The sequence below is a fragment of the Homarus americanus genome, unplaced genomic scaffold (genome assembly GCF_018991925.1).
Source record: "Homarus americanus isolate GMGI-L3 unplaced genomic scaffold, GMGI_Hamer_2.0 scaffold4854, whole genome shotgun sequence".
Classification (NCBI taxonomy): Eukaryota; Metazoa; Arthropoda; class Malacostraca; order Decapoda; family Nephropidae; genus Homarus; species Homarus americanus.
Window position 1 is genome coordinate 179,070 of NW_024728299.1, and position 140,931 is coordinate 320,000.

Genomic DNA, 140,931 nt, shown 5'->3' on the forward strand with positions numbered 1-140,931 from the left:
GGATAGTAATGGGAAGTGAAGTGGTGTGTCAAGGAAAGAAGGGGGAGGGAGGTGCTGTATTAAGGAAAGAAGGGGGAAGGGAGGTGTTGTGTATCAAGGAAGGAAGGGGGAAGGGAGGTTCTATATCAAGGAAGGAAGGGGGAAGGGAGGTGCTGTATCAAGGAAGAAAGGGGGGAGGGGAGGTGCTGAGTATCAAGGTAAGAAGTACAATAAAATAATTGTATCACAAGATTATTTTACCTATTTTTATTATAAATACTTCAACTGTTTACACAAGCTTTATAATTTTAGATTTTTATGTTCTGAATTTTCGTATTCATGTAAGATGTACCTTCATAGATCTTCATGTCAGATGTACCATAATAGTTCTGCCTGACAAGTCACTTAGAATTAGCAACATAATGATGGTCTTTAGCATAAGTAGCAGATAATGAGTGGAAACCTTTTAAGGGTGTTCCTGTCCCGTGCTATATCTTTCTCTTATATGTAGAAAAACTGCAGAAAAGTCTTCATATATGCCAAGAACTTCAGTATAGCATTATTGTTTATGAAATTGACATTCAATTACACTAGTCCAATTATAGAAGTGATATACAGTTACCCCAATCATAAAGGACATACCTGTAGTACTGTTATAGGTATACTACAAGAGACAAAGTTACCCAGTTATTAATGACATACAGTTAGAGCCCATTTCTAGAAGTGTGGTATAGTAGTTAGCCCAGTTATTATTGACATACAGTTAGTCCAGTTGTAGAAGTGATCCACAGTTACCCCAGTTATGACATTGTTAACCTAATTATAGAAATGATAAAACGGTTAGTCGAGCACCGAGTTCCCATGTCTGTAAACATCTACTTCATATTCAGTATTAATAGAAGTACTTATGGTCACACTACAAGCACAGGAGTGTCACACGTTACACATAATTGAAAGGAATGTTAGATGAACTATGAAAATATACAAGAAATTTAACAAATGATGTAAGTTCTATAATATCATAAGTTTCTGTTACGTGCAGGTACTACATTAAATCAGTACAGTGGGGTATGCTATAACGAACGGATCCTACTACGAATATTCCTATAACGAACGGTTTTACCTATAAAATTGAGAATGCTATAACGAACATTATTTAAATTTTTTTTATTTTTTTCTAATTTATTGTTTTTTTATTACAAATATTAATATTCTTTATTTCAGGGGTTTAGATGCATATTTATGCACTTTTTTACAATTTTTACAATTTTATATTATATTTTTCAGTGTTAAGTGGTTGTATTTGGGGGCCTGGAACGGATTAATCCTATAACAAACGAATGCTATAACGAACAAGGTTCTAGAACCAATTAGATTCGTTATAGCATACCCCCACTGTACTGTTGTCATGTACATTCCACTGATGAGACTGCTGTCCTGTACATTGGTTTGGTGCTCAAGAAATAACCTTCTCGATCAGTAATAAGCAGGAATATTACAAAATTAAAAAGTATGTAACCCAGATCAAAGAAAGAAGTCACAAATATAGACTACTGATAGCTGAATTTGACCCAAGGCAGAAATAAAAAGTGATAATTTGTATGGTCACAGAAAGGCTAGATTTGGGTCTTTTCATTGGATTTTTTTTTCAGCTCACTCCTTACATTTGTGTCCCATTCTTAGATCAGGTCACAGGTATACCCAGTAAAGAAAGTCTCGCACGGGGGGGGGGGTCTGCTGACTTCCGTAATGACCCATACATCACCTGATGTGTTCATGTTCAGTTATACCATCAATTATATATACACGGCAGGATATGTCGTTGGAGATGGGTGGGTTATGGACGTCGCATTCGAACTATATCACAAAAACTGGTTTTTAGAAAAAACCGGCTTTTTGTTCAATGCTCTGAATGCGACGATCAGCAAGAATACCCGAGTAGGAGGTGGAGAGGGAGGTGACTTTGCATACAAGGCTCCGCTGATTTAAGTCCTGATTATATTATAAATTATTTTGAAAATTTCCAAAATTAAGAAAATTTACCGGAAGGTAAAATATTAATTTACTCAGAAAGGATACTCACTTTATTCTAATGAGGAAGAAGGTCCTGGTAGTGGAGATTGAATAGATGGGGGGAGGGGAACCCAGCACCACCACATTTGAAGCATCTCTCAGAGATAGATGAAGATAGCTGTCTTTGAAAGTTTTTGAAGATCTCCAAAAGCCCATTTCCTTGATCTGACTGAGACTCATGTGCTGCAGAAAGGCCACACACCCTGCATATTTCCTATTGTCATGTGCCAAAAATTTCTTGCCAGGGTCTGATTGATTCACTAATTGATATAAGGATTTTGTCCAAAAACCGTTTTTTTTTTTTTAGAAAAAAAAAACGGCTTTTTTTTTTTTTTTTGCATGACTTACGGTAATTTGTTATTGGTCCAAAGTGAAGTTTGCTCAATAAGTTAAAATTGAAGATTATACTTGACATCTTGTAGTACCAATATGATAGACAAAATTCTTCTTTGCTTTGAGTACCATATCTTGTAATACAGTGAATAATAGCATTAGCTTAGAAAATACAAGATCTTTAATGTAAAAAAAATTTTAGAGTATAGTACAGTATAGTATTTTGAATTAAGAACATAGTGATAATTTCTCACATCAACAAATTGTGATTGCGCAGGTCCCAAGTAGTTTTCCCAATACAGTACACAAATGATGTGCTTATGTGGTAATATAATCAGGGTTTTTATTATCTAGGACACCAAGCATTTATTTTCAATTGCGTACCTATTAGTATTTTCTATAAACACCGAAACCGGATGATTGATCTCATTCTCTCTATCTGGTAAAAGCAATTCAGAGTTACAATCAGTTGACAGAGAAGTTTAATCATTCATTATCATCAGCAAGTGTAGAGCCTGTAGTGGTTCCCAAGCTGGGGGGATAGGGGGCACGTGAATAACATATACCGTGTACTGTATATTGAAATTCTTTTTATTAGGATTTTTTTTAATTGTGTAACATTGATATTTTCTCTTTGTATATTAAAAAAAGTATGATATGAAATGTGAGGTACTGTAAAGAAGTGTTTCCTTAAACAGTAATTTCCCAAAGTTCTGGAGTTACAAACTTGACCAAAAAATATAAATCTTCCCAACTTTGAATATTTCGCTAAACACAAAATAATTTTTTTTTATTGGGCTATACAGTAGCCTATGAAGACCTTTAAAAGTTGAACATGAAATGGTGGTATATGAGAGTACTGTATCCTATAGTACTGTAATAATGTTTTATGCTAATGAGAGTTCTTACAGTATATCTAACATTCCCATACCATTCATTAATTTGGCTTTTTGGTTAAATGATATTCAAAATTGTGGCATTCTACTATAATTGCAAGTTTATTGTACAGTATGCATATTTTCCAAAATTCAATCAATCCATCAAAAGAAAAATTCCTTTAATATTGAATTATTGTTCTGTACCTATCTTCTTCATATCTTTGAACTATGAAATATTCAGCAGAAGTGCTCAAAAATCATTGGATATTTTGCTTGCTGGTGTAGCCATCATGCTAAGTGTGACAGTTTCACATTATGTTTCCCCTCAAAAATGAGATCTGTATGACAAAACAAAGGGCTTCCTTAGCCAGTACAGAATGTCATGAAAATACGATAGTAAAATTAAGGAGGCAGACAGGGAAGAGAGTTAGAAAAGAAAGAGATGTAAATGTACTGTACATGGAAACAACAATTGTTAAAGTATTATGAACCACAAATCAGTATGCAGTATGCATGGCCAAGGGAAAGTTCCATCAAAGAAAAAAAGGAGAAACCTTTACTTTTCCTCAGCAGTGTTTATCGCAGTAGAACCCAATTGATTTATGGTACATAATTTGAGCAGTCTAATTAGATACTTTCAATAATAAGTTTTGTTACTTTAATATCAACAGAATGATACATACTAGTGTACTCTGTATTGAAAATTCCTTCCATTTCCTTTGCTATAGTGTTGATATAACCTGCTTCTGAAAGATTAAGTGCATTATTTTCTCCCATCCAAAGCAGAGGTTGAAAATCATGATGAATGTGAACAGGTGTTATTTACATAGCTGTAACTTTAAAATGTGGTACATTGAACACACTGAAAACTAAGTTTAAACTAAAAGAAAATGTACTGTATTTGCATACTTTTCTTTGGTCTGAGCCTCATGTTTCATAAAGCCACACGTGTACAGTACTACAAGACTCATCATGAACTATTTGAGTAAGGGGAGTCGCTTTTCATATGCATCAAATAACTAAAACCTGTTTCTTCAGTGCTAACCAAAACCCCCACACGAGCATGATGCCCAGTTAGTGTTGTATTAACCTTTTGGTACAAGAGAGTGTTTAACTAGTGTATAGCATTGGTTCTTAAAAACATAAAATAAAAAAGGTTGTCAGATGCTTCAAGATTTATATGGTACCTGTACAGTGTATACCGGTAAGTGACTATAGTACTTATTAGCTCAACATACCTATAGTACACCCTATTAAATGTCATGAGGAAATAAGAGTTTGCCATGAATAAATGACCCTGAGCTCAGAGTGCATTAGATGACATTTCTGTTCATATTGTGCATTTCCTTTTTCATGTAGTACAGTACAGGATGGTAATTATATACTGTACTTTTTCTCACTGTTACAACATTGTATAAAAACTGCATTATTATACATTTTTTTACTGTATGTGTCTTTGCATTATCATAATGAATAACTGAATGGTAATTACCACTGATACAGCCTCCACCAAATTTATCATAAGTAAATCTAAGCAGCTGTAAAATATCTTAATCCATTCCATGTGATTCTGTGATCTTATTGTTAGTATTTTATGGTTACTGTAAGGTTTAACAATAAGCTGTAATATTAAGCTCATGCACGGGTTTAAAGTAAAGAATCTGTGTTGTTCTTAGTTGAAGGTTTTTCATATTGTATGTAAGGCATTTTTTCATACATTTTAGAGTTTTGTAAATACAAGTAGAACATTCCTTGGTGATCAATATATGTTTCAGTACTGTATATATTAACCATATACTAATTACAGATACTCTCATCAAAAAATAATTATTTCTATTTATTTCAAGCATATTCAATCTCTAGAATTCCATTATTTTTTTTTTAATCATTGTGCTTTCTCATTCCATAATTTGTAAGGTAACCACCACATAATTTTAAACTTCTAAGTTTATATTCAGGTGACTGTGGTGGTCTACATGAAAGCTTGATCTCTTGCTTGATAATCTTTAGGGCATATAAAAAATGGTATGCAGAACAATATACAGTACTGTAATGTACCAGTACTTAAATATCCTAAGTAAAGCCTTTATAAACATTTATTTATGAAATCAGTTTAGTTTCTCAAAATTAATTTATTTGTGAACAGTATTGTTTTCAAGAGTTTAATTGTATTGTTTGTAATGTAGCTAAGAGGGTATGATTGATCATAATGTCATGTACCAGCACTACAAAATCATTTGTCACTTTATGTTGAACTAAAAAATTTTGCAGAAATGCTTTAGCATTAAAGGTACAGTACTATCAAAGACCATAGAGTAAAGATAGGAAAACTCCTCTGAAACCATTGTGCACCAAAAGGATGCCAGATATTTCTTAAGTGAGCAGAAAATTAAATATAATGAAGGGATACTGATTAATTTTAATCCTATACTGTATTATTTACGAGTCCTCATCAACTGTATCATTTATGGGTAGCTCTACTATGCTGTACAGTATAATCTTTGCAAAAATGTTTTTTTTTTAGGCTTCAGAATATACATTAATCATTTTATATACATAACCAGTTCTGGCTGAATCCATATGCCAAGTCAACATACAAAATCGATGTTGACAGCTTGACATGGCCATTAAGGTTTATGGAATGGCAGACAAAACATTTTGGCTAATATTGGCTTTAGGACCACTTGGGAACCTATGAAAGACTGGATGAGGATGTGTCATACAATTAACGCATGAATGTAATTTGCTGGTCACTCCTGCCATGTTGTAAACAAATAGACACCTAGCGCCATCTTTACGTTGAGTGTGTGTTCGTTAGTAATATATCAGCCATAATTTGAGTTTTCCTATCTTTACTCTGTGGTCTTTGGGTACTGTACTGTATGTATTAAGTTGACATGAACCATTCTTGTGCATACCACATCTTCTTGAGCTATAACAGAACCTGAACATTGAGCTTTAGGAAAATGTAGTTGAACTTGATACATAACACAGGATTTCCCATGTACTGTATAACATCTAGAGATAGAGTGTACTACTGTACTTAATAAGCCTTCTTTGGGTGGTAGACTTACCAGTGAAGTAGGTAGCTTCATTACCAAGATACTTTGTTACTTTTGTTCTATATTTAACCTTTAATGTAAATTCTGTATATACGTACTGTATATACTTGTGGTGAATACTAATTTATTTACATTTTGTATACTGTATTTCCATGTACTATACTGTATACTTATTGAGGTACAGTACTTTATATGTTTGTCTCAAGGTTAAATTATTTTAGGTTTGTTTTTTAAATAAGATTCAAACGAGTGTCTATCATATACAGTATATAATGTTACACATAGTACTCTTAACCTTAATGGTACCTAAATAATGTCTGGAAAAATTAAGTTGCATGGTGCCTGATATAATGTGGACAATATTGGTTTCGTGATCAATTTATGTATTTAAGTACTGTAATAAGTAATTCCAAGGTTATTTGATAACTTGTTTAGAATATGCACTGGTTTGGATTACGGTACAGGTATTTTTTTTTTTAAATTTTGTTCTAAATCTCAGTACAGTACTGTATGTAAAGATATGGGGTACGCCTTCATATGCTGGTTTAGGATCAGAAGATACTTTTCCATGGCCACATTATGAGTAATATCACTTGCAGGCCTTTTTCCAAACCATATTGGTCAAAGGTACAGCACAGTATGTTAAACAAGAGAATTAAAACAGTACAGTACGACATTGAAGTAAAAGAACATCTGCAGGAAATGTTAAAAACTGGCAGACTCTGATTGAATGAGTAGTAATCAGTGTACTGTACTGTATTGTACTGCACTGTACTCACTCTCCTTGGTTGAGTGTGCAGCTCAGAGTAAAGAAGATAACTTTTTTCTTTTTAGAAAAAAAATCCCTCCAAAACAATTAGCTTTAAAATGAAATAGAATATTAAGAAGTGTGCCTGTAATATACTGTACTGTACTGTACTTTATGGTATTTACTCAATTTTGATACTTTTGGCATAAGGCTGACATAACATTTAATTCAGTATACAAACTTTAGAAAATATGGTTAAAGAAAAATAGATACTTGATGGAAGACTTTTAATGAAGTGTGTAGGATAGTGCATTCTCAATCATTTTACTTAATATAAACTGTAACTTGATCATCACTGCCAAACCTGACTTAGCTATCCTTACAATCAAACCTTACTACTTTATCAATGCATCCTAGATATCCTATTTATGTAACCCCTTCACAACGGGGACACCACATTTTTTTCCCCAGAGAGGGGATCCCGTACACTGTCTGGTGTTACATAGTTAAATTATTCATATGCAAACAGGAAATGAAATTGCAGAAGTAGTTAAACCTTTGAAGAAATATTAGGCCGAACACAGTCTACTTTTTGGTCAGCTTCAAAACATTTCTGATTTACAGTGATCAAACGAAGCTTTCTTCTGTCTTTATGCCATGGTACTGCATAAGTGTGTAGTTTTTCCAGCCTTTTACACTTTTCCACTTTTAGTTCAATTCTCATAGTAGTCCTCAATGATGCACTGGAGTGACAAGTCTGCTTTTCATTGTTTCTTTAAAAGATTTCTGCATTTTCAATCTGGAGTGATAGTCCTATTTTTCTGTACTGTATTGCATACAGAAATAAGGACCTTTGCATTTTCATTCATACAGTACTTATGAAATTCCAGATGACATAATAATCTCTAGATCTAGTTAAGCTCTTCAAAGCATTATGCTATTGATTCCAATAAGGTCAAACTGTGGCAAGTCAAATCAGAAACAGTTTTAAAGCAATAATGATTAAAATTCTGTCTGATGCCCAGTGAGACATGTTTGTAAATAGGAAGATAATAAACAATGAAGTTGGATGGGTTATGAATAGTCTAATACACCATTTGTATTATTAACTCATGGAAACCAAACCAAAAATATTACAGTACAAGTACAAGTTAACAAGTACTGTATCACAAATGTGAAAAACATTATTTTTGTTCAATCCAGAATGCGATTTCTAGCTTTATGCCTTCGAGCGGAAGATTTAGCAGCTTCTCTATTCTGCATCATTTTATATGGAACAGAAATATGCAGGAAAAATAGTTCTGAAATCAAAGTAATACTGTTGGGAGAATATCATTATTAGGTAAATGATGAAGGCCCCATAGATTTCTAGTTTTGAATGAATCAGCCAATGTGCATTCAAAATTTGCATATTGGTTATAGATTCTCAAAACCTGCCGGGCATTTCCAGACCAGTGCAGATTCTGAATGGGAGATGATATAATTACTGTATAACCAAAGGGGTACACCTTTTGGCACTCACATTACCTGGCCAAAATCAAGATCAGCAAACCTCCTTTTATATTGAAAATGGAACTTGAATAACCAGTGACATGCTGTATACGTCCTAAATGTAAAGGCATTTTATTGTTCAGATTTTCAGTAATCAAATGCCAGATGCCTTTTTCATCGACTACTTCAATAAAGGGTACTGTACTGTACAGTACTTTTATAAGGTGACAAACTTCAGTGGTTATCTAGAATCTCTATTTATAAGTGCTAATGTTGATTTTCTCTCATATCCATGAAATGGTTGAATATTTTTTAGATAAATACAGTAAGTAGTTAGTACTGTAGTGCTTCTTTTAATGAATTCTTTACATAAATGTACACTTCTGATGTTTACAAGTTATTTTTATATATATTTATATATTATGATAAAGGTTTTTTATGTACAATATCTGCATCAAAAACTTTGTACCATAAAGGTACAATTAATCTTAAAAACCATCAACTAGAAGGAATTGAACCACAGTATGTATTCAACATTCCACCAAATTTACCTTCATGTAATTTTTCCATCTCAAATCTATTTCTTTTCTTCATCTGCTTAAATGTGCACTATTTAGGAAGCTACAAGTGATGGGAAATACAACCACATCTTTTAGTTCTCAAAGATCCATTGTATGATTCTGATTTCTGTTTTGGAATTGAAATTTGCCATTGTAACATTAAGCCTTAAGCCTTTTAGATGCTGGCTTGGAGATAACATGTTTTATAATATAGATTCCTTATATAAATCACTTTTTCAGACCATGTATGAAGCTATTTAAAAAAAATTTAAAAGGGCTGGGACCAATTTTTAATGTGGCACTTCACTGGACTATCCGATGTTGTCATAAATATGCCCACTTTTAATTTTCATTAAATCAGTCATTACACAGCATGGCATGTATTGTACCAATGGGAAATATAGTATTTAAAACAATGTACTGTATACTTTACTGTTCTATACAAACCAAAGAATTATGGTTGTGTCTTATGTCTTAAGTATGGACATTTCATATTAATTGTGCTTTTTCATGTACAGTTCCTCTTGAAAAACAAATTTGATTGATAAGGAAGACAATACTGTACCAAAAAATACAGATACATTCCCCAATGTAACAAGAACTCTTGCACTGGAAAAAGTTACAAACAAGAAATAGATAAATTTTTGTAAGAGTCAACTAATGCTTCTTAGTGTATGGGTACTGTATGTCTCTGTAACAACTTTCACCACGTAAAGATAACTTTTTCTCTCAAAAATTATTTATATTTTGTAATTATTTTATGGATTATTGTCTACTGTATATATTTTGCACAAGAATATTTTACATGCCAATACTTCACTGGTTTATTGAGTATGGTATTTATATTGCTTAATAACCAGCAAGTTTTGTAAAGTGAATTAGTGGTAAAACCAGTGTTCATAGTACTGTATTGTTAAAAGAAAACTATAAAAGATGATAATTCCAAAAGTAATTACACACATGACAAGTAACTTGTTCATTAATGTTACTGAAACTACTGTTTTCTTTTAACCATTTCATGCATGCTAATCCTTAGTACAGTACAGTACTGTACCTAGCACTTTGTAGATAAAGAACACCAATTTGCTTTTCTGCAAGACAGATTTTAAATGTACTGTATTGACTTGAAATTCATCAAGTGCATGATATTTTTACTGTTGTCATATTTTTAATCAAAAATAATTTATTACAGTATAATACAATTGCATTGTAAAGAATGACATTTAGAGGAAAGATTAACTTCGATAAAGGGATATTTCACCATACTGTATTACCTACCATCCAAGCACAGCAGTCATCATAAAAATTATTCATAGTGCACATTCCCACCTTCAAACGTATGTACTGTGCTATATTCACTCCCATACAAACTTTCACTTGCACTAGCATAACCTGTACTTAAATTAATTGGGTTAATAATACTAAAGATATTTTTTGTAACAATGTAGTAAAGGTGACTTTTGTGTGGTTCAAGCTGTCACTTTATGAAACAATTTTTGTGAAGCTGGTGCGAATGTTATTCATGCATAAATTTTCGAATCTTGTTTGTTGTTGACCTGTTGATGCTTGTGCTGTTTGTACTCACCTTGCCAAAGATAGATCAAGACAACTGATGGATAAATCCTGGCAAGAAGGAAGACATGTCTCAGTTTTACAGACTTGATTTATTGTAAATTCTCAGTAAAGTTTCAACGACATGGATTTGCATTTTTTTTTAATCCCACTGAAAGAATTTGTAAAAATATAAACATTTATTTCAGAAAACAAAGTTGAAAAGAAGTACAAGTAGTTGTAATGTACAGTATGTAACAGGCTGACTCAAATTCTCTGTACAGGAGTTGTTGAGAGTCAATCCCGAGATGTTTTAGTAATACGAAACCATTCATTATAACAATGTGGAGTTGTCATTTCCAACCTAAGCTATGTACTGTATGTTAGGTTACGTAGTTTTATGTTACCCCTGAGTAATGATACAGGGTGATGTTTTTATTCGAGAACACTGAAATAATTCCCATACATTAAAAACTATATCGGCCTAATATTTTGCGTAAATGTAGCCTAATGTTACCGATAGACATAACATGATCCTGAGAGTTATCAGGTGTCACATGACCCGTTAGTGGCATTTAACAGTTTTTATTCAGTCACGCCAAGGCGCCCACAACACTGCTGCTTTCTAAAACTCAACATTCTTTTCTTGTGCACTGCGCTTTCACTATGCCTCATTATTTCTCTATGGCCAGCAGTGAATTTGACATCACAAGCTCTGCAACTCGCTTGAAAGGGATCATTTGTAACAGCTGCCAGCCATGGTTTGAATTCGGCATACATAAGCCTACGTTACATTTCCTTCTATGATAATATATCCACTTTCTTACCTTCAAAACAGTTATTGATACCAGAAGACTGGTGAAGCATAATGGACTGTAAGAAAAATATAGTATTGAACAAGCAAAATATTTCACTTAAATATGTTTAAAATAGTTTGCGATTCTTACCTGTAGCAATCCATCTCTAAACTTTTGTTTCCTTGGAGTTTCCTTTTCTTCTTTATCTAGTTCCCCACGGTAACGTCTTTTCTTTTGGGTGTAGAAGGGGAATCAGTCATGCTGTCACTATGTTGTCCGATTAACACAGTCCTAAATAACGAGGTTACACAGGCATAATACAGTAGTACTGTTAATACAGTCCAATTACCAAAGAAGATGGCAGCGTGCTCACACCTAGTCCTGTTTGACTCCTGTTTAAGTTAATATGTTTGCACAGGCAGCGCCAGTATCTTATGCGCTGTCAGCTGCCAGATTCACGAGGAGCATTTTCTGTAATGACGGGTGACTATAATTACTTATCGTTGAGGCAAAGTTCTTCTTTTGACAGAGTAGAGGGTAATAGAGAATAAAAATAAATAAAATGGATTACCCTTTTTGGGCATGTCCCTTTCCGTATACTATATCATTTATCTTTTGCTGCACAGTAAATATTACTCATGAAGAATTCGTAATTACCCTACATTTTGCTCTGATTTTGCAAAAATACCCTACCGCCATACAGACCAGGAAATGAGGCTGAATTACCCTACAGTGAGCTCCAAGAATGGTCGAAGAAATGGCTGCTGAGATTCAATGTCACGAAATGTAAGAGGATGCACCTGGGGCGTACCAACGGTAAGGAGGCGTATCATATGTCCCAACGGCATGAAGAAACTGCACTATTTGAGACTGAATGTGAGAAGGACCTAGGTGTGTACAGTATGTTGACAATGAGCTGAAGTTCTCGGGCCATTGCGAGAAGAAGGTAAATCAGGCAAATAAATTATTGGGTCTTATAAGAAGGTTGTTCAGATATCTAGACGTAACGTCCCTCGTAACGATCTTCAAGAGTGAAGTGCTTCCTCAAATGGAGTACTGTCACCCTGTCTGGTCCCTGAGATATGCTAGGGACTGTCAGTTGGTTGAAAATGTACAAAGGAGGGCCACCAAATTGGTGCCTGCACTTCGGCACCTCAGCTGCCCTCAGAGATTGGAGCGCCTGAACTTGCCTAGCTTATACTACAGACGGGCAAGGGGGGACCTAGTTAAGGTGTATAAGCACCTCAGGGGGCACTACTCAGTTGAGTGTCCTTACTTGGAGCTGGCGGACGCTCGCCCCACAAGGGGTCACAGTTCATGATTGAAGAAGCGCAAGTCCAGAAAACTGTGAGGGCAAACTTTTTCGGAGTGAGGGTTGTAAACTCTTGGAACAATCTACCAGAGAGTGTTGTGACGGCACCGAGTGTGAGCTCTTTCAAGACCAGACTTGACCAACACTGGAGCGGGTTCAGGTGCATTCAGGAGCCGGTGCATGCCCAGTACTTGCTAACAGTGCGTGACAGAGACGTGACCGATCGCCCTTCAGTGGCGAACTTTGTTTTCTTCTTCCTTGTGGTTATCAGCATATACTGTACCTGGATCACGCGCACCTACAGTGATTTACTCATATATACCATGAAGCCTTTTTCTGCATAGGTTAAAATAAAACTTTCTTTTTTCAATCGAGTTATTTATTAGGGTACAGTTAAAGTCCAGCTGTGAACTGAGATGAGTAAACTACTTATCAAGGTATTGTATTAGGAACTAGCAGTTTTAATCTTGCTTATTGAGTAAATATAATTAAGATTGATATTATAATGAGTGACGGAGCTATCCACAGTTTAGCTCAAAGGTACAAAAAGCATTTATTGGTCGGTTTTAATGCTTAATAAAGGCTCAACGGTTACTATTAGTCTTTCATACATAATTTTGTTAATATTATATTGCTATATGGTGGTTTGATTCATTTTGGCTGTGTTATATATAAAGAAGCCATGAATTCTAAGTTGGGAAATCCTGTAGGTTATCACCGCGCGTCCCGACTTGGGTCACAACAGCAGCAGTTGTCAGTGGTCTTGTGGTAGCTTAAAAATGGTCATTGATTGTAGTAAGTTGTTTTATGACATCTTGTGAGTTGAGTTAGACATTAATATGGGCATCATCTGTTGTTGAATTAAAAGTGTAACAACTCGACAGACTTAGCATATATAGTCACTTGAGGTTTGAGATATGAACCTTTGAGCTGGTTTCACACTGAGCACACTGGCTGGCGTTTGGTGCCACATTGAACAGACAAATAAGGCAAGACAGGACTTATGCAGTCAGTTGTCGACAATATATCCAGCGACGAAGGTGCAGTAGCAATATGGTGTTATTTGGAGTGGAAGATGAGATACTGTATTGGATTCATCCTCACGAGCAAAAGAACATCACAAGATTTAATATTAGGTATTATTTTAGAGCTCTGCCAAGATGAGAAATTAAAAAATTATATTAGGATGAAATCTAAATCTTTTGATTGTTTGTTGCTACTTGTTGTGGATAGAATAATAAAATGTGACAAACTAGAAGAAGCATTACACACGAAGAAAGTCTTCTAGTGACTTTGAGGTGAGTAAACCGCTTTCTCATTGTGATTTAAAGGCAGTGGATATTTTGCTGTGACCAGTAAGTTCCTCCTAAGGCTATTTTACCAGGAATGTGCTTTGATTGGCTAATTGTCCCCTACCGGCAAACGACACAAGAACTATGACTGTCACTCTGGCGACATTTAGCTTTTATTTCGCTGTGAGTTGGTCGTTGTGTAGCTGTAAACATACCTAAGCATATTTCTGTTGTGCATGGAAATTTGTCATTATAAAAGGTGACATTTATTAGAACCTAATAAAACCTGACGTAACCAACCAAAAAAACCTATCAAACTTCCTAGTCGGGGGAGGAGCGACCCCCCGTCATATTAAACAGAAAGTACTTTGCCAATCAGAGCGCACTCACCGTAAAATAGCGCTAGTAGGAACTTAGTCGGTCACGGCAAAATATCCACTACGTAATTTAAATGTGATTGTGAGTGATTACCAGAGTCCATAATTTTTTTTTTTTTAATTAGGGTAAAATAAAAAGTAACTCAAGCATTTGAAGGCGTGTTTGTATCTGCAATTTAAAAGGAAAGTAAATTTCAGTGAATGTGAATTTCTTATTTGAAAAAATATGTCCTTAATCCAGTGAACAATGTTGAAGATAACAGAATTTCATGACATCTTACAGGGTCAAAAGTTTAAATTTACTGTACTGTATATAATTGGTGGAAAGTGTACAACACATCATTCAAGACATTAGGTACACGTCCCACATCGCCAGCCATGCAGGTAGTTATAGTTTATAGCGGCAGATAACTTGAGATAAGGTTCCTGCGGGGGAATCATTGCAAGGCAAACCACTTGGTCTTGGGTCAATGCTGGGTGTATAATCACAAATCACCCTACTCTTTTCCACGGGAGATATCAATCATTTAGCATCACATTTGCCATTGTTGATCGTCCGGGTTATGAGTTGTTACTGTACCAGACAAAAGGCAAACAGACAGTACCAGTCATAAATGCTCCTGTTTTTTACCTGACTTGTTCGGTCAATGTGGAGCTCTTATATAACCCATTGTATTTTTGTGCATCAGATGTGACAGGTAGTATTGCAAACAGTTTTGTCATGTCTCCTCTGTTCAGTGTGAAACCAGCCCTACAGAGTTAGAACAAGGGTAATATACCTTTTTCTAACATGCCTCAAGTTTAAGTTTAGTTACACATACTTCTTTATTAACTTATGACATTGAATTTAATGGGTAATGCTGTAGATGGTAATTTTGTATTTAACTGGTGTAATATCCGTTCCTACTAGCAAGCTTCAGAACCATAATTCATGCATTCACTAGCGCTACACTATATCCACCCATTTCTCGGTGATCAAGGTCCCTACACCACTTGTTCCAGACTCACACACCTTCCAGAATATCTTGTATCTATCATTCTTACTGAGCCACCTTTCTGCCTCCAGTATTCTCTGGTTCAATGTCTGCACAATTTCACCTACTCCTCCATGTATTGTACCTATGTTCAGACTACCAGCTCTGAACCCAGCTACTGTATAGTGTATTGGGTTCCTTCCTATTGATTACACTCGGTTTCTTATGACATTCATTCATGTAGTAAGTGGGTGTTTTTTATGCAGCAGACTTACATTTATTCATTGTAATGTTTGTCATAATGGATATTAAGAGTTTGGTAGCAACCAGAAGAGGATATCCTCAACCCCTACTCACCACTGCAAACACACAGACAGTACTGGCAAGCTTACAATCCAGATGCTGTAACAAGAGCAGTCCAGTGGCCTCTGGGTGACCACCAACCAGCATCAGGGAGACCCTTCCTTGTTCAACATGACACTTAAGCTGACCACAGTGATGATAAATTATTCCCCCCTGTGATGAGAAAAATATTAATACAGTATCCAAAAAAGGACAACTATGTACTCTATTAAGAATAATATTTGCAATTTTCGTAATACAGTACTGTAATAGCTATTACTGTATTAGCTTGGCAATACACACAAGTGCAGTGACAACATCATTTTTCCATGCACATACAGTAGACAGTTGCAGCAGTTATTATTATTACTATTATCATTATTGCTATTATCATTATTACTATTATCATTATTACAGTATTATCATTACATTGCACTGTAGTGTATTACATATGCTTTATCATAAATCAGATGAACTAACAAACCCTACCTAAATTACCGGTACTTATCCTAGGATGGAAATACAGTACAATACGCTTGGCCCTACGAAGAATAGCCTTACAACGATTCCTAGAAGTAATGAAAGAGGAGTGGGAAGTAGGAGATAGTTTCATAACTTGATAAGCCCTATCTCTATCTCTCTCCCTACATGCAAAAGAACAGGAGCAATCAAACCATGATTGTAAAGTGAAAGTTTGGGCAGAAGTTGGGATAAATGCACTCATACCACCCTGTATAACCCCAGCAATGCTGTCAAGACATACCGAAGCGTCCCGAGTGGAAAGGCAACATTAATCGCAAGGAAAGTCGGAGAAGAATTTTCACAAGGATTGCCAGTTTGCCCTCCAATAGTGCCATAGTTGGCATTTAGAGGGGGGTGGGGGAGGTGGTCGTGCCCAGTTTGATTTAATAGAAATAAGATTGTGATCGGAAGACCCTAAGGGGGCAGAAATTGAGTATGAATAGTGTGAGGGGTTAGAGGTAAAACAAAGATCAAGAATGTTAGTAAGTTGATCGTGTCGATCAGGAACACGTGTAGGGTGTTTAATTATTTGTTCCAGATCATTAAGTAAGGAAAAAGAGAGTGCCTCAGCTCTACCTGGGTCATCCCTTGCAGAGCCAAGCCACTCTCTGTGATGTACATTGAAATCCCATAAGTAGAGGATCTCAGTATTGGGGTGTGTGTGGATAGCAACGACTCATGGCAAGAAGTGAGATAGTCAAAGAGTTCCAAATAGTTGGTAGAGTTGGGAGAACAGTATAGGAAACAAAGAAAAGTAGTCATGGTTGGTAGAGATATTTTGAGCCAGATGACATCATAAAGTTAAGATTCAATATCCGTGAGTCGAGCTGTAGGTGTACGTGTGTTGCAATAGGCACATACACCTCCCTTAGAACGGAAAGAGGTATAAAGGTTGTAATTGGAGACTTGAAAATGTTTGGGTGAAGCTGTTTTGATCAGTTAAAGTTCAGATAGTAGTAAGAGGTCGGGGGAAGAGGTTAATAGATGGTGCTCCACAGAAGGAAAATTGGATCTCAGGCCGTGAATGTTGGAAAAATGAAGTGTGAAAAAAACTGATCCTCCGGCAACAGCGGTGACGTCAGTTGAGGCCCCAGTAGTTTGATGATGATCAGGTCGGCCCTGGGGTCCACAACCTTCCCAATCAGTGGGACCCATCCGACAAGGCCCCGTTTTAATATTATTGTCAATTGATAACATGGGAGTAGAAAGACTAGAACAGATCAAGAGTGAGTATGGTTATATATGTTGTGTTGTCAATAGTAAGAGACAATCGAGACCCTGCAATTGTGTGTAAATGAGGCAGAAAGACAGATTAGCAACCTGGGACATGGTCATAATCTTTGTGATGCCATAAGGCAGCCGGGTCTACCATTAGACAACACATTATGCTTCCAATATCTTCCCAGGCAGTAGTACCTCCCTGTTTGGGCACTGCCTTCTACCACATATACTGTATATGCACAGCATATATATGTCAACAGTCACATGCAGACATGATGTCATTGTGAAGTAGGTGGGTGGTAGCAGCGTCTTTATTTATGGTGAAATATTAAGGAAAACCTGAGTACAAAAAGTGCTATTCCACCCCCCACATTGATTCTTAATTCTTGAATTATGTATAAACATTCACTGCCAAATGTTCAGCAGAAGCACATTAGAATTTGATCTGTAAATGAAGTTTCATGCAAGTATCTCTCGCATTATGAATGTTTGTGATATGAAAATTCTCATATATGTACTGTACGAATTTTCTACTTTTACACCTCTTTCTTACAATACTAAAGCTATTCTCGCTTATACAAATATGGTCCTTAAAGGTAATGAACACTGTACTGCATATCAAATTTATATATATATATTTTTTAATGTGTTAGGCTCTAAATTACTACAATAATTTACATTAGTAAGGTAGGTTTTTGAGAAACTTTTTTTATGACATTGGAATTTTCTTTTCATTGGGGGAACCTAATCCTATTGTTCCCATATGTTATTCGATATACAGGTAGTCCATGACTTGAAATTTATAGTATTTTATTTACCTGATGACTTCTTTTCTCTTAAATTAAGTGATGTTAGATGTACAGTATATAAGGACTGAGGCTATGATATAGTGGGATTTTAAACATAGTTCTGTAAGTACGGTATGCACATAGCATGTGTTTGATTTACGTACAAATCTGACTTAAGAACAGGAACGGAACCCGTTCATAACCCGGGCACCCTCTGTATAACAATTCACCTAACAAATTGTTTTCAAGGAACCTTACCCATTCTTAAAGCGACAGATACCTGTACTGGAAGGAAAATTTTCTTGTACGTACCTGTATATTTTTTTATGTATTTATTCTAATTTACACAGAAAATCACAAGTTTGAGGTACCACGGCGTGCTGTGCTTAGTCCTCCAGATGTGAAGAAATGGGAGCAATCAAATGCTTATCAGGTAACTGTATTTTGTAGTCAGAGAAGTTGCTTCAAAAATTACTATTTGATTAAAAAAAAATTCAGAATAAATCTTTTTATAAATTTATATTATTCATTGGTTGAAATAATAAGCGGTTCTTTCACTGGCTACGTCAAATAAATTTCTAAGTTTATATATACCTACTGTAATTTGTTTGCATGTGTATAGACCTAAGTTATGAAGGTCAATTTTAATACTCAATAACTAAGTTACAATAAAACAACTTTTGTTTTTGGGCCAGGTAGTTCTTGTAACTCAACTTTACCACTTGTGTCACTAATGGTGACAGTATTTTGGACAATTTATTTTATTAAATTTTTTACTCTACCTGGTCTAATGCTTATACAGTATTTATTCTTCACATCAGGACATACTAGGATTCCTGACAGCAATGAATACAGCTGTGAAAGGCAAAAAGTTAAGTGCCGAGTGTCCTGTAAGTCCGGTCACAGCAGCGTTGCTCAAGATGCTAGACACAATCAGCCAATGGATAGATGAGATACCACCCATCGACCAGCCGCAGCGATATGGCAATAAATCATTTCGGGAATTCTATTCTAAACTCAAAGAGGTATTTGGTTGTGCATCATTAGTCAACCTATCACTTTTCCTTGACATGTTTTATGTTTATATATATATATATATATATATATATATATATATATATATATATATATATATATATATATATATATATATATATATATATATATATATATATATATATATATATATATATATATATATATATATATATATATATATATATATATATATATATATACATACACACACACACACACATACACACACACACACACACATTGGTCCCTCGGTTAACGAACACAATTCGTTCCACAGAGTCGTTCGTTAACCGAAAATTTCGTTAACCGAATCCATTGTTTCAATGGGATATTGGGTAATTGGTTCCAGCTCACAGAAAAGTACATACAATGTAAAAAAAATGCAATAGCATACACTTACCTGTACTTTGAGGTTTGTATGTAGAAGGTTCCTGGTTGATGATGATGATGATGGGAATTAGAAGTGGGGGTGGAGGAGAAATCACCTTTCAGGGGACCCATGCTTGATGCAGTAATTTCACCAATAAAATTTTAAGTTCACTAGATGTAATTCAAAATTATTGTATTTAAATCAACACTGCACTGCGCTATATATTATCAATACCGGTATGTTAACTAAATTTCAGAATGACCAATAATTTAAAGTAAAAATGCAAAAATATTCAAGACCCCAACAAAATCTATGTTCACTCCACTGTAAACAAAGCCAAACTGACGCCTGGTGGGTGAGTCAAGCGGCTGATGGGCACTCAAAAAACTAGTTCCCTGAACTGCATATATTATCAATATGTTAAGTAAATTTTAAAATGACTAATAATTTTAATATGAAAAATGCAAAAATATTAAAGAGCACAACTTTCTTGATATTTACTCCACTGGAAACGAATGTAAACATAGAACAGATTACAGTGGTCCCTCAGTTAACGAACGCCTCGGTTAACGAAATTTCGGTTAACAAACTGCCTCCCATAAGATTCTTAAATTTGGTTAACGAACAAAAATTCGGTTAACGAATTTCTTACAAACCGACCTCAACGTGTTTTCGCTTGCACTGGCCGGTCAACCAGGTTTAGTATTATTCCGCCAATACATTAATCGGTTCTAGGGCTTAAATTCCTTACTATTTTAGTAAATATCAAGAAGTTTATACTATTCAATAATTTTAAAAGTTTAATATTCAATTTTTTTGTCATTTTAACAATTATTGAACATAATTGAAGGTAAAGTGACTAGTTTAATGCGCGGCATCCAGCCTCTTAACACAGCAAACAGGCGTTAGTCTCTCTCTGTTTTCACTGGAGGTAACATCTTGCTTGAGACTCTCTTCAACTAAACGCTTTTTTTTCTGTGTTTCCAAGCAAATTATTGGTCATTTTGAAATATATTTTACAAATTGACAATATATAATGCAGTGCAGTGTTGATTTAAAGAAAATAATCTTGAAATACACCAAGAGAACTAAAATTTTATGGGTGAAATGGTGCCATGGGGTGACTCTTCCACCCCAATGCCTTCTCTTCTTCCTTCTCCTCCACCCCCATTCTAATTCCCATCATCATCATCCAGGAGCCTTCTACTTACACACCTCAAAGTAAGTGTACTTTTCTACCTTTTTTGTTGAATTTAGGCAATTTTCGGTGAGCTGGAACCAATTACCCAAAAACCCATTGAAACAATGGTTTCGGTTAACGAACAACCTGCTGGAACGGATTGTGTTCGTTAACCGAGGGACCACTGTACTGAATTGGCAGACTACTGAGGGACCACTGTATGGGGTACAGCTGTGTTGTCTTATCCTTTCTTGGTTTTGGGTGAGTCAAGAGCTACACAAACCTCAAATAGAGGGGCAAAATACTGTACATGTTGAAGGAAATAGGAAAGGCCAAGACAATAAGCTAAAACACCTCCACACATCGACTTAGGTCTACAACTTTTAAGAATGCCGAAAGAGCTCCTAGCCAAAAGAGTACTGCACAGAATTGGGAATTGTATACTGTACTGAGCTGATGTTCTGTTTACAAATAACAAAATCTCACCTTACTCTTTCCCAGCAACACCTCATTCTCTAAACAGTTTACTCAATGCCAGTTGTACATCTGGACATCTTTTTGTACTGAATAACAGTTAACTTATTTTCTTCCAGAACTTTTACACATGTTCCCCTTAATATCCATTCATTGGATAGTTAAACTGCCTTCAATCTGACTTGAGAGTTTGTCCATTCTCTTTCGTACATAATAATGTAAAATTAATATAGAGTATTTGTGTCTTCCCAGAAGAAAAGAATCATTGTTTTTCCTGGTCTTCTTTCTTTTTGCAAACTTTAAATCCTGGGACAATTTGGAAGTAGGCAGGCTTGTACCTTTGTCTGATATGTCCAGCCTCTTTTATCGTTTTGATTTTAGCTAACTTATTTAAGGATTTTATGTGGTCAATGGCCAAATACTGTAAACCAAAAAGAAATTATTGAGCTGCTATTTGACTATACGTACAGTATTTAGATCAATTTAGAGGGAAGTTGTCATAAATAATGCATAGTACATATACAGGTTGACAATCCCTTATCCGAAATCCTTGGGACCAGATGCATTTCGGTTTTTGTAATTTTTCGGATTTCAGAATGGTTATTTTTTTTTTTTTTTTTATATATATATATATATACAGGGATCAGCCCACCTGGGCACATTAGGTCACTGACTCACATTGGGGTCTGGGGCTAAAATATAATAATAATAATAATAATATTCATAATAATAATAATTCATAGGTCTAGGTCATGTTTCTCACTTGATCTTTTTTTCAATCTTGTATTTCTTTATTATTATTATTATTATTTCATAATTACAGTATTATTGTTATTATTGTTATCATTCTTATTTTATTTTTGTGTATTTTTTATTAAAATTTTTACTTACTATAAATAATTATTAATATTACTGTATTCTCATTATTATTATTACATGTACCTGTATTATTATATTTATTATTACTATTATATTTTCACCCCCCAGGCCCCGATGTGGGTCAGTGACATGTGCCCGGGTGGGCTAATACTCCCAAAATTGCTCCACAATTTTTTTTTCGGTTTTCAGAGCTTTTCGGTTTTCGGATAAAGGGTTGTCAACCTGTATGACCATATGCTAACAATATTTGTACTGTATAATATGTGACCAAGTAGATAACATGGAAAGTAGGGAAGCATGAGAGAAATGTTTTAAAATATAGAGTGATGCTTAGAAACGGTGTCTGATAAATACCAGTATATTCATTTAGGCTTGGCTCATTTACTTCATTATTATCCAGAAGTGACTTGACAACAGAATGGGTGTGCACTTACTGAGTTATTATGTCTCTGTAGCTCATAGAACTAACACTCTAAATTTGAGGGGTAGATAGAATACTAAACCTACAGGTATGTTAACATTGTTTTGCAGATTTTTTAAGATCACATATCAAGAATTGACAGTAATGATTAAGGTCTGTGGTTAGCTAATCTTCCCTTTTTCTCCTCATCTTCTAGAATGGTGAAGATTTATTGCGGGAGACTCTACCAGAGGAGTTTCACGTGGCTGTCCCTGAGGTTGTGGTTTATCTCATAGAAAGTGTTGGCAATTCAACTCGTATTGACTATGGAACTGGGCATGAATTATCATTTATACTTTTTCTAACTTGCCTTTTTAAAATTGAAGCATTGAAACAAGAAGATTCTGTTGCAGTTGTCACACAAATATTTCATAGGTATACAGCATTATTTTAACAATTTAAGGGTTTTTGTTTTGTTATAATGAATGATAATGATGAAATGTTTTGTTACATACAAAAAATATTACTGTCCTGTTTTTTCTTTTTTTACATACAGTTCATATGCAATGTATATTTATTTGTTTAAAAAATTTCTTTTAGGTATATTGCCTTATCACATAAGCTTCAAATGACCTACAAGATGGAACCAGCAGGCAGTCAAGGAGTGTGGAGCCTTGATGATTATCAATTCATTCCTTTTATTTGGGGATCATCACAGCTTCAGATGCACCCAAAAATTTCTCCAGAGATGTTTTGTAATGAGAAGATTGTTAATGATAATGCAGATGAATTTATGTTTTTGGCTTGCATTAAATTTATATTATCGGTAAGTTTTGTAGCATGTAGATGGTGCATGTACTGTATATGAGTTTGTATCTTAATTGCCAATTCTGTTTCATCCTAAACTGCATGGTTGTTCATATAAAAAAATTCTGTTTTGTCACTGTCTTTTGTATTTATCATGTTATGTCTTAAGAAGCCAGCACACAAGTAAGGCAAGCAGTGGAAGAGTTACATACTGTATGTGCCAAAATGGCTAGCTGAGACAATTGAAGTTGAAGTTTGCTTGCATTAACTTTATCACATCACTGTAACCCACCACACAATTTTAACAATGTATTCATCAAAGCTAAGAAGTATGATGTAGTTTTAGAGTGTGTAAAGAAGCTGAAGTCACTAAGGTCACAATAGTCATAAAGTTGAGTGTACTGTAATTTAGGAAATCACTTTAGAACTTGCAATGAATAGTCATTAAACTTCAATAAATGTTTGTGAAAATTTTCATTCTTAGGAACTGTCAGGCATTAGAAACTTCTAGTTGACAGTTTAAAGTTTACTCAAAACTTCCAAGTGATACTTAGTGTAATATGTATGTGAGATGTTAACGAGAAATTCCTCTCGTGAACAAAGTGTGTTCCCAATGAATTTGGGTATCATATCAGATATGGGGAGGGTAGTTAAACATGCATCAACCTTAATACTAATATATATATACTTCCTCTCTCCACCCTGTGTATGTTGTGAATGTAATACTCCCAACAAATAGAAATGGGTGTGGTTGAAACCTGGTGTGCATGTTTATCCCTACAAGATCACAGGTTGTTTCTGCTGTCTGTATACAGTATTCCTTATTCAGTGTGTGGGATTTATGGCTTTTTTTTCTTGTCTTTTTTATTATATATGTGAAAGACCTTGTATCCTTGCAGTTAACTTTAAAATATCATTGAGTGCCAGAGGGATTCAAAATTGGTGTCATTTGGATTATTCTTGGGTTGCAGTATTTATTTTCATCTCATTCCTTTTGACTCAATTTTCTGCTGTTTGAGATACATTATCTAACTTAGAATGGTATCAAGAAAGATGGCATCTTTTTAATTGTGAACTTCATCTTGTTCTTCCTTTAGCTTCTAAAGAGATAATCCTGCCTGCTGCCAAACATCTCGAACTGTCCCATAAAAAGTGTTCACATTTTATTTTATACAATAAAATCATATTTCACTCTTATGCACATGAGGTCTCATTTCACACTTGATGCAAATTCTTTAAAAATTTTAAGTCCTGTATTTGAGATGTTACGGGGTACTCCATCATTAAACATTCAACAAACTTGATCTCATAAATTACTTTCTCTCCTTCAACTTGGGAGATTCTACTATGTATTGAGGGTAAAGATAGGCCGTAATGGATGGTCTTAGCGGTGTCTGGAATGTGAATCAATTTTTCCTTTTGTGTATTGAAAATTTTGCATCCTTTAACCCTTTAGAGTTGCTACTTTGCTTTCGAATGGAGGACCACTGTTCTATTAAATTCATATCTGACACCGATAACATGAACTTTTGGAATAATCACAATTTCACTTCTTGTTAATACATACCACTTCTATGGATATTTACATTATTTCTGTATGTGTTTAAAGTATTATGAACTTACATAACAATAAGATTAGGGGTTATTTATTTGCTTACCATAAAATTCATATTACAGGTGAAAACAGGGCCATTTGCTGAACACTCCAACCAACTGTGGAATATCAGTGGTGTTCAGTCCTGGACCAAGATTAATCAAGGCTTGATCAAGATGTACAAAGCTGAGGTACTGTACTGTATATGTTGTACTTTAAATGAAGAGAGAACTGATATCAAACTTGGTGTAAGCTTAGGGTTGACTTGTGTTACTTATGCAAGATGGGGATATGAGTTTAACTGGAGAGAATCTTGTACAAAATGTGCTACTTGCTTCTTTTTGTTGATGTTTCTGTTTCTTTTCATCTACCCCACACAAAAGTGAGAGAGTATAATAAATATAATGAATAGATACATTTTTGGACAGAATACTAGTGTTACATATTTTTTATACTTAGTTTTATTTTTATTTCTTCACAATCTATGTAACCGCAAAATGTTTTATTTGGGGTATATACTGTACTGTAGGCTACATAATACCTTTTAATCCTTTCGTGATTTAGGAAATATTAAAACTCAAGGGTACTGTATATGAATGATAGAAGTTGAACTGTCACTTTTTGTGATCTTTTATTGCAGTGCGTACAGTGTTTCTTTTTATTTTCAAGTCTCCGACTTTGTAGGGTTTCGAGCACTAGTGAATTCTTTAGAAGAACTGGTGTCTTTGAGAAACAAAAAGACCAGCTTTTTGTAGGGCAACTGAGTAACTGTGAAATACCTGAGGGTTAATTTTTATTCCTGGTGATATATGGCATCATTATATGGCTCATGGTTGCCCCAGGATATTTAAAACGGGTTGGCAAAAATCAAGACATATTTCATTCATCCATAAGACTCGGGCCTAAAAGTAGTGTATGAAGAACATTCCTATGATTGAAAGGGTTGAATATATATGATAAGTGTTAAAGTGTTGGTTGTTTAGTGTACAGTACTTGCTTTGTATGAGTAGCAATTTGTAAGTTGTTACAGTATTGTTATTAATTTATGAAGAGCATGATTTATATACTAACCTGTAACTAATTTACAATACTGAGGGGAATTAAGTAGAAAGATGTTGGAGTTGATACTGTAATAGTAAAGTGAGAAAATAAAGGAATCTGCATAAATTAAGACTTGGTTTGAAGTAAGTAAGGTGGCTATTTGAAGAGAAACAGAAATAATGGAGTGTGTGTGTGAGTGTGTGTATCTTTTTCTGCACATGTTCCTTCTTAGTTAATTAGGAATAATTTGTTTTTGGAAAGGTAGTTAGATAGTTTGTACAGTACAGTGACCCCTCGGTTAACGAACTCAATCCGTTCCAGAAGGTCGTTCGTTAACCGAAACCATTGTTTCAATGGGTTTTTGGGTAATTGGTTCCAGCTCACCGAAAATTTCCTAAATTCAACAAAAATGGTGGAAAAGTTCACTTACTTTGAGGTGTGTATGTAGAAGGCTCCTGGATGATGATGATGATGATGATGGGAATTAGAATGGGGGTGGAGGAGAAGGAAGAAGAGAAGGCATTGGGGTGGAAGAGAAGTCACCCCATGGCGCCATTTCACCCATAAAATTTTAGCTCTCTTGGTGTAATTCAAGATTATTTTCTTTAAATCAACACTGCACTGCATTATATATTGTCAATATGTAAAATATATTTCAAAATGACCAATAATTTGCTTGGAAACACAGAAAAAAAAGCGTTTAGTTGAAGAGTCTCAAGCAAGATGTTACCTCCAGTGAAAACAGAGAGAGACTAACGCCTGTTTGCTGTGTTAAGAGGCTGGATGCCGCGCATTAAACTAGTCACTTTACCTTCAATTATGTTCAATAATTGTTAAAATGACTAAAAAATTGAATATTATACTTTTAAAATTATTGAATAGTATACTTTTAAAATTATTGAATAGTATAAACTTCTTGATATTTACTAAAATAGTAAGGAATTTAAGCCCTAGAACCGATTAATGTATTGGCGGACTGATACTAAAGCTGGTTGCCCGGTCAGTGCAAGCGAAAACATGTTGAAGTCAGTTCGTAAGAAATTCGTTAACCAAATTTTTGTTCGTTAACCGAATTGAAGATCCTTATGGAAGGCAGTTCGTTAACCGAAATTTCGTTAACCGAGGCGTTCGTTAAACGAGGGGTCACTGTATATTAATATGGATGGCAAGCATCAGAAAATTAGCTGTGGTAAGGAACTAAGAAAGAATAAAGGAGGAAGAGTTTGTAGTGTTCTTGATTTCAGCCACCCTGTGTCATAGCTTGCATGGATGAAAAAAGGGAAATGGAAATTATATAAAATCACAGCATTTTTCATAAATATTCATGAACTCAAATATCTTACAGGTTCTCCATAAGTTCCCAGTTGTTCAACACATACTGTTTGGGACCATCTTGTCAATTTCTCCAACAACACAGATCACCTTTCATCCACCCGGGACCGAGATGTCAAGTACGTGAAACACCACAATGGCTCGGGCAATAGGTGGGCAGGAATATATGCCGCCTCTTGTAAATGCCATGGTTGCACCTGGAAGCATGCCAATGATTGATGGGATGCCCAAGAATATGCCGCATACAAGTAGAATGCCTCAAGATTTACCATTTACTGATATGTCATCAGCAATGCCCTGCATACCGGTAAGCAAAATATCCCAAGGACTCTCTTCAACCACAGGTATACCGTGTGCTGAAGGAAGACATCCAGCAATGTCTCCATTAAATTCTTTACCTCTTGACACATTTCTGAAGCAAACAAAACATTCAGAATAATGTAAAATGTAAATGGGAAGATAAATGGAAATAATGCTCAAGGAGTATGGGTAATTTTCTGAAGTACTGTACAGTATCATTCTTCACTACTGTTAAGCAAAATTATAGAAAAAGCTATGATACTATTTGCATTATATATTATTGGGAACATTATCATGTAACAAGTCCCATAATATGACATTTAGTTTCGTCTGATAAAGGAATATTGTGTATTAGATAGCGTTATATGTACTGTACGTGCATTATTTACTCAAAGCCAGACTTATGGAGTTTATTTTGTTTCATCTCACAGAAATTATGATAATCCCAATAAAGTTTTAGCATTGTCTGTATTTTACATTCATTGGAGCCATTTATGAATTTATGTTGATGGTACAGCAGTAACAACAATATCTTTCACTCTTGTGTCCTGGATTCAATCCCCGGCCCAGGACAGATGTGAGAAAAGCATTGTCCAGTGTGATGCTACCAAACATGGCAGGTTTTCTCCAAGTACTGTACTCTAATTTCCTTCTGTACTAATACTGGACTTAAAGGTCACAACAAAGAACAGACCCACTGCCTGAACAGCTAGTAAGTAGTAGGTATGGATAAGAAGAAATAAAAATGCTGGCTGTGATTGTCTATGACAGTTTTAACATTTGAAAGTAAAAGAATTGACACTAGTGTCATCCTCATGAACCAATATAGCCATTCCTCTGAGAAGGCTGTTTCATACAATGCTATTTGTTCTGGAGGAAATTTTACTAGAATTATTTTGATTACATTCTATTAAATAATTCAAAAAGTTCTGTGTGAGACCACATGACACAAAACTCCTCTTTTCAGAGAATAAGAATGGCATATGCTGATTGCTGTATAACCAATCAGCACCTGCCTCTGCCAGCTTTGAATGTTATCTGCAAATGAGCTTTAATTCACATTATACTAACTTGTTTCACATTATTTTTTACTCATAATTTCTGGATGAAAGACTTGCAAGTGATAATGCTGGTAATGTGGCTCAACAGTAAAGGAAAAGCATCAAAATGGATATTAAAATAAAGGTCATAAGATGTGTAGAGGCAAGTGAGCACCAAGTTGATAACGGTGGTAGCTTGGGTATAGCTACATGAACCATTTTAACTATTCTCGAGAAGGCAGGTAAGAAGAGGGTTTCTGTCCAGTCCACTACTTCATTTACAAAAATCAAGATGACTTGTTCAAGGAGTGCTTTACATGGAGCCAGTTGGGCTTCATGCAAGAATAGGAAAAATGGCCAACTGGTGAGTACATGACACTGTATTTTTTTATGTTCACCATTAAAAATTCTTTTGATTATAAAATGAATTACAGTATCGGGGTTAATAAGGTAATATAACCAATACTCAATGAAGCCGTAATATTTCACTCATAAGTAAGAAATGGCACAAATGTGAACACATCTCCATTGGAACCATGTTATACTCATCTCTTACAGTGCTCTATTTTTTCCAAGTACAGTATACAACTAGAGTTCTGTAAGAGGTTTGCCAGTATTATATTAACCTGGCATGAAACCCAAACAAAAATAAAAGTGTTTTATAGCAATTTCACAGTAAGATGTTAATATAAATTTAAATGTTCAAAGTTACTGTACAGTACCAAATATGTACGATAGACAATCTAAAACCCATTAGTTTATGGGCCCCGAGATGGACCTCAGACTTTATCTTAGAGGGTGTGTGCACCTTAGCTTTGATTTGGCTTCAAATTGTTTTCTTAAAATTTATTTTTAGGGCAGATTGATACTTAGTGGTACAGAAACTCCCTGGGTTATGGATTTCTGACTATGGACACTCCCCTAAGTCCATTTTCGGGTTGTGGACGAGTATCCGTTGTTACGGACATTAATTAGTGTACAAGAAACCTGCAGAGTAGGCAAAAGGCGACTGGTGAAGTGTCCCATAAGGTGCCATTTTGCATTCAATCAAATTGTTAAGATTGCTACAGTGTGTACCCTACGCATCATCTCCGAATTTCTTTCATAAATCACCCATAATTGTGTTGCACAATGACTGGAAAGCAGCCATATGATAATGAGAGTGCAGAACCTGCTCATAAATGTAAAGTAATAGATCTAGAGCAGTATATGAAAGGGATTAAGCAGTATGAAGGAGGAAAAACTATTGCCACGCTCTTACATGAATTTAGTCTCGTTACCTCAACTGTACACATGATTGTGAAGGACAGGTTCATACAGTGGAACACGTGAAAGGTTCAGTGCCTTTAAAAATCTACTGTGATAACAAAATAGTGACCACATGTTATTTGTGAGATGGAAAACTTAGTGTCGATGAGCAAGTCAGCACCGGGATTTAAGGTAAATGGAATTACTTAATGTACACTAGTTTTTCAGTTACTTAATTGTAGTTTTGTACTGTAGCTATTTTTCTTTCCTACGCCTCTGTTGCTACTTTTTACTTAATAACATAGTATTGTATCGTGTTGGTATAGTACATTAATAGTATAGTATGCTGCACAGACATGTGTATTACTTGTGTTCAATGATTGCCTATGGAAGAGTCACTTCTGGTTTATGAAAAATTCGGCTTACGGATAGCCTCCACGAACGGAACCCATCCATAACCCGGGGAGTGTCTGTATAGAGAGGGGTGGCAGGTTATTGGAAAAGACATTGTCAAATTATTCCTTAATTCAGTATTAGTCTCATCTTTTGTAAATATTGGTTGTGTTTAACTTTCATTTAGCTTTTCTTTAATGGTTTTAGGTGAATAGTTAAGTAGTTTTTTTGTTTCTCATGAACTGAATTATGTTATTGAGGTACAGTACTGCCATGTTGGGGTTTTCTTGTTATTGTGGAACTAAATTCTATTTTTCACATTTTTTTTTTATTCAAGATACAAAAATTCACTTAACGAATGACTTATCCATGAAGGCGTCTAACCCATTCATTAAGCGAGGGATACTTGAACTATACTATAAGTTGTGCTTGTCCAATAAAATGTTTTTGCCACAGTGGGTGTTAAAAAATCCAGAGCATGCACCAGAAACATTATGTAGCAACACTGCTGCCAGATGAGCATTTGAACCAGCAATGCCACACCACTAGCCACTGAATCCCTCTTCAGCTGCACCTGTGGCAAGTCCGAGAGGTGAGAGCCTTGAGTGACATTCCTTTGCAAATATTTTTGTTACAACTCGGTTTTACTTTGGTGCAAACCAGTGTATAGTACAGATAAGGTGTCTGAATGTTTGCCCCAGCAGTGTATATCCCCAATTGTACCAGGAACACTTAGTCTGATTGAAAAATTTCATAATTATGTTTGTCCTATTTATATTTAGTTTTCTAGGTACACATCCTTACCTAAGTTGGCAATTTGTACTATCTTATCCTTATCATAAGCAGACAATTGATATTTTTTTCTAAGGTTTGCTAAAGTGACATACTAAATGTGTGGCGGCGACCAAGTGGATACAATGCTTGCCTCCCGTCTTAATGGTTAGTGGTTCAATACTGGGCACTCCTAATCCACCCAGCTGCAAATGGGCACGTAAACTTTACAGTTGAAGGAATAAAGGTAGTTAACTGCAGTGCTGGTCTATGTTACCTCCTTGTGCAGTATATTCACACTGTCCCTAATGGGTAGTTATGCCAATGGGTCATACTTTTGCATATGAAATGCTGAGAAATGACAATTATCTAATAATGTAAAGAAAAACTTCATTTGATGAAAACAATAGGAAAAGCTTTGACAGTAAAAATAAATTGTTGGAATAAAAGGAAAAACTACATTGAGAATTTTTTTATTTAAAAGTTACAAAATATATATTTTTATTAAAGAAGTGCCTGACAATAACATTTCGCTTGAATTGTAATGAAACCAGCTAAATTTAGTTTGCACTTAAATACTGTAGAGTACAGTAGTAGCAAAAATGGGCAATGTATAAAAAAATGACCTTTGAAAATGTGTTCGATGATCATGTTTACTTACTTTGTTTGATAATGTTCTGATGCATGAAAGGAAAGTTTGTGCAAGAAAAAAGTTAACAGCACATCATTTTAAGGGGGCATTTCATGGGTTCACAATTGCCACTGTTTTTGGAGCCTGAGTGTGTAATGGAGAGATTTATTGCGAGTACAACCTCAAAATTCAGTGTCCTATTAACTTTGAAACTCTGAGCTAGGGTCAGGTCAGAGGTTCAAAATTAACACGACTCTAATTTGAGGCCCCACACACTATGACACATCATACATGCACACAATGCTTCAAATATGAATTGGCCCCTTAAAGCTTATATTATAAATGTTACAATACATCCTAGTAAAATGACAATCCATTTAGCTAGCAATATGTTTAATCCCTTTTACCAAAAACTTAAAACTGTGGTATGTCTGTATGTACTGTACTATACTATGATTAAGGATAATAATAACGAAGGTGTTAATTGGTGTTAGTAATTTTTTTTTTTAAGAAGGGAATGGAAATAAAGAAAATGATTGTAAATGTGCCAGATAAGAGCTTGTGAAGTTTAAGAGGAACACAAAGTGAGATATATAGGGTTCAGGAGTGGATATATTTGCTTAGGAGATTCTAATGATTAAGATTAGGTGAAAAATGTTTTGAAAATTTGAGTTTTAATGATACCTGTATTACCAAACAATAAACCCCCCTTAAAAATAATTGAGGCAAATGAATATGACCACCTATAATGCCAGATACAGTTCACGGAATCATATAGCCAAAATAGATTTTTCATGAACATTTACATTATGATGGTCAAATATTAAGACATTCATATGATAGTGTTTCAAAATAAAGAACTCTGATTTTCTCAGCCATCATGGGTAACAATATTATGCACTTTGTACAGAATATAATCTGAAATTAATTTTCTTTAATGGAGGGCATATTTTGGTAGGGTTAAACCCCAATGAAACTGGTAAATTTGTTACATGAGTTTGCACAGTGTCAGTGGAAAAGTTTCAATGAAGCTTAATAAGATGCATGTAAAATGGTAGTCATTATAAAAAAAAATTTGTGTAGTATGTAAAGACTTGAACATGAAGCATGATTTTAACTACAAAAGTTCCATAGCTATATTAAGCAGGGCTGTCCTTTATATGAATCCAACATTTGCAGGTCAGTCCTATAACTTAAGTATACAGAGTAGTATATTGTGACTATAACAAATACTAAGGATTATTACGGATTGGCCAACACCAAATTTTCAGAATACAGGTCTCTAGGTTCAATATACTGTAATGTGGTAAATTCTTCCATAATTGCTGCTACTTTTCCTAAATCATAACATTAAAATGCAATACTGTACACGTATCTGTAAAAACAAAACCTAAAACATTCTGACACTGAACGTAGCTATCTTACAGTTACAGGGCTGATATGTCAAAAGCAAAATTTTGTTGACTACGTCTGCCCCCCTCTTGATATACTGAGCAACTGTCATAGTTCTTAAAAGTTGACCGGTTTATGAGTACTATCATAGTACTACTATGGCAGTGAGTTTGCCAATACCTGTACAGTATGGTGATGTAATTTACTAAGCTACCAATCAACTACTGTACTGTACGGTAATATCAATTGTAACTGGTGTTAATGATCATCAAAGTGGGCAGAGCTTAGTTGGTAGGCCTTAAGTCAAGTTTACTCTTCAATATACCCTGTACTGTATTAAAGAATAGAGGAATCTGTCTTATTAGCATTAAGCTTATTGTGAACTTATGATATCTAACACAATGAATATAACTGCCTAGTAAAGTTTTAAAAAACATAGCCTCAAATTTCATCCTAGGATAGCTAACTCAATTTATGAGCTCACTTTTAACTTTGTAGCTGTACAAAAAAAAAAAAAAATCTTATCAAAGGCAAGATGATACAATAATTATTCTGATATTTTCAGGCTCTTTACAATTACCACACCGTTGTTTTACTGCTTTTTCAGCTGTATAGTTTCCATACTTCACACTGTACTGAACACAAAATTTACAAGTACAGTAGTTTACATTAATATTTATTAGAATTTTAATTTATGAGAATTACAAATCAGAAAACTTGATTTCACTAACATCACATGTGTATGAAGAATCTAGAGAATATCCTATATTTTGAAAACAATTTTGCCTTGTGACCATGCAAGACATTATAAACTATACTTTTTCCATTTCTATATGTGAATGAAAAACTCCTGAGTTTCGGTTGTAACCTGCCTCTATAACACAGGCTCTATCAAATAAAGACAATATTTATGCAGGTTTCACATACAGTATTTATAAAACACAATACTGCAGTGAACAGTATATATATATATATATATATATATATATATATATATATATATATATATATATATATATATATATATATATATATATATATATATATATATAATTCCTTCCAAATTTGCATCTAACATCTTATGATGTAAAACGTATCTGCATTATGTTCAAAATAATGTATAGCACCAAACTGTAAACTATGTTTAAAGAAATAATAACAGTACAGGACTTCTTGTAAATATCAGCAAAGTTACATGAATAGATACTATTTTGTAAGTCCAAATATACTGTAATAATTTTGTATATTTTGGTAAGAAAGTAAATGTACTGTATACTATACAGTATTTATTATTGAAAATGGTACACTACTGTAATAACAGTACAAGTAGTGAGGTATTCCTGTCATTTAAAGTCTACATAATTTTAAAATTAGCACCAGGGGTACAGTATCTTATTCATGAACTTGACTTTTGTGAAAAAGTATAACCAAATGCAATATAATTTTTGTCCCTGATATACAGTAAGATGATAATACCAATAGTGTAATAAACATTTAACTTGAGTGAAAGCTGACATGATAAAAAAATACATAATAGGCAGGTAACAATTACATATGGAAGACCAACAAGGATTAATAGCTAAGCATCTAATAATGTTCATAAACTCTTCACTAATTTAACAACTACACTTGGTTATTTATTACAACAAGTACAGTATTTATTTTTGAACTTGTCTGACAACAAGATGGAGAGAAAAATGTCACTAACAGGACTGCTAAACCATTTTTTTTCTTTTGAGCCAATTGATGAGTTCCTTAAAATGGATAAAGGTTTTTTCTTGATGCATAGTTTTGGTATAAATTAATACTTAAAAAATAAACAGTATGGAAACACTGAACCTCTTATGCTGGATGTTAAGTAGCATTAATCTAAATACATTATAAATATCAAGGTTGCAACCTAGGGTTTAATTAATTTAGTAGTTTCCCTGTGGATTTGTCCCTTAAGAAGTCGATACCCAAAAATACATTATAAATATCAAGGTTGCAACCTAGGGTTTAATTAATTTAGTAGTTTCCCTGTGGATTTGTCCCTTAAGAAGTCGACCCAATGCTAAACTATCCTCTCCTATCAATCCAAGATGAGTTTTGTTTTGGTTAACAGATTATGTTCTTTAATGATTAATGGAAAATAAATGGTTCTGCAGTCCTCTTCATGGTATTTTCATCACCACAATCTTTTTGCTGTTTGATATGAGACGAGTTGCCATGTTTCATAGTCAATAGCTACCAATGAGTAAACTACATATAAAATTTCTTCACTCTGTCAATACAGTAATTATTACTAGGTACCTATAATGACTAAGTATTTAAACACAAGTGTAAGAACAATAGAATACAGTCTAAGACCATTAGTGCATAATGTGAATATGTGATACACACAGTACTGTATTTAAAGGAGGAGACTGCTTACATTTCTTGTATCCACAGTACTGCAAACTTCTTGGAAATGTGATACTCTTACTTACTATATTGTAATATCATAAAACATAAATGAAGCCATGAGTACTTTAATATACTCTATCATGATATACACCACACTGTCCTAGGTAATGGTGCACCTCTTCTCATCATTAATTACTTTACATGAGTAATTAATTCAACTACAAAAGGGTGATGTAGAGTCATGTTCAAGATTCTTCGAACACTGCTGGAGACAGCTGGCAACTCAAGGCCGTTTGTTTACTATACTACGTAGTAAAAATTATGAATGAATGTAAAAGTGATCGGTGATTGGTTACTTAGTTTCCTCTCTTAGTTCACTGACAACACCTCTGTCTCCCCCACCATCCCGCCAATAACGTCAGCGTTATATTATATTTATTATGCATTTATAAAAAGTAAACGAATAAATAAATAAATAAGATACAAATTTATAATACATCATACACATTTTTGGAAAAAAAAATTTTTTTTTTTTTAAAGACACCAGACTAAACGTGACGTAATCGACACAAGGATTTGGTGGGGGGCAAAGAGTCACTCAACGAAAGAAATGCCATTTGCTGCTTACAATATTCATAGCCTTGGAATGACAATGATATTGCTAGATAATGGCTTGTAAAGTATTAGGCATATGCTACAGTACTAATTCACACCATCAGACGGATGGTTCCTAAGATTAATTACCATCACCTTCAATTGAACAACGTCATTATTAAATACAGACACAGACTGACCACACACACACACACTCCACATGCACACACACAGGTAAGTAAAACAACAGTTTGTGTTGCAAGAAATCAGCGTCTTTAGAAAGAAGTTTTGTTTAGCATTGGTTTAGTACAACTGGATTAATTACCCGAAAGGGATTAAACTTTGAAGACAATATTAGTATAAATTAATGATAAACAGGCAACCTCATAAAAAGCCTGCACACAGCTGTGCCCGATGCATGATGTTCTTTAACATACTTACCGATTTTTACTTATGTTTATTTATCTAAATATAAATTCATATAGGTTGGCTCATTGCTCTATCCATTTTAAAATCAAATTAACAGTATATACTAGCAGAAAGGCATAATATAATGCGAAACAACAAAGCCCAACCATTAATTAAGCATCAGGGAACTAAGTAACCATCACTGATCACTTTTACATTCATTCATAATTTTTACTACGTAGTATAGTAAACAAACGGCCTTGAGTTGCCAGTTGTCTCCAGCAGTGTTCGAAGAATCTTGAACGTGACTGTACAATATTTCAATTCCATTAAGAAGACCCCATAAAAATTTTTAAAATAAAACATATTTTGTAGCTGTTATTATTAACTTATTATCTCATGTTTGCAGACATATCCCACAATAGGTGTAGTACAGAGGGTAGCGCTGCACCAGACATATCCCACAACTACTGATTTATAATTTTTGCTGGCCCATTTTAAAAATGTCCATGCTTTGCTTTTGTCGAGCTTCTTTATGGGAACTGCCTCAAGGCGGTGTAAGCCATTTAGCCACTAGTACTGTAATGGCATAAACATGGCTCAGACAAGACATACCACTTCTGCTCGTGTGCGGCGCCACACGCAGGAGGAAAATAACACCATTATATTTGATTTAGTAGACAAGACTGACGCTCCCGTGCAGTGACAGTGATATAAGTGAAGATGGTGACTTTCCCCAAGATTTGACTACAGTATTGAACCTTTGGGGAATTTGAAAGACAAGGATAAGAAATATGGTGGCAGAGGTAGGGTGGCTAACACAAACCCTGTGTCCACCCATGTAGCTCTGTTTACTCCCCCCAACCCCTGAAATTTGATGACATAAATCATGATTTTATGGTGGAGATTCAAATGTCTTTATTTTTCAGTTGGTAATGACAAGAAGTTACCATCACCATACTCAAAGGGTCAAAAGCGTGTGATATGTGAGTCAAGAAAGTATAATTAACATTTGGGCAAGTAGTACTGAAGAAATAAAGACTTACCTTTAATCAATACAGTACAGTGGTCCCTCGGTTAACGAGCACAATCCGTTCTAGAAGGTTGCTCGTTAACCGAAACCAGTTTCAATGGGTTTTTGGGTAATTGGTTCCAGCTCACCGAAAATTGCCTAAATTCAACAAAAAAGGTAGAAAAGTACACTTACTTTGAGGTGTGTATGTAGAAGGCTCCTGGATGATGATGATGGGAAATAGAATGGAGGTGGAGAAAGGAGAAGAGAAGGCATTGGGGTGGAAGTCACCCCATGGTGCCATTTCACCCATAAAATTTTAGTTCTCTTGGTGCAATTCAAGATTATTTTCTTTAAATCAACACTGCACAGCATTATATATTGTCAATATGTAAAATAAATTTCAAAATGACCAATAATTTGCTTGCAAAAACAGAAAAAAAGCATTTAGTTGAAGAGTCTCAAGCAAGATGTTACCTCCACTGAAAAGATACAAAGACTGACGCCTGTATGGTGTGTTGAGAGGCTGGATGGCACGCATAAAACTAGTTTCATTACCTTCAATTATGTTCAATAATTGTTAAAATGAGTAAAAAATTTAATATTAAACTTTTAAAATTATTGAATAGTATAAACTTCTTGATATTTGCTAAAATGGTAAGGAATTAATCGAGGGATTGCTCGTTAACCGAAGTTAAGAATCTTATGGAAGGTAACTCGTTAACCGAGGGACCACTGTATCATTCATGGATGCAGCTTGAAGGGTACAGTACAACATATAAAATAACCTATCAACTAAGTCGTGCCAATTTTTTACAACTTTAACATGTCACGATTCAATGAAGTTAATTGGTTTCTGGGTACTATGTGATTTCAGCACACACTGTTTAATTCACCATCAGAATTCTTTCTTTATTGCTGAATCAAATTATTTAGAAGGAAAATGTGTTTTTACCTACCACTAAACAGTGGTGAACTCGACAATACGTTAGGAAGACCATTAGCAAACAACAGTCAATCAACTTCTATTAACTGTGACAGCTACTAAGGACACCATGAGAGTGCACAGCTTAATTGATAGGTAAGTTTGATACCTATGGTTTAGTCCTTTGTTCATTAAAATTCCTTTATTCCAGTACTGCACTATTTAAAAATGTTAACATCAAATAATACTGAGTAGTCCTAATTTACAAAACACTGACTTAAATTGATATATTTTCTACACCCCATATCATTAACCATGAACTAGATCTTTTCACATATAAATGATGAGAGTGTCCTATGTATATAAATTACAATGTGCAATGGAGTACATTGTGCAGACTGCATTGGTAGAATTTTCCTTATAGGAACTATCATTCTCGTCCAGTTTGGATCCAATCACTAAATTCCGAAGATTGCAGTAGTTTACTCCAAAGTCAATGACGGCATATGCAGCAGCAGACTCACTAGCTGCCTGAGGAGGGAATGGAATTCATAATACAGGAAAAAATAAAATGTTCAAATCACGTGGCCCAGGATGGCTGAAAAATTCTTGAATTCTTTAAAGTGGATTCTATTTGATGGTGTTCTAGGTGGTGTGGTACAAATTGACCAATATCGTGAAAAAATTAAGTACAGTATGCTTTTCTACCAATAAGATAGAAAAGAAAATAATGTAGGCAAGAATCTGAAAGCCAACTACTGAGCTATTAAAAACATGAAATGCTTTATCAGTGGCAGTCAAACCAATTGCAAGGATTAATAGCTTAATGGGCTTTTAGCACCTATCGGGAAGATGCAGCTCATGGCATTGCAGAAAAATAATGTCCAAATGATTTTGTCTGGTGTTAGTGAATATGTCTGACTTAGAACCAGTCCATGTTGGGCTTCCTTTTTGATAACTTTTATTTTTTGAGGGACAGTTATATATACCCATTTTTAGTGGTATATGGACTATAATATGATTTTTTTAATTCATAGTGGGGTCTGTAAATACAAATAAAGTAAATTGGGTTGGTTAGGAGGCATTTTTGGGGGTTATGTAATTGGAGGTTGGTAGGGGGGTGTTGACAGTGAGGTCAACCTACCATAACTCCACCATCTGAACAGTTCTGGGGTGCATGCACATCTCCATTCCAAATTTTAGCTCTGTTATTAAAACTATAGCCATGCATAAGAGAACAAACAAACATTTACAAAGATTTAGTGTAACTCTGCAGAACATATATATTACTGTACTACAGTGAAAATGAATGAATGACAAAAAATAATGGGAGTGAGTGAGTGTTGTCAATTCTAATCACCCTGTATTGTAATATTGAAAGGCTTCAAAGTTTGGAAAAATGAACAGAATCTATAACTGGAAACAGAAAATTAATTAATGTACTATAGTAAACAGAATGTCTTACCTGCACATAACAGTTACCACCAGAAGCAGCATTGAATGTGAAATTTATTTTGTCAACAAAAGATATCCAGGGTGTTACGTGAAGGCCACGGATGGTACTTCCCTCCTCACCCAAGTACTGTTGGGTAAATTGTGAAGTACTGTTAACATTCCATTAACTTGAACCAGGACTACACTACATGTACTGTATAAAACTATAAACCTCAATTACATGTTATCATGCCATATATATTTTTCATCATTCCGGTGCATAATTTTCCTTTACAGTACAGTATTTGTCAACTGAAAAGTGTGGGACCAAGAAGCTTCTGTAAAATGGATACTTACAAAAAGTAGATACTGTACAGTATACAGTAGTCTGCATATACGCGGATTTGGTTTACGAGTTTGGTCATTTACATGGCACCTTGCCAGAATGAAAATTTTCAGTTACGCGGTTCATTCCATCATTTACGCGGGAAGCGGCGCCTGGAGGGTGCGCATTAGGTCGCTCTTACGTTATCGCTGACGTCATATGACGTATCGGACTGTGATTGGGCCACGCAACCTTACCTCCCTCCACCGCTAGCTGTGATTGGTCTAATGTAACATGACGTGCCCTGCCACCAGAGGGAAGAAGTCGCTGACCTAACCGGGCCAGTCTCATTGTTCTCAGTTCTCCGCGTATACTGTTCTCTCTTGTGCCCGCTATTCCCCTCACAATGGCTTCCGCTGGACCCCCACCAACCCCCAGAAACCTTGAACTACCTGGACCAAGCCATGGTTATGTGAAGGAAATCATCGAGTTGGGGGAGAAAATCAAGCTCATCCTTGACAAAGACACAGTCAAACATCGGTATGAAGTGTCTAATAACCTTCTGTCGAAAATTATGGAGCTGTATGTCCAGATGTATCACGACAACATCAATGCTAGTCGTCAACGTAGTATTATGGACTTCTTCGCCCGCAACCCACCACAACCACAGCCAGCCCAAGTCAGTGATAGTGACAGTGAGGATATGGAATTTGAGGGGTTTGTCAGGGAGGCCCTGCAAACCTCTGTGAATAGTGATAGTGATTCACCGGAGGGCCACTAATCTGCCCTCAGCCTCGGAACCAGCCGCCATCCACGTGTGCCGACCCATCTCTTCTACTAACGTAAGTGTTAAACACCTTTAGATTTGTACAGTAGTGTAGTTTTTTATTTAGATATTATGTGTGTGTCAATACCATCATAAAATTATGATGTTATTTTTACTAAAAGGTACGTATTGTGTCGGAAAATGTGGAGTTTGGGAGTCGGCCCAGTCTCTATTTCAATTAATCACATATGTTCTGTTATTTCGTTTACGCGTTTCTCGTATTACGCGGACCTCCACGGATTCAATTGACTGCGTAAATGCAGACTATACTGTACTGTACTACGTATCATGAACATGTGCGCAATGAAGGCATGTAATAAACCATAGTACAGTAGTTGTGTCAGTTTGGATATACAGCATTATTATTTCTGCAAGTACCTGTACACTAACTTACTTCATTCTTCTCTAACAAAATTTCAATGTTATTATGTCTACAAATAAGCTTTCAATATGTCATCATTCTCCTACAATCACCACATAACCTACTCCTCAAACTCATGTTAAGATAATTACACTCATCACTCACACTACCACACACAGTCACTGAACCAGTTGCTTGATTGTTTCATTTCTCATTTCCTCTCACATACTACAGTACAGTATGAGAAAAGACTTAATAAAAGAGAATTGTTCTGTAGTCTTAAATTTCATGTTTAGAATGTTCAAGCCTTTTGTAAAATGCATTACTGTATTTGGTAAAGTACATTTTTGGCTGACAGACACTGTACAGTACTCTACTCTATGACTATACCCTCCATTAACTCAACAAAAAAGGTGCTCTGGGTCACTCGAATTATCGAAAATCCAAATTAACCAAGTTCGGAATATTTTGACATTGTTTGACAATTTCCGAATTTTTGTGTTCGATTATTTATTCATTTTCTGTTCAGTTTTTGCACTTTGTACGGATCGTTCCGAAGACTGTTCTTCATTATTCCACATAAAATATTATATTTATAATTATTGTACTAGGCAAACAAATAATTGTTTAAATGTACATGCAGTAATAATAAAGTAAATAATACAGTAATATATAAATGTAACACATTGCAAGGTGAGCTGATAATATGTAGTCGATATTCTGAAAGTGTAATGGTTACACCGATAAATGGCATAAATACCCACATTGGAGAATTAAAAGACATAATCTTGGAGCTAGTATATTTCAGTCCAAATACTAAGACCTTCTTCAGCCAACTAACACTACAAAGCAAGGGAGAAAGACATAGAACACAGGTATCAGGTCACATTACCTGTCTCCTGAGTTGAAGAAGGGTGGGGATTAGGGATACTGTAATCTTCTTGATGACAGTATTCAGGATTAGGTCCAGGGTCCACTGCAGCACATCTGTTCTAGTGATAATTTAATCATACAAACTCTAAAAAAACATGAATGCCTTACCTCATAGTTACACTGTTGCTTGAGAGAACAGTCATCATGACTCCAGGCTTTCATCTGACTAATAAGTGTAGATTTTACATCAGAGCAGGGCTTGCCAAATATCCTGATGGGGACATCAGAACATAAATACAGTAAATAAATAAATAAATAAATACCAGTAAATAAAAAAATAAATAAAAGTAATATACAGTATACAGTAGATAAATTTACAAGTATCCTTCAAGTTATGAAAGGGATATGTTCCTGAGATGTTAACTGTAACTCAAAATGCATTTTCCCATTGACTTTCATTATATAATTATATGCAGTAATATTTCAATACACCAGACTAACTGGGGCAGACCCCAGTCTGTGAAAAGTGATGAAATCAGATTTGTTGTACAGGACTGTATTCCTTATGAGAACTACAAAAACTGGGATGGAAGATACTGCATAATTATGTGATCAGTATCAGTTACTCATTCAGCAGGATCTTACTGTAACTTTTCCTTACATCAAAATATATTGATTAATTAACATTTTTCACTCATAGAAAGTCAGACCTAATTTGTCCAAAAAGATCTAACACTGTGAGCAAGTTCTGTGTCAGCCTTCCTGTACCATCCCTGTCAGCCAAGATGGCAATAGCATAAATTTTTCTTCTATACCTTAATGCTTGCTCCATAGTTTTTAGATTTTGTTAACATGAATTTACGTAACTCAAACTTCATTATTTCAAGGGATACCCGTATACTGTACACTAATAATTACTAAACAGCCTAATTTTTGGTGCTAACGGAAGCAAGTGAATGTAACAAGCAAAATACTAAAACAAATAATGTTTCACGTTAATGAAGTGAGAAAATAAAATATAGTACTACAGTACTGATATATCTAACTGGTACTGTACAAGGTGTTTTTAGTGAGTTATTTACCAACTACTGCACAATCTTTTATATTCTACTGTACCCTCTACTTTTAATGTGAGCATTTTCTAATGTGTTCCAATAAAAATAATATGAAAATAAGTGCAATAGAGACTTAAACTTTACCAATCTACGCGGCAAGATGCATGGCTCGGATATGGGAAGAAGGCTGTAAGGAGGCCCGAGCTAATAGCAACGATGATGATTATCACCAGCAGAGTAAAGCAGCAACATTTGCAGCAACCTGGTGGTAATAACAATAGGAGCAGAAATAACAATATGATAATAATAGATATATTAATAATAATAATACAATAGCGAGGGTAAACCCATTATCAACACAATCATATTTTTTTCTGGTGTTCAGAGGCTGTAACCGTAAAATTTGGTTACACTTTGTTGAAATTTGAACTCCTTCGAGGGCTTAAGGATATACTGTACAGGTCCTGCTTCTTCACAAGTTTAGTTAAAATCTGATTACATTTAGTAAACCTACTGCATAACCAGAGCTGTCATGCATGGATGGAGAGAGAAACAGACAACCTGACACAAGAGACTGCAGGAGACCATGCAACCTGTAGAGCCGTTATCATGTACCCGCAGCAAACTCACACAAGCATTGAAAATGGCCATAAAATGATGATGATAGTAGTAACTAGAAGTGGTTGTATGCATGGATCGCTCGCTGGAACACATTTATATTTTAACAATGGACTACGAGGCAAAATTAAATCACACGAACAAGGTGGTTGGAAGTCCATTAATGTATTACGTATAATTATTGTTATTAAAGAAAAAATTTAATGCCTCATACTTATTTACGATTTTCTTGAAGTAAGGAATAAGTTTCTTCTAACTATGAACAATCATAGTCGTAACAAAGAACAGACTGACTCCCTGGATGGTTAATAATCTGATAAGGGTAATAGTGTACTGGAAGAAAATATTGTATATATATGTTACAGTATCCCAACTTAACCCGTAGGTAGTAGGCAGCTATCAATCAGGGAGGTACTACCGCCTGGGAAGATATTGGAAGCATAATGTGTTGTCTAATGGTAGACCCTGCTGCCATATGGCATCACAAAAATTGTGACCAAGTCCCAGGTTGCTGATCTAACTTTCTGCCTCATTTACACACAATTGCAGGGTCTCAATTGTTGCTCTTACTTTGACAACACAACATAGTACATAAATTGTTTCTCACTACTGATCTTTTTTTTATTTTGCATTTATTTATGGTTCTTTATTAATATTATTATTATTATCATTATTATATATTTTCGCCCCCAGGCCCCGATTTGGGTCATTGACCTGTGCCCGGGTGGGTTAATCCCCCTAAAAAAAAAAAAATAACCAAACCAATTTTATTATTTTAATTGTTAATGGTATTTTAATCAAATTACTTTTTTACTGTCACTTTTCCTGTCCCAAATTTTGACTTTTTTCCCTGTGACTTTATTTCCGTTCACCGCTTCAGTACCTCCCTGTTTGATAGCTGCCTACTACCCTTAAAAGAAGGTTTTCTCTATGAAAGTTCTCTGTTCAGGATACATTACTTTCTTGAAACCTTTACAAATAGCAGAGCTATTAATATAATATTTCATATTTTACTCTCATTTTTCTTCCGTTGTGGGGTCTCTGCTAGCCATCCCTACCTTCAGTATGCATATCACATTTCTAACACTTTCATTTCTTATTTTTTTACCGCTGTCTGGCTCACAACTAAATGAAAATTCGAATTTACTAGTATTTTATTTCAGAGGAGGACCAACACCTTCACACAACACCGTTTTAGACAGCTACTCTCACACAAAACTTTGACACGTGAACTAAACTCCCAACAAGTACACCTCTGGTACATTATTTCTTCCTCACATCCAAATTACTAGACACTTACCGTTATATAACTTAAGAATAATAATTGTTTATCTCATAAATTAAAATCCTACCCATTTCAGCGCGAGGTTAGTATTGGTTGGACTGGCAGGCGGTAAGAAGTGAACTAAACCAAGGGGTCGAGGAAGCCCTGGATCATTACACCACCTACGACGTAAGTGATATTTCCCGTGTTGTGATGACATCAGTAACTTGGAAATATTAGTGTTTCTTACCCATTTTAATGAGGTTGTGGTAATATATGGACGGGGATTATACAACAACTTCAAATTGATTTAATAGCCTATGAAGGAGTCATCACAAGTTCCTGCTGGTGAGTGATACATCCTGTGTCAGCTGATGAGGGTAAACAAACATTCACCTTGCTCCTGTCTATTTAAATTTACCTTTTTAATGTTTTGATTTTCCTATTTTGGTTAATAGTAATCTTTATTTTATTCCATAGGACATAGTAATAATATTTGTTTTCCTGGATACCATTAAATAAAATTGGTTCCAACAATTTCAAGTCGGAGAATATGAATAGACTTCTTTCTGTATAGTAGCGATAAAAAGAACATTTAACACAACTGGATGACAGGAAAATACCAACATTATAAGAACTACATGAAGTATAAACAATAAATTAATAAAAAAAGTAGGATTGGCCCAAGGTCACCAACCACACGTAGTTGAGGTATTAATTATACTAGAACACGGAAATGCAACTTTGTTTTTCTGTATTCCACTCCAGCGCCTTTTGTCCTCAAATATGTAGTGTCTTTCCTTTGACGTAATAAACAAATGTAGTAGAGTTAATTTTTTATATTACTTTACCATTAACTTTTAGTCCTTCATTATGACTTATAACTTCTCTTATTAAGAATTCGGAATATATACATTATACAATGTTGAAGATAGAACACAGCCTTGTCTTACTCCCTGTCTTTGAACCAATTAATAAGTTCATTATTCACTAACACTGCAGCCTCCTGTTGTCATTAAAGATTCTTTAAAATTCTAATATCTCTTTCATTATTGCCTTTTTTTCCAGGATCTTTATAAGTTTATTGTGCTGTATATAATATTTGTATATATGGGATTAGTTCATTGTTTTCTGTATTTCCATAAAAAATCCAGTAGAAATCCCAAATTTTCAGTGGCAAGTGGAAAATATGATATAGAAAGAAAAGATAGAAAGGCCAAAAGTAATTTATTAGGGGCTGATAGAGTATAATTAATGAAAAAGGAAACATTGCTCATCCCGAGGCTCACTTGTCGTCGGCCATTTCTCCCATGCGCCTCCTCTAACAGACCTTTCCAGTGCATCAACAGAAGCGATGCCTCCAAAGAGTGAGTTGATGGATACTTTGTTGAATTATTCTTTGTTGATAATTGTTTAATGATAATTGAAGTGATAGTAGTGTTTAACAATATATACGCGTGCTACAGGAAGCTTTAAATCTCGGGAAATTAGATGATTTAATGAGAAAATAGTAAGAGAGTGTTGGCGGCATCCCACGTGCGGGCGAGATCATGTGGTGTATAGGGAGTGATACAAATACCATCAATTATATGAAAGGGATTACTTTTATATTATCTGGGATTATTATTGCGTTAATTAGCGAAACCATAACATGAGAAGGGAAACTACAGTTAACCTATTGGCCCATGTGAGGGTACTATCATTTATCTATTTGTCCAACTTGTATTCGAAACTATCCTACGTAATTTTGTATACGTGGTTTGGGCCATTTATCGACAATATTTGCAAACCATTATTGACCCATTTTCTTCTAAATCTTAATATCGCTTTTAACTGATGATTACACCTGTCGCACCTTAGCTAGTGATGTATGAGTGTCTGGTCACGACACTTCTCCAGTCGCGATATATTGATATCAATCTTGGCTGTAAAGTTGATTATCTTCCACACCATATCTAAACTTTTCACATTGTGTGACTTAGAGATTACCACTGTTGTCAACCACCACTACAGAAGGCATATTTCCTAAGTTCGGTACAAGTTTAGTTTCGGTCATCCTGGTATTATGATATCCACACTATGTTTTTCCGACGGTTTTTCACGTGTTTAGAATGATTTTGATCTAACCTAATCCGGGAAATCTTGGGGCTCTCGAGATAGGAAGGAACTGGTTCACAAATAGGGTGGTGGACGAGTGGAACAAGCTTAGCAACTTTGTAGTAAGTGCGGGAGCGCTGGAAAGTTTCAAAAGGAGGCTGGATAGATTCATGGATGATAGAGAGTGGTAGTAACTCTCGACAGGAGCTGCCATGCACAGGCCAACCGTCCTATTGCAGACTCCTTATTTTCTTATGTTCTAACCTAACCCATATCATCATTAACTCGACTATGCTGGATAGCTTCAAACATGTTCTTATGTTCCTGTTAGGTTAAAAAAAATTTATGGGGGAATTGCCCACCCGGGCACAGGTCACCGAACCCAGGGGCGACCCCAGACACTAGGGGATAAGGGCTGTTTGGAGTGTAAAGCTGTAGTTATGATATACAATTAACTCAGGGGTCTCTTGGGTTAATACCCTAGTCTTAGTAGCATTAATACATGGTTTGACCAGTCCAGTTATGAAAATGAAATGAAAGTTTAGGATTTTAATTTAATTTTTTTAATTTCAGAGGATAAAAAGCCTACTGCTGGCGGAAAGCCAGCAGCTGGGGCAAAGCCAGCTGCTGGGGCTAAACCAGCTGCTGGGGCTAAACCAGCAGCTGGAGCGAAGCCAGCTGGTGGTGCCACTGGTGGTTCAAAGCCAGCTGGTGGTGCCGCTGGTGGTTCAAAGCCAGCAGGTGGTGCCACTGGTGGTGCCAAAAAAGCTGCACCAAAAGCATCAGGTGCTAAGCCTGCCACAGGAGCTAAGAGACCAGCAGGGGCTGGGGCTAAGGGACCTGCAGCCAAGAAGCCTGCAAATGATGGAGCAACTAAAAAGGCAGCACCCAAGAAATCTGGAGCAAAGGGGCCAGCAGGAAAGGGACCAGCTGCAAAGCCTGGAGCCAAAGGAGCTGCTGGAAAGCCTGGAGCCAAAGGAGCTGTTGGAAAGCCTGGAGCCAAAGGAGCTCTTGCTAAGAAGCCAGGAGCAAAGGGAGTTGGAGCCAAGGGGGCTGTAGGCAAGAAACCTGGAGTAAAAGGGGCTGTTGCTGGTCGTCCCAAAGTTGGAGTTAAGAAATTGACTGTTGCTGCCTCTAAGGACAGAAAATTAAAGAAAGGTGGCAAATTCTCCAAACCAGCTGTTAGGAAAGCTATGAAAGTCTCGCTGAAGGTAAGTTAAATCTTTGAGTTTAATAATGGTGGGTCCTCTTTAGCTGGCAGGTGCAGTGGTTGCTTGTATTACTGCTTTATTTTGTTCATTTGCATTTTGCAGTTTTATATTTATTTACCAATGTGGTAGCCATAAAATTTTTCTCATGACATTATATTTACCTCGTTTCAAATCACATGCTTTGTAATGTTCCTCCAAAACATGCACTTTACTTTCCCCTTTATTCTCCTTATGTTCAGATAAATCTAACATTTCTTCCTCTAACTTTTAACCCACTTTACAGCAATTTGGCAGCTACAGTTTACTTGATCTCAAGCTCGTGGAGTTGAGAGTTGTATTTTGTCTGTGTTTAAAATTTAACCTGAACTTACCAGGTGATAAGGAGTGTTTTATTTTATTGACCTGAGATTGAATTAACCAGTTTGATGATGGTCATTTATTATATGGCCCTGGACTTTTGAGCAAGTTTCTTATTTCAGCTCATTAGTTTAGTTTTAAAGTAAAATTTGAAAAGATGTGAAAGCATTTCCATAATTCTATATGAAATAATGTACTTTATATGACAAATGAATATATACAAGATTGTTTTTTTGGTAGGTTGTCAAGGGAACGCATGGAACACGTGTAAAGAAAATCAGAACCTGTGTTCGTTTCCGTCGCCCCAAGACCCTGAGAATTCAGCGTCGCCCCAAATACCCTCGCCGCTCTGTACCCCGCAAGAGCAAGTAAGTTGGCTATAGAAACATTGAAAGTATTTCCTTGTATAAAAAATAATATCAAGGCTGGAGGATATTTGTTGATGAGGAAATGGCTGTATGTATTGTTTTTTGTTTATTAAGTTAAAATAAAAAATAAAAAATTTAATTAAACTGATGCTATCCCTGAATACTTACCAAACCATATGTGCAGGATGAAAGAGTTTGACATGTAAAATAGGAAATAAATAATTGGAATTGGCATTGCCTTCATATCCAGTGAGAATTAAATACAGTACTTTTTAATTTTAAAAAGGAGGAAACATTCATCAATGTAAATTAGCTTTCTTAATACTGTATTGGTAACTTTTTTCTGGGTGTGTGGTATGCCAATTTGATATTTACATTTTCATAAGACCATGAGTTCAAATTGAAGTCAAATGGGAAAAAATGCTTCCATTCACCACAAAATCCTTTTCTTTTGGATTAATTGCCTTTCTTCATGCTTAGCATTATTACTTACTTAACCAGGAATTGTCTTTCATACATCAGATACACATGACAGTATAGTGAGTTCAGATACAGTAACTGGTAGATTGAATTGCCTTGTTACATACAAGTTAAAAAGTATGAGTGAAAGGGGGTAGGTTGAGAATGGGAAGATGGGCCAAACATCCCCACAATGCCACTGAAAGGGAAATGGAAGAGAATGATTTGAGTTGGTAAACAGGTTAAATGTTAATTTCTAAAAAGCAAGTTCAGGGCATGTTTGAAGGTATGTTTCTGTAGAGTATTTTTGCTTTCTACACCTGCATTGCACTCCTCTCCCCCCATCTCTTCCCCTTTTGTGATTTACATAACCTTTGATTCACCTGAAACTCGAAAGGAGTACAAGATATTTGGTAGTAAATTTGTAGGTGATATTTGGTAATGTTGATTATATGTAGGCCAAAGAAAATTAGTTAAGAAAGGTCAGGAAATATTTTAATTTGATTGAAGTGAAGATAATTTTTTATCATAAGTTTTTATTTTTACCAGGTTGGATTCCTTTAACATAATCAAGTATCCCCTGACCACTGAATCAGCCATGAAAAAGATTGAAGATAACAACACCCTGGTCTTCATTGTTGATCGTCTTGCGAACAAGTACCACATCAAGAGTGCAGTCAAGAAGGTGAGTAACTGAACTTAATTTACATAACAGTAATTTATGTTTTTTGTGGCCAGTTAGTGAAATGTCATGAAATAAAAGGAAAGATGGAGTTCATTTAAGTATATTTTAGTAAGGTACAGTCCCGTTCAAGATTCTTCAAACACTGTTGGAGACAGCTGGCAACTTAAGGCCGTTTGTTGACAATAGTACGTAGTAAAAATTATGAATAAATGTAAAAGGGATCTGTGATTGGTTACTTAGTTCCCTGTTGCTTAATTTAATGGTTGGGCTTTGTTGTTTCGTATTATATTATACTACGTACTATAGTAAACAAACTGCCTTGAGTTGCCAGCTGTCTCCAGCAGTGTTCGAATAATCTTGAACGAGACTACATATGTAACTTAATATATTAAGAGATTCCCTATAAATGTACTATACAGTGATCCCTTGGTTAACGAATTACCTACCATAAGATTCTTAACTTCGGTTAACGAGCATTCCCTCGATTAACGAATTCCTTACGAGTGCCCCTCAACATGTTTTCGCTTGCACACTTGCTGTCATATTAGTCCGCCAATACTGTAATCGGTTCTAGGGCTTAAATTCCTTGCTATTTTAGTAAATATCAAGAAGTTTGAACTATTCAATAATTTTAAAAGTCTTATATTAAAGTTTTTAGTAATTTTAACAATTATTTAACATAATTTAAGTACAGGGAAACTAGTTTTTAGTACGCCAAACAGCCTGTCAACACACCATACAGGCATCAGTCTGTGTCTTTTTAGTGCAGGTAACATCTTGCTTCAGACTCTCTTCAACATAAATGCTTTTTTTCTGTTTCCAGTCAAATTATTGGTCATTTTGAAATTTATATTACATATTGACAATATATAATGCAGTGCAGTGTTGATTTAAAGAAAATAATCTTGAATTACACCAAGAGAACTAAAAGTTTATGGGTGAAATGGCACCATGGGGTGACTTTTCACCACCCCAATGCCTTCTCTTCTCCCTTCTCCCCCACCCCCATTCTAATTCCCGTCATCATCATCCAGGAGCCTTCTACATACACACCTCAAAGTAAGTGTACTTTACTACCTTTTTTGTTGACTTAAGGCAATTTTCAGTGAGCTGGAACCAATTACCCAAAAACCCATTGAAACAATGGTTTCGGTTAACGAGCAACCTCCTGGAGGGAATTGCGCTTGTTAACCGAGGGACCACAGTAGTTGACAATGAGGTGTGTATGTAGAAGGTTCCTGGTTGATGATGATAGGAATTAGAAGTGGGGGTGGAGGAGAAGAGAGAAGAGAAGGAAGTGGGGATGGGGGAGAAACACCTTTCAAGGGACCCATGCTTGATGCAGTAATTTCACCAATAAAATTTTAAGTTCACTGGGTGTAATTCAAGATTATTTTATTTAAATCAACACTGCGCTGTTCTATATATTATTATCAATATGTTAACTAAATATCAGAATGGCCAATAATTTTAATGTAAAAATGCAAAAATATTCAAGACACCAACAAAATCGATGTTCACTCCACTGTAAACAAAGCCAAACTGACTGATGGGCGCACAAAAGACTAGTCCCCTGTACTGCATATATCATCAATATGTTAACTAAATTTTAAAATGACTAGTAATAATTTTAATATAAAAAATGCAAAATTATTAAAGAGCACAACTTTCTTGATATTTTCTCCACTGGAAACGAATGTAAACACAGAACAGATTACTGAATTGGCAGACTAGCCCATCAGCTGATGCTCACAACAAAACGTGTTTGTCGTAAGGATTTCGTTAATCAAAGTTTTGTTCATTAACCGAATTGAAGATCCTTATGGGAGGTAATTCGTTAATCGAACTGTCTAACTAGAGTATTTCGTCTTGAATACAATACAGAGTGCATTGTATCTATAATTGAAGGCACGTGTGTGTGTGTGTTAGAGAGGTACACTTGATATTTTTGGAATCTTCACAGTAAACTGTTTTCATTCTAGCTCTATGAGATTGATGCTGCACGTGTGAACACACTCCACCGACCTGATGGACTGAAGAAGGCATACGTGAAGCTTGCACCCGACTATGATGCTCTTGATGTTGCTAACAAGATTGGTATCATCTAAACATTGTGGTTAACATTAAAGAAAAAAAAAGACCAAATGCATATTTTGTAACCTTTCATACATAGTAAGCTACCCTGCTTATACAGTCTGACCCCCTGAGCATCAAATACAGTACTGTAGAGAAGTAAACTGAGGGGATTAAATTAAAATGGAAGAATAGATTATTTTACAGTTTGTCATCAAAACAGGAAAGAAAATAGTCTTTAGAAAAGTCAGTAATTATTCATTATTTGGGAGTTCTGGGTTCATCTTGGCTCAGTTGGTAATGCTCTTGGCTCTTATGCCAATGGATCGTGGTATCTTGCTTCCTGAGAGGTGGAGAAGGTTTAACTGACAATGGCATACATGAGGATAGATAATTACTCGTCAGGGCCCTAGATGAAAGTGAACACTTAGATTCTGGGTTAATTCTCCTGGAGTTACCTGAAGATCTTAAGCAAACCTGCTCTGTTGTATATTTTTCCTATATACAGTAACGTATGTATATTTTTGTGTGCATTTTTACATTTACATAGTGCCTATAATGTGTCACCTGCACCACACAAACAAACAAACAATACTGTACAGGTATTAGCTTTGGCACTAGAATGAAACAAGTAATTGAGGATACATATTCATTTTATCTTTTGGGGGGAAACTTTTTCAAGAATAAATTCACATGTTTTTTCTACACAGGTCCTATCACATGTTTAACCAGGCTTTGGCTCATGCCATATGATGTGCATCTGTAGAGCTTTGGAGCACGTCATATGACATTTTGATTGTGCCGACTTGACTAGATTATGTTGCCAAAAAGGTATTTATCTTTCACACACGAGCCTCCCAAACTTCTCGGATTTTTTGATGTAGAAATCTCGCCTTTGGACTTGACTTGCTTCACCATGTGTTTCTCTACCCAACCCCCAAGCACAAGTCTAGAAATGTGATTGATTACGGTAGTAGTAATGATTGTTAATCATGTAAATAGTAAAACAAGTGTCCTGTACCTTGTACTGCCTACAAATAAGTGCTGTTTGCCTCGGTTCTACTGTCACACACCACCACAAAAATTTTCGAGTTCCTGGCCAGTGTTGCCAACCTGTGGTAAGGACATGTATCTATTTCCTATTTATATCTTTCATGGTCAGTTTGTAAGACCAGGATTGTTTTTTAAATGTTACACAATATACCCACGAGTTGGGGAGGGGTATATTATATGGCAATCTTCTGTATTGTTCAAATGAATTCATGTCTATAAATAAATTGCATTCTTAGCTCCTGTAGACATAAACATGGTGATTGGCTGATGATAGATGTCCAACAATAAAGTGACCAATGGGTGTCGGTCTCCTTCAAGAAGTGACTAGTGAGTGTCGGTCTCCTTCAATATGTGACCAATGAACGTCGATCTTTTACCCCTGGTTGGCTCCCCTCGTCTCCACAGTAATCAGGAGTTGAAAGATTACCCTGAAATAGTTATGATGGCATCAACTCTTGTGTTAGCTATTAATGATTACTTTTACAGGAGATAGAGGAAGCAACTGATGAATTTAGTTATTATGTACATGTTGGATGGCAGATTTGACAAAACCATGATGGCTATGATTAGTGCTCTCCCTCTGAACCATCATTAAAGTTTTATAATCATGATGGATTGTGATAATGCAATAGATATAGAAAAATTTAAGTATCGTAACAAGAAGAGTACAAAAGAGTGATAACAGATGGTGTTTGGACGGTGTAAACGTGTATTCTGTACTTTGCAAAAGTTTTTCTGCGTTGATCTGGGAATAATAAATGTTATTGAAAATAGCAATGCTTATCATTCTCCTACTAATAAAGAAATAAAAATATTTCATTGATGTGAATTAATTATCTTGATATTGTGGGGTTTCGAGATGTGGTCTCACACTCAGGATGGGTTGGAGAAAGGAAACTCACAATGTGTGCTCTATATATACTGTATTGGATGTATAGTGCAGCTTGGTGTTGGGAAGTGGCAGCGTGGAGTAGAGAGCTGGTTCGGGAGCGTGCTCAGAGGAGGTGTTGTTTGCTGCGTGGCTGTTGGTAGAAGGGGCAGGTCACAGCGAGGTGAGGTCTTATATTGCGGAGGTCGGCGTGGCTTGTTAGTTGACCTCCGCTTTGTTAGGCGGCGCTAGTAGCCGACCTTAGACCACGAGGCGTAGGCTGGGGAATTCGAAGTGGAGTGGCTCGTCAGCAACAAACGGCAGTTGCAGTTGTAGGGAAAATATCCACTACAGTATGCAAGGCACATTATTCATCAGGGGGGGGGGAGGGGATTGAAAATAACGGAAATGCATGATAAAAGGAATGGAAGGATGGTTGTAAGTTTCTTTTCCCTATATTATCTTAGGTTTACATGCTTGAAAGGGCATGAGATAAGGACCCTTAGATTATGATTATTATAATGTAGCCCCTGACTTGTGCACACCCTCCTACCCAGGTGTGCCACCCCAGCTTTCCCCCCATCAATACCTCCCCCATCCTCTTGTGACCCAGCTTGTACTAAGGCCTCCAGCTGCTCGCGGATATGACACTATAGTGGTAAGAGGTATAGATGATTAGTAATCATCATTGATTACTTTTGGCCGTGACCGTACATTTAGTACATAATATATCGGCTATCTGATGTACTTTTTTAAATTTCACTTACGATAATGCATTTAAAATAAGAGGAAAATAATTGCATAAACGTGAAAAGTAAAACTACTGTATTAGTAGCGATTTTTTATATTATAATACAGATGTCTCTATTGTTGACACACCGGGGAAACTGGTGCTTTACAAACTTACTGGAAAATACATAATTCTGCAATAAAGTATATAAGATGAGTTTAATTAGATTTTATCATATAGTAAAAGTAATAACTAGTCAACAAGCAACTCTCCTTGGTAGTAGGACAGACGAGGCATAACTTTTATTTACTATATCATTAATCATACATGTAATAAATAAAAGTAGCGCCAAGATAAAATTCATCTGTAGATATGCTAAATGGTTATTGTGCTTGGCAAGACTAGCTTGGTGTAGTTACTAACCTTATGGCGCACTTGAAAGTCCTTTGAGTGAATATTGAAGTGCAGTAATAATAACGTCACGTCAACGCCTCCCTGTCTTTTATCATGCTTATCATTTTTTTCCGCAAATCACTTTTTATTTTATGAGTTATGTACATTATGGTGTGTTATTTCTAATTGTATTATATTTTATATTCAATTATCAATCAAAAATTAAACAATTATCATGATAAAAACAATTACATTACATGCGTCGAGTTTTCCTTCCTTGGATATTTAGACGGGAAAATAGAGAAATGTCCAATAATTAACAAATTTAAACAACAAAAGGTGATTAAAATATAAATATGTATTAAAATAATTGTTAACACTGCATATAGATGTTTAGAAGGGGAGGTTTATCTAAGAGTTCCCTGGTGGAGGATACGTCACATTCAGCTGATGGTGCAGGTGTAAACAGCACTATGAGGGCAGCAGTACTACAGCTTACTCTCACCTAGTACAAGTATCAGGTATGTACTAGAACTGTATTTTTATTGAATTTGTTTGTATCCTAATAGATTTACTTAGGGTGTATTTACTTGGTGTTGTTGTGTACCTGTAATCAAAATATTTCGCAAAATCTCTTGTTGGTGAGTCGTAGTGAGTCTGTTCTTTGGTAGCTTCAAGCAGGTGTTTAGGGCAGTTTATCACGGACTATGGTAAGCCTTAGATCCTTGGCACTTGTTATGTACGTGTTTGAAAGGACGTACTGTATTATGTTTTTTGTGTGCAGTAGTTTTGAACTTGAAGGCGCAATATAAGTAAATGAGCCCAAATGGACTCAATAAGGAAAAAAATTAGGTTAATGTTTTGATAGGTCCTGCAGTCTTATTCCTGGTGATATTTTAATGGAACCATCACCAAAATGTTTAATGTTAATAGATATACCATGTGCAAACAAGGAAAATATGAATTTGAAAACTACTTATGAACTTCAACATAAACTGAGGTAACACTTCAGGAAAGGGTAATCCTGGAGCAGATGGCAATAATCCTGGAGGATATGGCTTACACCAGAAGGTGTTGTTCAATTTCGTTTAATTTTTTCCCCAGATGTTCTTATTATTACATATAATAAGTATTTTAAAATAGGTGACATTTAATGGAACCTAATAGAACTTCGCCAACCAAAGAATCCTACCTAACCTTACCTAACTCCCTAGCTGGGGAGCTTTGTTCCCCCCAGGACCCTCTGCCATTTGGCATAATTTAAAATTTTTTGTGGACGTGAGAGTATGCTTGGACTGAGCGGGTCAGTTGTTGCACGTAAACAAATAAAGAGCAGACAACAACACGCACTGCCAACGGCAGATTTTTCGGAGAATGACTACGGTAATTAATAAATTTCTTTGCGTACAAAGCATGTAGAGACATTTTAGCGTAATGGATCAGTTTTCACCATGTTTTACCCTGTAATTTCCCTCATTCTTCTTAGCCTGTCCACTTCAGGTGATTTATGATTGCAGATTGTGAAAAAAAAAATGCCTAGAATTAAAAAAAAAGTTGTCTTATTATTTTTATTACTTACTATCACCCAAAGAACATCTGTGGAAAAACTGAAGGAAATCAAACAACTCCTTCTGGTGTTAGCCATCTACTCCAATACAGTATTACCAAGGAAAGTGGTTAACCAGCTGTATAAATATTTAAGAACAGTCACTTTTAGGAAACTTATTTTTTACCCCAAGACTAAAGAAAATTAGGTGTTGAAATAGTTTTTTTTCCTACTCAGGTTTTTGTCCCTAGTTTTACCTGAAAATTTTTTATTGTTTTCTACCTGCTTATATAAATTTTAATTATTTCTGTTGATTTATATTACTTCTCAAGAAAATATAGCAGAAATTATTTATGTAATTACTTAATAAAAAAATAACATGTTAATGGCAACACCTCTATCCTTGGCTATGTCACCACAGTACAGTACCTCACGTCACCAAACTAAAACTTTCCCGGGCGGCTGGGACAGTTGCCTTTAGTCCCGTTTTCACTTATTTAGGCAGTTAGAAGTCATTAGTGAGTGCGGGAGATTGGTAAATACAGCAGCATTTAAAAACGGCTGTGACATAGAGTGAGGGGCAATATGATCAAAGTTTATTAATTGGAAGTCAGGGTTAAAAAAAGTGGCTATGACTAAGGACTTAATCTATCAAATCCAGAGCAAAAACCTAGCAATGGTTTTAAATTAGACAAATATAAATTTAGGTATGAAATAGGTAAACATCGGTTGGTAAATTGGGTTGTTGAAGAGCGGAACAAATTACCAAACGTCATCATTAACTTGGTGGGAAGCTTCAGTAATAGGTTGTGGGTTGGATGTAAACAGGGCTGCCTAGATTGGTTGGACTAATAGGCTCGTTACAGTTCCTTCATTCTTATGTACACGTTCTTTAATGATTAGGTCTAGGAGCCATGTTGCTGGTTTTAGGTCAAATTCGGTGTTTGCAGCTGAAGTAATACCATACACACAGCTGCACCACCACAACTCTTCACACTTAAATCATTCACCTACAAATTTGGCATTACAGAGGGTAGCATCTAGCCTACAAGGGACAAGAGTACATAGTAATAAGGTATGTTAGGTTATGGAGGCCATGTTTGAGTTAATTCCTGTCAAAGAAAACCTCACATTATCAAATCATTATTATAATTTAATCTTTTGATTGAATCACATTTTTTTTAATCCATATCCGTTGTCTTTGTTATTTTGATATCTTTAAATACATTATAGACATAAGCTCATTTTCCCACCTTTTTGTGTTAAAACATAACTTGAAATTTTTTAATGGAGGATTTATTGAAATTTGCACTTCTTCATATATCCCAGGTGGGTAACCTTTGTATTGGCTGAGTAAACATTTCAGTGATAATCATAGATTTGGGCAGGTGAACCTGATTGATCATTCCAGTAGATGAGACCTAATGTCATTGGTCAGGTCACAGGAACAGATTTGCTTCAAATTGGCCAGGTGAGTTCCATCCATGGCTGCATAACAGTCACTTCTGTCTGGATTTCTCTCAAGTCTGTAAAACCCAAATATAGGTAAGAAGCTCTTTCAGTTATTATTGTGCTGTACAGTACAGTACTGTACTTAATGAATTTTGATCCAGTATATATTTGGGAAAGTTTCATTAGTTGATTTCAGTTTTGAGTCATTATTAAAAGATACAATTTGATTAACAAATGGTAAATAAATTCAACACCAAATTTCTTATATTGAGGATTTCATTTGTGGGTAAAAATTTTCACAGATGCTGCTCTGTTCTTATTTTTATTAACAGGAATATTAGTAATTTTACCTTATTTACCAAATGGCCACCCACTAGAGGTGGCCATGTCCAGGGAAGGAGGCCAGTGGCCTGTGGAGGATCCCTCCTTTGTTCTTGATCGTTTTGCCTAGGACCCTCTAGGGCTATTTTGTTATTTCTAAAGCACATTAAATTACTACACGAGGATACCAAATGTATACATTCTGTGATAATAGGAACGAATGGAAAAGATCATTAAAAAGAGTGCTGATGGTAAAACAGTTAATTTCATATCTACTGAAGTACAGTATTACAGTTTAATAGCCAATATGTTGAGCAAGTCACTTTGAATATTGATGTTAGTTTTGGTTAAAGTCATCAGCTTCTAGAAGACTGTAGGTAGAGTGTTTGTTCTCCTGAAAGCTAACAACAGTGAGGCTCAGAAATTAACACATTAACACATCTCCCTACTTGGGCAAGTGGTGTAGTTTATAGAGGCAGTTTATAATAGCAGCCATCCAATTCAGAGAGTGTAGCATGTTATCTCCTTTGGCCCTTAACAGCAACTAATGACAGCAAACAATATACAGTAAGAATCTGTGTTGTAATTGGATCTAATCGTTGGTTATATTCCACTGGTTATCTGTACATTTAAAACACTGATACAATACATGCAGTCCTCTTTGTTGAGTACTAGAAACTTCAATTCTCCATGAAACATTCAAAAATGGAAAGCTCTCTTACAGTACTGTATTATAAAAGGGGGTCAGCCACAAGTCTTTGGATAACAGGCTCAGTACAGTATTCCTCTTCAATCATAACCGTGATATTGCATAGCTATTTGTGCACTGATTTAGTTGCTGTTAAAAGACTACCGTGCATGGAATGTTGCATGTTCTTGTTTTTTTCATTGTACAGTATTTGTATCATCATTTGTCTCTTTTCAAATGTTAATAATTTAGTTGCATGTGCTTCTTGCTTTTACAGGAGTTGCATGTAACAAGCTGATTATAAGAGAGAGTTGGATGTGAAAACCTTAACCTACATTCATGCATTAAACTTCTACCTGGTATGTTGCTAACAAATACATGATGCACTCTCCTTCATTTGTGAACGCCAAGGTGACGGGGAAGGCAAAATTTAAGTTAACATCTGAGCGGTAAGATTGATAGATTATTTAGAATATTCATCTATTGTTATTTTTTCACTCTTGGCTTTCTCCTGGAAGTTTTTTCTGCTGCGATACAAGATAGGCAGAATCAAGACCAAACACAAACTCTCCCTTTATCTGTTACACAACCATTGAGTCGTTCTACCCAAAAAAATTTCTGCTCTGATGTTTCACTTCCACAACAAGACCCCAAAATATCCATCTTACTCCTGTTGCTTCAAATACCCAAGCATCACTCCTCAGCAGTATGTCCATCCTCAAACACCACTTCATTTCATCTTTTCCAGTCATTTATGCACACAGCTTCTTGGATGTCCATATCTCCTATTACCTCCTTACCACCATTATTCCTTCAAGTTCCTCTTACTCGATTATATTTTTTTCATTTGTACCGACTCTTGTAGACCTAGAATAAAGTAGTGAGGGAACAAGAGGCCTGAAAAATAAGAACTGAAGTAAGAGTACTGATTACTGTCTGTGGTCCTTAATGAAGTAACTTTACTTTATTGCCACTCACCTCTGATCACATGTTAGTTGCATGGGCATCCTCATAGTTTATGTAGCATCAGAAATCTATTTTCTTTTTACTATGCTTTCATTTCTTGATCTCTCAGTATGTCCATACCACAGAAGGAAACCCAGGTTGATACAATGTCCAGTGCTCCCTCATATCACCTTCTTACCTCTTTTACACATCCATGCCTCATATTCTTGGTATGCTGTCCACCCAAATATTGCTCTCAGGTAAATCATTTCAGTCACATCTACCTGAAGCTCTTCTTTCATGCTTGTTGAATTCTTGCTTCATACCTGTATAATAATGTCGGCTGAAATACTGTACGTGTATTCCCATATACATCTCAATATTTGCCCCTTATGATGCAATGCTCTCTCTACACATGCTTCTCAGTTATAGCAAAGTATAGGCAGTTATTGCACTATTCAAATTATGGTTGACTGTTACATACCACCATATATGATATGGGAATTATTACTGTTTATAACTCTTTTTTTTGTTTGGATCCACCTTCTGTGTATTAGTTGATGAACACCTGATGACAAGGATCTACAGGGTATCACAAAACTCTAGCCTTGTAGAGTTTTAACATTTGGTTTATGAACTTTCAAATCATATGTAATGCCATAAGATTATTGTATAGATTCTGTAATATTCCTTGTGGACCAGGACAGTCTTAAACCTCCTAGTGTCTATTGTTTACCAATTAATAGTACCTTTATTGATGTACTACTGTATCAGTAAAGTGGCATGAAAGTTGACCTTTTAAAACACAATTGTTATCCAATATTTAATTTCTGTAAACCTTCAACAGTATTTGTTATTGGCAGGCCAGACTCCTTTTTTATCTTAGGCCAAAATTCTGATCTATCTTTAGTTTAGCTAGTGAAAAGGTTTTATTTAAAGTACTGATTATTACTTGAAGACTTGTGTTTAGCATGTGTGGCCTCCTGTTCTCATCTTACATTTATTGATGTTGAAAATAGTAGATTAAATGGAGATAGGGAGACAGAGGTCATGGATAAATTATTTTTCAGTAATGCACATTTTTAAATGAATAAATAGTTCACCATGCAAATTGTTTACAGTATGAGTGGACTAAGTCTTGAAGAATATGATTTACTTGGGGACTCCAAGTACCGGGCGTATGTGGCAGCAGTGGACAAGACATTACGTAACTTTGAAAATACCAGTGAATGGGCAGACCTTATTTCCACACTGGGAAAACTTAATAAGGTAATATTTCAATAAGTTAAAGTATATCATGTTATCCTTGTCATGAAAACATGTGCAGTCCATTTGGGGGGAAATGAGGCAACACTGGGGACTCTAATATTACTGTACTATTGTAATTGTTTGTCCATAAATTAATAAAATGAGATGATATACTGTACTGTATTGTAATTGTATTCAACAAAATTCATCAATTATGTTTGTACATTACAGTATATGTATTCCTAATTCACATGACAAATACAGGCAGTCTCTGGGTTACGAACGTCTGCCTTACGAACTTCCGCCGATACGAACGAGGTTAAACTTTAAATTTACAGTATTTTATTTTCCTGATGACTTATTTTTTACTTCATTTACTGTATTTTGTCATTCTACTTCTTCTTTTCTCTTAAATTAAGTGATTTTAGATGTATATAAGGACTTAGGCTATGATATATTGGGATTTTAAATATTGTTCTGTAAGTACAGTATGCACATAGCATGTGTTTCGACTTAGACATTTTCGACTGAGTAACTTCCCCTGGAACGGAACTCGTTCATAACCCAGGGACTGCCTGTATGATCAAAAAATGTTCTGTGATGTTATTGTTATAATTTTTTCCTTTTTTTATTTCTCTTTTTATTTTTTTATTTTTTAGAATGTGTACTGCTATATTGTCTTTGGCAGCCTTGATGCAGTCAATTAAGAAATGAAATTGATGTGAACTACTGTAATCTATTTTGCGAAGTACTGTAGTGAACTAGGGGGGTTCTACTGTAAAGATATCCCCTGATATATGTACTATGTCTGATATGGAAATTCCTTTTAACTTACTCACATATTGACACCTGCTTTTCTTTAAAGATTGCCAACTTATAGCTGTCATATGGTCCAGACGGCCGCCTAGGATGATTAGAGGTGCATTTATGCTCTCCTTACATGATCACTGTATTTATTGTTTACTGTTAATTTTACAGGATGTACAGTGATGAACTTTGTTTGAAAACCCTTCAGTGGACCAACTTTCTCCCTCCCTGGAACATAACCCTCAATAATACTGGAGATGGTCTTTATCTTTTAATGTACAATTGCTTTTATTCACTGGAACATAATCCTCAGTAATGCATGGCTTCTACCATTTGATGTATGTATGTGTTTCCCTTAAGAGAATTTCCAGGACCACAACCCTTTCGTATATCGGGGATACCTGTATATGATTCCATGATCTTTAACATATTTCACTTGTGCAATTCTTCTGATCTCCATATCACTTGACATACCTGGGATTAGGGATGTTTGGGATAAAGGTCATACAGTATATTCCCTTCTGACCTGTCTTTATGTATTTTGAACAGGTGTTACTATCCCACATGAAATATCCTGTTGTCCCACGACGCATAACCATCAGCAAGCGACTGGCACAGTGCATGCATCCTGCCCTGCCATCAGGAGTTCATTTGAAGGCCCTTGAAACATATGATATTATATTCAAATGTATGGGTACCAATCGCCTCTCACAAGAACTGTTTATATACAGTGCAGGTCAGTAAATGTTTCCAAATGATCTTTTGATTTGGGATTTATTTACATTTATTGTTTTTTGTAATTTTGTCTATGAATACCCAGAAACAGATTTTTAACATTTATATACAGTGCAGTATTTTATTATCTTTGTGAAGAAGGTTTAACAGCATACAGTATTGTAAATATGGATACAATGTTGTCTTCAAAGCTCTGGAGAGTGATGGATATGGTGTAGTACAAGAATGGTCAGAATGAAAAATGTGACAGCTCAGGATAGATAATGGGCTCAGAAAGAGTGGTTGAATAAGAGCAGCATAATGTACAGAGAATCTTGGTAAGTGGGAAATTTAGTGGATTTGACAAGATTGACAAAATGAGTGTTTTTAAGTGAAGTGAATTAAAGAGCCATATGAGGGAACAGAGGTGGCATGATACTGTTCTTGGAACTTTAGTTCACAAATGTGTGAAGACATTTATAAAATGCCTGTGTGCCTAAAACTCAGTGCCATTCAGATGTTTTAGGGAGATATATCCTTCAAGACATCTGAATTTTTTTGTGTGTTCAAGTTCAGGGGTTCAAAATTTGCATGCCATTCATATTTTTGATCCAAAGATTCAGTTAGGTTGTCTTTAACACACACACACTCAGGTGCCAAAAACATTAGTACAGTACAGTATACAGTTCCAACATAAATCCCAGAATTATCTCCTTAAATCAGTCTTGGAGAAACTAAAGACGAGTTAAAAGGATAGTGTGAGGATGTGACTTAAGTGGGGGTTTGGTGAGCTCCATGAGGACTTTACTAATTAGAAATTCTGTAATGGCTATGATAACATGATATTGATTGATAGAATGAAGGATAATTGGCAAAGATGTTTTACTCTAGTTTTTGCTATTTCTGTTTTGCAGGTTTATTCCCTCTCTTCAGCAGTGCTGCAATGAATGTAAGGTCTGCACTTCTCACAGTATATGAAACTCATTTTGTCCCCTTGGGCCCCAGATTAAGACCTGGACTAAATGGCTTCCTATCTGGCATCCTTGCTGGGCTGGAGGAAGGCTCTGATCATTTGGAGAGGTAATTTTATGTTCTGTTTATTACTTTAAGAACCATCCACTGCACCAAGGTACATTATTTGGTCTCAATTGCTGTAACTAGTGCAAAATAAAAAAAAAAATGTGAAGAAACACTGAATGGGACATACAGAACGGAAACAAAAATATTCATTGCTTGATTAATGTGCTTGTTTGTGTGTGTATCTATTCTCCTTGTTTGAGTTTATGTAATGGGGGGGGGGGAGCAGACAAGGTGGACTCTCTGGGTCCATAACTTTCCAGTACAACAGTATATATTAGTCCTGTATTGATAACTTATTATAGCATTGGAAATTCAAGTTAATAAATTTGAACTTTGTTGCATGGTTAAATTATTTGAATCGATCACTAGATAACAAGGGTGCTGACATCTGGCCGCAGCCACGAGACAGAATGATAAACACTCGAACAAACATACACATTGCCTGTGGAACTAGAAGATGCTGTTAAATAGGGATCAGCTGGCTGGCATATTTTGATAGTTTTTACCATAAGTTAAGTACGTTATTGACTCCATAATGTCTGACTATATAATGTTAATGAAGAGAAATAACCTACTAATTTATAATGTTCTGTATTGACACGGTAAAGGCTGGCAATTTTGTTTATACTGTACGGTACAGGTCAGAGCTCCGTCCGGATTTCCATGGTCCAGCCTGAGTTTTTCTCGTCATATGTCATGTCATTTTTTTATAGTTCCTCTATGCATTTCCTAATGCCAATAATAAGTGTTGTACGCGTCGATGAAAAAAAGTGGCGCCGCCAGCGTCAGCGTAAACGGCCGAGAAATTTGATGCCGTCAGCATCGGCATAAACGATATCATAAATTGCCAGTGGCAATGAGTTTTCAGTGACGTACGAATGCAGCCCCGAAACGCGTATTCTCCTGTGTATGGGAGTAACATATGCAAAATAAAAAAATATTCGTTCATTTTTAATCATTTACAGTATTGTGATTTTTATTATATCATTTTAATTATTCATTTGTTTCCCCGCAAGAATACTAGCATCTCAAAATGCTTGTCGCTCATTCTGCCGCACTTGGGCCTCAAGACGTCCTTGCCCATGGAGAACATGCGCTCCACGGCAGCACTAGAGGGGATGGGGGTGTTGTATTTGATGAACAACTCCTTCATGGCCGTGTTGGGGAAGGTGTCCTTGTCGAAAGTTTTTTCGAAGGTTTCTCCCCCAGGAAACGCTTGGAAAGGTCACTGTCTTTTTCATTCCTGCGGGGGGTCTCGTACAGGGCCTGGAACAATTGGTCCTCCATGTCATGATCTTTGTCGTCTCCCTCACTGCTGCTGCTCTCAGTTTCGTGCACGGACTTCTCCACCAACCTGGACAGCTGGTTGGTGGCCTTTTTCCTGACTTGAAAATTCAAATCTGTAGAAAGCTGCGCAGGTGGCAGGTGTGGCAAAAATTTTCCCGGTCGTCTTTAGAACAAGATAATTGAAAATCGAACTTGGAAAAATAAAGAAAAATAAAAGTTGACGAACAAATTGACGCTTGACGCTCCGCTCAGGTGAAAAGTTAACTGCGTCACCTGTACCTTCACCTGCCCAAAAAATTTATGGCGTCAGCGTTAACAAAAAGTTGCAGCCGTCCATTGATGGCGTTATATTAACGCCATCAACGTACAACACTGCCAATAATGTACCTTAAAGTTGTATAACAACACCAAATTATTATGTTATGTTGGCTTATTTACCACGAATACACAAGTACTATAGTTAAAAAAATTTATGACAAACCCTTATGCAAAAAATAGGGGGTTGAACTGTACTGTATATGCGTAATATTTTTCAGGGGTTAAAATTCATGCATTTCTGTGGGTTATTTACGGGGAATGATTGCTGATGTTGCCACATCCCCCTACCAGACTGAGCTGTTAGCTATATTCAACCCACAATTTCTGGTAGATGTACATAACTTTTTATTATTTTACTTGGTTACATGCTCACACAGTCCTACATACAGTACAGAAGATAATTAGCATAAGGATGAAATACATAAAGGGAATAAACATTACTTCTTGTGCAAAAGTTAGCATGCTGTCCCAGCATGATGGAGCCCATTAATAAGGGGTAAATAGAGGTATTGTTTCAGTTGGGATGCATTACTATGGCGAGCATTGAGGTCAGGCTGCTATCTTTCCTGAGGCTGTGTACATAAGTTGTATCATTTTTGGCATGACAGTACATATATTGACCACCCATGGTTTGGAAAATTCTTTGGTCCAGCTCTGGTCTGGTCACGAGGATGCTGGATTGGAGGTGTTCAACCTGTCTGTATTAGTCTGTATAGGTACAGATTTATATACATTGTTTCACCTTCAACCTTGATTATTATTTTTTTGTCTGATTTTGTGTATCTTTGCTTGAGCTTTTTTACTTTTTTTTTTAAATTAGTATACAGTATAGTATACAGAGTTTCATCAGTATATTGATTGTGATATGCAGTTCACTGGATAACATTTTTAGAAGCCAAATGGAATATTTTAATACAGTAGTGTACAGTATAGTGTTCTACATTAGAGCACTTGTGAAATTTACTGTAGGATGTCAACATGAGTAGGGAAGAAGGCTGTGGTTGGGGGCACCGCCTGGGACACAAGTCACTCTTAATCCATCCCTAATTACTGTATGTGGTGTGTAAAAAAATATTGTCATATGTTAAGAACCTTTTGATTCTCTTCCAAAGGACATCCCAACTTCTGTCAAGAGTTGCTGAGGGAGTTGGCCAGGCAGAATTCTTTGGCTGCCTTTGGGATTGTGTTTGGGGTAACTCTGGGGTTCGTCTTCCAGCCATAACACACATCATGGCTTGCTACAATAAAAAGCTTTCAACAGAAGATCAGCTTTACATCTTGGGTACCAATATTGATGTCACAGTGAGTGTTGATTTTTTTAATTATACTGTACAGTAGAGGCTATTTTCCATATAAGACCTGTAGATGTTTTCTCAGTGTCCAGTTGTTCATTACATGTATTTTCCTTACTTTTCCTCGGTTTTCTCTACCCCCTTGGTCCATCCCACAGAAAAGTGGGAGAGGAGTAAAGAAAGGGATAGAGGAGATTTAGTTGCTGTTGCTTGTACTGACTGAAGAGGTGAAGAATTTAGATATACAGGAGAATTGTTCTATTATGAAGGGAATGCTAAGAACATAAAATATATAATACCGAGTGACACATGTAGAGAAAGAGAGAGAGAGAATAAGACAATAATAACTAAAAATGATTAAATATGGGGATAAAAGATATTTTTAGAAATTAATCCTCTCGCGCATCATGAAGCAAATCACGTAAAATCATTGGGTAACACTAATTGCATTGGTAATGCAAACTGCATCATTAAACTTTTAAAAAATTTGCCAAAAATGTTTTAAAGTTACTGGTAATCGCATCATAGATGACTATATGATCTTGCTAGGGAAGCCAGGGAAGCCAGTGATGTATAAACCATACAAAAAATTTCTTGTGGGATTAATTGGACACAATGACTTTTGTCGTGGTCACGGAAGCTTAAAAATTTAATGCATGCGTGAGAGGGATAAGGAAGGCCTCAGTTAAATTAGAAAGATAGGTTGAGTAAATACAAGTGTGAGTATCGTATCAGTGTGGGGTATTTTACAGCATGTCCTAAGACAGTAGTGTTTGACTTTCCTTGTTTTGCAGTAAAAGGGAAGTAGCATAGTAGTGATAGTACGTATAGGTGGATGAACTTTTCCTGTTGACTAATATTTGATTTGCAAATTGCCAGGTGTCAGCTCTGTGTCAGGCCATGGAGGATTCAAGTGTTATGGTGCAGCGGGCAGCTCTTGATCTTACTCTTGCTGCTCTGCCTATGCATAACACTCAACTATTACGGCCTGACTTGGTCAGAATTGTTACGTCTGCTATATTGGTGCTGCTAAGAAGGGATATGTCTCTAAACAGGTGAGTTTAACCTACTGGGTAATCCAATTACAGTACAGGTGTACTGTATAAATTCCTTAAATCTCAGACCTTGGAAGTTGTAGAGCTCTGTTAGCTGTGAGTATTCTTTTGAGTGCAAAAACAGTAGTAATTTTGCTGTATGTATAGTAAGCAGAAAATTCTTCATTCAGGAGCTTTTAACAATATTGTCTTGGTCCATTTTATCATGTAAAATGACTATAGGTAGGTTAGCATAGTTGTTTGTACATTTATATACCTGTACTGTTTATTATTTAATTTTCCTATTCCTTTTATTTATTACATTCTGAATACTTCTACATCCAACTCCTTTGAGAAAGTTCTTCATGGCATAATATATAATGAAAGAAAAACTTAGAATTTATAAAAGGCACAGGAGAATGATGAGGTGGATTTATTTTCAAACCTGATGATGTACAGGTATTACTATACAGTATGTAGTGGCATTCATGTGCACATCCCACACCAGTTACTGATCACAGTTAAATGTATTGTATATAGGTTTTTGGAATATGTACAGTACTGTATCAAATTTTGGTATAGTATTTATTTGTTCCCAAAACCCTCTACTCCAAATATTTTCAGATTCCTGATACTCGAAATTTACAATATAAATATATATTTTTTCCAGACGACTGTATGCATGGCTGCTGGGTTCTGAAATCAACCTTTCCCTGTTGTCATCAGAACACCCTGTTGTTAAGCGCCTTAACAGTGCCGTGAGTGATACCACCACTGAAGATGGAGGAGAAATTAATGCCTATTTTGAAACTTTCTCAAGACCTTTGCTAGTAGAAGGCATTATCGCATGCCTAAGGACTAGTCAAGGAATAAATCCTCCTGACCTGCGGCCTTACAGGCTTATAGTCTCACTGTTAGATAAGCCAGAAATTGGTCCTTATATTTTGGATGATATATTCTTGGATTTGCTAAGGTAAAATATATTGATTTTATTTATTGTATGTTTTTAGTTTTAGCATATATACCATTATAGTACAGTATTACATCAGTTAGAAAAACAAATGATAGTGAATGAAGGGAAATCTGTGTTTGCTTTAAATTCTATTGATATTGCATTAAAGTGGGAAAAGGCTTGCAGTGGGTGATGCAAAGAAAGAAGATTCTTTTCAATATGGTAACTTGAAGCAGGACCAGGGAAAGACCTAGTGCATATTTGAGATGGTCACAGGTTTGGATGAATGTGTCATGATTCATTGATTGATGGAGGATTTTACATAAGTTAACCTTCTGTCTCTATTGTATTGAGTGTATTTGTGGATGTGCTGGTTATGGATTGTATAAAGTGGCAAGATAAACCAGACAGATAGTTGGAGCACTGTACTGTACTGTACTGTACAGTACAGTACAGTACAGTACAGTACAGTATAACTATGGAAAGGTAGTACAGTACCATGATTAGGTTCAAGTATAGGTAGCTGTATTTGAAGATAATTACAAGTACAGTAGTGAAGAAAGAGCCAAGTACGCACACATAAATATTTTTCTCCATGTACTTGAGTCCAAGACTTAGTACATCTTGGTAGGTAGTAGGCAGCTATCAAACAGGGAGGTACTACTGCCTGGGAAGATATTGGAAGCATAATGTGTTGTCTAAGGGTAGGCCCTGCTGCCGTATGGCATTAGAAAAATTGTGACAAAGTCCCAGGTTGCTGATCTGACGGACTTTCTGCCCCATTTACACATTTGCAGGGTCTCAATTGTGTCTCTTACTTTGACAACACAACATATACTGTATATTGTTTCTCACTCTTCATCTTTTTTTTTTTTTTCAGTCCCTGATTTGGGTCAGTGACCTGTACCTGGGTGGGCTAATCCCCATTAAAAAAAATAATACTTTACAAGTACTTTTGAAATGGGCATACATATATGTAGTATGTGACTACAAATCAACAGATGTATCATTTAATTTGTTTTATAAGTAAAATGTGCATTGCTTTATGAAAATTCAATTTATGAAAGGTTTTCAGAATCGTAACCCTCTCATAAATCGGGGTCTGCCTGTAAACATGTACTACATTAGTAAGAATGGAGTGATGGCATAAAATGAAGGGAAAATGTGTGTGTATGTTCTTTTTATTTTGTCTTTACCTCTGCCACATTACACAACCTATCGTTACATGTTCAGCAGTACATCAATTTTTATCACTACAGGTACTCCTCAACTTGCGACCTACTTGACTTACGACCACCCGGACATAAGACCGCCGCAGTCGTACAAAATATTTTTCAAATTACGTATTTTCGAGTCCTGGCGTTAGTGATCGCGTTGTGTACTGACAAAATTTTTGTTTGTATTTCCCTTTAAAATGGCTGGCAAGCGTAAAAGTGAGAGTTCTCGTGGTGCTGAGAAGGAAAAGAGACCCCCATTTTAGATTTTCTATATTATTTTCGCATTTTCTACTTACGACCAATTCGACTTATGACCTGGTCGTCGGTCCCTAACCCGTCGTAAGTCGAGGACTTACTGTATCTATATATAAAATATAGTAATAATATGAGTACCTGCTTAATTTTTTTTTAATGTACAGTAGTAAAACTGAATTTGAAAATAATAAGGCAACCTTTTTTATTTTCAGATGCTTATACCACACTTGTCAAGTTTTACAAATTGCAAATGAGACTCCAGCTGAACCAAGCAGTAGACGTCAGAGCACAGTAGACAAGCAGAATCCGCCAATACCGCCACAGTCTCCAGATGGCACTAAACCTCTCATAGAGGGTAACAGAGGGTTTCATGAAATTACAAAAACTGCCACCTTGCTCTTCAGTGCTCTACAACCTTCCTATCCATGGATGCATCTCACAGGCCTTCTGAGTCAGGCCTGTCTGCTTAAGGCAACATCTGGTAGCAATATGGAAGAAGTGAAGAGCAATAAGGCTAGTAGTTGCTTTGCATTGGTGGGAGCAGTAGGAAGCTCACAGATGAGTGTGTGTGAGTTGTGCACTTTGTTGCAACACTTGCTAACATCACTTCCTTTAGACACACAACAACAGACTCAAGCATCTAGACTACCAGAGGTATTGTCTTCTATAACTGCCCTCCTGACTGAACACCTCATAGTTGTGACTGCCCAAGAGCTCTCAGTAGGATTATCCCTTTGTCAAGCTATTTTGCATAAACTCATTCCTTCAGTCACTCTTCCTCCTTTGACTAATCTTTCTCGGCCAGAGTCACGAGCTAGTATTGGTACTTTTGCTTCGTTGCAACTCCATGCACTTTCACAAGTTTCAACTGTACCTCGACCCACAGTTGTCCCAGAAGCCTCTGCCCGGGAGAGCCCTCCTTCTGAATCTGGCATTGTTCAAATTGGTATTGAGGCAAATGAGGAAGATGTGAGTCTGAGTGAGGAAAATAGAAATAATGAATATAGCACGGATACTTCTGTAACAGGAGAAAATACTAGTATTGTCAATGAAAATTTAACTGATATTGAAGCAGAAACCTCATTTATATGTAATGGACCTAAATTGTTATCTGAAGACTCAAGAAAATCTGAAACAGAAATTGAAAATGATATTGGAAACAGTGAAGAATCTGCAAAAGATGGAAATGTGTCTGTAAAAGATGATGTATTTAGTATGAAACTCAACACTACAGTTGATTTGTTTGATCTCGATGAAGTGGAAGATATGGTTGATAAAACTGAGAGTAAATTGGAGTTTGATGCATCCACAGACAGAAGAGAGAAAATGGATAGTATAGGTGTTCATCATCCTGATCTCTCTCATTTAGAGATCTCCCAAGAAGCAAGTGAGGATGAGTATGAAAGTGCTCCACAGAGTCCTAACCATCAAAATTCCTCTCCCATTCATAGTTATGTGAAAAACTTTGAAAAATTTTTCATTGAATTTATTAAAAAAAAGTTAATATCAAATAATTCATCAATTATAGACTTTCAAAATATGTTATATAGGTCTGATATGTTGGGTATAGACAGTCTCTCTGAACTTAAGAATTTATTGAAAGAGTGTTTGCACTGTTGCGAAGCAAAAAATGGATCAAAAGGATCTCAAGCAACCAGAAACCCATCATCGTTAACATCACCTAGAACAACTCCCTCAAAATTATCTCATTCAAATTCACCTGTTCATATGCAAAGCAAGGATGAATTTATTGATTTCATGTCTGTTCTTAAGTTGAATCCCAAATCAGATGAACAGCTTGGAGTTTTCAAAGTATCTTGTAGCATCCTTGTTGATCTCTCATCTCTTCCAACAACCCCAGGATTGACGCTCACTCGACCAAGCGCCAGCATCCCACAGTGGCTTATTGGATTATTAGCATGTGTTGTTTGTGGAGGCCAAGTCTCTCCAGAATTTTCTCTAGCTTCCATATCTACTCTTTTGGAACTTGTCATGTTGGCTCAGTCTGAGCTCTCGGTGTGGCAGTGTGAATCAGCACTTGAAGGAGGTGGTGAAGCTGGTGTAGTCACAGTTAACATCACACCACTGCTTCTACCAACGCACACTCACATATTGTTGTATCATACATTTGTATATCAGGTATGTTTTTTGTTTTTTCACTTGTTTTGTTGGTTAGTGTACTTCATGTGTATCAGATATCTTTGAAACAAATTCAGCTGCCATACATTATTAATTTCTACATGAATGTTTGACTAATAAGTGAGTGGCGATAACTTTCAGTATACCCTGTACTGTATGTGGATCTTGGGATGTGGGAGGCATAATTTTGAACTGTACTGTATATCAAATATCTTCTTTCAGCACATGGCACGCCAACTGTGGACTTACCTTGAACCTAGCATGAGTCAGTTCCATGTAACTAGCACAGAACTGCTCCTTCAGTTGCACAACTTGACACTGCCTCATGGACCCAGTGCTACCCTCACATCTGCTCCACCTCAGTCAGCCATATCTATTGTTGAGAGACAAATTCTTCTTGCATTGACTCGTTCACTTCTGGTCACTGATACAAGAAAAAAGGTTTGTTTCAAAATGATTTTGATTTTAGGTAGGCATATCACTTAGTGATTTTGTATGTAGTAGATTATCTGCCGTGACTTCCAAATGAGAAATAAAAAAGGCTGGAGGATAGATGATAGTGGCAGAGGAGTGGCCCAGGAGCATGAGGCTTATAGAGCTTGCAGAGAGCAGCTTGTAACATATGGTAGGCCCCATCCTGAAACATATGGTAGGCCCCATCCTGAAAGGGAAACTATGGGCGGAAGAAAGGTAAAGAAATCTTAAAACAAAACAAAACATATACTGTATTATTTTTTACCTATTTTTAATCTCTTTGAGGTTGTAGTATTGCAATATTGAATGTGGTATATACATAGCTACCTATAGTCTGTTCACTCACATCTTGCAACTGAGGCCTAGGGTCTGTTTGTAACAAGGCAGCTGATTGATTGGCAGAAGGACATGGTAAAAGTCACTACAATTCTTTAGTAGTTAATCTACTGTATTTATATTTTGATATTTTGATAATTACCGCTCTGGGGGAAGCAAAAATTAGCATGTGAAACACTCTGGTAACACAAATTGCTTGAAGAGAACAAGAAAAAAATTTAAAATGTCAGTGACATCCTTCATCACCTTACGTGACGTCACGCAGGGAGTAGAAGTTGTTTCAGAACTTGTTCATCAAATTCGTGTTCTCTTCAAAATATTTATGTTACCAGAGCATTTCACATGATTTCTCATGTGCAGATAATATCAGAGATCGAAACAGAAGAGTTAATAGCCTTTAAAATATCATAATATAAATACAGTAGATTAAATACCTGTACTGTACTAATGAATTGTAGTGACTTTTCCCGTGTAGCTGCCTTGCTACAAGCTGAACCTAGGCCTCAATTTCAAGGTTCGAGTGAACAGACTATGGTTAGTGTGAAAACTAATGTGTTTATATCATAAAGATAGTCTATATTTTTAATAAAATGTAAATAAAGGGGATTTAAAACATACGGGCACAGGTTGTGGTTGGTACAGTGAGGTTAGCTTGGGTAGTAGAACTTGTGGTCCGACGGTGGTGGTGAGGCAGTCGTGAAGAGGTTGGTCATCACTTTTGGGTTAAATCCCTGCATGTCCCATTCATGATTGTGAAGATTAGATCAAGATGGGATAGAATCAGTATTATGTAATATCTTGTTTATGAGACATTGAAAAATAAGATTAAGCTCTTTTATGATTCAGGTGAACAATGATGAAATAAATACTGTAGAAGTTCATTATTTTATTTACAATAAACAGATGTAAAGGCTAATGAAAAGTTCATCTCTCAAAATTTTATTTCATATATCCTCAAAGACTGGGGTTGTATGGAGTCATGAGGGTATACGTGCAGAGTATGACAGCACAGCCATGCAGCAGTGGATCACCTTGTGGCAGGTGTCCCGCACTTTGTCATCTGGATTATCAGGAAGACGTCCAGGATTTGATAGGTAAATTTAACTCGTCTCATTTTCAGTAAGCCACCTCATAAAGAAGCTGAAGTGTATGTTTATAGGTACAGTGATCTAAGCCTAAGAGAAATGTATACATGGAATAAGAGAGGAATGTTCAAAGAAACATAAGAATAAGATAGATTTAAAATGGTAAGAAAATAAGGGCCCTTATATCAAACAGCCCATTACAGTAAACAGATAGACATAAACAAATAAGAGCATATGAATATAGATACTAGTCTGTTGTAATGGATTGAAAGTTCATGAAGTTAATCCACATCCACTTTTGAACTTGATGTGGATGAACCCCATCCTTACTGCACACTAATACTGTAACTCCATTTAGTTTATAGTACAGTATTGCAATTAAACATCTAGAGTACAGTACTGTATGCATTTCAACCATATAGTAAGGGGAGGTAAATTCCTCGTGTATGGGGGTCTTTCTCTGCCGAATAAAATCGTGTGATGTTAACCAAATAAAATATGAAAAGTGGCATCCTGTAGTGAAGGCGTTAAGGAGAATGTGAAATGCAATATGGAGTGGATGATAAGCTACCAAGGAGTAATTGAAGAACACGGTTAGTGCTCTGTACTTGTGGCTAGAATGATTGTGGAGAAGTGACTCAGAGTCTGGTAGCAGTTCCATAAATTCAAGTTTGGAAACAGGATCGTTGAAGGTTAGTTGAACCGGTGATGGGACAGCTGTGGGAGAGGGTTGCATACACGAAAGAATTGTTAGGTATGTGTAATGGTTGTACATAGTGCCCATAATGTATGGCAGAATTTGTGCAAGATATAGAGAGATAGATTGTCTTTGTTAGAAAATGTTGATCAGTGATGGTGATACTGGTGGATGTGGATAGTAATTGATATTTTTTTCAGGTGTTTGTTTTTAATGGTAGAGCGTCTACATGGAGACAGTGGCACCGAGCGTAGCCTTGCCCATGCCTGGCTTGCTACCGCCTTGCAGCGTAGTGATACTGCACGGTTAATGGATCCCATTTTGGTGTTATTGCTTCATCCTCACACTCGCAGAGTTAGTGTTCAGCATGTCAACATTGAGAAGTTACCCCCAACACAACAGTGCCAAGGAAATAACTGTGTGGTAGAGGAATCCCAGATATATGCCATCAGTTCTGAAGGTGGAGAGGTCATGTACCATGTGAGCAAGGAAGGAAGACAACCTCAGGTGAAAGGAAAGCAGATATCTGCACCTGACAAGCATATACTGGCCTTCACATCAATATCTAAAGACAGCAAAAGGGTAGTTACTCACCATGCTAATTTTACTGAATTTGATTTACCATCTAGTCATGAACAGCCTCAATTGCAGTCATCTATTTCTCTCATGGTAAACCCATTCATGCAACATCCATGGATAGATATGGAAGATCTGGCAAAAATGAACAAGCCATTAAATCTATCCAATGCAGTTCGAATACAAAATGGAAGCTATCAAAAATCATCAACATCATCTGTACTACAGGAGGACTTCGGGAAAGAAGGATCACCGATAGGGTTTGATGAACAAGAGGAAGAATTAGAAGAGCAGTGGACATCAACCAAGATTGTTAGAAGTATTTTGGAAGAAATAATAGATGCTGTAGTAACTGACCACTATAAGTATCCTGAGAGTGATGGGTCTAGTGATCAGGACACCACATCTCAGTCTGTAATGAGTGATGGCATTGTTCCAGAATTGACAAGACATCCATTCCATTCTCACATGCTTTTGTACATGCAAGTTGTTGACAGTGGACAGTGCTTAAATGGATTAACATTAATCAGAAATATAATTGAAGCACAGCCCAAAAATTCTCTCTTAGCCCTAGCATCAACAAGCATTAACACCTTACAGTCAACATCACCGTTGATATTATTATTGGCTAGACATCGTCGATCTGTCTTTGGAGATGGTTTTGATGGTGGAAGTGTGAATGATATGGTGAGTCAGTTTCGGTCTACCATGTATCTGCAGGTGGTGATCACAGTGTGCCTTTATTACCTACGCTCATACTACCCTTGCCTTCCACATTTAAGATTGAGAGATGAACACCTACATGACAACCAGGAGGTCCAAGTAACATCAGCAGAAGTTCTCATTCTTATCTTTACCCACTTGTCGCCTTTGGTGACTGATTCGCCTAGGGGTTTTACTCCATATATCACTGACCTGTTAAGTAAATGCAAAGTGCAGAAATGTGTGTTGCACTGCTTACTTTCCACAGTGCATTCTATGACCACAACTGGAACAGCTGCTGCTTCAGACCAAAAACATTTTCTTAGCCAGGAAATAAGAACCTTCACAGAGGAGGTGCTCGAGTACAATTGTGGTTCTTCTGGCCATTCGGGCTCCGTTTCCCGTCAAGAGACCTACCTGGCCCGGATTATTGATCTCACTCTTGCTTTAATTCGATTAGAAGACACTCTGGCAACTGATCGGGCTGAAAGTGGCGTAATCCGTGATCCTCCTAGTGTTAGCATGAAATATTCAGGGTTCAGTGCTACCAAGTACCAGCCAGGACAACCCATTCCAGCTCAACCCATGTTTATGGAGGTACTAACTGTTGCATTGAAACAACACCATTTACGTCACCTGCATGGATCATGGTTACACTTATTTACTGCTGCATTGCCACATATGGGCCCTTCACTGCCAAACAACAGCTTACGTGTGACATACTTAGTGTGTGAGCTGTTGGAGTGCATGGCCCATTACTACTTCCCAGGTGCCCCCTCTCCACAGGCCCCTCCAGACTACACACTGACACTGTTGCAATCCCTCACTACCACCGTTCATTACTGTCTCCTGGACCCAACACAGTCACCAGCATTTGGATCTTCATCTTTCACAGCCTCAGCTGTTTCCCCAACAAGTCAGACTGCTGGCCAGATCTTGTATAATCTTCTTCACGTCTTCTCACCAGTGGGGGAAATCATGGATGCACCTGTTGACAGCAGTGGCTTGGATCCACCAGCTTGTGCCCGCCAGACTCTTCTCTGCCACTTGCCTCGAATAATTTCTGCATTACTTTCTCTCTGGGCTGCAACAGGAGATGATCAGGAATCTGCCTTCATGTTGGGCAGTAGACGAGGAGTTAGACAACAGATAGTAGAACTATTGTCTCCAATTTGTCATCACCAAACCCCGCATCTTTTAGCAGCTGTCAGTGTTGTATGGCAGGTAAGAAAACAAATTTCTTTTTCTGTACTACTGTATATTCATATACAGGCTAACCTTACTTAACATCTTCCCAGACGATATTACAGGGTATTAGTTTTTACATCGTTAAGCGGAAAAATGACTACCACAATATTTTGACAGTGTGAGAACTTTTTTTAACACAATTAAGAGCTTAATATTAAAAAAATAATTGGTGCAAAGCTGGGAGTGTGTGGGAACTTTTTGTTTATCCTACTTAAAGTAAAAAAAAGTTACCTAAGACCCTCAGGAATTCCAGTAAAAATATCAAAGACATAGAGACCTTTAAATATGTTTACAGTCTCTCCTGTGTGCATGTACAAGTTATCATAGAAAACATTGGTACTACAATTTATAGAACTAACTCAACTATTATATATTAGTATAGGAAGAAATTGGAGTATAGTACCTGGAGAAACCTGTGAAGTTTGGTTGTGTCACACCAGCTAACACCCTTCTCATATAAACTAGGGACTCGAACCCATTACGGTAGTAGTGAGAGGCATGTGCGTTAGTTATCTGAATATATTGCTTATGTTTAGTGAAATGTTGATGGTACGCTAAAGACTACAGATGTTTTACATATTTTAAGATACGTACCAGTAAGAACAATTTTATACTTTGCGTGAGAATCATTCAGAACTTTCTCGTTGTTTTTACATACAGTATTATACAATTGTTTCTTTAGAAATTGCCCCAAATTGTGCATCATGTCATAAAATGACCTGCCAGTGTTTGTATCAAGAAATAGCAAAAGACTGTCATTTTAGAGGTGAAATTAGGCATTATTAAATGAGATGAGCCTGGTGAAGGAAGAACAGCTGATGAATTACCTTTCAGTAAGACACTTATTACCACAACTTAGATAATTATTTAATGCATTTTATGATTATTACATGCTTGTTGTTGTAATGTCATAAGTGATAAAACTTGGTGTAGCTAGATGGTGTTGGTGGCAAGATGATGCAGGGTGTACCATGGTGGTGGTTGGTTAGTGGATGAATGGCCATGATATGGAGAACACACACACCTCTCATTGTATTTCTTATGTATTTATATGTACAGTATGTGATGTTATTTAATTTGATTTTTAATTATTTTTATATGAAAAATCAGCCCAAGTACCCCTATAATTCCTGGCCAGGAATGCACCCCCCCACCCCTTAATTGTTTCTTATGGGAAAATTGATTTCACACTTCACAAGAGCTGTCACGAACAGAACCATTTCTACAAATGATGACTAACTATACAGTATTTACTTTATTTAATAAAGTTTTTGTTTCTTTTCTGAAAGAGTCAGCAATATTTAGGTGAGAAAAAGTGACCAGAAATCATACTTCCCATGACCTGAAAACATCCCTTGCATGTAACCTCGACTCATAACATTAGGTCTATGGGATTTTCGGTTTTGAAAAACATCATCATGATTAACATCATAGTTTTTAGCAACAGAACTTCAATGGCAAGCCAGGAATGCCTTAAATTAAAATTTTTAACTTATCATTTCACCACTTATCAGCTTACTAGTCATTGGGGTGGTTGGTGTGCTATTTACTTGGTTGTGAACTCTATTGTATATTGTTAATATAGGAGTAAACTGGATACCCAGAAGAAACCTGTGGTGTTTGATAGGGTCACATCGGTTTTTGACACTCGTATCTTTTTCTGATGTAATTATAGTACTGTACTTTGTTTACTTTGTCTTATTCTGTATGAAAACTTGATGTCCTTACAACATGTATCTGAGGGTTTGTAGCCAACATGACATCATCTTCACTTGCCTAATACTTGTTTAGTCTTTTTTTGATGATCAATATGTTTAGAGTTGTAACCATCAGTTTAGGTAAATAGTTTCATATGTCCACATGGTGCATTGAGAAGTTGTTTTGTCTCAGCTTGTGAACAGCTTAGAAATATGATGTCTGGTACTGCCATTTTGTGATCTTGGTAGACATGCCTCATCATGATGCATTTCTAGCATCATTTTAAAGTTTTCTGTCATATCCTCATATATCCTGTGATATGCCATTGATGGGATGTTCACCTTCCTCCGGCAGTGTTTGTAACTCAAGTTTTCAGCTTGGGTAACAGTTTCATTGTCCTTTTCTGAACATTCTTGATTGTATGGATGTCTTTCAACTTGTGAGGATGCCATGTGTGGCATTGGTTTACTCTAAATCTGGCCATGGCAGGGTTTTCTGCCATTGTCTGAAATTTTTGGTTTACTCTAAATCTGGCCATGGCAGGGTTTTCTGCCATTGTCTGAAATTTTCTTCATTCAGGTAGGACAATTATCTTTATTAGCATTCCCAATACAGTATTTGGTTTACCAGATTATTATTTACATGGTCTTCAAATGTCAGTTTGCTCTCAACTACAATTCCCAGATTCTTCTCTTACTCTGTCCCATTTAACTTCAGTTGCTCATTTTTGGTGTTATTGTAAATAGCTTTGTCTTTCTTCTCCTTTCCTTCCATTAGTTATAATCTTGGATGAAATTTAAATATCCATATGTCCAGCCATTTACAGATATTGTCTAGATGGAGTCGGGTCTTATTTTGATCAAACTAAATCTGTTGCACCATCTTTGTATTTTCAGCAAAGAGGTGTACAGCAGAGGACACAAAGTCAGGTAAATTATTGATTTATGTGAAAGAGTGTTGGCAGTAACACACTCCCTTGCAGAATGCCATATAAATACAGCAACTCTATCAGACTACAATCTGTTTAAATTAACTCCTTGTTATCTATCATTCAAAATGTAGGAAATCCAATGGTGATTTACTCCAGTAATATCATAACTGCTGAGCTTATTGAGTAGACACCTATGCTGAACCTTATTGAATGCTCTTTTGAAATTCATGTCTTGTAACTTGCCTCCTTCCTTGTGTGTGAACCTCTGTCTATGCATCTTGAACTTAGTGCAGTTGGAGCCCAGTGGTTCTATCCATAAAAAATCCATACTGCTTGTTAGTGAGGAGTTGATCATTCTATCTGTGATCCATGTTAAAGATACGGAGCCTTAACATGGATCACACATGGACTCTGATTTCTCTCTTCATTCACTTTATCCTCAATCTATCTCTCCATTTATCTACTATATTTCATTCTCAGTAAAATAGAATGGAATTAGTGCACCACAGACCACAAGACTCAATACAGTAATAAGTTAATTTGTTTTAATACCTGGTTGTGTGAAAAACTTAATAAAAACTTCCTGGTAACTGTTCTCGCTTTGTGTAAAGTTTGCCAGCCATGAGGACTTCCCTCTTCTCCAGTGTGCTGTGTTGTATTTCCCCTTGTATTTTCCACTGATAAGTTCCTGGACTTTATCACCACTAATGTTTTGAATTTTTGACACCGCTTATATTCTGCTTGATGTTTAACAGCTAACTCGTTGATTTTTGTCCATTTCTCACAATTGAGTTTTTTCTATGTTTGAAATTCATTTGGTTTTCATTCAGTAATGTAGTTGTTATATTTACAGGGAATTGGAATTGCTACAATGGAAGTCTTAAATATTAGAGGTAACAATACCAACAACACTACTCACAATAAACAAAGTGGAGTTGGTGGATTACTGTGGAGTGGGTGTCCTCAACAGCTGGCTCTGGTAGAGATGATGTCATTACTGCGAGTGCTGCCATTACATACTCTGGTAGCAACAGTGAAGCAGGTGGTTAAACAGCCTCCCATAGTTGATGGTGCAAAGGAAGTAAGTACAGTACTTTCCTTCTGAATGCTTTTAATGAAAGTTCTTGAAACACTCCTGCAGGATAGAACAAAGTGTCCATTAATGTTGGAAGGGGTAGCTAATTGATATTTATGATACCTGTATATGTACAGGGTATCTGTATTTCAAACAAAATTGTAGCATTCTTTTGCTTCATCTTATTTTTATCTTTGGGCACATGTTCATGATTGTATCCATTTTAAGGAAGCATCTTGGTCCCAAACTCTTGGTTGACAGATATGGAAAATATTTCATTTGATTAGTTATGCTATTTCTGGTAGTTATTTATAAACTATATTTTTTTTATTCAGTTCTTTCATATCAAAGTGAAATTTAATTTAACATTTGATCTGTTGACAGACTCTACCCCTCGAAGTAAGTGTGCTGCAGGTATTCTACGTGTATGTTCAGCAGTGTCCCGGCTCCCAGCTGGGTGAGTGCTGGGTGTCATTGCTCACCATGGTTAAGGAGGGAACATTAGCTTTGTCTCCACCAGCACAACTCGTCTTGCTCGCAACACTCAATGAATTTGTTCAGCGAGCTCCACCACTGCAAGAGAAGAAGGACATCAAGGAACTGCAGGTTAGAGTTTATGGATTTTAAGTTGCTTTGGACAACTCAGCAGAGTTTTCCTCCTTACAACTATGTTTTATCTTGGTAAATAATGATTGATTTTTTTGTACAGTATTCACTTTGTTTACTAACTAAGCAATTTGAGGATGTGAGAAAGTATGTGTGTGGGATACTTCTACCCACTTCATTGAGAAGTAGGAGAAGAGTAGAAGTTAACACGGGTACAGTTTGTTTTCATAGTGCTTTTTCTTTTCACAGGAAGTGTCAAGCAAACTTCTTGAGTCCTGTAGTAACATTGCTGGATCAGGTCTTGAACCAACCACCTGGTTAAGACGAAACTTGACTGTCAGGACAGAGAACTTGGAGAAGAAGGAAGGGATAAATGGTGAGAGATGTCCTAACTTGTTGTGCACATATTTATTTCATTATCATAATATTAAATTGGCATTGTTTTTTCTTTTAACAAAAGTTTGATGACAGTTGTTGGAATTTTTTAATGCTTTGGGATAATGTGCTTTACTTTTAAGTTTGTAAGTATGTTATAAATAATTTGCATACAAAATACAGAACAGTCTGTATTTAAATTCAGTTGAATATTATTTAATACAGTAAAAAGGTTTAATGGTCAATCAATGAATTAGACATTGCACAATGAACTATCATACATTGGACTACAGAAATTGTCATATAATTGAAGAAACTAACCTGAAAAGGATAAAAAAATATCCTATAATTTGATTATTAATTTTTTTTTAAATGATGAATTACCTAAGCGGCATATAATAAGGACTGCCTGTATTATACGTTGAATATGTGTAAATACTGTACAGTATATACATATGTATAATGAATTGTATTACTGTTTTTCATTAGTGAATACCATTTATGCAAGCTACAAACATTAATTTAAAAAGTAGATTATTAATATTTTTAATTTTTAGATCCATCGGCTTACAGCGTGTCAGCCCTGAGTGTACTCGCAGAGCTGCTAGCACCTTTATTAGATGTCTTATATGTCAGTGAGGAGAAGGATAAAGTTGTACCTTTGCTCACCAGCATCATGGCCCATGTAGTTCCATACTTACGCAATCATACGTAAGTTTTATTTAAGAATGTCACTAGATATAGGTTCATTAATTATAATTAAGATGTAAAGTTCAGTGCCATTGAGAAATGCATATATAAAAACACTTAGATAAGGACTGCCTCAGTATTTGGTAGATACATAGTGAAACGAAGGCTGGGCACTGCAGTATTGTACGAGAGTTGCCCAGGCGTTTTCCCTGTACAGTATATAATGTTTCCCTGTTAACTTGAATTTATTTTGTTTTTATTTATTTAGATATTTGTTTGTCACTATTAGTTCCCAATATTATTTGTAAAATAATTCTAGAGTGTTTTAAAATACAATGAACCCTCAACATTTACTGGTATGGGCACAAATGTTGGATCCCCTTGAGCTGTACATTACAGGACTTAAGGTGTGTCTGAGGGATTTTTTTTACCCAAACCCTTTATTTCCTATTAGATCCAACCCTTTCCACCCACAGTTTTGCAAACCATGGGAAGATTCTATAATGTGCCTAACCCTTGTGCTTGGTGAGAGATTACTGTAGAGTATTTCAATCTGATTTACCTGTACAACACAACATCACATCAGCAACACACATCCATTGTTACTAATTCAATCTGATATGATTTTCAGGCGTAATAACATGGCAGCCTTTGCAGCATGTTCCCAGCTCCTCTCATCACTCTCTGGTTATCAGTATACTGTACGAGCTTGGCGTAGAGATGTGCTGGACCTTCTGCTGGACACACAAGCTTTCATGATGCTGCCCTCCATTCTTACATACTGGCGCACCATTGTTGACTACCTCTGCACACACGATAAGAGTGTATTTAAAGAATTGTTGAGTAAGTTGATAGTTTATTTTCTTTGCATTTCTTTAAAGTTTTTGTACTCCTTTGATCTACCCCATGCAAAAATTGGATTGGAGTAATGGTAATAGATGAATTATTTGTCCATTAATACCGGGAAATAGTTGATTAATGTTGAACTTGTTAGTTAAAAGAAGTTTCTTAGAGATTATTTGAATTACACTTAAACATCTCTTAAGGTGTCACTGCTCAAAGGTGCAGTTTTAGGAGGTCGTAAGTTTGTAGCTTAAGAGAAAGGAACAAAACTGTTATTATGGTTAAGTGAAGTTTTACAGCACAGTCAGCTTTGTATGTGCGACACTTCCAACCATAACTCTCCTAATGTGCAGTGTCTTGTGGGTAGCAAAACTAAAAGTACTTTAATCCCCTTCATAAATGCATCAAAGATCTATTTTTATTTTTTATACAATAGCACTATCAGACATGTAAGGATGTTTTTATACAGTCATACATTTGTTAGTGGTGTATTCTAATTAAACATTACTTCATTGTTAACTGCACTGTGCTGGAACTGTATACTGACTTCCATTTTTATATAGTAATTTTCATGATAATTATGCCAAAGAACTTATACATTTGGTAGTGCAATTGCAGTGTTACGAGCTCCTAAGGACATTATTATACAGACCCAGCTGACAGCATTATATAGGTGTTAGCTGGTCTGTAATGGGGCCACATAGTAACTCTCCTGTGATTATCTGTTGTGACTAGTATACTGTACAACTACAAACTGTATTGTGACTGTGCTGCAATAGTGTGTTTGTGAATTCATCATGCCAAGATATAACTCTTAAAGTCTTCTGGGAGTAAAGGCCAAAATTCAGCAAATATTCTGACCCCCCTCCCCCCACTTTGCTTGACACATTGAGCAGCAGCTATTGTGTCATGCTGCAGTAACAGTCTGGTTCACCTACAGCTCCCTATAAATCTACAACTTTTGATGTTTACTGTGCAAACGTCTATTTCAATTGTTTTGTATTTAACTATGCAGACAAATGAATATACAGGTACAGTATTTTATTTGAATTTCATTTTTACATGTCTAAGTTTGGACTAGAAATACATAGCAGTAATTACTGCTCATGTTTAGTGATGTTAATTTTTTGTTTAAAGTAGACCCCTCAGAAAAAGTCTCACATAGCAGCAGTAGTGCCCTGTACTGTACTGTACTGTAATTGATGAGCCAAACCATTCCACTTATGGTAGTAATGTTTTTACATCTAGGTCGAGTCTCCATGTCCCAGGGAGGTTCACTGAGTCTCTTCTCAAGTAAAGAGTCAGAATATGAGACACGCGCTGGTCTGCTCAAGAGGTTGGCATTTACTATTTTCTGCTCTGAGACTGATCAATATATGCGTCACATCCCAGATATCCAAGGTGAGTGAAACATACAAGGGTAAATTTTGAGATGGTGAACGGGAAGAATTATGCTATCATTTTACTTTGATAATGCTGTTTTATTTGTGGTATTTTTCCATAGAGGAAGAAGTTGTTAAGTCACAGGTTTTCATATGCATACAGTCTTGATTATATTGATGAATACCTATTCATTCTTAATGTTTGATGCATAAAAATGTATGAACTCTTTTATCTCATTCAAGAACGATTGGCTGAGGTGACCCGCCTAGGACAAGTTGTTCCATCTTTGGTGGCCGAAGTGCTCTTATGTTTCCGTGTATTGCTCCTAAGGCTGTCCCCCCGTGGGGTAACTTCTCTGTGGCCTGTCATCATCACAGAACTAGTGCAGGTTTTTCTCATGATGGAACAAGAACTAGCTACAGATACAGAGCAGTTCAGGTGGGTGAACATGTTACTGGACATTGAAATAGTACAGAGACTTTCGTTAGTTAATGGTTAATTGACTAATTAGTATACAATACCAGTATTTAGAATCGCCATTTTGCTGCACTTACAAGTAGATTCAGGCAATACAGTATGTATTTGTGTAGCTCAGTAGATATACTGTATATACAGTTAACCCTTACCACTCTTTTTTTTTTATCTCATTGTGGATTGGACCACACTGCCCAGTTGTACAGTACATACTATTTAATATCCTTTAATATACTGTACTGTGTTTTGTGTGTGTGTATATATATATATATATATATATATATATATATATATATATATATATATATATATATATATATATATATATATATATATATATATATATATATATATATATATATATATATATGTATATATATATATGCTGATAACCACAAGGAAGGAATTCACATCTTCAGGGGTGAGTACAGACTAAGGAGAAGTACAAAACAAGGTGTACAAGTCTGTACTCACCCCTGAAGATGTGAATTACACGAAAGCGTTTGGGAACTTCGTGTTTTCTTCCTTCCTTGTGGTTATCAGCATATACCTGGATCACGAGCAACTACAGTGATTTACTTGCATATATATATATATATATATATTATATATATATATATATATATATATATATATATATATATATATATATATATATATATATATATATATATATATATATATATATATATATATATATATATAACACAGTATATTAAAGGATATTAAATACTGTACAACTGGGCAGTGGTTCAATCCACATTTTTATTTTTATTTTTCTTACGAGTTTTAAGATCATAAATGTCTCAATGGTTTATTCCATTCACCTTTTTTGTAAAACCTTAAAGTCACTTTTGTGTTCAGTTTTATTATAGTCTTTGTAATACAGTAGAGTGAATATTTTTTATACAGATGTTAATTTATTTTATTAATATTTTTTTTTATTCTGCAACCCTTTAGTTGAAGACCACTGTGATTGCTGGTTGCTAGTTAGTATCTTGCTAAGTCATATTTAGAATTTGGTACAATATTAAAGATAAATTATTAATAATTCTATTTTAGGAGACTGTACAGTATTGAGGAGGAATCATATTCATATCGGACAACTTTAATGAAATGATGGAGCAGACTGTTTAGTGTCCCTCCTACAATAAAAAGTGGAAAGGGTTAAATGATGATTGCATAAAAACAGCAAGCTTACTTGCACATTTTCAATATGTTCATGAAGCCTAAAGTGATACAAGACATAATATATATTAATGACACTATTAATTTTCAATATACAGTACTGTGTTACAAATGAAAACTATGTTGAAGTGTGTGGTCAATTGTATGACCCTCCGCCTTAATAGGGCCACTGTGTAGTCACCACTCTGGCAGATACAGTGGTAAAACTATGACAAAAATACATTTATAGACTTTTTTATATAACATTTTTCTTCACAGCTTGGTACCTGTACTAATTTTCATTTTAGATTACATCACACATAAACCAGGTTCTACAGTTGCTATGCCACAAGTATTTCCAGGAGTATGGATGAGTATCTCTATAATAGTGTGTATTTCTTCCCTGACCTGCATATGTTGATGGTGGTGGTGCGTTGATGACCAACAGCAAGAAGGGGGGCAGGTAAATGATTGGTAGTCGCAGGAATGTGTCTTCTTCTCTAGGCTGTCTTACAGTTATGGTGACATTTTGGAAATTAATTATCACTTGAGAAAAGTTTGACACTTGAACACTAAGTTAGAGAATTATCAAAGAGCAAAATAGTTTTGAGAAAAATTAGTATTGTAATTACATTTGCTAAGCTATGATGAGTGAATTACAAACACTTGTGCTTCTGCTTATGATTGTGTTTGTCACAAAATATGTTGCAGTAATATTTATTTACCCTCTGGTTTTTAAACTCAATAATTAATGGTACTCTCTGGCTATTTTGTTCAGGTTCCAAACTTTATAAATGGTGGATGATTTATTTTCTCAACACACCATTTGCATCTCTGCCCTTTAAGCTACGGCTAGTTGCTTCCATCCTCAGGCTCAGCTTAGTTAATTAGTATTTACATTTCATAGAAATTGACTGTGATTGATTGCTTTGTTGTTGATTACTTGCCTAATATCATGCTAATGATATGTTGTCTTATGTATGTCCTCTTGTAGAATTGGCTGGGATTATCTTAATAAATGGCATGAGGAGACACCAGTCAATTATTTTTGGATCTATTGACGGAGGTGTCCCCTTACCAAAAGAAAGAAAATAAAGGTGGAGCTACTTTCAGAGCTTGTAATATACTCTATATGATTACACCTTGGTGATAATGTACGTGAACGTTTCAAGAACTAACTGCATCAGAAGACGCATACTTTCCTTACTGATTTCAATTCTATTGCACTTTTATTCTTGCTGTTGTAAAAAAAAAAATATATATATATATATATATATATATATATATATATATATATATATATATATATATATATATATATATATATATATATATATATATATATATATATATATATATATATATATATATATATATATATATATATATATATATATATATATATATCATGTTCTCTCTTTCATATTGCATGAAGCACAATAAGTTATAATTATAACTGGTCTAACAAGGGTAACAATCTTACCTGAGGATGAATTTTTATCCTTAAAATTCAAGGGTCAGAAATAGTTATTCATATTATGTTAGTACAAACATGAAGTAAATTATTTTATTTTATTTATCTATTTTTTTTTTTTGGGGTTAGCTCACCCGGGCACAGGTCACTGACTCACATCAGGGCCTGGGGGGCGAAAATATAATAATAATAATTATTATAATAATTATTATTATTATTATAATGATTAAAAAACTACAAACCTAATGATAACCAAAAAAAAAAAACGAAAAAAATAAATTGAGAATGAGAAACGAAATACATTATGTATGTTGTGTTGCCAAAGTAAGAGAAACAATTGAGACCCTGCAAATGTGTGTAAATGAGGCAGAAAGTCTGATCAACAACCTGGGACCTGGTCACAATTTTTGTGATGCCATATGGGAGCAGGGTCTACCATTAGACAACACATTATGCTTCCAACATTTTCCCAGGTGGTAGTACCTCCCTGTTTGGTAGCTCCCTGCTACCTACTACCTTTGACCATATACTGTATCATGAGAAAGGTCATGATTATTTTTTATATTTACTTTGTTTACATATGTGTATGTCATGCAAAATGCTGTACAGTATATTATGGTGACTAGGTACAGACAAGCAATATAACTTGCTGAAAAGGGAAAATTTTCTGTTTCTTCACAAGAAGTTTGATGAAATTTATAAGCCTGGTAAAAATGCAGTAGCACATTTAGATATACAATATTATTTTGTATTTAAAAACATGTTAATGATACATGTTAAAAGTTAAGTCACAGTAGTTTAGGTCAGGACATATTAGATTTGCTACATTAGGTTTTTATTGATGCGATGGTATTGTTGTATTTACGGTATCTTCTATAAATTCTTATAATTAAAAATTATTATTACAATTCCCTCTGAACAGTTTAACTTGGTTTGTCAGGTGTCATCTTTAAGATATTGATCAATCATTTAGTGATTCATGTGCAAATGATCAAAAAAAATTTAGTGCATGTTCTGTAGTTGTCTTAATAAAGTAACATACCCCACTCCCCACAGTTGATGCATGTGTACCTGTAGAGGCCTGGTAGATGTTAAGCAGTTATACATTGAATTTTTTCCTTAGAGTGAAAGTATTGTAGCTCCTGCTTGATTATTTGGTGATATATGATATAGGTCAAGAGCCTAACATCCAAAATCTTTGGGTCAATTTTCATTTGTTGAAGGAGAAGTGACTTATTAGGAACCGTGAAATCTTATGAGGCAGTGAAAGGGTTAAAATACATGGGGTTTGGCTTAGACCATCATGTGACTGCACAAACAGGCTGTGCAGAATATGCTGAACATTTACTTGTCCCGGGCAAGTGACTTATGAAATTTACTTGTCCGGATATTTTTCTTACTTGCCCTGACAAATTTTGGAGGAAATTTGCTTGCCTATTTTTTTTATAGGAAAAGTTAAATAAACATTGTAAACATTCAAATATATTGTATCTACCAACTCCTAGATCACTTGTGTCCATCTAAGTGCCTTTTACTCTCACCCGGTAAATTTATCTTGCTGCTTCTTCATGTTAGTGGGAGCCTCTACACAGACTTTCAGGTCAGGTCATTGTGAGAATAGACCAATAGAAATAGAAGGGACCAGCTTAGCTGTAATGTCATGATATGGTGTCAAGTCAAGCATGCACATACAGACATCCCCCCTCCTGTCACCTCACTAGATGACAGACCTCCAAAATATGTACAGTACATGTCCATTGGGCAAGTGCCGGACACAAATTTGAAAAATTACTTGTCTGACCCCAAGTCCGGGCACATTCAAACTGTTGGACACTGCTAATCTGCATAGCCTATGTGAAACTGTAAAAAAAACATCACATTCTTGGTTTCCTCATAATGAGATTTTACCTGTTGAACATGTACTGCTCTTACCGTATATTGTACATATAGCTTTTCAGAATCCTTAATTATAGAGATAAAGCTTATTAGATTATCTTTATCCTATCATACTAGATGCCCAGTCCAGTACTGTGCAGTACAGTATATACCTTCATAGTCACTTGTAGGAGGTTCCAGTAAAAAAAATTTGGCTTTCAGAATTTTGGATAAGGGATCTTTGACCAGTAATTTAGTTTTATATATACAGTATATATATACAAGTATATATATATATATATATATATATATATATATATATATATATATATATATATATATATATATATATATATATATATATATATATATATATATATATATATATATACACACAAGTATATATATACTGTATATATATATATTAAAAAGGAACTAATTGTATGATACATGTATATGGGTACCGTACTTGGTACCCCAGTGTGGCCTTCACCAAATCATGTATTGTGTGAGGACAGCTTATTTTCGTAGTACACTACAGTACACTTTTTATTTTATTTTATTTTTTAAATGTGGAGTTACAACACTTTGGCACTAATGTAATGGAATGTTGTATTAGCAGAATGGTAATGTGGATTATAAAATAGTTAATACCGTGTATACTAATTACTAAAGGCATGCTTCGTAATTTGGGTGTAAGTCGAAAATTTCTCATCTGTATAGGTTACCTTGATTGTGATGAACTATTAACTTTCAGTTGTAGAATTGCATTCTTGGCAGTCCAGCTAGAGATAATATTGGTACAGTATTAACTAAATTAACTAAGCATTATTTGTAAGCTATTCTCTTGTTTGTATTATTGTACTTTTTTGTACTGTAATCTTTTTAGCTTGACAGCCAAGATCAAGTGCCTCTTAAAATGAAAAGTAGGTATCTGTAATATGTGCAATTTGTTTATTAATGTGGTCTTTGTGCATTATACTCATTTAAGTGGAATATTATTTTTTCAATACTGTATATTTCTTTTTCATTTGATATTAACTACAGAATGTATTTGTCTGTGAAAGTAAATTGTGACACATAAATTATGTATTGTATTACAATAGTGAGCAAACCTTGCACAGGTTAAAGATCTGTCCAAAAAGTAGTACTGTACTGTATAAGGTTTTTAATTCTTTCACACCTATTGGGTATTTCCCCAGGAAAATATTGTAAATGCTTCTCTAAATATTTCAGCCATTGACTTTCAGCACACCTTCACATGTTTAAATATTCTGCATAAACATTTGAAACATTTTTATAGTTATAGAATTTATGAGTTTGTTAAAATACTTCTGCTCTGAAAGCTCCCACCCTTTTGCCTGCCGTCAAAAATGTTTCAGGTGTGATAAGATTTTTTTCAAGAGTTGCAACAAGTAAAAATTTGTTTTAATTTGCAGGATGAGACTTTTTGTTTGACCAATAATAGATAAAAAGTACATAATTCATATACACTGGAGATCTTGACATACAGGAGCCTCAGGTTGTTTTGCGAGATAGGGACTGGGAACATTCGCAAAGTACTACTTTACCCGGTAGCTATGGTTCACCGTTAATGACCCACGAAAATGCATGAATTTTAACCCCTCAAAAATATTAAGCATATATAGTTTGACCCCTTACTTTGTGCATAAATATTTAATTATAAAACTATACTTGAGTATAAGTAAGTCGCCCATCATAACATAATGCATTAGTGTTGTTACACAATTTTTAGGTACTGTACTGTCATTAGGAAATACATACAGGAAGCATAAAAAAATTGATATATGACGAGAAAAATTAGTGCTGTACTGTGGAATTCCAGACCAGGGATGTCCGTCCTGTAATACGAAATGGTATTTGTGCAGATCAACCATGAACTTGAGGGTTTTTTTTTTAAAGATGAATACTGTGCAGTATATTTTAACCTCATGAAAAGCCCCAAAATGGGAAGGAATAAGTTTTTTAAATACTGTACCGTTCAGTACTATTACTTATTTCCTGGATGAAATGAAATCATCCCAAATGTAAATTTTGAAGCTATTACATTGTAGTGACCATGGCATGTATGTTTGTGACAGAAAAATGGTAAAACAATTATTTATCAAAAACATATTCCCTCCCAATTTTCTGGGCTTTTTGTGAGGTAAGAAAACATCATTTGTGGAACAATTTCCTCAAGTTGTGCAACTGTCATCCAGTATCGCTGATTCTGTAACACCTATAGAAACGAAACAGAGGATTTCTAGCACACCCAAATAAATGTTTCTTGGACACCTGAATAAACCAAAAATTAATTTGGGGGGGTTTAAGCATTTCCCTCAATCATTTTGTCAGTGTTTCCTTCAATTTCTCTGGTGCAGCTCCCCAGTGAGAGTCATGCAGTGTAGCTTGGCATGTTTAATGAAGCTTTAAAACCATCCTTGTCTTGATATCAATTATTCTGTCATTAGCTGGCTTGCCATCTCTCTCAAAGAACCGAGCTTGAATTTACTTTTCCTAAAACCAAATCATTAGACCACTTAGTGTACATCATTGTATACAGTACTCACTATCCATATCTTCAAAGTATTTCCATTTTTTGGTACAGTGACGGCCTTACATGCTGGATGGTCTTAGATATGGATGACTATGCATATGCTGCACAAATATTGTCAACCTTCAGTCTGATGCTGTGAATCGTGCTTTCATTTACCGGTATCCCATTTCAGTGTGACACGACCGACGCACTTCAAGATGAAATTCATCCAGATTTTAACTCTTTCTTCTAATTTAAATGTCTTTCTCTTCTTTTTCTCACTTTAACTGGAAGGTGAAAAAACTGCTGAGCATTTAGATATCTTGGTAAGTGGTGCATGTGGTAAACTCAAGGGGAATTGTGGGGGTAAAATGAAGTGTTCTTGACTTTGATTGACCACTGAATGAATGAAAATGTAACTGGGGAATTGCACATGTCGTAATTGTTTCAGCGCAGTGGTTGATGTAAGGCACTTTCATCCTGGCTTTTCTTGCAAAATCGAAAATTTCTCACAATATATGGTAAAATGGCATTAATTTAGGTAGAGCGTAATAAAAAAATCGCAAAATACCCCGAGGCTACTGTACTTCATTTAGTACCACATGTTCATATCTGTACGTATTTTACAAGCTAGTGTATTTGCAAGTGGCGCCACAACGACATACTCTCTGCAAATCTTCCTCAGTATGCTTTTAATGCAGCTGATGCAAATATAAATTTGAGGCTGTTGTATGGGTCATGGCTCAAACTTTGATCTGCATTTGGTATTTTGTTAGTTTTGTATACAGATTATTCATTGATTATATTAGTAAAATACTGTAACATAATTTTGATATTTAAAAGCAAAATTATCTTATGGGGTTATTTATGGAAATTGTATAAACTTAAATTATCTGTGTTAAAGTTTGATGAATGCATAATAATACTGTACCTTACAACCTATTGTCATCCACCTTTCATAGCATTCTGAAATTGTGGAACTATTTCAGCTCTCATCTGAAACGGCTGTCTACATTGGATTCATCTTGGGTGTTTAGCTCTCAGAATGGTCTAAATGCACACAACCACCCAGCCTGGCTCACACTCTACTTGTCAGCGTGTAAACTTTTAGATCTGATGTTGGCACTCCCTGCACAACATTTGCCACAGTTTCAAATGTAAGTGTTTGAGTGGAAGGAGGTAAAACTTATTAAATTTTTTAGGAGAGAGAATATGACACGAACTATATTTTAGTGTGACTCTAACTGCTGGCAAACTTTTTATTCTTAGGTCCATGTTATGATTAATGCTGCTTTCTATTTTAATACACATTGCCACTTTCATCAAACACTGTGGATAAAATCTACTAAAGAACTTATAAAGATCTCAAGAGCACCGTGTCCTTTAGATTATATCATTTGAATGCCTAACAAAACCTATCTTAACCAGTCTTACCATCCAGCTTTGTAGTGGCAAATGACTTGTATGCATGGAAAAATATTATAAATAAATCCATTTATCATATATTCAAACAAATTGTAACCTAATCCTCAAATTGATCTTGTGTACTGATTCTAATTTTTACACATGTAGATGATGCTTACGGGTATATTTCTAAACGTCAAGTATCCTTATACTTTTCAGGTATCGTTGGGCATTTGTGGGTCCCATTCCAGTTGCAAGTGTTGAGGAGAAAACTGAAGGAGCCGGTAGCATTCTTTTGAAGAGCTGTGATTTTGTGCCTCATATTGCTCGTATTGCCAAACTTATGGCAAACAAGGTGTGTCTTCACTCTCTCACTAAGTAGTAAAAACTGGTCATAATTAGGAGATGTTTTACATTTATCAGCCAGATTATATATATATATATATATATCTATCTTGATAAAATCACACGGGAAAAGGGAAACAACGGAGCACCTTAGCTTTCGTCTTTATTCAAGACATCTTCAGAGGCAACTGGATTACATGGACAGAGAGAGGCTTAAATATACAGGGTGACCTTAAAAACATGAGGTCAGGTCATCCACTAATCCCCACACCAACACACACGTAGAGGAGCTTAAGAGAAGATGGGTGACGTGACTAGTCAGGTCAGGTAAAAAATAAGGGACCCACAAAATAACTATCATACATCTAGATCAAAGGTTTTCAAAGCATTTTTAACCTTGGACCACTGACAAATAAATTTATGTAACATATTATCAGTTTTGAACTGACCATCACTAAGGTTTATTGATTTTAATTCCTTAATCAAACTAGCTTCAACCAGAAGTCTTTCTGTGACACAAGATGATTTAAATACTTCTAAGCTTTTTTACCAAGCAATGGGATGATTATTATTCCTAACATGAACGAACAAGGCACTGCTTTCAGATGCTGTTCTGATATTGTACTTATGTTGTTTGATTCTGAGCTGCAGAATCTATCTATCTATCTATCTATCTATCTATCTATCTATCTATCTATCTATCTATCTATCTATCTATCTATCTATCTATCTATCTATCTATATATATATATATATATATATATATATATATATATATCATTTAGACCGTATGTAATGTATAATATTGATATCCTCCTCTCACTGTAGTGCATGTTAAAATTTCTTACAGTTCAATCAGGAGTGCAAACTCCTACCAGGATAGATAAGTGATAAAACAAGTTGAAGCAGAGTTAATATACCAGTTGTATGATTTTTATCTTTTAGAATGGGAGTAAAAACAACAACAGGACTTTGGAGCATCGTCCTGGTCAGCTAATGCTTACTGTAGCAAGTATCTCAACTTTGGTCGACCTGCAGCCATTTTTCAATACACTTGTGTCTCCAACCTTCATCCCTGCAGCAGCTACTATGGGACAGTTCATCACTGGAAGTCACTTGCCATTCTCAACTTCAGTGTCGTCTTCTGGCTCAGGCCAAAGTTCTGCAACAGCATCAACATCTTTCTCAAATTTTGCTCATATTGAAGCAGTCATTGAAAGGGACTTCTTAGAACCACTGCCTTCGTAGCAGATCCATGATGTATATTCTTTATTCTTGTACTTCCTGTGATTTCATTTACCTTAAAAGTAATCTCTCAAATATGACTGACAATATAGTGTGTGTGTGCGTGCGTGCATGCGTGCGCTTAATGATAATAATTGATGCAAGCCTTGATGAACATCTTATTAGGATACTTTGTGTAGTTCAGCTTGACAATAGACAACACTATCTTCTGTAAACATGTTGTGCAGTGATGCTGGATGTGGTGTAATTTTTTTATTGGGATTTCAGAAGACACTAGTACAGTACATGTGTCATATGAAGTCATATTATTTTTGTCTTACCGTATATGAAGGGTTGTCACTAGAAATGCAAGTGCTGTAGGATATAAACTAATAGCTATTGAAGGATGTTATATTACAGATACAAGCATTGACAGATACAGCTATTCTTCTTCTTTAATGCCTGGAATAAAGAATGGAGGGAAGTAGTGTAAATCGGATTTTTTCCATTCATGCAAGCTTTCTCCCATTACTGTACAGTATATTGATGGGTGGTGGAAACTGAGAGTTTTGTTTATATTTTTTATCAACCATCCACAGTTACTTTTGTAATATCCTCATAGACAACTCAAGCCCATTCTCTGTTTTGGGGTAAAAAAAATAGAAGAAAGGGCTAATTACTGCATTTTCACTATGCTCATTAGAAATGCACTCTTGAGGTTGTGTAACGAAAGTTTGAGAACCCCAAGAAAAACTTCTTAATGCACACATAACACATACTTTCTACATGGAAGATCAAGATCATGTTTGAAGAAGTGGAAATCTCATCTTAAACAGATCAAATTTTGATGCATTATTGTACTTACGAAAGATAAATCCAATTATTGTATAAAAGTAGATGGTGCAAATTGCCAAAGTAGACAGAGAAATTTGTTGCCAGTCACCGTCACATGGCAACCACTGCGGTGTTTCTGGGTTTTTGCTTCATCAGAGAGTGAATGATTGATTACCGTTCCTAGAATTAGTGACGATAGATTTCAGATGATTTTTTTTTTTTATGTAAGTATTATGGAAACATTTTTGTTGAAAGATGTTGCCTAACCATTTGCTAAATGATGAGATTGTGGTTAACGTTGTGATTGTATAAGTTGTTCAGTTAAAAGCTCTTTAAAGAAAGGCTTTACACTTTTCTTCAGGATCATTTACAAATGTATTAAGATTTAGATTTACAGTACTGTATTACTTTTGGTGAATGTTTTGTGGTAATGATAATAATGACTTATAAATTAACTGTGAAAGGATGCAATTTGTCCTTCACTTGATGTAAATATCCTTTATATCAACATGCTCACCTGTTCTCACAGATGAATCTGTGCACAATTATGCTGTAGTCATTATAGTACGACATAAAAAATCCAGAATACTTGGGACCTGGACATTGCTATTTTTTTTCTTCATATTTGTGAGTACAATACACATACTTTATATTTAAAAAGATACATAATTCTTTTTCCCATTAAGAGGGAAAGGTAATCTGGACCCCAAAAAATGGATTTCTGAAGTTTCTGAACTCTTGGTGTCCAAATTTTTTTTTTGCACTGTATTTTTATTTTTTCATGACTTAACAAAAGAAACAGGTGTTTGAAGAATGTAATTGTTATGGTAAATTACCAATATATTTTAATGTGGCTTGTTGGTGTAAATTTTGTTCATTTGAGTTAAAAAATATTGTTGCATTCTGTAGCTGCTTTTATGATGCCCACTTGTGCCTTTCATTTGTTTTGTAGGTCAGTATGGAGGGGTCGAAATAACTGTATTTATATTGCATTTTGGGAAAGACCTCTAGTGTAAAGTAAATATAAATAGCATTGTTTGTAATTCATTAATACATAGGGTAGCAGATTTTGCAAATAATTTTTTGCAGCCATTCTAAAAAATGATGAACACGTACTACATTATATAGATCTTGTTTCAATAATTTCAGTCATGTAAATTCGTAAGTTTTAAGAATTTCTGTAAATAAATCCTATGAATATAGCTGTCATAGTTCTTACATTTTGATATACTGTAACTGTTTTTCTTTCTGTTGACATTTCCTCTACAGTTTGCTGTTGTAATTCATGTTCTTCAAAGATGTTTTATATTGTTAGAATAAATAATATTCCTGCGTATCAAGCTTTTTTGTTGAGCGTGAGTTGATGGGGGACATTAAACTTAAGACTGACATACCTTCTCCCACTCTGATAACTCTGTAAACCCCCAAAATGTAGTTTGCAAATATTTTTATAGGATTTCAGTTGAATTCAAGACAGACAGACAAGGCCAATTTTACTGTAGAAATTTCAGGATTCAGAGGTAGGGGTACCAAAACCATTTACAGCTACCCCTGACTTACGACGGGGTTAGGGACCCAAATCCAGGTCGTAAGTCGAAAATGCTTAAATAATACATAGAAAATCTAAAATGGGTCTCTCTTTTTCTTCTCAGCACCACAAAACTCTCACTTTTAAGCTTGCCAGCCATTTTAAAGTGAATTACAAAAGAAAAATTTTGTCTGTACTGACGTTGGGACTTGAAAATAGGTAATTTGACAAAATTTTGGTACGACCGAGGCAGGTCGTAAGTGCGGGTGGTCATAAGTCGGGGAGGAGCTGTACATTTCAATATGAATCTGTAATACTAAGACTAAATCTGAGTAGGTGGAACACAGAGATGTGTTCATTTCAAGTACTGTATAGTAATATAATTGGTTAATGACTCGAAAGGGCATGTGGATCCCTCCATTGCTTATTTGTTAGATGAACAGTGTTATGGAAATATAAATGTTTACAGCCAGGTTATTGCTTGAGGACAAATGTGGTTGGCAGGATGTTTTTTACTCCTTGTATACTCAAGATTAGTGAGTGTTGAGTATTTCTACTTGTTATCTTGGCCCTTTCCTGTCACAATATATTTATCAAAATATTATGTCCTGATTGTGAGGCATTTGTTCCAGTCTAAAGCCTTATTACAACAGAATGTATCACTCTATCCATTTGTTATTTAAATTTTTCTCCCAATTTTGTGTGGGTACAGAAGGAGTGCAGAAACCTCGAAGGGAGGAAATAGTAGGAGTGGCAACATCAGACTCAAATTTGCATACCGGGTAAGCGCAAGATAAATCGTTAATCACATTTCGTCAAATTATAACAATGTGGGTTTTTTTTAAATGAGCAAAGAGAATGAAATACAGTACAGGTACTGTACAATTAATCTCATTAGTTTTAGCAGTCATTTTTATAAAGCACTCGGCACAGAAATTTCTGGGACAAGCTTATAAGTCTTCATATTTTTTTTAAGGCCTCATCATTTATGGTAAGAGTCTAATAAAGGGTGTCTAATGAAAGAAGCACATGACAATTCATTGTTGTTCTAGCATCTTATCAATGGCACAAGCAGAACCAAACTCTCATATGTTTCATCACATATGGCTCAAAATTCTAAGGCTTTCTTAACCTTAACATAAATATTATACAGAAGGACAAAGTCAATACAGTATTAAATAATGTACTTTCAAGATTGTTTTAAAACTGATAGTACTTTGAGTCCTTGATTGGCTCCATAATTTAACTGCTGTACATGTAATATGATTTAAACTTTTAAAGGATGCAGGTCAGATGGACCCAGTCTTAATAGGATATTGTCCTATTGGGTCCAGTCTTAATAGAATATTGTCCTACTGGGCCCCAGTCTTGATAAATCCTTGCCCAACTGGGCCCCAGTCTTATAGATTTTTGCCCTACTGGACCTGTCATAATAGATTCTTGATTTACTAGATCCCAGTCTTAACAGGGTATTAACCTACTGGTCCCCAGTCTTGATAGATTCTTTTCCTACTGGGCCCCAGTCTTGATAGGGTATTGTCTGACTGAACCCCAGTCTTTATAGATTCTTGTCCTACTGGAGCCAAGCCTTAATATGGTATTGTCCTACTGGGCTTTATTCAATCTTAGCTTAATACTGTATCAGGAGTGGGGTCCTTTAGTTCTATGGCTCATTTGATCCATTACCATTCTGCAAATGTTAAATTTCTTGAATAGAATTAGGGGATGGATCAATCAGCTGAACATCCTTGGAATAAAAATATAATGATAATGTTCTAGTTACAAATAATTTTTTAAATATTTTTTTTAAGTACTGTACAGTGAAACCTTTATTTAACGGACTATAGGAAGTGGAAACTGTTATATCGAGGTCCCATTAGATGTAAAACACCCATCTAACAATATATGAAGAGAGAAGTCCGTAATATGAAGGTTTAACTGTAGTGTACAGTATGTAGATTTATAAATTACAGGTCATTAGTTATAGCATTTGGTTTATTGTAGATAAGAGTTTTTTTTACAGAATACTTCACCAAAACAATAATACAGTTCAGGTATATGTAAAATGAACATACTGTACTGGTAATCCCATGTACGTATTGCAATTACCCGGTACAACTAAATTATACAGTACAGTATATTTAATATAAGTATCAAATCAACTGACAATATACAGATGCTTTATCTATAAGATGTTCACAGTAATTTACACATTCATTTTACCTCTGCACAAAAGCACAGCATTAATATACATTTGCCAAAATTCAATAAATAATTGCTAGAAATCTCCAGATACTGTATGTATAAATACTGTAGTATTGTACGGTCAGAGAGGGAAGTCTCATCACACCAGGAGTCATCAAGAAAAAGACTCCTCCAAATCCTCAGAAGCAGAATGAAAGTTTTGAGTGAAAATCGAAGACTTGTCTTGGATAACACACAAGTGTATCATAGATTAATTTGTGCACCGTGAACCACCTTACCTTTAAAGCTCTCAGAATACAGGAGGCATGGGACACTCATTGCCCTCTCTGAAGATGTTATGTAAAAGGAGGTGAACTGCCTCAACCTTCCCTTTTATACTACATGGTGACAATATTGTGCTGAGTCATAAGTGAAAGTAATGGAAAAATTATTTGCTTAGGCACCTTTCTTGTTTATTTACTTATAAATAACTAAAATAAGGATTGTGGATCTTTGGTGTAGGAGAGAAGAAATATTGTACTAATATTTTTTTGAAGTTTGGCACATTTCCACGGATTTGGGGGGTGTGTGGTAGTAAAGGAAAAGGAACGTTGGAAAAGATTGCAAAGTATTTAAGATACTGTATTGTAAGACAACTCGTTTTAAACATTACTGGAAGAATATTAAAATGGCCTAAGTTCTATTTGTATGCAGTTGTTTAATAGCAGACAAAATACCACAAAGATAATTATTTTGGGAGGAAATAAAGGTACTGTAATGTATGTAGATAATGGACATGATAAATAGTGTACAGTACCGTGTATAGGATTCTTGGACGGTGAAAGGTTTGGGTGAAAGTTCAGATTACTGTATATGGTAATACAGTACAGTATTACTACAATTTACAGATAATGTTGATAGTACTGTACTGTATATTGTTAAGGACTGGGAATATCAATTAACATACTCCGTCCTTATCCATCTTCAATATACCGTATAGTAAATCACCAACCAATATATTATTATCAAATTATCAGACAAACCTTCAGTCAACTTATTTTCATATGATATTAGAACTTCCACATCTCCTCATTTCATGTTAGGTAGAACAAATTAAATTAAGACTTCAATCTTCATTCACTCTATCATTGTTATACACAAGTCTCCTGTACTGTGTGTGGCCTCTTGTTATTCTGGCATACAGTACAGCACTGTACTCAAATAGAAATTGCATAATCCTTAGCAAATTGGTTACCGTTTCAATTCATATACAGTATCATGAACTGCCCTATAATAAATTACTTTTACGAACCTATCATGCCTTTGTTCTTCATGTCTATACCACCCCAAGAATTTTTTCCCATGTACAGTACACTGACATATGTAATGCAATATGTACAGTATTTATTTAAGCATATTTAATTTGATGTTCGGTTACCAAATGTAGAATCAGTATGCAACAGAGCCACGCATGCCAACCCTCCTGGGACATCACGAGTTGCATGTACTGTAGCATTTCAGAAGTCACCAGACCCATCCTGGCAGACACTTTTTTGAGATACTGTATTGTACTTAATTCTTGCATGTGTACATATTCTTTATCCTATCAATTTACCCGGTACTTAATTCCATTACTATTGTATGAGCAATTAATTTTTAATTAATTTATTTATACCTGTATACAGTATTGTATTACAGTATCTGTTTTTTGAAAGCTTGAAACCTAACATTCCTACATACTGTAAAAGTTAAGAGTGAGCACTCCTTCAGGTCTTAGGGAGTAAGAAAAATTAAGTGCTCATGGTGTTTGCAAATACAGTACTGTATTAATGTGGCTCACTCAAGGAAAGTTGTTTAGGATAATCTATTTATGTGCTATACAAGTAGATGGAGAGTGCAGAAAGTTCTTGTTTTGCCAAGCTGGCATTGATAGTAGATAAGCATATTGATAATAAGAATGTTCCTTTAAACTGTGCAATACTGTATGTTGTCCATTCTGCAAATGCAAGAACTTTTATGCAGCATTTCAGCAGTTGGAGCATTCGGTGCAGTACAGTATTATGTATTCATGTGCCTCTGCATACAGTACTTTTAATTTTGTATGAATATAATTAGGTTTCTTTGAATTTATAATAATTCTATTTCAACAGATATACTGTATTGCTATTATACAAATACTGTAACCGCCACGTAACTCTTCACGTAGTTCTCGAACATTATAATTCGGTCAAACCTGTTGAATACAATTCATTTAGTATTTCAAATAAGTAATACATAGGCACTCCTACATAAATGTTTAATCCAATATATATTTACAAACAATCATGGCTATGTAATAAGTCTAATCTTAACACTTACAATGAGTACTCAATTTGCCATATTTCTATATTGTCACACTGATAAATGATGCAATGGACACAGTCTACCTGTGTACACAATAAGTACTAGTTAAACTTACGTGTTGAAAGTCTAGAGAGAAGCCAGGGTAGGTGTTGACTCTAAGATATGGGTAGCTATACTGAAATGCCCACCCTATAGCCTGGCCCTCTGGCTGGTCAGCTATGGCTGAGTCAGGTGATTATAATTATACATAAATATACTCCCTTCACACGCTCCAACCTCCTTCTGGGCCTCTCATCTTCAACCATCTCAACACACTACATACTGCATACGGGCACGCACACCCAATAAACATGACACGACTTACAGCCTAACATATTATTTGTTTATGTGTTTGCTGCTTGCGGTAACAGGTACAGTGCTGTATAAATCAAAGTGACCTAGAAGTAAAGAGATAAAATGATAAACATATTGCTGGAACATAACTGGTGATATATCTTAGAATTTTGTTCCACTGTGCACGAGTCAGTTGTATTAATTGATTTGTTGATATCACCATATTTTTTTAAACATTATTTTTGTATCTCTATCACTGAGCCTCTGTAGTGAGAAGTTTTTGTATTCTCAGTTTCACTTACAGTACTACTGTATAGTACTTGGTCAAGTGACACATGATGTAAATATTGACTGAAGACCTTAAGACATCTTAATAAAACTCTTTGAACTAACTTATCATAGACTAATGAATTACTGAATAATTTATGCACACAAGTTCACTCTAGCATGCAGGTTAGCTAATCAAGTCCCTTCACTAGGCAGAATAATCCCCTCTGGTGAGTGGGTTAGCTGTCAGGACCCTTCACTTAGCAGAGTGACCACTACTGGTGAGCAGGTTACTTTAGTCATGGCCTTTCATTAGGTACAGCAACACCTCCTGTGGAGTTGGTTAATATAGACAAGACCTGGCAGAATAACCCCATTTGGTGAGTTGGGGTGAATAGTTAAGACCATTCACTAGGCAGAATGACCCTTCCTGGTGAGTTAATTTGTACAGTCAAGACCTATACCCAGCAGAATGACTCCATCTGGTCAGTAGCTTAGCTTAGTCAAGACCCTTCATAAGACAGTGACCTTATCAAGTGAGCTGTTTAGTCACTATATTCTATCTGGTAGAGTAGCCAGCTCAAAACAAATCGCTGTAGCATACCGTAATTATGCCCATCCCTTGTGTCAAAATTGAGTCTTAGAATGAGATTGTTGAGTGTTCTCCTTGTATCAAAATTTGAAGCATTACCTTCTACTGCATGTTAAAATATTACTTTGCAATAAGACTGTATGGCAAAGTTTAAATGTGATATGGGATTATCTTTTATCTTGTATAAATAATATAGCTGACGTGTAAGTATGTACAGTACAGTTAAGGGTTGTATATGATCATTACTGCACTGTATTAAGTGCAAAAATAAATATGTTTTGGTTCATAATGCAGGCCTGTCACTAGGATATTCAGGGGGGAGTTTGTTTTGTTTCTGAGATGGACTTTGGGAATAAAAGTACATACTGTACTGTACATATACAGGCTGTATTATAATTTATATACAGGAAAATACATGTTACTATGATTTAAATGATTTTTATAATACTGTGCTGTGCAGTATATTGTATATAGGGGTACATTATTGTTGCTATCATACACTGAGGATAGAAATTTAAATTTACCAGTTTATTTGCAAAAAATATGCAATATTTTACATCAGATAAAATTAATATAACACTCTTTACCAATTATTTTCAGTTTAGAATGTGAAAAATCAGTGTTTAAAAGTATTGTTTAAATTATGTCTGGAAGCTAGGTGGGCTGCTCTGGCCATCAGTGGCATACAGTATTTGAGCAAATATTTAAGACTTTTTTTTTTTTTTTTCTTTTTTATTGGGCACCCCCTACATCCTTGTGTAAGGTGAAGCGCAGAAGCGTTTACAGCGCCCAACAGGGAAGCATGCTAAGTTCATGCTTGCCTTTATGTCTCACGAGTTAAGGGCCTAGCCCCCACTAGTCCCTGTTCACCTAGCAGTAAAGTAGGTACCTGGTGTAAATCGAAAATTGCGAATTCGTATTCAGGGAAAGTTGTTGAAGCTTCCAATAACTTCATGATATAAACCACTGACGCTTCAGGCTTCTATGCCCTTGACTCTTAAGACTTACAATATTACTTTTCAGTGACAAAGGGGTGTATTTGAACCCCTTGATCCCCTCCCCTCCTTGGCGACAGGTTTGTAATGTACCAAGTTGATAAGTAAAGCAGTTAAAATAAATGTGACATTTTAGGGGTTACATCCTTTGTCTTGTACTGTACAGCACTACTGTTTCCAGATACAGTATTACTCAACAGTTTCAAGACAATATTTTCCAAAGTGGATTATTTTTTTTATACTGTACATGTAAAATAATGATAAACCTGTATTACCGTATAATCCACTGCAGTACTAATAACAACACCTCATGTTTTTTTACAATATTTTGCCAATTAAGTGCCACCAAATTTTCTGTTTTCCTACACTTTTCTGATCTTTTACTGGACCCACAATGATATTCTTATTTTGTAGGGTCCAGAAAGGTCTCCTTGATTCACAGTTTGCCTGTTCTTCTCATGCCAGGTATTATGCACTACAACAAATTTTTTTACCACACAGAAGACTTTGACAGAAACAAAATTTGCATTTATTTTTATTTTTTTGTACTTTAGTGTCTCAACTAAGGAGTATGACTAAATCAAAATATGGTACTGATCTTTTTTCTTATGAAGTGTTTCACCTTTTATTATCTCCATCTCTAACTTACTTCAAAGAAGGAATTTATTTTCTAGAACTAAAGTATCATTGGTGTATCAGTCAAATGATTACTATGTGTTGATAATGGTGATGGGGCAATAATTATATTTTACATGTATCATCATTTCAGCAAATAAACTATGGCAAAGTGAATAATGTTTTGCTTTTATTCATAAATGCTAGACAAGGGAATGTAAAGGATGTGATCATAAAGGAGCTAAATTATATACTGTATAAAATAAAGAGTATGAGAACATTTTAATACAAAGTTATGGAATTTCGTATTTTTTTTTACATGAAAGGTGTTAAATCCTCATTTGCAGACAAATAAAGTGCGTGTGCGAAGGAAAAATAGACCAAATAAATAAGATAAGAAATAAATGTCAAGAAGATTTAAGATAAACGGGAATATTGTGCTTTAAATTTGTTCTTGGGTGATTTAAATATGGCGGGGTAGCAGACGACGCGACGTAAGCGCCAGTCAGGTGATGGAGATTGTTTTTGTTGGCGAGCCATGGCGTGTGTTGTCAGTGTTGATGGAGGGCTGTGAGGTGTAGGGCTACGCCAACCGACCATGTGAGTCCTCCAGAAGTTGAACCATGCAGAGTGTCTTAGTATACGGGCGACTTTTCTCTAGAGCCGTCGCAAACGGCATATATAGTGTAAGTACAGGAGGCCAGACAACCGCAGCACAACAACCAGCACCGTCGTCGTCGACTGCATCGTCCCCTTCAGGAGCTGAAGCAGAGGCTTTTAGTACAGCGGCTGGAAATCGCAAGAAATTACGATTTCTCACAGCCGTTAGTGGTTTTCCCAAAAATAGAACCATAGAAAAGGTTAAGCCTGGAAAATTCGGGGACGACGCCTACTTCGTGGTGAAGCACCCACAAGGAGATGTTATAGGTTAGTTGCTTGATCGATTCTTTCAGGAATGAAAGTATGTGGTCAGATGGAGTAACTTTATGGATATTTGTCTGGTCTATGTGGAGTAGGGTATATTGTCTTGAACCAAACATCTTGATCCAGAACTAAGCTGTCATCGTTGTCATTAACTCGGTTGTTCTGACTGTTGGGATGTAAACATACGTATCCTTTGGAAGACATAGTAACATGTTCCTTCAGAAAAGTGGTCACTTGTCTTCATATACTGTAATATTATATTCACTGTGGATATTTGTCCGGTTATCGGTTAGGTAGTTACGTTTTTTAGAATAACACCAGGAGTAGTTGATGAAATTGGACGAAGCTTTGTGGAAACGTTAATTGCAATCTATAGAAAAGAGAATTCATTTAGTGTCGTTAGGTGTGTTTAAAAGGTTTTTCTGGTAAGTTACTTTAGGTTGGGTTGGTTAGGTCAAGTTCTAATAGGTTCTGTGCATTCTTGTTTTCATATATCTATTTAATAGTTTGTAATTAACGTTTCTACAAAGCTTCATCCAACCGGACAAATATCCATTGCCTATTATATTGTATAATTGTTAACTGAATTTCACTGCACTTGGATTTACAGTGAGCATCTGAGCTATCTTTTAAATTTTTATTGAAAGTGAATGCTTTCTTACCTCATGATAATTTCCATTTGAACTGTCATATGCCCAGACAAACCTCATAGCCAAAAATAAGGATAAATTTGCATCTTAGATTACAGTCGGTAAGTTATGTTTGTTCTTGGGTACTGTATAATTTTACTTTTGAACAACACGGGAATCTTAAGAATTTTATCGGGGCTTCTATAGTATGCGGTCTACCGAGCTGGAGTTGTGTCTACCGGGATAATTACACTGTAGCATATTAGGTTAGGTTAATACTATAGATACTACAGTGAAAACATCCCAGTAGACCACATACCATGGTAGTACCATTTTATATTTACTAGAGGTAGTTTTCTTAATTCTGTAACGCTTTTCTTCTGTGACGTTTCCCTCGCAAACAACATATATGCCAGGGGACCAGCCGGTTAGGAGGTTAGCTTAGGTCATTTGCGATGGAATCGTCTTAGAGAAAGTGTCTTAGAATTGTCTAAAGTATTGATTTTAAAGATAAAACTCCTAAGATTCAATTGTTGTCTGAAAGTACCGTAAAAATTTATCGGTTAGTGTCTATTTCGAAATTAATAGTCTTAGAACAATTTAAATTGAGAGTTTTCTTTTTCATTAAATTCTTGGATATGTACAGTATAATGTATGTATATTATAATTTATTATTGAAAATATTTAAATTGTGTTGCAAAATAATATCTCATGTCTTTTTAGATTTTTTACATATATTGTAGTTTATACAGGTATTAGTAATCAGTGAAGGAATATGAGTTTTGATAGAGTTTTTAAGAACACAACCATATTGTAAATTGTGGTACAGTAGTCTACAGTGCACCCTCTCCTTTTTTTATGTACCGGTAACCTGTTCTTTGCCCTGATATGATTATCTTGTGTCAAAAAAAAAAAACATATTTGAAATAAGTTTTGTTTATACTCACATTTATGTATGGAAGCCTTGTACAGCCTGGTATAAAAACTTCAAGGGCATATTTGCAATGCTAGGGAGTGTCAAGGCCAAGTGTGGGATGTCAGGGACAGTTGCATTCCATTACACTTTTTTTTTATTATTATCACTTGCAGTGTTCTGCATAGTATTTTATACAATACAGTAATTACTTATTTTTAATCTTGAGCTGTACATTTGCCACAAAAAGTTCTCGAACAGCTGGGCACTAGATTTCAGAATGAGCACTGTGGTTTGTGTCGTTTCAGAATGGTTGGAATGCCTGATTGCAAAGTATTTTGTAATAATATATGTTGCTTGTCTTTATAGAATTTACAGGTGATTTTTTTGTTAATAAAACTTCCTTAGAGAGCAGTGTTCAGATTTTTAGTACGTTTTGTCATTGTTTTACACTCGGAGCGTTCGAGAACTTTTTGTGGCGAATGTACAGTCGGAAACCATAATCTCTAGCACACCTGGGTCGGTGCTAGTGGTTAGTACAGCGTCCTTTCTGGACGGGGGCCCGCTCTAACTATCACGAGGCAACACACGCACGAACACACAGTTCTCGTGATAGTTAGAGTAGGCCCCCGTCCAGAAAGGACACTGTACTAACCTCCAGCACCGACCCAGGTGGACTAGAGATTATGGTTTCCGACTGTACATTAGAGATATTTTGGTATGTCATAGGGGTCACTTCCCAAAACACCATATTTCCCCTCCTAACCACCCAACCATCAGAGACTTTTAGAACATAATTCCTGTGGTTAGTGAGGGATTGCTGTAGGTGGTACATTATTGTGAGAAGAGGAAGGCAAACTACCATATTGGTAAAAAGGGTGTACTGTAGCTGTAATTTTGAGATGAATAGTGCAAGGGAGTAAGGAAATTAAAATAGAAGATTTAATATGGGTTACTGGATATATCGAAAGCAAGGGCAGATGGATACCCTAGTAACAACAGTGTATGTAAGTGAAGCTTTAGAAAATTTTTGGGTCATTTCATAACTAACTCCAGCTTATTTACACCTTTAGATTAACCATCTTAACACTAACCTAACCCGACCTAACCAAATCCCCTTTGTAACATTAGGATGTATCATCAGATAAAATAAGTTGAGGGGGCTAATTTTCAGGTGACTTAAATAATCAGTACAGAACATACATTATAAGGGTACTGAACAGTATTTCATCAAGAAGTTGAATATACACTGCATAAAGGAGCATGAAAAATATGAGCCTTTGTCAAATATAATAAGATGTGGTTGATCAGCTTGTTGCACAGGAATAACCTAAGATTAAGAGACATTGTCTTCAAAAGAACAACTCGGTAAACGATATAGCTACTGTAGAAGATGAATCAGTGTTTGTCATAGGAGTTTTGGCTTACCAGATATATATTGCAGTAGTAACCTCGCTCCATTAAATAAAGTCAGCGGGGTCATCGACCGGTTGTCACATGGTGTAGACTACTCGTTTCTGAGCCCGCCAGGCAGTTCACCGTAATGAAAAAAAAAACGCATTTGTGTCCAAGTGAATTAAGTATCGTTAAGTTGGCTTTCTAGAAATAATTGATATATATATATATATATATATATATATATATATATATATATATATATATATATATATATATATATATATATATATATATATATATATATATATATATATATATATATATATATATACAGTATATATATATCAGTGGGACTCCTTTTGGCATTATTATTTCGTATACTGTATAGTCCCCGCCATTCCTCTTCCGTCAAGGATCGAGACATAACTCCAGTACTAGCTCAACCACGAAGAACTATGCAAGAAAAAAATACAAAGCTAAAACTTTATCAAACTAATACATTTTACACTTCCAAAATATTACCCCTGTGATGGCCACTTGTGTCCTCAATATGTCCATTTCCTTTTTCTCAATACTCACTTCAGTGATCTGTAGATTCATCTGGTTGTGTTTGAAGTGCTATATAGTATAATTAGACATATTAAATGTTTATTTTGTGTTGCAGGTATGTTATTGGAGTCGTGGTTCTTAATATCAGGACTTTGGTGGTAAGTACCTGTATTGTACATGTTACGGCCGCTAGCCTTGCCACGCCTACCGTAAACTTGTCTTGCTTTGCAAGTAACTTTGCAAAATATTGTTTTAACGGGTGATGAAAGTTTCAGTTTATGAGGTAATTTTTCTTATGTGCATTATGTACTGTGGTCATCAAATGTCAAGGGTCACTGTGTTGCATTAATGATTAAGGAGTGTAGTGTAGCCTCTCGCCATGTTGTCACCTCCCGGCGAGACAAGCTTGTCCAACAAGGTGACTTTGGGTGGGTGGGGGGCAAGGGGAGGGAGTTGACTCAACAAGTGACTCCAAAACGGCAGCGTAACGTGGTGTTGATGAAAAAATACCTACTGTAAGACTGTGATGTGAAAGAAGGTTGGAGTAATGGTTAAATCGTTTGCTTGTATTCGATGTTTAAAGAAATACGTGTAGGGATACATTTTTGTTGCAGGACAGCTAATGGTTGGCCCTTATTTGTTTACCAATGAAAATTTAGTTTTACTAACAGAATCGATTGCCTTACACTTGGGAAATTACAAGGTAAGGGAGGGTAATTTAGTTCTCGGGCATTATGTGGGCGAAGATAGAAGGGTAATAGCAAGTGTTAAGAAGAGAGGGAGAGGCATGGTGTGATGACTTCCTTATCTAAGTCTTAAGAGGTAAACTCCATGATACATGTACGGGTGGTAATCCACATGATACGAAATATTATAATAATTCCTAAAGATAAATGTACAGTACAGTATATGCCACTAAGAGAGCTCAGGCTCCCACTTGGTTCAGCCTTGTCAATATTATTGTTCACTCTGTATCTGTATTTTTCTGGATAAATAAACTACGTATTTCATTGGCTGATATACTGTAGGTGAACCACGAGGAGTGTGTGCGTGCACGTGTATCGACTGATGTAAGTTTGTTCCTCAGAATGGTGGGTGTGTATGTGTGTGTGCTTTTGGCAGGCTGTCACTGGCTGGTGTGGAGGGTGTGGCGATGACGTCAGAAGGGGCTGGATGGCTTCATATACGGAGGGGCCTAGTGGGGGTTGCCGGGGTGCGTGACTTGCCACTCTTCACGGTCACCACTTGGCTGTACGCTAATCGTTTCTATCACCACTTGTTTTCCTACACGTGTTGACACCACCGGCACTCCCTTACATCGATATAATAACAGCATACCTCAATTTTAAAAGAATGTAAGCTGGTTGAAATACGGTACCGTCTTCAGTTTGTGTGATTTCTCTTTGTTTTTGTTTGTCTTTATTTGAATGTGACTAGGCATAACCGTAAATATCACTATAATTAATTAATTGTTTATTCTTTTGTTTTGCTGGAGATTTACACACACACAGGCTCTTACACTTCACATTGTCCAAGGCTGTCGTGCTTTGCCTTGGCTCACCTCCAGCCGACTATGTGTATTGTGTAAGTTTACTTTAGTCGTGGGAGTGAATAAACCAGCCGTGAGGAAAATTGTAATAAAGTTCAAGGAAAAAAAAGTTGTAGACACGAGTTAGCATAATGGAGGCAAGGTTTTGGTAACCTAATGCACTGTTTTCGTGATGTGAAGTGATAACCGTGGAAACATTCTGAGATGTTCTTATTACCACCATGCTATGTGTACTATTCCAGATGATATTAAATGTTACATAATACCTCCTTGAGATAAAATGGACAGTATATATCAGGTGCCTACAAGAGAGCTCAGGTTCTCAACTGGCTCAGCCATGTTAATATTGTTATTATTATCCACTCGGTATCCGTTTTTCTGGCTAAATAGAACTGTTTCAATTCAATTCAACTCTCGGCTATCCAGTCTGTTTGTTTGATATATCGCTACGCCCAGATGAATAACTATTCGCCCTGGAAGATATGATATTCTTCCATTGCTTATCGGAGAGACATAGACATATTTTTTCATGGATACCCAAATGTCTGCTCTGTGTCGACTCCGTGGAAGTTATGCGTCGTCCAGGGTCATGCTGTTTGTGTTTGACGCCATAACGGATGTAACGCTGCTTTGGGTGACAACAATGAGTGGAAAAAAGACTTGTCATCATTCCCTGGAACTACCATGGACACTCCTGCCGATATACGTATCACAATACATTGGTTTATTTTAGCAAAGTATCATTATGTAGGTTGATTGTAGCGTGTAATTTCATCATGAAGATTACTGTAGCTGTAACATGTAGTACAGTACTTTCATATAGGTATGTTTTAGCTTATAATTTAACACGTTGTTATTTGGAAGTAGGAATATCAACTTTTGTAAACTAATCAATGCAGGACAAGACCACAATACCTTATGTATGGACAGACATGCACTAGCGTGCACAAAGGTAACCCATGCAATGCACACACCTGTCTGCATTTACACAAAATAATCGAATACCACACATTATTAATTCCAACAACCGTCACACACACACACCACCTCTCTTCAAAGGTTTGTGCAGTGCGGTAGTTATTGTTTGTATCCGAGAGGGAAAATCATAAACTCTGCCAATCGAATATAAACAAAAATTCATGGGTTTGTGAGGTAAGTGTAACCTATTCATACAAAAGAAACGTTTTGAAATACAGTAGTGTAAACTAACGTAACGGGACGTAAACTTAATCGAAACGGAAACGGAAGGGACACACTTATGACTTTAGGCTGGAATTTACCACTACGTTATTTAGTCTAAATTTCAAAACCTCTTTAGCACAGTCACTCAAAGAAACTTATATGATTATATTTTTTTTATGCATATGCAGATAACTGGATTGCACTTTCGCATACAAATGGCCAAATTTGGACTATATTTAGCCCTTTTTTCACAGCCTTTTATTTGTGGAGGGACGGGGTGTCATATCTCAGTGTGTAGACTCGTTTAAGAGGTTGAATCTGCTGGTAGAGGTAGTGAGGGTGTTACAGGGTAAGTGAAGACAAAACTACTGCCAGGAACCGACCCAAAAATCATAGTAAAGCTGTCTGTTTGGATGTATTGACTGACACGTTAGTTTAAGGTTCGGTACACCAGGTTTAGGTTAGGCTCCGGGTTTTTGTCTGGTTGGGTTAGGTTAGTCTCCGGGTTTTATTCTAGTTGGGTTAGGCCCCGGGTTTTAGTCTAGTTGGGTTAGATTAAGGTAGGTTAGGCTCCGGGTTTTATTCCAGTTGGGTTAGGTTAGGTTAAGGTAGGTTAGGCTCCGGGTTTTAGTCTAGTTGGGTTAGGTTAGGTTAAGGTAGGTTAGGCTCCGGGTTTTAGTCTGTGGTAGGTGAATCCCGATGGACTTTAGGTAACTTGAGTTGCTTTTATAATGAAAAGTTGTAGCGTTTGTGATCTGTCTCTTATTTTCTTCATCTCTTGAGTTCAATTATTTGTGTAATCGGAGATGAGTGAACGCATTTGACTGGCTTTTCTCCTTTGCTACGATACGAAGATGGTAACTAAAATTGGGATCGAGTTTCTACGGAGACTTGTACGTGTGTGGGTGATGGACACAACCATCATACGGGTACGCTTCGATCAAAACTTCTCCCAATATTGCACCGAGACTCTAACCTTACACAAACTTGTTTGATTATTTACTTTTTAATGGGAAATCTGACCACGACCCTACCAAAATTTCAGTGTGTCTACCGGAACTGTATTTCGAGTGGCGGGTAAAAAATTCAGCCTAGATGAATTGAGCTGACACTTCTGTAACCGGCGCCAGCACACGAACTTACCAAATCGTGCTGACGCTTCTGTAATGATGTGCGTCGTATTGTAATCACTGTGAGAAAGTTACCACATAATTTCGATTGCTGATCCTGGTTAAGTGAAAAGTGAGCTACCGTCGTTAAGGTGAGCTAAATAATAACCAGAGGTGGGCAGCCTGGTGGGTGATATGATCCACCTTGCTATCATGTGGATCGAGTCGTGGCCATAAGGAGGTGGAACCACGGTTTAAAATTAAGGGGTGGAGCAGGGGAGTGGAACTAAGGGAATTAAGGTTGGGTGGAGGTGAACATCCTTCATCAAAATCACCTCCTACTCGAAGTACACACACACACACCGTAGCAGACGTGTACTGTACTTAAATGTAATGGAAGAATATCAGAGTTAAGACTAAAATAACATGGCCTTGTGTTGAGGAGGGTGTGGAAGATGAGAGTGGGAGGGAGATGGGGGGAGTATCTTGAAAGGTGGAGGCTGTGTTGCTGATATATTTTGTTTGTGGATATGACTCATATTTCTGGTGATAGCCAGTCTCGTAAATTGTGAGGTGGAGTGGCCTTAACCTTCCCCTCCCCCCCTCCCCCCTTGTTGGAGCTCCGGCCCACGCTCAGGTTAAGTGTCAGGGTTTTATTTTTGTATGTTAAGTCAAGAGAGGGAAGCCGGTACATCCCAAGCCGTTTCTGATGACACCTGTTGTTAATATTATTTTATTTATTTATTTTTCTTTTTTTTTTGGGTGGGGGGGGGGGATCGGCCATCTTTTTATGTGGGGGGATTCGACCCTCTATATAAGGGGGTGATTCGACCCTCTTTATTTGGGGGGGGGATCGACCCTCATTTTATTTGATCTGTAATCAATTTGTTCTCTGTTCTCGAAAACTTGTAAAATATAAAAGATTGCAAGTTGATTATTTATTCCAATTTTACATTTTTTTTATATAGAAAATCCCTTAAAGCGAACGTAAGAACTCAATGGAGCTTATCAACATTCTACTTACTATTACTATAACCGGGCAGCTTTCTTGTTAATATTGAAAGTTATAAAGAGAGAAAAGGAATAAAGGTTTAAAAGGCTGCCAAAACATTGAGACATTAAATGCATCGCTGCCACATTGTATAAACATTATATATTTATTTGTCTCCTCCGTCAGTGATTGTCTAGGTCAGTGAGTGTGTTAGTGCTGAGGTGGCGTGTTGAACTGGCGACACAGCTACTCATCAAGACAACGATGCTAAAACAGGAGGAGCATTGTGTTGTGTAGGAGTGTTCACGTGGGCTTGTGGGGTAGGAGACAGGGAGATGGTTCCTAGTGGCTTAATTAGGAGTCATTTTTAGATTCCTGTGACAGCTGGTGAGAAGTGTAGCGTGGATCATGAGGAGAATTCGTGGGTGTTTTGTCTGTAAATTCTGTCCACACACACACTGCTGGTTCACTCGGTGTTAAAAAAAAAAAATAGTATCGTGTCAACATACCGCTGTGAGTCCGACCGGTTACTGATTAATCCTGATTCGTGTGTGACAGGAAGGCAATAGTAGGGTGGCAGGGTAACAGTAGTAATAGTGTAGCCGTAGTAATGTGGTAGTACAGTAGCATGATGAGTAGGTGTTGGGTAATGTGACCTTGACCATGATAGAAGGTGGCCAGAGAGAGGTTGTTTGTTTGGTGTGGGGGCGCGGGTCCGGGAGGGGGGGCAGGAGGAGTTTGTCCCTCCTCACTTGATATACCTGTCCCGTTCACGTTCTCCCTCTCTCTCTTTCTTTGCTGTTCCTATTCGTCCTATGTCTTCTTTTATCACACATCTTTACTGCTCTTACCTTCCTTATACCTTTATCAGTTCCCTCCTGCACTTATCATAGTTCATCTTGATATCTACATAACTCATGCACTCGAGAACCGGAAATTGCTCACATGTTTTGTCCTGACGCGCCGCTTGTTCATGCTTCGTTATACGCCCTCCTCCTTTTCCTTCTACTCCTCCTCCTCTTCCCACTCCTCTTCCTCCTCTCCCGTGTTTGGTAATGCAGTGATTCCGTCTTATATATTTTATTTTACAACCTGTTTTATTTTATCAGAGCCGTGACTTGCACGGGAATCTAAAACCAGTGTCACGAGGCATTAAACAAAGCTCTGTAAGGTCGTCCTCTTCGTGTGTTGTATAGGAGCTTCATTATTCCTGAAGGTGCATTAATATTCCTGAAGGTGCTGATGATGTAACTTAGGTTTACTCTTAAGGGTTGATATTTTGACCTTGTGTTTGTGTGTTGGCTCCCGCAAGTGTTAAGTTTTTGACCTTGTGTTTGTGTGTTGGCTCCCGCAAGTGTTAAGTTTTTGACCTTGTGTTTGTGTGTTGGCTCCCACAAGTGTTAAGTTTTTGACCTTGTGTTTGTGTGTTGGCTCCCGCAAGTGTTAAGTTTTTTACCTTGTGTTTGTGTGTTGGCTCCCGCAAGTGTTAAGTTTTTGACCTTGTGTTTGTGTGTTGGCTCCCGCAAGTGTTAAGTTTTTGACCTTGTGTTTGTGTGTTGGCTCCCGCAAGTGTTAAGTTTTGACCTTGTGTTTGTGTGTTGGCTCCCGCAAGTGTTAAGTTTTTGACCTTGTGTGTATTATTAGAGAGCTTGGTGGATTGTTACTGACACTGGGCCCTGTGTGTGTGTGGCAATCTGCCCTTGATATTATGATGTTTGTCGTGTCGTATTATTTTTTATTTACAGGTACACCGTCTTTTTTATACTGCTCACGTGGAGTACCTAACCTAAGCTAACCCAACCTAACCTAATCCCTCCTCACAGGCAGTATTAGAGTGGTTATTCTTCAGGTGAAATAAGCTGGGAACGCCTAATCTTCAGGTAAAGTAAATAGCCTAATCTTCATGGCAAATAAGCTGTGTGTGCCTAATCTTCATGAAAAATAAGCTGTGGGTACCTAATCTTCATGACAAATAAGCTGTGTGTGCCTAATCTTCATGACAAATAAGCTGTGTGTGCCTAATCTTCATGACAAATAAGCTGTGTGTGCCTAATCTTCTTGTGAACCCAAATTAATTTTCAATACTAATAAAAATTTTGTTTAATCGCTTGTTTATGATGGAGATGCTAGACGTATCAGTATTCAAGGTTGTCTTAAACTTATACAGTCGTGATGCGTTGTGCATTACTTAGCGCCTTAGTTTTTGGTTTTACTTAACGTTGGTTAGGCTAGGTTGGTTTTGGTTAGGTTAGAATTGGTTTGGTTACGTTAGGTTTGGCTAGGTTAGGTTAGGCTAGGCTGGTTTTGGTTAGGTTAGATTTGGTTTGGTTTGGTTACGTTAGGTTTGGCTAGGTTGTTTTTATGTTAGGTTGTGTTTGGTAAAATTATGTTAAGTTTGGCTAGGTTGAGTTTGGTTAGGTTAGCATAATAAAGCTTTAGAAGTCAGTTAGTTTTTAGTCATATTCCTCACTGTTGAGTTTGAATGTCTGAATGACTGATTGATTGTACCGTGATAAAAAAAGTAGATGCTATTGTACTTGGAAGTAGATGAAAGTAGATATAAGTAGATGTATCAGATAAAAGTAGATTATATCATACGTAGATGTAGACTCAAGTAGTGTATTGAAATAGACCTTATCCCCCTCCCCCTTCTCCCCCACCACGTCCCTCCTCTCCTTCCCCTTCCCTCCCTTCACCCTCCCCCTTATCTTCACCCTCCCCCTTAGCTTCACCCTCCCCTTCCCATCCCCACCTTTCCCTCACTCCCCATCCTCACCCCCCACGTGACCAGGGCGAGGTGCTATAAGACTGACTTGACTGACACTCGCCATGTGTGACCAATGATCGTCAGCATTAGTGTTTATCTCACCCCCCCCTCCTCTCTCACCACCAGGCTCCTCTTACCACTATCGCTCTACCACACTACACCACACCTACCACCACATCTACTAACACTACTACCTCACACCTACCACCACATCTACTAACACTACTACCTCACACCTACCACCACATCTACTAACACTACTACCTCACACCTACCACCACATCTACTAACACTACCACCACACCTACCACCACATCTACTAACACTACCACCACACCTACCACCACATCTACTAACACTACCACCACACCTACTAACACTGCCACCACACCTACCACCACACTTACCACCACATCTACTAACACTGCCACCACTAAGTACAGTATATCACAGTGTATCATTAACCTACTTCACCCCTTCCAGATGTTCCCATTATCATCCATGTAACACCTTGAGCCAATAAAATCCTTAACCTCGGCGCCATTAAACCTCATCTGCTGGTCCCCATCGATAAACTTAGCTGCGCCTATAAACGCGCTCTCCACTCACCAGCTTTTGTCCTACCAACTGGCGCCATTAAAGTTAACGAAAGTCCCTTGTGCCTTTAACTTTAACTCCTTGGACCTCTAATCACTCCCGTCCTGGTGCCATTAAGGTCATTAACTGGTGTGGTAGATAAGTTTAGGACGCCGGTAGATACTTTATCGTGAGTGCCTTAACTTCATTTTTAGTGACTAATTTGTACCATTAAGTTCATAGCTAACTTCTATATATAGGTTACAGATCGTCATTGCGTGTTAGAATGTGTGGTGTGCCTAATAAGATCTAATTAACCATTATAATTGGGGTCCAGCCATGAGTGTTGTCAGTTCTGTACCAGTGGATCTTAATCTCAAGGGCTGGGTTAGGTCATGTAAAGTTGGGTCTGTTAGGTTGGATTGGGGCTTGTTATAACGGGCCCTGACTTGCCTACAGCCTTCAAGATCAGCCGTCCTCAGTGTGTTAATTGTGTGAGAAGTGTTATCGTTCAGCATAAAGAGAAGCAGCAGGAGACGAAGAACAGGTTGGCTGCCTTAGTTATAAGAGATGCGATGCAGACCGCGTAGCCGTGATTACCAGGGAAGACCTCTTGTTTGTTACCAGTTGGAGAGGTGGGGGAGGGGTCGGGGGGTGGGGGGAGGAGTAGAGGCGGATCCGGGGCACATGACAACCCATAATTACTGCAGGAACCAGCGCGTATTGAGATGCTGTGGTTTCTCAAGGTTTCTGAACGTATAAGTGCATCCCACAACTGTATATCATCTAGTAACAGTAGAGTCTTTGAGCAATTTGGACGCCAATTTTTTCATGTAAGGACAATTTTGTAATCTCTGTAATTTTGTGTCATTTTTTGTGATTTTGTGAACAAGGGACAACAGAAGGCGTCTACGTGTAATTTCATCACCGAGTTGTTTGTTATTGCTGTGTGTGTTGTTGGCTGTAGCAGTGTGACTTACAGAGATCGAATTATTAACCGAACCTTAACAATAGATGGGATGGTGCTATTCTTACACCTATCAGTGCGGGGCTCTTATGTGCTGAATTTTGTTGTAGTGGCGGACTGCGCGAGATGGGCAGGGGACTGCCGGTGGCGATGACGAGGGTGCTGCAGTAGTCCACTGCCAAACCTTGCTAGTGCTTGGTGGTGGAGGTCACTGAGGGATGGTATTTCCAGGGTGGAGAGAGCGTTGTTGTAGCCGGAGTAGTCTGCGCCGAGCATGATTCTGCAGGCCCTTTTCTGTACCTTCTCTAGCTGACGTTGTTGGGTAGAGTTGAGAGAAGACGACCAGGCTGGTGACGCATACGTTAATTTGGGGGAGAATAAAGGCGTTGTAGATAGTCCTCAGCTCTGGCGTGGGTGCCCCAAGTGACCTAAGTCGTCGTAGCATGTAGAGTCGGTACGAGGCTGCCTTGATAGTGTTGTTTACATGGGCCTTCCAGTCCAGTTTGTGGTCTATGGTAACACCCAGGAGTTTGGCAGACTGCACTAACTGGAGATGATGGGCACCCACTGTGACTGCTGGAGCTTGCACTGGAGTGGTGGCGGTATTGATGTGCATGACTACGGTTTTGATGTGTGTGTGTGTGTGTGTGTGTGTGTGTGCGCCGGAATTAGCCAGGGGTGAGTGTTGGTGTTGGCTGACAGCTGACAACGCAGATTTTTTTTTTTTTACAGATTGCCCTGGAGTGGGCTAGTTTATTGGGCACCCCCTTACATCCTGTGCAAGGTGAAGCGCAGAAGCGTTTACAGTGCCCAACTGGGAAGCATGCGGAGTTCATGCTTGCCTTTATGACTCATGCATTAAGGGCGTGGAAGCCTGAAGGGTCATGGGTTTTGTCAGCAAGTTGCTGACAACGCAGAACTCTTGCTTTATGAGTTTACCACCATGGTCAGTGGCCTCCCCAGCCAAGAACTTGTCTCTCTCACTCCTTCAGTACCTCCCCCCCCTCCTCCAGTGACTCTGATACCAATGGAGTTGTGTAATGGAATATTTATAAGGAAAAATTCGCTGTCTAAGCTGTGGCGATAACACACCTTTCACCTCCTTCATAAACGAGACGGTAATGGCGGCTGGTGTGTATACAGTGCTGGTGTTGGGTTTGGTGCCAGGTGTTTGGGTATCGTGGCGCTACAGTGTTGTGTCTTGTGGATAAGGAGTGCCTGTGTGAGTGAGTGTGTCTCTCCTCAGTAATGCATGACAGGCAATATTATGTGTAGCGTTGTGCTGTCGTCATTAGGATCTGAACCTCTGTAACCACACGTTCCTGTTACCATGAGAACAAAGGCGTGTCACAGTTTCAGTATTCTTCCACTATATAAATATAGATAATACAGTAACTAACTTAGACTTGATGATGGTGAAATAAACTGACAAAATCCACACTCTTTTAGGACGCCTGAAGCAAATACCGGGAAAAAAGAACTTGGTTAATATACGGTATGAAGGAAGCTTATGTTTAGCACCTACGCTACCATATCAAGCTGCTGCCTTTATTGGTGGTGTAAAAGGGGGAAGGTGGGTACAGTTACGGTGAGATGTGTGAAGTGTACAGGGCTGGGGAGTTTAGGGCAGGTTAGTGACCTCAACTGAGTACCGGACGAGAAACTGCAAGAGAGAATGATAGGTTCAGAGGATTGGATAGGGTTCATTCATGCCTCTGATCTACCTCACAATGCCATGAACCTCGAGAGTCTAATAAGGTCAAGTGTATTATTGACTTTCCGACGTCCTCTTTTTTTTATCATCTACGATATTTACGATAACGAGAAAAAATATATGATAGGAGGGAATATTATGATTAATAAATACAAAGGGGGACAAGGGGGGAATGGTAGGTGGCGTATACAAAGGGGACAAGGGGAAATGATAAGGTGTATACAAAGGGGACAAGGTGGTAAATGGTAAGGTGGCGTATACAAGGGGGACAAGGTGGAAATGGTAAGGTGGCGTATAGGGGACAAGGTGGAATGATAAGGTGTCGTATACAAAGGGGGACAAGGGGAATGGTAAGGTGGCGTATACAAAGGGGGGACAAGGTGGGAAATGGTAAGGTGTCGTATACAAAGGGGGACAAGGTGGGAAATGGTAAGGTGGCGTATACAAAGGGGGACAAGGTGGGAATGATAAGGTGTCGTATACAAAGGGGGACTAGGGGAGGGGGTTGGTGAGGTGTCTCTTAGCAACGGTAGATAGGATCATTATGTACCTGTGCGCCCTGTTTGCCTCTAGCCGACCTTGACTGAGAGGGGTGACGACATGGACTGACTGTATGTACTACGCGTCAGTGTTTATGTTGTGCCTCATCTCCTCTATCCAGACTATACTATACCTACTTCCCTCACTTGGTCACTCAATGCGGCTCATCCTTCCCTCACTTGGTCACTCAATGCGGCTCATCCTTCCCTCACTTGGTCACTCAATGCGGCGGCTCCTTCCCTCACTTGGTCACTCAATGCGGCTCATCCTTCCCTCACTTGGTCACTCAATGCAGCTCATCCTTCCCTCACTTGGTCACTCAATGCGGCTCATCCTTCCCTCACTTGGTCACTCAATGCGGCGGCTCCTTCCCTCACCTTGGTCACTCAATGCGGCTCATCCTTCCCTCACTTGGTCACTCAATGCAGCTCATCCTTCCCTCACTTGGTCACTCAATGCGGCTCATCCTTCTTCTTCTTTCACCTCCTTGTTCTTCCTCTTCCTTCACTCTGTCCTCCCTTCTTTCCTTCTGCTCCTCCTCTTGTTCATCCTTCTCTATCTTACTGTCTTCTTACTCTTTAGTCTTTATCTCATTCCTCCTCTTTTTCCTCATCCTCTTTTCTTCCTGTATCTGTTGCTCTTCTTCCTTCCGCATCCTACTTTCCTTTCACTCTCTTCCTTCTTCTTACTCCTCTCGTCCTCCTGCCCCCTACACCACATTGCCCAACATCATGATTCAGCACGTTGCTTTCTCCTCAGTTGCAAGGTGTCTCTCTCCTCCTTCTGCTGTCCTCACTCTGTCTTCACCCCGTCCCTCCTTCACGCTGTCCTCACCCGTCCTTCCTTCCTCACTGTCCTCACCCCCCCCATTATTCCACTTTTCTCCGTCCACACTAATTTAGGTGGACGTGTAATCTTATGTGGTTGGGTGAGTCTCTTCCTGGTTGACGCTGCGGCCACCAGAGCATTGGTGTGTGTGTGTGTGTGTGTGTGTGTGTGTGTGTACTAAGCATATACAAGTTAACAATCATTAATGCCGACACAGATTTATTTGAGAGCACACACACACACACACACACACACACACACACACACACACACACACACACACACACACACACACACACACACACCTGGTAACAGCAGCGGCTTCAGGGTGATTAAATCTCGACAGGTACATTTCGAGAGTGTCTGGGAGGGGGCGTCAGATCTCACACTAATGAATGTTTAAGGTGTTTAGCAATCCCGTGTCCCTGTGCTGTGTAGGATCTCCCCCTGTCCTTCACTCCCCCAACACCTGTGGCAGAATGTACACAGTATACTCACCCCCCCCCCCAAATGATTTCCACTGTGTTATAAAGGTATATGTTTCTCACTGGATGTAATGTTTCTCAAGCCTGTGTGGAATAAGATAAGGAAGCGCCCTGGTGGATTCCTCATTATCCCAGGGCACGTTGGTTCATGGGGTCCTCTAATGAAAGCTTCTACAGGTGGAAAAACAACATCGTGGGTGTGTCCAGATCATTATACTAACCTCACCTCACCTGACCTAACCTCACCTGACCTGACCTAACCCAACCTAATTTAATCTTAAAGTGTTGTTGAGGTGAGATGATTCAGTTTCAGAGTAAAAGTGTATTAATCATTCAGATATTCCCAGTTAATTTGTTGTTGTTGTCTTGTTTGTTCATTGTTGTTGAAGGTTAATATTGTTTGTGCACTGTTAATGGGCATCTCATCTCATGCCCCCCGTCACACCATACTCACCACCACAAGCACTATCACCACAAACACCACTTTCACCACACTTACCAGCACCACACTCACTACCTCCTCTCTGGTCAATTACCTGACCGTTTCACCTGTCTCACCGTCATCATCATTACCTTTCCATCTTTCCCATCACCTCTTACCTTCCCACCTGTCACACCATTTCCACCTTTTCCACTTCACCTGCCTCTCTGTCACACTACCTTCCCTGTCGCCTTATTTAACTGTCTCTTCCATTCCCACCCCAGAATCAGGAGGAGGAGGAGGATCGGATCACATAACATAACATCACCTGAGGGGGAGTGTAAGGGTGTGTGTGTGTGTGGCTCAGATGTGTGTTAAAGACGCAGTCGTCAAGCGGCCTTCCCGTCATCGCCACCACCCCTCCTCCTCTTCCACTTCCATCCCATCCCCCCCCCCCACCTCGTTCTCTTCCTGTTCTTCCTCATTCTCCTCTCCTCCTCCTCTCTCCTCCTACCCCTGAGTTGTAGAAGATATAAATGGAAATATAAATGTTAATGTTTGAGCTAACGGAATGAATCATTGCGGGTGTTGTTGTTGCCAGTTGCTCACTGTTGGCGAGACAGCAGCTGGGGGTGACGTAATTACAGTCAGCTGGTTAGGTCACCATTGGTCGCAGTTAAGGAGACATCAATGGTAGTTATAGTCAGCTGGGTCACTCGGTCAGTTACACAAGAAAATAAGGAGTCTGCAATAGGCCGGTTGGCCTTTGCATGGCAGCTCCTGTCGAGAGTTACTACCACTCTCTATCATCCATGAATCTATCCAGCCTCCTTTTGAAACTTTCCAGAGTTCCAGCACTTACTACAAAGTTGCTAAGCTTGTTCCACTCGTCCACCACCCTATTTGTGAACCAGTTTCTTCCTATCTCCCTCCTAAACCTAAACTTATCCAACTTGAATCCGTTGCTCCGAGTCCTATCCTGCTCGGATATTATAAGAACTTTATCTATATCCCCTTTATTGATTCCTTTCACCCACTTAAATACTTTTATCATATCTCCCCGCACTCTTCGTCTTTCTAGGGAATGCAAGTTTAGTTTCTTTAACCTATCCTGATATGGAAGGTTTCTAAGTCCCGGAATAATTTTTGTCATTCTTCGCTGCACCGACTCTAGTGAATTTATATCCATTCTATAATAGGGGCACCAGAACTGAACCGCATAATGGAGGTGTGGCCTGACTAGCGCAAGATATAGTTGCAATAAGACCTCTGCACTCTTGTTTCTTACACTTCTAGATATAAAACCCAATACTCTGTTTGGGTCATTGTCGCTCCCAGGTTAAACATTACATTAAGGGAAGTCATTAATTTACTCCATGTTACGAAGACGTTAATCCTCTTAGCTCTGGCTTTGTAAGGACTTAAAATAATGAATTCAATATTGTATTACGTTGGCCAATTATTTGTGGTGTTATTGCCATATGTCTGGTTACGTCCGTCCTTTATAAACTGCAATGACCTATCAATCACAGTTGGTTAGTTATTTATTTGTTCTTTTATTTATTGTATTGGTATTAATTATTTGTCGGTTGGTCTTGCTTCCTGTTCTGGATAAGTAAGTTTTGGAAACGTTTACTTGTGGTAGAATAGCGTAACTTAACCAAACCAAGTCAGTATGGAGAGAGATATTGACTGAGGAAGTGGTGTGTGTGTGTGTGTGTGTGTGTGTGTGTGTGTGTGTGTGTGAGACAGCCATTGAAGAGCGAGGGAGACGCTTGGGATGAGAGGTCACGAGAGAGATGAATCAATAAGGGAAGAGCCTCTGAAGAAAGGAAGAATCCCGAGTCTTTTATGTGTGTGTGTGGGGAGCAGCAAGTGGCGGTGGAGGCGGAGTGTTATGACGACGGTGCACATCAACAATCAGTAGACATCAAGGAGTGTAGTATTGATGTTTGATCACCACCTTACCCGACCTGACCTCACCTGGGTCATCATAAAGGTCACAGGATATCTTTAGTAATGGCTAAATTGTTTGTCAGATACTTTCAAAGACTATTATCTCCACTATCCATTCTATCGACTACCTAGTGAAGGAAAGAGAAGAGATAAGAGATGGAGAAGAAGTAGATAGATACATTAGAGAAAATAAGAGGTTAGGTTAGGTTAAGAGACGAGAACTTCTTTGTGTGTTGGGAGGTGAGGTGGTGAGTACTCGTCCCTCAGGTTGTGTTGAGGTCAGAGGGAGATGGGGAGGAGGGAGCGGTGGAGTTGCTTGTGGGAGAGGGAGGAGTGAGGTACAAACGACGCTTCAGTTGTAGGTTATCGAGTTTGTGTACCCCTGTAGTGTGTAGCTCATGTGTAGGAGAAATGGCCACTACTGGAGCATCTTTTCACCACCAGACAGACATATGTACACCTACAACATCCCCCACCACCACCCCCATCCTCCACCCACCCCACCCCCGCCTGTTCTTAGATGTGTGTAGTGATGTCTGTCCTCGGAGGCCATTAGAATTGTACCTCAACTGCCTAGACTAAATATATACTGTACGTTCTTTTAACACCAGTGAGGCAACAAACTTTAAATATGTATTACGTTTTCTCTTGTGATCCCGGAGCCTTGACAACACACATTCTCGGATACTCTACCTGAGTTGAATGTTCCTTGTTTGGGTTAGGTTAAAGGTAGGTCCGGGTCCAGGTATGATTGTGTCCCTTCTTACCTGTGGTTGTAGTCCCTAGTCTCGCTCGGGCTACCTGGCCGTCCCTCCTACCTGGCGCTTACTATTCCACCTGTCCCGTTCCTCCTACCTGGCGCTTATTATTCCACCTGTCCCGTTCCTCTGACCTCTCTCTCTTTCTCCAGCCAACACCGCCTCGAATTGAACCACTAATAAGCTAACACGCTGTAACATTCCTGTACTATGTAATGGTGATACAGTTACACGTGGTAGCAGGACGCCGGTCGTGTTATGTATCCCTGTAACCATTATTAGAATACCTGGTGTTTGTCGAGTACCTTTTGTGGATGCTTTTATTCTTCTGTATTCTTTATTATTTATCATTATCATTATTATTATTATTATTAGTAATATTTTGTGGTTTTATTATTGTTGTTGTTTTGTGGCATAGGAGTTACCTGTCGTGTATTCCAGGGGCTACAGGTGTGTGGGTATGGAGGGTGTGGTCGTGTTGGTCCCTCAGTAACCATGTCAGTAGTGTGTGTGTGTGTGGTGCAGACATCAGGTGCTATTGATTGATGCCTTGAGTTGTGTGCCACTTGTTGTGCCCCGCCCATTACTACTGCCCTGATGGTAGTGGCACTTTCCCACTGCCCCCTCCTTCCCTCCCCCCCTCCCTATATGTCGATGGATCCATTTTCATTTCCTTTCCTCCCTCATCTTATCCTAATGGTGACTCCCTTGTACTACTATCTCTCCTTCCTCCCTCTTACCCTCCATGCTTCTCGAAGTGTGTGTGGCAGACGGTGACTCACGCCGTACACCTCATTATTCACAGGTTAGATCCCTCATACCATGTTGATTGATCACCTGCGTTCCCTTCCCCCTGTCCCTTCCCTCCCATTTCCCTACATCTCCCCTCTCTCTACCTCCCCTCCTCCTTTCCCTACCTCCCCTCTGCCTTTCCCTACCTCCCCTCTGCCTTTCCCTACCTCCCCTCTGCCTTTTTCACCTTTCCCTTCCTCCCCCTTCCTGTCTTCCCCTTCTCTCCCATCTCTTCTCCATTCCTCCTCTCTCTTTCCCTCCCCCTCCCTCCTTCTTTCCTCCTCCTTCCCTACCTCCCATCTCCCTTCCTCCCCTCTTCCATCTCTCAACACCGACCACGTGACGTCATCGTTCTCCTGTAACTTCACTTGGTTTTCTTGAATCTTTCTGTAATCTTGGTGTTACAGTTCCTGACACACACACACACACCCCTTAGTATCATCCTCGGCTTAAATATTTAGTCACAGAATTCCGGAGGTTCAGGCATGTGGGTTATTGATGTGTTTTGTTATGATTCAGTCCACCAACTACCCACTTGATTCACATAATTGATTGTTATTCAGGTCACAAGAGTGCGACCACGGGTGTCTTGTTGTAAGGTGGTGGGTTCAGTAGACACGTTTAATACCACAAGTGTTTAGCTGGCAGGTGATCACGACACGTTGCAGTAAACTAGTAATGGATTGGAACATCTGTCAAGAAAGTTATAAACTAACTTTCTACTTAGATTCTGACGGCCAATTAGGGACCTACTGACATGACGTTTACTCTGCATTGTGTGTAACCTGGCGAGGCATCCAATTATAGGTGAGGCATCATAGAGAGAAGTTTCACCAGATATTGGCAGTGAAGAGAACTCGGCCTGTCAGATTAATTGGTACATTACCTCTGACAACTACAGTATGTGGTCTGTGTGGGGTCATAGCGAGCCTCTTATCGTCACTAACTTGAACCCCTTTCAGTAACCTCAGTATCTATAGAAGTATGAACATAAGTGTGACACATTCAAGGTCGCCTCATTCAGAAGGCCTCCAATTTCATGTGGGTCACCCGTGGAGTAGAGCAGGTGAAAGTAGAGGGGCTCCCTAAGGTGGCCTAGAGTTTGGTGTCAGGCTACTATTGTTCTTCCATCTTCTCAACTCTCTATAAACATGATGCTGACCACGTATATCAGATGACCAAACTGCTAAACCTATCCCCGCCACTTGAGGTTCCTCGCCCATCAGCCGCTATTTGACACCACACGACCCAGGCCACAACGAGTACAGCTTCTATTGTAGCCTATGTGAAGACCATCAGTGATTCGTATGTGTCGTATGATGTACATTTATTTTTTCGTGTTATATAAAGTTTAAATGAAGATGCTGTTTAATTGGTTCCTCTCCCGTATTTTACTATATGTTGTATGATCATGTACTGTACGTGTTTCTCTCGTGTTTTTTTCTTCAGCTTTTGGCTACTTAATTTTTAATGAACTGGTTATTATTATTATTATTATTATTATTATTATTATTATTATTATTATTATTATTATTATTATTATTGTGATGCAGATGAGCTAGAGTTTCCTTAGTGTTGCCGCTCCTCCTCCTCCTCCTCCTCCTCCTCCTCCTCTTCTCCTCCTCTCCTCCTCTTCATCCTCCTCCTCCTGTAACTCCCAGTAAAACATTGCTCAATCCACCGTGCTTTTTGGCAACTTGGTAATAATAGTTTTGTTTTTCGTTCATTTTGGTCACTTGATGATAATATTTACATTCCTTGGGCTTTTCTTAGGATCACATGACAAAATGTTTGGACATACCGGACACACTGCAATGCATAGTGTAGTGTGTAGCCTGTATCTGAGACAATATTGTTCTTCAGATCTGCAATCGTAGTGGACATTCTTCTATGTTGGGGAAATTAACCACAAGATAACTTATTTTTAGATGATTATTCAGGAAGACAAGCCATCCTATGCAAGAGTGAGAATAATACACGCTTCTTATGTGTTGTCACGACTCAACCAACAGCTAAACGACTTGTACGAATTGTTAGGGGCTGTTGAGGGATGTCTCGGGAGGCTAATGTGGTGGCTGCCTTGTGACCTGTCAGGAGTTAGGTGCTTATACAGACTTACACCTTACACAATTTTTGACCAAAATATACTTTTTTCTCAGAATTGAAATTTAAGGGGTTTAACTAATTAAGTACTTTCAGAATAACACACAAACCCTAAATCACACCTTGGAAACCCATAGTTGATGAGTAATTAGCATTGAAAAATGTCAGTAAAATCTTTCAAGGGTCATTTTGGCCACTAATTACTCTGCAATCGAATCGTGGACCACATATTCATAACCAGCAAGCTCAGGAGTACCCATACTGTGATTATCAACAAAATCTAATTTTTGGCCCAAAACCACCAAAAATGTCAGTCTTAATATAGAATGTATAGCTATCGGTGTTCAGTGAATCATTTGAACTGTTATCATATTAGTGTTGTTTTTGTTGCTGTCTCGAGAGGGTGGGGAGGAATGTCTACTCCACCTCGATCGGGTTGTCATGATAACTGAAACATATAGTAAAGAATGGAATCGAAATTTAGTGCGTAAATATATCAGTTTAAGATTGTGTTGGCTCAGTGATCATTCGTCAGTAATAATGATTGTCCCTCGTGTTCAAGGCTCCCCCGATCTTTAAACCACCAAAGTCGCCAACCCAGCCAACCCAACCCAGCCAACCCAACCCAGTCAACCCAGTCACATCTTGAATTAACGAGTTAAGATCCAGGAATCAACCCCCCAAACAAGACCGGGCAAATCGCCAAACCTGGAACAGCTTTCAGTCATGTAATCAAACAGTCGAGAAAAAATGTGAGTAGTTGTTATCGTGACTGACTGACACACGAGCGGGAGTGAGGAACACGATGATGGTAGTGGTCACATCACCCCCAGTTCTTGGTGTTCTTGATGGGTGGAGGAGGAATCATTTACCACATCTTATTCCCCGGGCTAGAACATACCCTATCCCTTCCACATTATATCCTAGAGGTGGAACAGAATCTCTCTCTTCCACATATTTTGTCTTAGAGGTGGAATAGAACCTCCCCCCTCCCATCACATCCCCGCTTATGTGAGGAACAGATCAATCCACTCTCTCCTCACACCACATGTTAGGATTGGCCTCCTCCCTCCACACCCTGGCCTCCTGCTTCCACACCCTGGCCTCCTCCCTCCACACCCTGGCCTCCTCCCTCCACACCCTGGCCTCCTCCCTCCACACCCTGGCCTCCTGCTTCTGATGGTGCAGTCAAGAGTGTGTGTACATATAAGGTGTCAAACCACACTACACACACCCACTTCTGTTCCAATCTCCTTTATCTAATCAGTGTTTTCTGGGATCACCTGTATGCACCAGTCTTGACACTCTCACTCTCTCTACACACACACAGCCACCCACCCACCCACACCTACCCACACCCACCCACACCTACCCACACCTGCCTTGCATGTGTGGTGTTATTAGGGGACTGAGGTCTCTTGCCCTTGATGTGAGTGGTAAGGTCAGGTGATTCTCGTACCCAACCATTTTCTCTCTCTCAGGGTTGTTGTCATGTGAGGGTTGTTTTCTTCTCTCCTAATTACCGTCGAAGGCCATTATCCCCCTCCCTTCCTCCGCCCTTTAAAATGAATGTTTTTCTCTGGTTAAAGCCCATTAACTTTCCCCCCCCCTCCTGCCCCTCCACCTCCCCGCACCTCTTTCTCACGCCCTCCTGGCCAGCACACCTGAGTATGTGACGTTTATCTAAATTTAGCAGCGTCATAAATATTCATTACTCTCTCTCTCTCTAGGAGGGGAGACATACGCTGCCATGCTCTCCCTCCCTCCCTCCCTCTGTGCACCCTTCCGCGTCTCTGGCAGGCAGGCAGTCAGTCGGTCACACCATAACACCTGTGCTGTATTACTGTCTTACCCAGATTTAGTTATAATACCACAGCTGTGTTTTAGGTGAGTTGCTTTAAGACTTCTGGGAGTACATGACATATCCTGTCTTCTTAACCCTTTGAGTCGGATGATTTCTAACCCTCTCCTGGACTCGGGAGGGGGGGGGGGGGTCAAGGTATCCTCTAATCAGTGTTATCTCTTTGTTTATCAGTTCATCATAAGTGGTCTCAGTTATCTTGGAAGGAATTGATGGGAGAAAATAAGTTTGTTTGATTTGTGTCCTAATTTTCTGTCTGTCTGTCTGTCTGTCTGTCTGTCTGTCTATCTATCTATCTATAAAAATAATTGACATAAATTATACCATTTTAATGACCTGACACTTTTTATAAGTATGTTTTGTCAATAATGTCAAAATACGTTAAGGATGTTTACACTGTTAGTATTTTTAATGTTAGCATATATTAAGAATGTTTATATAATGTGAACTTGTTTTGTAAGCAATGTCAGTGTGTGTGTTGATGAATGTTAATAAAATGTTAAGTCGTTTGTCTCTTAACACTTCTGATTAAGAGAGGAGAAGAAGAGAGAGATAGTTTGTTTGTTTATCTCTGTCGTCTCTTGTGGGGAGGGTGAGAGACGGCCTCGTGTTGAAGGGTATTATTATTCTCTATCTCTCCATATACATTGAGCCCTCATTTCTCCTACAGGTTACAGGTGTAGTGAGAGTTACAGGTTACAGGTGTAGTGAGAGTTACAGGTTACAGGCGCAAAGGAGGGAGGGTTGGGACGGGGTGGGAGAGTCCAGATTCGTATGTGGTATCATACTGTTTTTGTTCATCCCGTGATAGACTCCCTCCCTCCGTCCCACCCACCCAACCCCCGTCCCTCCCCTGTACTGGCCCCACACTCTCCCACCCAACCCCCGTCCCTCCCCTGTACTGGCCCCACACTACAGAGGAGGTTAGACTTGGGTTGTTTACAGCTGGTGTGAAGAAGCGAATACCAGCTAAATCGAGGCTCTCTCACTAATATGCTGTTCTACACTACTACTACTGTACTACTCCTTTGGTACGCCACATTGTGCACGTATATACAGTCGTTCTTTCTCTTGTACTCTTCCTTCGCTCTTTCTTTCCCTGTTCATCATCTTCTTTCTTTCCTTGTTCATCATCTTCCTTCGTTCTTTCTACCCTGTTCATCTTTTGTCAATTTGTTCCTTTCTGCTTTCTCTTTTCCATTTGTGCTGTGCTGTTTTTTATTTATTTTTTTTTCTCTGGTTATTTTTTGTTTTTGTATAGGAGTTTTAGCTGTGCGTAACGAGTAGCGGTATATAGTGTGTGTTATTGGTATAGTGTGATGAAAGCAGTGAGCTACAGTGCTGTAGGTCAAGATGTTGAAATATCTGAGAGGGTCCTTGGCACCCACACACACACACCCACACCCACACCCCAGACAGAGGGAGGGAGAGAGAGAGACTTAGTTCGACTCGACTCTGCCACAAGTCCAGAAAGGATGGGAATTTTAATGTGGTGTTGGCAACGAGGCGAAACACGTGTGGGGGGGGGGGTGGAGGATTGTTTATATAGTGGGGGTTGGGGCGTGTAGGGGGATGGTAAGATAGGGGGAGGAAGAGGATTGGAGAAGAGGAAGATGGAGGGGACGGGAGGGGAGGAGAGGAGGGGCGGTGTAGGATAATGATGGCTGGAAGGTGGGAGGATAGAGGTAGAGGATAGGGACGGGATACAGGTGGAAGAGGATAGAGTCATCTCAGTATGTGAATTAGGAACGTAGACGGAATAGGAATGAAGCACTTGGTTCAATAGGATAGGAAGAATAGGTTAGTGGATAGGTGATAAACATGGCAAATAGAGATAGGGAGAGATAATAACGAAGAATAGATTGTACCAAGTGATAAATGGATTACAAGAAAATTCCGATTAGATAATATTCACTATCCAGAATAAACAAAAATAGCTCAGGTGTTGATTAAGACAAGGTAAGCGAGTGGTGTTTGGGTGAAGGCATTATGGCCCAAGGTTTGGTCGTGTGTGTTGGCTTGTCAGTGTAACGGGTTCAAGAGAGGGCATACCGGTGTGGATGGATGACATATGAGAAGAGCTTGTGCATAAGAGAGAGAGATAGAGTGTGTGTGTGTTAATGGACGGGTTACTTAGTTCACTGTTTATGAATCTAGCACGAGTGTCTGCCTTCCTCACAACACCGAGTATATGAACCTTAATTATCTTATTACTGTTCATATTTATACCAAAGGGAGGGGGGGGGGTGGTTAAGGGGGAGGGGAGGTACAGGCACACACGGCCCATGTCTTATGTGTGTTTGTTGAATTTGCGGCGTGTGGCAGCAATGACGTCACTGGTGGGGTGTGGCGACAGAGACTTCGTGCAGCATGTTTTGTGCCGGGCTGTGTGAGGCAGTTGTTGACGTCATTGCCACGTGCTTTGTGGGTGGGTAGCGGCTGTAACGTCACTGCCACGTTATTTATGGTAGTCGGGGCGTTAATTGTGGGTGTAAGGGAGAGGTTGTGGGACGTGGTGGTTTAGAGAGAGAGAGAGAAAAAAATTAACATAGAAGCCTTTGTGAACTAGACCCCGCGCGTGTAATATCTAGTGACGGTGCGTTCTTACGGGACTAAAAGGGATATGAAGGAAAGCAGATTCTCTCTCTCTCCTTAGTATTGGTGTTTTGATTAAGTTACAAGACCTTCCTTCCTTCCTTCCTTCCTTCCTTCCTTCCTTCCTTCCTTCCTCCATTGTATTTATTCGTGTTTTCTATATCGATTTACTTAATGTTTTTATTCTCTTCAACCTAACAATTAAACCTGGACTAAGTGACAGCAGAAAATAGATGATGACAACAAGTATACAAAATAACCTGGAAATATAACACGTATTGACACAAGTTGGCAACACTCCCGTCATGTCGTGTACAGGTATAGGTCAGGTATGTGTTCACTCACCTGCCGTCTGCTGGGTGAGTTTAGGTATTTTAATTGGGAACACCTGTAGGTTAGACACTAGCATATTTCACCTGGTAATTTAACACCCAAGCCTAACCTAATTAATCTTTCCAGGTAACGCTAAAAATGGTTAAAATCGTCAGAGGTAGGTGTGTGTGTGTGTGTGTGTGTGTGTGTGTGCGCGATTTATGTATTTAATTCGTATGTATGTGTGTTTGGTGTATGTTACAGACTTACAGTTGGTGAAGGCATTGGTCACATTTTGCTTGGCAGCGGGCGGGTATAGCTGGTGCTGGAGGGAATAACGAGTTGGAAGATGTGCACCAGCTGTAGCACCAGAGTTAAGGAGCCACAAGGGGTAACACTAGTCCAGGATGGTGACTCGTAACTGTGATGCTTAGGTCCTCGCCAGGCCGTCTTGTGCCATGGTATATAGCTCCTGAGTGTGTATCTAGCGTTCCTGTGTGCATCTAGCGTTCCTGTGTGCATCTAGCGTTCCTGTGTACCTGGAGGTCTTTGTGTACAGTAAATCCAACCAACGCAGCGATGTCTTACGGCGGTTCCAGGAGGAGGTCTTACCCACGCATTACTCTCTCCTGCTGTGGGTGTCCGTGCTCCTGAAGGTCATGTCACTTAGGTTAGGAGATGTCAAGCGTCTGATTTCCCGATAATTTCCCCTCTGTAGAGAATGGGTGATTTACCTGTGGACGAACAAGAGCTTTTTCACATCTCTCTCTTACTTGTTCCTGGTAGGGTCTGCGCTACAAGCTCCCCCACCCCCTCCCTTCCAACTACCTGTAGAAGTATTTGGCTACATGGTGGTCGGCTGGCAGGGCGCGTAGTGCAGGTGGTGGTGGTAGGAGGAGGAAGGGAGGGAGGTGCGAAGACAATAAATGAACGAAAGATGAAAATGGATTTGCAGGTCCTGTTGAAATAACCTTGGAGAGACTGACTGACAGTATCTTTCAACAACCTGGATGTCATTGGCCTCTCAACAAGCCGACCTATTACCACCTGGTCATTAAACATCTCTTAGACTGAATTGGTTCTGGCCGGTACTAGTCTATAATTTGCTGAGTTGTTCCTCCGCGTAAAAAACAATATTTATTGGTCTGTGCCATTGACGCTGGCTGCCTCTCCCTCACTGTGTATTAAACCTTTCGTTAACTCCTGATACTCTGCTGATTTCCTTGAATAAATTCCCTCGAGTCTTCACCCAGAATAAACTGTATAATTTCGTAAATCTGAAATCTGTCCAGACATTTCTAAATCTCACCTGATTAAGAATTTCTAAATCTGAATTCTGAATTTGGCTAATCTCTCTAAACTGCACCAGGAGAATAAACCTTACGCTTCTCCTTTAATCTAATAAGACAACACGTAGAAAAAACTTGTTGGCATTGGAAGTGATTTTAGAGAATTCCTTGATGTAGAAGAGGTGTTTAAAAGTCTCTCTCTCTCTCTCTCTCTCTCTCTCTCTCTCTCTCTCTCTCTCTCTCTCTCAGGTGGTAGGTACGTAAGAATATGAAGTGTCGAGTATTTCTTGACGCTCAACTGCACGGTGTGTGTGTTTGAGTACATGTGAGTGGGTGGCTGAAGCGGTGTGTGTGTGTGAGAGAGAGAGTATTTAGGCGTCAGGAGTTCTGGCAGGGCGCCATGGTCACGAGGACACCCTTCCCCCCACTCCTCCCATCTCCCCCTCCCCCACTGTCTACATAATACTACTTCCAACTCCCTCCCGCTGAATCCCATCCCCCCTTCCCCCCTCTCTATCGTCTCCTGACTTCTGCCACTTCTCCTGGTATTGTTATATCTATTCTCTTTTTCGTCTTGGGGTTAGATCAACAAACTCGTGAGATGTTATGTTGTGTGTGTGTGTGTGTGTGTGTGTGTGTGTGTGTGTGTGTGTGTGTGTGTGTGTGTGTTTAATCATGGGTGAATTTTTTGGGTGGTTCGGGTTAAGTTTTACGCTCGCAAATTCATTCGTAAAACCGCACGTAAGCGCACACACCACAACTACCACTATTTTTTTGCTGTCAATTGGAATCGAGTATGACGATCATCCAGCTATGATACAATTATATGAGTTATTAAGGATGTCACCTTCATTGGTGAGTTCTGAGGTGACTAAAGAGGCCGATACGGGACCGGCAGGGGCGATCACAGATGTTGCACGTGTGGAGGGCTACATCTAGTGCGGGAGGAGCGGCGGCAGTGTCTTTCCGGCGCTGGCGCTTGTCTGTTTCGGTTTACAGTCGGCCTAACTCGGAAGTATTGACACCACCTCGTGTGGTGCTCCTCTACACACACACACACACACACACACACACACACACACGAAGACAATACCAGAGGTTCTTTATATATCCGTATCGAGGCCTTGAAATCAACATCTGAGAGAGAGAGAGAGAGAGAGAGAGAGAGAGAGAGAGAGAGAGAGAGAGAGAGAGAGACTGTATCCATGATCTACCTCAATACTCCTCTGGCGTAGAGTGCGGGGAGATATGATAGAAGTATTAGGTGAGTAAAAGGAATCAACAAAGGAGATATACCATGTAGATACAGTTCTTATAATATCCGAGCAGAATAGGACTCGAAGCAACGGATTTAAGCTGGATAAGTTTAGGTTTAGGAGGGAGATAGGAAGGAACTGGTTCACAAATAGGGTGGTAGACGAGTGGAACAAGCTTAGCAACTTTGTAGTAAATGCTGGAATGCTAGAAAGTTTTAAAAGGAGGCTGGATAGATTCATGGATGATAGAGAGTGGTTGTAACTCTCGACAGGAGCTGCCATGCACAGGCCAACCAGCCTATTGCAGACTCCTTATTTCTTATGTTCTTATGATCTTACCACCCACCCTGTGCCCCTTCTCCCCACCTTGAGCCCCTTCCTACCCTGCGCCCCTCCCTACCCTGCGCCCCTCCCTACCCTGCGCCCCTCCCTACCCTGCGCCCCTCCTCCCCACCTCTTCTTCCTTCCCACCTCCCCTTCCTTCCCACCCCTTTCCTTCCGCACCCCCCCTCCCTTCCCCACCCCCTCCCTTCCCCACCCCCCTCCCCCCTCTTTCCCTCAATTTCTTCCTTCCCAATTCCCTTCCTTCCCCACCCCCTTCCTTCCCACCTTCCTTCCCACCCCCCTTCCTTCCCCACTCCCCTTCCTATCTTCCTATTATTGTCCTATACCAATGAAAGATGAGGACTTGTATACATCCCCGTGTGTAATGTTGACTCTGATCCCTTCTTTATTTACGTCTCCCGATACACACCTCTGGACCTTGAGTACCGCAGCGAACGGTACAGTACCTCCTAACTGGTGTGAGAGTCTCGTCCATGTAGGTAGATTTTCGTCAGTCTCCTCATCGTGTAGGTCAGCGAGGCAGTGTAGAGGGTCTCTTGTCTCTCTGGCTATCTTCGTAGACCCGTAGAGACAGCCAGTATCTCCAAATTGGGTTAGGTTAGGTTAGGTGGTCATACAGGTTTGGTGATGTTTTTATGTTGCCGCTCCTCATGTTACCTGTATGCATTAATTATTTATGGGCTGGGACCTTGTACGGCTCTTCCAGTTCATTGTCCGGCAGGTGAGGGGCTTCTCTCTCTCTCTTTATATAGGAACGACAACTGTTTGTTTAGGAGTGTTGTTGTTTACGAGTGTTTGTATTGTATACTGCATTTGGATAGTGGTAGGAGCAGTGCCTCTTGTCTGGTATGATGTAAGGTGAGTGAAGTAGCAGGTATTATGTAAGCGAGACAAGGAACGACGTAGTTAAGTAGCAGGTATTATGTAACTAATTGCCCTGATCAGGTATTTGTCAGATGGCCACAAGTATTAGCTGGTGTGTTAGGTTAGGTTAGATTGGATGTGATCATTGATTTCCTAAGAGCGGAATGTGTGTGTGTGTGTGTGTGTGTGTGTGTGTGTGTGTGTGTGTGTGTGTCTGTGTGTGTGTCTGTGTGTGTGTGTGTGTGTGTTTGGTAGGTATTAAGGTTTTTTGAAATTCAACTTATTTTTGGATTTTTAAGAAATTTTTAGGTAGGAATTTCTGTTTTAAATAGATACGCTAATAAAGGTACGAATTGTATTTTAATTAGGTAATTTTACAGGTAGAAGGTAATTTTGTTCTTTCCCTATGATAATGTTACCCAGCCCATCCCCCCCCCATAACCATTAAATGTGTTAATAAAGATAATCATTTGTCCTTCACATAAGTTTAGTGGCCGTTTCACCTTTACTCAGCAGACGGACCTCAGTGAGTACACCTGTATTGTGTTCATAGTTAACAGTGTGAAAAATTCTTGTATGGTATTTGTTTCTCCATCTTGTCGTCGTTGTTCGTTTTCGTCTTGAAGTTATAATGAGAGGAAATTAAGGTAAGTTCTCTCTCTCTCTCTCTCCCTCTCTCTCTCCCCGTTAGTCAACTCTGTAATCACATTTATCTGTTTTTTTATTTGTATTTCGTATATATTCATGGTTATTTTTCATATATATACCTCCATGTTTGTCTTTATTTTGTGTATATGTTATGCGTTGTACTTTGCTAAAATGGCTCCTCTTCTCGGTACACAGTTAACGGTTTATAAACTTGAATATATATTACGTCATAAATGTCAAGCTAATGTTTTGAAGGGTAGTTTATTCTCTGAGGTTCAATGACCATAACCTATATATAACATGTGTGAAGTGAGGGCATTCCTTGTACAGTGTATATGAAATGTTGTTGTTATATAATTAAAGGGGCTTGATGTAAACACAAATGGATTACAAAGGTGAGGGGTTAAATAGGCACTTTTTTTTTTTTGCAATTGGTTAAGTGAGTTTGGGGCTTGTTTAATGGAGCCCGTCTGGGGTTTGGTTTATCTAGATGAGTTATCCCCAAACCTTGTCACTGGATTGTCACGTTTTCTCTGGGTGAAAGTTTTCTGTGGTGCGGGACAGCCCAGACTAACACAGTAGTAATATTCTCTACTAATACGCTTTTGTTTATTTATGTATAAAAATCTTAACTCTTTCAGTGTTTTATCTTAAATTTTAATGTTGTTAAGTACATAGTGGATGGATAACGGCATGGGAAAATAAATATGAAGGTGCATGCGTGTTTTGTCATTCAACTTTACATAATGAGTGTGGGATTAAGTTTGCATACAGATTCGTTATAATTATAACCAAGAAGTGATGGCTGCTTTGAATATCGTGGTTCAAGGAGATAAATGGAAATTGATAAATATGGGAATGTACCGATCTGGGGCGCGTGTGTAATTGAAAGTTGTATCTGGCATTAGTTTGTCAATTGATTTCTGTAACTCCAGCAATTATCGACGGAGTTTCGTGAAACTTGCAATAAATTCGTGTATATAGAAATGTGATGTACTTGTGTTCGGAGCCACAGCAGGGAGAGGGATATGTCTACTCCACCTGACTCTTGTATTAGACTCTGCTAGTACAAGTTGGTAGTCATGGCTTTCGTGTCCACATTTTACGAGCGATTGCCGTGTGCATGAATATATACTGTAGATATGTAAAGTGTATACCACTGCGTTACTCGTGTAGCTTCTCTAGTCCACAAAGACGAAGAGCTGGAGTTGATCGTTGCGGTGTATTTCTTTATTTCTTTCTTTCTTTCCTTCTTTCAGATTTTGGTCAAACACGCGTGAACAACTAATTCGGTATTCATCTATTACTTGTATATTTTTAATCCCATTTATTACCTACCATTTTTATCCTGCGAGTGAGTGTGTGTCGACACATTGGGATTGCCTTCCACATTTTCCTTGTAAATACTGAAGAGGCAATATAACGACGCCCACAGCTTCTGCAGGTCACGCTGAGAATGTCGAGTGTTTATGACGAATGAAACTTATATAGTCCATGCTCCTTCCTCGCTAACCATGGGTATTATTCATTATTCCTTCACTCTGAATGTACTGTGGGATCTTGAATTCCACCCAAACCTCTACCCCTACCTTCCCCTATCCCCCTACCTTCCCCTATCCCCCTACCTTCCCCTATCCCCCTACCTTCCCCTATCCCCCTCCCACCACCTCCACACCCACCTACCCCCACCTCCACCAACAGGATCCAGCGTACAACATATTGAGATTTGAAAATGGTTCTTTACCTGTATTTGTGACGTGGTATATGGCGAGGTTTTCCAGCTGCTTTGTTGGTTGTTGTATTCGTGGTTGATTATGTGGTGTTGGCAGGAGCAATATTCCCCCTCACCTGTGGCGGCCTTAATAATCCTTACCTGTTGGTGGTGTGGGCGTCTGTCTTCCTCTGGCTCGACCCACATCTCCCAGACCAATATTATTTTTCCATCTCTCTTTTTTTTTCTCCACTATTGACGATTCTCGGCTTCCTCCTCTTTGACTAGTTATTCTTTCGTCTGTCTCTCATTCCCATATTCTCCATCATTTTCGTCTCATTCATCTTCATAAAAGCACAGGTATCTTGATCATTATATCGAGAGAGAGAGAGAGAGAGAGAGAGAGAGAGAGAGAGAGAGAGAGTCTTCTAAGGTCGACTCGTATGTAATCAGAAACTCACCGCTAATAGCTTTTCCTCTGATGGTTTTTTTTACCTTCATGCTGGGTGATTTTTGAAGCCGCTGGCACCACCTTATAATGCATATAGCTTCGACCTCTGACCTTTGGGGGGGGGGGGTGGATTTACTGGATATTTATTTATTATTGTCCGGGTAAATATGTAGCTTGGTGGAATGTCTATCTTTCTCTCTGTTCCTCTCTCTCTCCGTCCTCTTTCTCTCTGTTCTTCTCTCTCTCCGTCCTCTTTCTCTCTGTTCTTCTCTCTCTCCGTCCTCTTTCTCTCTCGGGTTTTGGTGGAGGAGATAAAGGCATTGAAGAAAGGGGCTGTGGGAGAATTATGAGAGGTAGGGGAGGGGTGAGGGAGAGTGAGGGGTGAGGGTTATGAAAGACGAATGGAAAATGGTCTCTCACACACACACACACACACACACACACACACACACACACACACACACACACACACATGATTAATAATTATTCAGGGGGAACCTTTTCTTCTCCTCATCAGAACTACGACAGGTAAACACTAATTATTATCAGGACCTTGGGAAGAGGGGGAAAGAGAAGAAGAGGCTCCCACGAGGGGCCACGACAACAAAAACACTTCAGGGATCCCACACACATGAGAAAACGAGAATAATAAAAGGATGGTGAAGGTGATGTTATGG

At 37.5% G+C, this 140,931-nt stretch overlaps 4 protein-coding genes and 1 long non-coding RNA gene across 14 annotated transcripts; 3 read left to right on the forward strand and 2 right to left on the reverse strand.

Moving 5' to 3' along the window:
- The first annotated feature begins 13,494 nt into the window (after positions 1-13,494).
- On the forward strand, positions 13,495-33,721 carry LOC121866050 (serine/threonine-protein phosphatase 2A activator-like). 3 transcript variants are annotated; one of them, XM_042365630.1, is made up of 8 exons: positions 13,535-13,579; positions 14,018-14,082; positions 18,651-18,733; positions 19,122-19,325; positions 22,859-23,076; positions 23,242-23,467; positions 25,126-25,233; positions 27,429-33,721. In XM_042365630.1, the coding sequence occupies exons 4-8, from the start codon at positions 19,146-19,148 to the stop codon at positions 27,540-27,542; spliced, it is 846 nt and encodes a 281-aa protein (XP_042221564.1). In that variant the 5' UTR covers positions 13,535-13,579; positions 14,018-14,082; positions 18,651-18,733; positions 19,122-19,145; the 3' UTR covers positions 27,543-33,721. The 3 variants fall into 3 exon arrangements, with proteins under 3 accessions (XP_042221563.1, XP_042221564.1, XP_042221562.1); XM_042365629.1 differs by lacking the exon at positions 14,018-14,082 and having other exon boundaries at positions 13,495-13,579; XM_042365628.1 differs by lacking the exons at positions 13,535-13,579; positions 14,018-14,082 and adding an exon at positions 13,619-13,824.
- A 4,833-nt stretch (positions 33,722-38,554) lies between these two features.
- LOC121866052 lies at positions 38,555-45,685 on the reverse strand. Of its 3 annotated transcripts, none has more exons than XM_042365634.1 (5): positions 45,521-45,685; positions 43,533-43,650; positions 42,502-42,604; positions 39,980-40,096; positions 38,555-39,045 (listed from the first exon to the last, which is right to left on the reverse strand). In XM_042365634.1, the coding sequence occupies exons 1-5, from the start codon at positions 45,522-45,524 to the stop codon at positions 38,869-38,871; spliced, it is 519 nt and encodes a 172-aa protein (XP_042221568.1). In that variant the 5' UTR covers positions 45,525-45,685; the 3' UTR covers positions 38,555-38,868. The 3 variants fall into 3 exon arrangements, with proteins under 3 accessions (XP_042221568.1, XP_042221567.1, XP_042221566.1); XM_042365633.1 differs by lacking the exon at positions 45,521-45,685 and adding an exon at positions 45,359-45,493; XM_042365632.1 differs by lacking the exon at positions 45,521-45,685 and adding an exon at positions 45,065-45,242.
- A 747-nt stretch (positions 45,686-46,432) lies between these two features.
- LOC121866051 (translation initiation factor IF-2-like) lies at positions 46,433-52,588 on the forward strand. The gene is made up of 5 exons (XM_042365631.1): positions 46,433-46,637; positions 47,941-48,578; positions 49,176-49,303; positions 50,312-50,447; positions 52,430-52,588. The coding sequence occupies exons 1-5, from the start codon at positions 46,625-46,627 to the stop codon at positions 52,553-52,555; spliced, it is 1,041 nt and encodes a 346-aa protein (XP_042221565.1). The 5' UTR covers positions 46,433-46,624; the 3' UTR covers positions 52,556-52,588.
- Positions 52,589-54,479: 1,891 nt separating this feature from the next.
- Positions 54,480-55,757, reverse strand: LOC121866054. 2 transcript variants are annotated; one of them, XR_006088880.1, is made up of 2 exons: positions 55,595-55,757; positions 54,480-54,721 (listed from the first exon to the last, which is right to left on the reverse strand). It is a non-coding gene; the product is annotated as an uncharacterized LOC121866054 (long non-coding RNA). The 2 variants fall into 2 exon arrangements; XR_006088881.1 differs by having other exon boundaries at positions 54,480-55,091.
- A 218-nt stretch (positions 55,758-55,975) lies between these two features.
- Positions 55,976-98,248, forward strand: LOC121866055 (protein dopey-1 homolog). 5 transcript variants are annotated; one of them, XM_042365635.1, is made up of 24 exons: positions 55,998-56,085; positions 59,849-60,020; positions 61,638-61,785; positions 63,121-63,307; positions 64,200-64,365; positions 67,083-67,272; positions 68,142-68,317; positions 68,967-69,269; positions 70,933-72,859; positions 73,082-73,300; positions 74,630-74,763; positions 75,652-77,953; positions 80,572-80,604; positions 81,460-81,687; positions 82,066-82,287; positions 82,537-82,663; positions 83,220-83,373; positions 83,984-84,195; positions 85,444-85,596; positions 85,821-86,016; positions 87,668-87,682; positions 94,097-94,264; positions 94,731-94,866; positions 95,802-98,248. In XM_042365635.1, exons 2-24 carry the CDS (start codon positions 59,950-59,952, stop codon positions 96,102-96,104), a joined length of 7,770 nt encoding a protein of 2,589 aa, XP_042221569.1. In that variant the 5' UTR covers positions 55,998-56,085; positions 59,849-59,949; the 3' UTR covers positions 96,105-98,248. The 5 variants fall into 5 exon arrangements, with proteins under 5 accessions (XP_042221573.1, XP_042221569.1, XP_042221570.1 ...); XM_042365640.1 differs by lacking the exon at positions 59,849-60,020 and adding an exon at positions 58,141-58,185 and having other exon boundaries at positions 55,999-56,085; XM_042365639.1 differs by lacking the exon at positions 59,849-60,020 and having other exon boundaries at positions 55,976-56,085.
- Positions 98,249-140,931: the final 42,683 nt, after the last annotated feature.

Excerpts from the sequence above, each read along its gene's own strand:
- LOC121866050 (XM_042365628.1), top strand. The coding sequence starts at position 13,788 with ATGCAGTCAGTTGTCGACAATATATCCAGCGACGAAG. Across the intron at positions 23,468-25,125 it reads GCATTAAATTTATATTATCG|GTGAAAACAGGGCCATTTGC; the intron begins GTAAGTTTTGTA and ends TTCATATTACAG. Across the intron at positions 25,234-27,428 it reads TCAAGATGTACAAAGCTGAG|GTTCTCCATAAGTTCCCAGT; the intron begins GTACTGTACTGT and ends AATATCTTACAG.
- LOC121866051 (XM_042365631.1), top strand. Across the intron at positions 48,579-49,175 it reads CTATGAAAGTCTCGCTGAAG|GTTGTCAAGGGAACGCATGG; the intron begins GTAAGTTAAATC and ends TTTTTTTGGTAG. Across the intron at positions 49,304-50,311 it reads TCTGTACCCCGCAAGAGCAA|GTTGGATTCCTTTAACATAA; the intron begins GTAAGTTGGCTA and ends TATTTTTACCAG.
- LOC121866052 (XM_042365632.1), bottom strand. Across the intron at positions 40,097-42,501 it reads AGCAACAGTGTAACTATGAG|TACTTGGGTGAGGAGGGAAG; the intron begins GTAAGGCATTCA and ends TTTACCCAACAG. Across the intron at positions 39,046-39,979 it reads GTGGTAACTGTTATGTGCAG|GCAGCTAGTGAGTCTGCTGC; the intron begins GTAAGACATTCT and ends TTCCCTCCTCAG.
- LOC121866055 (XM_042365635.1), top strand. The coding sequence starts at position 59,950 with ATGATGCACTCTCCTTCATTTGTGAACGCCAAGGTGACGGGGAAGGCA. Across the intron at positions 81,688-82,065 it reads TAGTTGATGGTGCAAAGGAA|ACTCTACCCCTCGAAGTAAG; the intron begins GTAAGTACAGTA and ends ATCTGTTGACAG. Across the intron at positions 94,265-94,730 it reads CATTTGCCACAGTTTCAAAT|GTATCGTTGGGCATTTGTGG; the intron begins GTAAGTGTTTGA and ends TATACTTTTCAG.